Below are 110,185 nucleotides of genomic sequence, written 5' to 3'. Positions count from 1 at the left end.
ACAATGGAAACTTCCTTCAAATTGTGGAGCTGATGGCTGAGTTTGATGCTGTACTCCAGGAGCATCTAACAAGAGTCACCACCAAATGTACACACACCACTACCTTGGGAAAACAATTCAAATTGAGATCATACAGTTACTGGCAACAAAAGTCAAAGAGAAGATTGTGGCAGATCTGAAGTCAGCAAGATATTACTCTGTTATTCTGGACTGCACACCTGACATCAACCATATGGAAAAAAATGACTGTTAATGGCATGTTTTGTAACAACAACAGAACCTAGTGAAAATGTCCCTGTAGTGGTGACTGTCAGAGCATTTTCTAGAATTTATTGACATTGATGATACTACAGGAGCTGGTATAACAAATGTGCTTCTTAAAAAGCTGGAAGATACGGGAATTGCAATAGCTGACATGAAAGGTCAGGACTACGATAATGGTGCCAACATGAGAGGAAAGAACAGAGGAGTGCAAACACAGATCAGAGAGTTAAACCCTCGAGCTTTTTTTGTCCCATGCAGTTCTCATTCTTTGAACCTGGTGGTCAGTGATGCAGCATCAGCTTCTAGTGAGGCTGCTGAATTTTTTAATGTAATTCAAAACATCTATGTATTTTTCTCTGCATCAACTCATCAATGGCAAGTTTTGAAGCAACCTCTGGGAACATCCTCTGACACTGAAACCACTGAGTGCCACACATGGGAAAGTCAAGTGGAGGCAATAAAGCCTATCCAACACCAAACTGGGAAGACAGATGATGCCATAGTTGCCATTATGGAGGATAATGCTATTACAGGAACTGTTCATGGGAGAACAGTGACAGAGGGAAATAGAATCACCAGAAACATACTGTGATAGACCCAGGCCAGCTGGGAAGAGCAGAGTGGTCCTATTGGCATCCAGTGGGGGTGGGCGGGCAAAGCCCGCCCACTTCTAAAGGTCCTCCCCCTAGCCTAAGGGGAGGACCCACAGGTCTGGGACACCAAATAATTACGGGGGACAACTAATGAAAAAAACAGGATCGGGAGTGAGGTCATAGGGCTAAACGAAGGGAACCCGATGGGGACACCGAGCAGAGAACCCCGGACAACGCCCACTGCTCCTCGAAGGCGTCAAGGGAGCCAGTGGACGCCGCCCAGAGGAACTCTGCCCGGATGCGTGAACAGACGGAGGAACGGAAATAGGCCCTACAGTCGCAGGAACTCCTGTCGGCCAACCTCCTCTCCCTGGTGTTGTAGATGGTCAGTTTGGCCAGGGCCAAGAGGAGGTTGAGAAGGAGATCCCGCGATTTCGTGGGGCCACGGATGGGGAGCGTGTAGATAAAAAGGTGAGGGGAAAAGTGCAACCAAAAACGCAGGAAAATATTCAGGAGGAGCCGGAACAGAGGCTGTAACCTGGTGCACTCCAAATAAACGTGCGCCAAGGTCTCCTTCTCACCACAGAAAGGGCAGGTGCTAGGGACAGATGTGAACCGCGCCAAGTACACGCCCGTGCTCACGGCTCCGTGAAGGAGCCGCCAACTGATATCCCCGGCGGGCCTCGGGACCAGGGCAGAGTACAAGCTGGCCCACCGGGGCTCCTCACCCTCGAGAGGCGGCAGGAGGTCCCGCCATTTGGTATCGGGGCGGGATGCGAGGGTGAGGTAGTGAAGGGTATGGAGCACGAGCGAGTACAGATGTTTCCGTGGCGCGGTCTGGAACAAAACCGGCTGCAGAACATGCAGCCGGCTGGCAGTGAAGGGGTGAGGGGGCCGATTGGGTCCACGGGGCAGCGGCCCGATAAAAATGTCCACGGGACCTGGGGTGGAGGGTGGGCGGGGCGTGCCCTCTCACAGGACCCGGTCGAGGTAAGCCCGAGCAGCGGGCAGTAAAGCGGCCTTCACCTCCTGAAGTACGCGCTGGGGAGTACGAGGTCTAGAGAGCCCCATGCGCTGAGTGAGCATCAGGGGATCCAGCCAGTCTCCCCGGTCGTAGTCCAGGAGGTCTCCGACCCTGGTGACTCCCGCCGAGACCAACCTCTGGCACACCGTGGGGGACTCCGCCACCTGCACACGAAGCTGGGGATTGTGTAGCAGGGGCTCCGCGAGGAGGTCAACCCCCACGGTGGCCGCCACGGACCTGGTCGTTGAAAAGAGCTTCCAGGTCCGGAGGAGGTCTTGGTAGAAGACCGGCAGCCCAGAGAGGTCTCGCGGAAGACCTCTCGGATGGAAGTAAAAGAGCTGCCGGTCGTATCGGAGCCCTTGGAAGCGGCGAAGGAAGGCGTGCGCCAATACGCTCCACGCCGGACTACCTGCACCAAACAGGAGCCTCTGCAGGGCCTGGAGGCGGAAGACATGGACCTGAGCGCGTAAGCACTTCAGGCCCTGCCCCCCCTCCTCCAGGGGCAGGTGGAGGACCCCTGCAGAGACCCAGTGCATCTCTGGCCAAAAGAACTCCAGAATCACAGTCCGGAGGTTGGCCAGGAAACCCGGGGCCGGGACCAGGGTGTTGAGTCGGTACCAGAGCATGGACAGGACCAGTTGATTAAGCACCAGTGCCCTCCCCTGAAGGGAGAGGCACCGGAGTAGTCCTGTCCATGTCCGGAGCCACTCCGTCACCCTGCCCTGCAAATCCTGCCAGTTCTCCAGTGGAGACAGATGCGTGGCAGAAAGGTAAACGCCGAGATAGAGCAGCAGACCCGCGCTCCACCTGATGGCCTGAAGCGCAGGTGGGAGGGAGCTCGCCTGCCACCCGTCCCCAACCACCAGGCCAGAGCTCTTGACCCAGTTGACCCGGGCGGAGGAGGCCGCCGAGTACACAGCCTGGCAAGCCTCCACCCGTGCCAAGTCGCCCGGGTCCTGGACCACGAGGAGCACATCGTCAGCGTATGCCGACAGGACCAGCCGCAGCCCCAGCTCCCGAAGCACCAACTCCGTCAACCTCTTGCGGAGGAGACAGAGGAAGGGCTCGATCGCCAGAGTGTACAGCTGGCCCGAGAGGGGGCACCCCTGCCGCACTCCCCGCCCGAAGCTGACCGGCTCGGTCAGGGTCCAGTTGAGCCTGACCAGACACTCCGCAGAAGCGTACAGCACCTGGAGAAAACCCACAAACAGGGGTCCGAAGCCGAACGCTCGCAGAGTGCCCAGGAGATACCCGTGATCCATCCGGTCGAACGCCTTCTCCTGATCCAGGGACAAGAGGGCGAACGACAGACCATCCCTACACCCCAATTCCAGAAGGTCCCGGACCAGATACAAGTTATCAAAGATGGTGCGGCCCGGGACGGTGTAGGTCTGGTCTGGATGGACCACGTCCACCAGCACGGACCCTAGCCGCATCGAGATGGCCTTCGCAACAATTTTGTAGTCCGTGCTGAGGAGCGAGACGGGACGCCAATTCCGTAAGTCGCGGAGGTCCCCCCTCTTCGGCAATAAGGCCAGCACGGCTCGCCTGCACGAGAGAGGGAGGACCCCGCTCTGCAAGCCTCGGCCCAGACGGTGACCAAGTCTGGGCCGAGGACGTCCCAGAACACGCGGTAGAACTCCACGGTCAGCCCGTCCAAACCCGGAGATTTATTGGTGGGCATGTGACGGAGGGCCTCCGAGAACTCAGCCAGAGTGAGAGGCAGCTCTAGCCGGTCCCGGTCGCCCGTGCTGACCGTCGGGAGCCCGTCCCAGAGCACTCTGCAAGCGTTAGGATCGGTCGGATCCGGGGAGAAAAGAGTGGCGTAGAAGGCCCTGGCCCTCTGGCACATCTCCGCCGGATCCGTGAGGGGGGTGCCGTCCTCCGCCAGGAGGCAGGTGATGTACTTCTTGGCCCCCCTCCTTTTCTCCAGGGCGTAAAAGAAGCGGGAGCCGCGATCCATCTCCCGAAGGAGGTGGATGCGGGATCGAACAAAAGCACCCCAGGCCCGATGGTCTTCGAGGGCCTGGAGCTCCTCCCGCTTCTCCCGGCACACTCCGCAGAGGGATGGATCCTCGGGGTTGACGGCCAGACGCCTCTCCAGCTCCAAGACCTCCCGCTCCAACTGCCCTATCGCCGCATCCCTCCGTCAGCTGGCACCCCGAGTGTAGTCACGGCAGAAGAGCTGGGCGCGCACCTTCCCCAGATCCCACCACCGCCGCGCCGAGGAAAAGGCGCGCCTCTGCCCTCGCCAGGCCAGCCAGAACTCCCGGAAGGACGCCACAAAGCCCGCATCCTCTAGCAAACTATTATTAAAGTGCCAATATGCCGGCCCCGGCCTCTCCGCGCAGAGAGAGGCCGTCACGGTGGCAAGGTGGTGATCCGAAAAGAGGGCCGGCCGAACGCTGGAGGAGTGGGCCCGTGAAAGGTGGAAACGTGACAGGTAAATACGGTCCAGCCGGGAGTGGCACGACCGATGGGCCTCCACCCGGACGAAGGTGAACGTCGAGACGTCGTCCGGGTGGTGGTCGCGCCAGACGTCCACCAGGGAGTGGCGGTCGACAATCTCCCGGAGGACGTCTGCAGCGGCCGGGCACTGCTCGGTCCCCGAGCGGTCCCGTTCCTCGAGGGTGGTGTTAAAATCCCCTCCCAGGACCAGGCACTCACGAGGATCCAGGGAGCCAAGGAAGGCGGACACCTGCTGATAAAAATGTAGCCTCTCCTCGGCCAATGTCGGGGCGTAAACGTTGACGAGATTAACCACAAGCCCCTCCACACGGACCCGGAGGTGCAGCAGGCGACCCAGCACAGCCTCGGCGAAACCCAGCACCTCGGGCCGTAGGTCGGGGGAGAACAGGGTCGCCACTCCAGCCGCACAGACAGAGAAGTGGCTAAAGTAGGCCCCGTCCCCCCACTCCAGCCGCCAGCTAGCTTCAGCGGCAGGATCCGTATGGGTCTCCTGCAGGAAAACCACAGAGTACCCCCCCTCCCGGAGGAAGGAGAGCACCTGGCTCCTGCGGAGACCCATCCTACAGCCTCGGGTGTTCAAGGTGGCAAGGATGATCGGCGCCATGAGGAGGGCTGGGGGTGATCCTCGCTGGCAGACACGCCCACGGCCTCCGGCAGGCCGCGCAGCAATCCGTGACCAACCCCGAAGGTGAGTAAGGAGTCACGGAAGACACGGACCCGCCGGTAGGCCGCGGCGGCCTGCTTCCCGGTCCTCTTACCCTCCCCCATGAGGGCCCTCGCGGCCCGGAGGACCTGATGGAAATCCCCCCACCGCTGGAGCGCAAGATGGACTTTGTTCCGGGAGCCACGGACGTCCTCGAGGAACTCCCGCAGCTGCTCCCTCAGCGCATGGGGGGGTGGGGTCACTGATCGATGACTGGCCCCCAGTGGGGCCCCCGTCACAGCCCCGTGGCCCACCAAGGCGGGTAGGCAGGGGGCAGATCCCCAACGTGGCAGCAGATGGACCAACTCCACAGAACCCGCCCCGCTCCCAGAATCAAGAAGGGGCGGTGGAAGGAGAACAGCAGCCCCTGGGGGGTCGGGACAGGAAAGAACTAGTGAACCCGCTCCCTGGGAAGGATTGCCAGGGGTGGCACTGGCATCACAGGAAGTGGGGGGGACAAGGACAGAGCCAACAGGAGTAGGGCGGGGATCAGGGAGAGAACCCGGGAAGGAGGTAGAGGCAGGATCCGGAACCTCCATAGGTGAGACGCCGGAAGGTGGCTCCTCCTGGCCAGGCTCAAGGATCTGGGAAGTGGGCAGGGGACCCCTAACGATGCCGGGCTCAGCCACTGTGGCACGTGCGGCAGCCTCGGCATCCAGAGAGAGATGGTGGTCAATGGGGTCCCCGCTGGGGAAGGAGGGCGGGTCCTCCACACCAAAGAGGGACACCCACTGGGAAGCGGGTCTCGGCAGCGGGGCACTGGCCGTCGCCCCAAGGGGCTCGGCGGCCATCAACAGAGTGCCACCCGCAGCCAGGTCGATAGAACATTCCAGGGGACCCTCAGAGGTGGGAGCAGAAACAGTGGGTAGGGGAAGGGAACCCAGGGACAGGGGGGATGAAGGGAGGTCACCCAGATCGAGGCCCGCCGGCAGAGGGTCGTCCTCCCCCTGCGTGACCGGGGTCAAGCCCAGGGCCTCGATCTCCGCGTAGATGGGAGGGAGATCACCGTCCACCACCCCAGGGCCCTCCCCGCCAGCACCCGAGGCGATACCCACCGCGGCACTCTCAGAGGCGTCAAGTGGGAAGGGGGCGAGAGAGGCTCCCTCGGGGGCTTCCACGGGAAGGGACCCCGAAGGAGGGGCGGTGTTACCTTCCGGTGCTGCCACAGCATCCCCAGCCAGCTCCACACAACGGGAGTCATCAGGGGGCAAGGCAGAAGACTCGTCATCGGTGCCCCCCTTCCTGCTCTTCCGGGGGGCCTCCGAATCCGAAGGATGTAAGCAAACTCGAGCCTTCCGCTTGCCCCGCTTCCCCTGCACTAAGGACCAGCCCTCCATGGCATCATACGGGGGCCGGCTAACAGGGGTCGGCTCGGGGGGCAAGGGCAATGGCTCAGGGACTCGGGGAGGCAGTGGTGGGACAGCAGAAACCAGAGAGGATTCCCCCTGGGATGAGCCCTCTCCCACGTCCGGCGGTAGCCCCGCCACACCCTCCTCCACAGAGGTGGATCGAGAAGGAGGAGGAGGGGCAGCTTCGGGTGCTGGGCAGCCAGGGGCACCGGCGATGACAGGGCCGGCGCCTTGCCGGGTCTCGGGGGTCCTGGACACTCCTCCGTGCTGGGCCAAGGGACAGTCCCTCCGGACGTGCCCCATCGCCCTGCAGAGGTAGCACCGAGCCTCCCCCGTTGAGTAATGCACCCGGTAGCGGGCTCCCTGGTAGGGGACCAGAAAGGACCCCTCGAGCGCCTCTCCGCCACGCGCTGCCGGCGGCAGTAGAAGCTGCACTTGCCGGCGGAACGAGAGAACATGACGGAGGGCGGGGTCCTTGCAGCCCAAGGGGAGAGGGCTGATGACAGAAACGGGGCGTCCCAGGGCAGAAAGGGCGGGCAGCAGGGCGGAATTGGGCAGGAAGGGAGGGACGGAGGTCAAGATTAAGCGGACCCCCAGGTCTTCCAACGGCTCCAGGGGGACGAACACGCCCCCCACCGCCAGGCCCGTCTCTTCCGCTTCCTGGGCGGCGGCCTCCGATGCCAGGAAGAAGACCACCTTCCCGTACATTTTGGAGGCCGCCACGATGGCCGTGGGCCCCACCACCCTCGCCAACGCCCGCACGTAGGTCTCCACGTGGGGTGAGGCGGGCACCAGGAGGCAACGGACGCCGTGCTTCCTGGTCAAAGTGGGAAAGGGGCCCCGGCCGCTGTAGATGTTAGCGGAAGCAGCAGTCGGAGGACCAGCAGCAGGCGGGGGGGCCGCCGCCACCTGGGCGTACGCCCTGGGGGCCGAGGGAGGGACACCTGCAGAGCTGGTGGAGGGAATAGCGGGGAGGGATGCCGCAGCCGGTAGCGGGGCTGAGGCAGCGGGGGCAGTCTCCGCCATGGAGGGCCTGGCCTTTCTAGCGGGGCCCTTACCCTTCTTCCCACCCCGACCCTTCCCACCGGCTGGGGGTGCTCCCCCCGAATCAGAAGGGGCGAGAGAAGTGGCAGCAACGGAGGTCTCCCCAGTACTCGCCGCCGCCGGTGCCCCAGCAGGGGCGGTGGTAGGTGGATCGGCAGTGGCGGTCGAGGTAGAGGCTTGGGCAGTCTACACGGGGGCAGGTGGAGGAGGGGTAGTGGGAGCATCGCGAGGGGTCTCCCCCGCTGCATCCCTCGCCATAACGAGAGCGGGGAGGGGGACAAACAGCAAGGGGAGGGGAAGGAGAGGAGAGGGCCACCCTTCCCCGCTAGGCTGCAGGCAGGGGAGGAGGGCACCAGAAGGGGAAGGCTAAAGGGGCGTTGGGAGCAACCAAGGACTAAGGGTGGGATTGTTGCAGGGCACCAACGCAGAGGGGGGTTCCAGCTCCTCCAGTTGCACTAGGGGAGTGGGGGGGCAACGGCAGAGGGGGGAGTGCAGTGAACAAGGGGAAACCAAATGGGGAAGGGCACAAGCGCCTGAGAGGGGGCGTGGGCGCATGGGGGGGACCGATCAGGGCTGGGGGAGCACAGGGTGGGGGGAAAGGGCGAGCTGAGATTGGGGTAGAGGGACCACGGGGACAGCTACAGGGCCGGGGCAGAACTATCAGGCAGCAGAGGGAAATAGTAGGGTGGACAAATGTGGCAAAGGGGAGGGGGTCAGTCCAGTATGAGGGGGGGAGGTGGTGCACCCACAGGCACTTGTGCCAAAAAGTCAATGGTTGGCTGCTGCTGCTGCAGGCCCAAATGGTGGAAGTGGACGTGGTGAGCCAGGCGAGCAGCTCAGTCCCAGAGGCAGGAGTCCAAAGCAGAAGGAAAACAGCCAGCGGGGGTGGTGGAGGGGGCAACGATGGTGGTGGGGGCGAAGGGGGACACGGATGGACTGGGGACAGGCTCCACGCCACACCCCCGGTGCCCCAGCGGACACAGTCCAAACCCCCACCACAAGAGCACAGTTTGAAAAAGACTCAGTCCAGAAAAGCCCCCTCCACAGTGGTCTTCATACTGTCTCCAGCAGCGGGTGGTCCTCTTCTCCTTCCTCTCCTCCTCTGGGCACCAACAGCTCCCCAGCAACAGCCACAGTAGGCCCAGCAGCTCCAGGTGGTGGTGGTCTGGCGTCCAGGCAGAAGGGACCCCGCTCAGAGGGTGGTGGTCTCAGCAACAAGAGCTGGGGTCCCTTACTCCCCTCTTCTCTGGGAAGCAGGCCAGCAGCCCCCCCCCCCAAGGGGCTGTAGGTGGAATAACAGCAGTAACTGAGGTGGGGGGGGAGAACCACCAGCCAGCCAGCAAACAGACAGCAGAGAGAGGGGTGGGTGGTGGTGTCTAGCCCAGCCAGGGAAGCAGCAGGAGCAGAAACAGCAGCAGCAAGGGCCCAGTGCCCAGCAGCAGCAGCAGCCCTCTCTCTCCTTCCTCTACAGCAGAGCGGTTGAAGGGAGCTATACTGGCTACTGGATAAGCAGCTTCTGTTCCCTGAGTGACCAGAGCAGGGGCTGCTCCAGACTAATGAGAACACCTGACTCCAATGAACCTGCTAAGAGTCAGGTGAGGCTGTTAAGCACCTGACTCTAAGGCCTTCTGATGCTATAAAAGGGCTCACTCCAGTCAGGCTAAAGGGAGCCAGGGGGGAGGAAGTGCGTGTGAGGAACTGGGAGCAAGAGGTGTGCAAGAAGCTAAGTAGGCAAACTGCTGGAGGACTGAAGTATAAGTGTTATCAGACATCAGGAGGAAGGTCCAGTGGTGAGGACAGAGGAGGCCATGGGGAAGTAGCCCAGGGAGTTGTAGCTGTTGCGCAACTCTACCAGGAGGCACTCTAGACAGCTGCAGTCCACAGGGCCCTGGGTTGGAACCTGGAGTAGAGGGCAGGCCCAGGTTCCCCCCCAAAGCTCCCAACTCCTGATCAAACACACGAGGAATTGACCTGGACTGTGGCTTCTACCAGAGGGGAAGGTCTCTGGGCTGTTTCCCAACCCACAGGGTGAATCTGTGAGGCGAGCAATTCTGCCAATAAGCACAGGACCTACCAAGGTAGAGGAAGAACTTTGTCACAATACATATCTTCAAATTTCTGTGTGGCTTAGTGTTGTGGCATGACCTACTGTTTGAAATAAATGTTGTAAGCAAGAGATTCCAAGGTGTTGACCTTGCTATATCTGGAGCAATGGAACAACTGGACAAAGCAAAGTCATACCTACAGTCTCTTATGGGTCAGATGAGGGATTTCAAAACGTTCTGAAGACTGCACAGAAGTTGTCAGAGGAACTTCCCACTGAAGCTATTTTCCTCCCCATTCAAGCATCCAAGAATCACCAAAGAAGACATTTTGATTACGAGGCAGAGGGTAATCCCATAAGAGACTCCAAACTACAATTCAAAGTTGAATTCTTTAACCAGGTGCTAGATTGTGCAATATAGTCAGTTGAAGAACATTTCATGCAGCTCAAGGAACACAGCAGTACATTTGGGATGTTGTATGATTTTCCAAAACTCCTCACTATACCCGAAGAAGACCTGCACCAGCAATGCAGGGCACTAGAGACTGTGTTGACACATGACATGCATGATATTGATGCAAGTTATTTAGGTGATGACCTGAAAGCCCTCTCAACATACATTTCAGCAGCATCAACTCCAAAGGCTGTTCTGGAATATATGTGCACAAATAAGATGACCACCCTCTTTCCAAATGCTTTTGTTGCTCTGCGCATACTTCTAACACTTCCTGTAACAGTTGCCAGTGGAGAACGCAGCTTCTCCAAGCTGAAGTTAATAAAAACACACCTACGCTCCACAATGACACAGGAGAGGTTGGTTGGCATTGCAACCATCTCAATAGAGCATGAGCTGTCCCAGACTGTGGACCTTTCAGCAGGAAGCAATTCAAATCTTTGCAACCAAGAAGGCATGGAAAGCACCACTTTGATTATTCAAACAGATAAAAATGCCAGTGTTTACTGTGCAGACAAGAAAAGTCACATTTGCTGTTTAGGCGTTTGAAAGTTAAGTGTTACTTAACATTTTTTTGAACAAGGCATTTTAAGTTTTTTTCCTTTATTGGGATAGGTAGCAGAGAAGTACCATGAGAAAAGTAGAACAGGAAGAAGGCAAAATTGAGACCTTTCAAAGTTTTGGCCCAATCAAGGGAGCGTGGGGGCGTCATTTGAGCTCTCCACCTCAGGTGCCAAAATGTTGTGGGCCAGCCTTGGGTGGCAAAAGTGACAAGACTGAAAAGCCTACAGATATTTAAAAAACACCATAATAGAAGCTTAAACTATTTTTATACCTCTGTGATACAGCATGCCATAGGGCAGCAGGAGAGGGTTAGAAGGGAGCCTTATTCCCTGTAAAGGGAAGAAAGTTTGCTAGATTAATTAGAGCACCTGAAGCCAATTAGAGCATCTGCAGTCAGTCCCATGATAAAAACCCCTGATTCAATCAGACAGTGTGGGAGCTGGAGCAGAGAACAGTTTGAAGGGAAGCAGAGGAAAGTTTGGAGAAGTGCTGCTGGGGGCTAAGAAGCCCAAGACCCTAGGTAAGGGGCACCTGGCTTGTGCAGAGGGAGGGCAGGAAGCCCCCCCCCCCAAGCTGAAGGGCAGGAGAGGGAAGTAGCCCAGTGGAAGAAACCATCAGTTCAAGTGATTTACCACTATCCTCAGGGCCCCTGGGCTGAGACCTGGAGTAGAGGGCTGGCCCAGGTCCCTTCCCCTCCTCTAGGACATTAGTGGGGCAGGTAATATTCCAATTCAGGGGCAAGAAATGGCACCCTGAAACCCCCCCCCCCCCAAAAGAAGAGACCACAAGACCCATCATAATAGTGCCGGCAATTTGCCACACCTCAAATAAGCAAAAGACACAGAAGCAAACAACAATATATTTTTTTCAAGTACATGAGAAGCAGGAAGCCTGCCAAGCAATCAGTGCGGCCACTGGACACTCAAGGGCCTAAAGGAGCACTCAAGGAAGACACAGCCATTGGGGAGAAGCTAAACGAATTCTTTTCATCTGTCTTCACTGAAGAGCATGTGAGGGAGATTCCCACACCTGACCCATTCTTTTTAGCTGACACATCTGAGGAACTATCTCAGATTCAGGAGTCAATAGAGGAGATTTTGGAACAAATTGATAAATTTACACAGTAATAAGTCACCAGGACCAGATGGGATTCACTGAAGAGTTCTCAAATAACTCAAATTATAGAATTATTAACTGTGGAATGTAACCTATCACTTAAATCAGCCTCTGAGCCAGGTAACTGGTGAATAGCTAATATGGCACCAATTTTTTTAAAAGGCTCCAGAGTTACACACCAGTAAGCCTAACTTAAGTACTAAGCAAATTCATTGCAACTATAGTAAAGAACAGAATTTTCAGACCAGTAGATGAACACAGTTTTGTTGGGGAAGAGTCAACATGGCTTTTCTAAATGGAAATCATGTCTCATCAATTTATTAGAATTCTTTGAGGGAGTCAAGAAACATGTGGACAAGGGTGAGCCAGTGAATATAGTGTACTTGAACTTTCAGAGTCTTTGACAAGGTCCCTCTCCAAAGGCTCTTAAGCAAATTAGGCAGTCATGGGATAAGAGGAAAGGTCCTCTTGTGGATCAGTAACTGATAAAAAGATAGGGAGAAAGAGTAGGAATAAATGGTCAGTTTTCACAATGGACAGAGGTAAACAGCAGGATCCCACACCGATATGAACTGGGACCGGTGTTGTTCAATATATTCATAAATGATTTGTAAAAAGGGGTTAAGAGTGAGATGGAAAAGTTTGCAGAAGAGACCCATCTTGAGTAAATTTGGTAAATCCAAAGCAGAGTGCAAAGAATTACAAAGGCATCTCACAAAACTGGATGTCTGGACAACAAAATGGCAGATGAAATTCAAAGTTGATAAATGCACGTTGGAAAACATAATCCCAACTATACATACAAAATGACTAGGTTTGTTACCACTCAAGAAAGATCTTTGCATCATTGTGGATAGCTTTCTAAGAACATCCACTCAACAGCAGGAGTCAAAACCACTAACAGAATGTTAGGAACTATTAGGAAAGGTATAGATAAAAAGGTAGTAAATATCACAATGCCACTGTAAAAATCCATGGTACACCGACACCTTGAATATTGTGTGCAGTTCTGGTTGCCCCATCTCAAAAAATAAATATTAGAAATGGGAAGGGTACAGAGAAGGGAAATCAATATTAACTCTATGGAACAGTTTCTGTATTAGGAGAGAGAAAAAGGACAGGGACTGTTCAGCGTGAAGAAGAGATGACTAAGGGGGTATAAGATAGAGGTCTGTAAAATCATGAATGGTGTGGAAAAGGTGAATAAGGATGTGTTATTTACCCTTAAACATAGCACAAGAGCCAGAGGTCACCCGATTCAATTAATAGGCAGCAGGTTTAAAACAAACCAAAGGAAGTACAGTTGAACTCCGTTTATCTGACCCTTCGTTATCCGGCTTTGTGTATTAACTGCACAACCAGCGCACATAGGTCCAGAAGCAGCTGCTCTGTCCTGTGGGCATTAGGTGGTGATGCAACATCACACTTATCTATTCTCTGAATTATCCAATTTTTAAAATTATCCGATCTGGCCCAAGTCCCTATTCGATCAGATAAACAGGGTTTGGCTGTATTTCCCCATCCAACATACGCCCAAAACTATAACTGGGTTAAAAAGGGAATTATTAGATAAGTTGATAGAGCATAAGTCCAACAATGGCTGTTAGCCAAGATGGTCAGGGATGCAACCCCATGCTGTGGGTGTCCCTAAACCTGTGACTGCCAGAAAATGGGATGGGGTGAGAGGGATGACAGATCACTCAATACACTTACCTGTTCTGTTCACCCCTCTGAAGCATTTGGCACTGACCACTATAGGAAGACAGGGTACTGGGCTAGACAGACCATTGGTCTGAGCCAGTATGGTCATTCTTATGTTCTTAACTGTTTGTTTATGCTCACCATCTTTGGGTAAATCACATGCCTGATACCTCAGATCTCTGCCCCCACAGTTAATTTGCTAAAAGAAAACTGGTTCACAGTGAACCTGCAGCAGTCAGGTGTAGATGACTTCCAGATGGTTATAGCAACCGCTTCTGGACCAAATTCACCCCCTTCTTGCATGTCTTCTGACACTGCAGAGTCAGGGCAAGCTCCTTGCAAAACTCCAGAAACATCACTTTCTGCATATGAAAGTTCTGCAGCCACGGCTGGTCATCCCAGGCCTCCATAACAATGTGATCCCACCAGTCTGTGCTTGTGGCCCTTCTCCACAGGTGCTGAACTACATAGGAGGCATCAGCAGTTACACCAAGAATCATGAGCAGCATCAGCCAGTTGACTTGTATCTTCCTCCTCTGACAGGAGCCTTCACTAGCTCTGAATCTGCCACCAGCATCTCACCTATGTTTTGCTCACCTTATGAAACAGGAGTGAAAATGCAAGCATGACAAATTCTTCAAATGGGGCCTCCCCAATGTTACTGGCTCCAGTTGCCGGCAGCTTGCAGACCCAAAACACAGCTTGGCTGGCTGTATTGGTGGGTGAGACAACTTCTGATAAAGTGCTGTGGGAGGGACACTCAAGTGTTTCCATGGTGCAGAAGGAACAAAGGGCTGAAGAGGCTACAGCTGGGAGAGCCCTAGGAAACCTGGGAGAAGCTGATTTGACTAGGTCTGCACAGTGCACTGTGGGCACGTGAACGCTAGTGTGAGACTCAGGTCTTGAAATTCTAAACCCAGGGTCACCGTTCAGTGTGGACTCTCCTGCACAGGCTTAGAAACACTGAGCCAACAGATCGAGTCCCACACACCCGGGCTCACATTGCAGTGACTGTTACAGTCTGGGGGAGACGGTTACACAACTTGTCTCCTTCCGTAATTTTCCTCTTCACAGAAAGTTTATTTTAAAGTTGATCCACATAAATTCCATTTGAAACAGAAATAATTAAAGTCTCTATTGGGTGTCTCTACTCATATACGCTACTTCTCTCAACCCCTTTGGAGTGAGGTTTTACTTCAGCACTGCTTAATCCAAAGGGGCTGAATTACAGCAAATAAACTGAGTATTAGTCACCATTTCCTATAATACTGGTGAGGGGGAGAAAAAGGAAGAGAACCAATATAATTTGCAGTATTACAATATAATTCTGGTTATCACATAATCAGTCTTATTCTGTAATAATTAACATAATCTTTAATTCCATTATCACTAGTAACAACAAACATATTCAAAGATTACAAATTCTTATTATATGCATTATTTCCCTCTCAATCCTCATTTCCTCCAAATGAGCCCTGTAGTGCTCTGTCCTCCACTAACACAGGTGCCTTCCATTTCCGTGAGTTCATTTGTCTCTGGGGTATGTCTACACTGCAATGTAAGACTGGGCTTGAGCCTAATCCCCCTTGCATCTACACTGCAATTGTGCTAACTCATGGCTCAGACCCAGGACCCTGCAGGGCTGGAGGGCCCAAGCTGGACTTATCTGAGACCCAGGTTCTGGGTCCCGTTTTATTGCAGTGTAGATATGGCCCCATTAAACTGGGGTCCCAGGAATATGCTGGAAGTATCCCACCTCTCTCACACAAGGTATCTCTGCAGGGGGAGGGAACTCCAGTTCTTAGGAAGAGACAGGTATTTGTAATGGGCAATTCGATCACTAGAAACATAGATAGCTGGGTTTGCGATGACCAGAAGAACCGCATGGCTTGCAGACTCTTTTGAATAGTTGCTGCAACAGCTGAGGAAGCTCTTAGACGGACTGTAATATGGATGGTGAGCGGTCAGCTTCTTGTGCCCTGCACAGGATATGCCATGTTTGTCTTTCTTCCACAGTACAGAAGCGACTTTGTCTGTACAAAGTGCAAGCTGGTCTCCATCTTGGAAGAGGAAGATGCAAGGTCTGGAGAAACAAGTATCAACCTTGCATAAGAGAAAATGAAGATTTCCTGGACAGACATCAGGGTATGCTTCTATGGGCACAACATTCTGAAGAATTGGAGCAGGCTGCACAGTGGGGACAGAAGGATGGTAAAGAAACTTGGCAGCATGTGACCTCCAGAAGAAGAAGAGGAGCATCCATGTACCAGCAATGTAGATACAGGTGAGCAACCATTTTCATCTTCTCTGCACAGGTACTAATGCAGAGAGTGGACTAGATGATACATCTGAGGGAAGGGAGCAGAAGGAGACTCCACTGATTGGAAGTCATGAGAAGCATTGTCCTAGGGATGGGCATTCCATGACCACCGCTTCCAAGAGGAGGAGGCGGGTGGTGGTGGTTGAGGACTCCCCCCTCAGGGGGACTGAGTCATCTATCTGCTGTCCCGACCAGGAAAACCGAGAGGTCTGCTGCTTGCCACGAGCTAGGATTCATGATGTGATGGAGACTGCTGAGACTCATCAAGCCCTCGGATTGCTACCCCTTCCTGCTTCTCCATGTGGGCACCAACGATACTGCCAAGAATGACCTTGCGCGGATTACTGCAGACTACATGGCTCTGGGAAGAAGGATAAAGGAGTTTGAGGTGCGAGTGGTGTTCTCGTCCCTCCTCCTTGTGGAAGGAAAAGGCCCGGGTAGAGACTGTTGAATCGTGGAAATCAACGAATGGCTATGCAGGTGGTGTCAGAGAGAAGGTTTTGGATTCTTCGACCATGGGATGGTGCTCCAAGAAGGAGGAGTGCTAGGCAGAGACAGGCTCCACTTAATGAAGAGAAGGAAGAGCATCTTCATAAGCAGGCTGGCTAACCTAGTGAGGAGGGCTTTAAACTAGGTTCACCGGGGTAAGGAGACCAAAGCCCTGAGGTAAGTGGGGAAGTGGAATGCTGGGAGGAGGCACAAGCAGGAGAGCGGAAGAGGGAAGGACTCCTGCATCATACTGAGAAAGCAGGATGATCAGTGAGTTATCTGAAGTGCCTATACACAAATGCAAGAAGCCTAGGAAACAAGCAGGGAGAACTGGAAGTGCTGGCATAGTCAAGGAATTATGATGTGATTGGCATAACAGAGACATGGTGGGATAAATCACATGACTGGAGTATTGTCATGGATGGATATAAAGTGTTCAGGAAGGACAGGCAGGGCAGAAAAGGTGGAGGAGTTGCATTGTATGTAAGAGAGCAGAATGACTGCTTAGCACTCCAGTATGAAACTGCAGAAAACCTGAGAGTCTCTGGATTAAGTTTAGAAGTGTGAGAAACAACGGTGATGTCATAGTGGGAGTCTGCTATAGACCACCAGACCAGGGGGATGAAGTGGACAAGGCTTTCTTCTGGCAACTAGCAGAAGTCACTAGATCACAGGCCCTGGTTCCCATGGGGGACTTCAATCACCCCAATACTGCTGGGAGAGCAATACAGTAGTGCACAGACAATCCAGGAAGTTTTTGGAAAGTGTAAGGGACAATTTCCTGGTGCAAGTGCTGGAGGAACCAACTAGGGGCAGAGCTCTTCTTGACCTGCTGCTCACAAACAGGGAAGAGTTAGTAGGGGAAGCAAATGTGGATGGAAACCTGGGACATAGGTGCTGACTCCATGGGTCACCCACAGAAAAAAATTGGTGGATGCTCAGCATCCACTGGCAGCTCCCCGTGGCCCCGTCCACCCAGCTGCTCCAGCTCACCTCTGCATCCTCCGCTAGTGCACCATCGTGTCCTGCTTGTCACCCCTCCCAGAGCTTTTGCCATGAAAGAGCTGATTCGCGGGGGAGGATGGGGAACGTGGCGCACTGGAGGAAGAGGCGGGCCAGAGTGGGGATTTGGGGACGGGATCCAAAAGGGTCCGGGAGGGGATGGAATTAGGGTGGGGACTTTGGGGATGGGGTTGGAATGGGTTAGGGTCAGGGGCTGGGATGGAGTGGAGTCAGGGTGGGACCAGGGGCAGCGAAAGAGATGGGGGTGGCGCAGGCACCCACTGGTGCAGGAGAACGTTTGCACCTATAACCTGGGAGGCAGTTACGAGATGATCAAGTTCAGGATGCTGACACCAAGAAGAAAGGAGAGCAGCAAAATACGGACCCTGGACTCCAGAAAAGCAGACTTTGACTCCCTCAGGGAGCTGATGAGCAGGATCCCCTGGGAGAATAACCTGAGGGGGAAAGGAGTCCAGGAGAGCTGGCTGTATTTTAACAAATCCTTATTGAGGTTGCAGGAACAAACCATCCCGATGTGTAGAAAGAATAGTAAATATGTCAGGCGACCAGCTTGTCTTAACAGTGAAATCCTTGCTGATCTTAAATGCAAAAAAGAAGCTTACAAGAAGTGGGAGACTGGACAAATGACCAGGGAGGAGGATAAAAATATTGCTCAGGCATGCAGGAGTGAAATCGGGAAGGCCAAATCACACTTGGGAGTTGCAGCTAGCAAGAGATGTTAAGAGTAACAAGAAGGGTTTCTTCAGGTATGTTAGCAACAAGAAGCAGGTCAAGGAAAGTGTGGGCCCCTTACTGAATGAAGGAGGCAACCTAGTGACAGAGGATGTGGAAAAAGCGGAAGTACTCAATGATTTTTTTGCCTCGGTCTTCTCAGACAAGGTCAGCTCCCAGACTGTTGCACTGGGCAGCACAGTATGGGGAGGAGGTGACCAGCCCTCTGTGGAGAAAGAAGTGGTTCGGGACTATTTAGAAAAGCTGGACGAGCACAAGCCTGTGGGGCCAGATTCACTGCATCCAAGGGTGCTAAAGGAGTTAGTGGATGTGATTGCGGAGCCACTGGCCATTATCTTTGAAAACTCACGGTGATCGGGGGGGGTCCAGGATGACTGGAAAAAGGCTAATGTAGTGCCCATTTTTTAAAAAGGAAGGAGGAGGATCCAGGGAACTACAGGCCAGCCATCCTCCCCTCAGTCCCTGGAAAAATCATGGAGCAGGTCATCAAGGAATCAATTCTGATGCACTTAGAGGAGAGGAAAGTGATCAGGAGCAGTCGGTACGGATTCACCAAGGGCAAGCCATGCCTGACTAATTGCCTTCTCTGAGGAGATAACTGGGTCTGTGGATGAGGGGAAAGCAGTGGATATGTTATTCCTTGACTTCAGCAAAGCTTTTGATATGGTCTTCCACCGTATTCTTGCCAGCAAGTGAAAGTACGGACTGGATGAATGAACTATAAGATGTATAGAAAGCTGTCTAGATCGTCGAGCTCAATGGGTAGTGATCAATGGCTCCATGTCTAGCTGGCAGCCGATATCAAGCAGAGTGCCCCAAGGGTTGGTCCTGGGGCCAGTTCTGTTCAATATCTTCATTAATGATCTGAAGCAGGGGTCGGTCACCTACAGTATGCATGCCAAAGGTGGCACACAAGCAGATTTTTTTTTTTGAGGGCACACGGAGCAGGCTGAGCTGCTCAGCCTGCTGCTGCTCTGGGGTTCCTGCTGCTGGCCCCTTGCCAGCCAGGGTCCCGCTGCCAGTCCCACTCAGCATCCGCTGCTGGCCTGGGGGAAGGAACCCCAGGCTGGCAGTGGGCTAGGACCCCAGCTGACAGGAGCTGGAGGCTGAAACCCCTGATTGGCAGCTGGCTGAGCCGTTCAGTCCCTGCTCTGGGGTTCCGGCTGCTGGCCTCTTACACAGTACTCCAGATGAGGCCTCACCAATGCTGAATAGGTAGGGGAATGATCACATCCCTCGATCTGCTGGCAGTGCCCCTACTTATACATCCCAAAATGCCACTAGCCTTCTTGGCATCAAGGGCACACTTGACTCATATCCAGCTTCTCGTCCACTGTAACCCCTAGGTCCTTTTCTGAAGAATTGCTGCCTAGACATTCAGTCACTAGTTTGTAACAGTGCATGGGACCTTTCCATCTTAAGTGCAGGACTCTGCACTTGTCCTTGTTGAACCTCGGATTTCTTTTGGCCTAATCCTTTAAATTGTCTAGTTCCCTCTGTATCCAATCCCTACCCTCTAGCATATCTACCACTCCTCCCAGTTTAGTGTTATCTGCAAACTTGCTGAGGGGCAGTCCATGCCATCCTCCAGATCAGGGGTCAGTAACCTTTCAGAAGTGGTGTGCCGAGTCTTCATTTATACACTCTAATTTAAGGCTTCGCTTGCTGGTAGTACATTTTAACTTTTTTTTTTTTTTTTTTAGAAGGTCTCTCTATAAGTCTATAATATATAACCAAACTACTGTTATATGTAAAGTAAACAAGGTTTTCAAAATGTTTCAGAAGCGTTATTTAAAATTAAAGTGCTGATCTTATCAGTTTAGTGTGATCCTTTCCATTGCTTTTCCTTGCTGAGTTTTCCACTGTTTGGCACATATTTGGATACTTTAAGCTGCACACAGGCTTCTGAGTGATCAGTTGTTAACTGGCTCCAAGAGGGACAGAGGACAGATTTCATGTGTGAAAATACCTGTTCACACAGGTATGTGGATCCAAATGCTGAAAGCATTGCAAACACCATTTTCTTCAAACAGTTACATTTCACTGGCAGGGATGTCCAGCAGGTCAGAATAGAGGCCCCATGTCTCTCTCGGTAGCTTCAAGTGCACTCCGCAGATCCACAAACTTTAATGTCCACAATTCTGAGCTTTTTAACTGAACGAGTTGCCTTTCGAAATCTTCAACACCCATCCACTGAAATACAGACAAATCCAAGTCGCTTTTGTTGAACTTTTCAGGTTTAATTAGAAAAGAGAGCATTGGGCCAAATTGCTGGAAATCTTGAAATCTGTCAGAAAATTCTGATTCCAGTTCTTGCATGTACTTTCCAATCTCATTGACACTGAGAGTGCAATGTGTCAATAGCTCTTTTATGTGTTGGGGAAGTAGCGGAAAAGTAGAAGATTGACTGACTATCCCTGGAAAAAACTGCTAGTTTCACAACAAATGCTTTCCAGGCTTCATAAAGATCCAGAACTATTTGCCCTGCACCCGGGAGACAGAAGTTGAGTTCGTTTAGGTGAGCGGTGATATCAGTTAGAAACATGATCTTACACAGCCATTTTGTCATCACCCAGTTCAGGGTCGTTTTTGTTCTTTTTCTGACAAAAAGGCCTTGATTGCCTCAAAACAGTTTACGAAGTGCACCAAAATCTTGCCACGACTTAGCCACTGAATGTTGCTGTGAAGTGGGATGTCGTTATAAGCACAGTCCATCTCTTCTAGCAGTCCTTGAAATTGTCTGTGAGTCAAAGCAGATTGAGCAACAAGGAAATTCACAATTTTCACCACAGGTTTTCTTGATGGATGATACAGTGAAATTTAACTGTCTGATGGCCAATTTGATCTTCAAGTAACTTTACAAATCCCTTCTGTTTTCCGACCATGACAGGGGCACCATCTGTTGTCACACAAAATATTATTCTGACGTCAACTCCTTGTTCTTCAAAATGGTTTACAAAACTTTCCAGTGTATCTTCCCACATTGTTGTGCCATGCAGGGGTTTTAGGCCACAAAGTTCCTCTTGGATTTCATCGGAAGCACGATCTCTTGCAATAATTGCCAAATGTGGAATGTCGTTTATATCCACGCTCTCATCAACTGCAACACTAAACACTGCTGTGTCTTTCAATGCAGTCGTCTGCTTTTCCTTAATGTTTTCTGCCATTTCACTTCTGCGTCTCTCAACTGCTCTGGCAGAGATGGGCAGTTCTTTTATTCTAGATATGATTGTTTCCTTATTTGACAAATCATTGAACAAAATCTCCGAACTGCTGAGAAACTTTTTATATATTCCCCATCTGTAAATGACTTTCCATGTTTTGCAATGCACTGTGCAATCTTGTAACTTCCTTCGGTAACTTGATTTTTACTTACACTTAAGCTTTTAAGAACACTGCTTTGCTTCTCATAGGTTGCTACTGCCTTTTTGATTTATTCAGTCTTGTCTGCTTTGTCAAGAAAGATTTTTCTCGTGCTTCATTTCAAAATGTCGAACACTTGATGTGCGACAAACAACACTTTTATAACAGAAAGCACAAATAGCATGGTCCTTCTTTTCAATAAATCCAAATGCATCTGTCCAAGCAGGCTGAAATGATTGGAGATCTAGCTTCACTTTCTTAGGAGCTGCCATTTTGTCAAATGTTCCCTTCAACTCTCAGTGGGGGGGAAAATGGTGATAGAAGGCAGGCACGAGGTCAAACGCAGTATAGTTTGAGATAAGCAATTTTAAGATGGGGATGCTGAGTTGCACCCCCTCTTGCCTGGTGCGCAACCCTCACTGTCTCAGGCTGTGGACAGTGGCCCACAGCGGGGAGGCTGCAGAGCACTGATCCAAGGCCAGGAGCAGAGCCCAAGGTAGCCTGCAGGGACTCCAGGCCAGAAAGCAGGCTGAGCAAGGCTGGAGATCCAGATCCTGGCTGCAGGAGGTCAGCGGCTGGAATCCAAGATTGGCAGCTGAGGTGAGTGGAGCTGGTAGGCCTGAGCAGGGCTAGAGGCCTGGACTCTGTCTGCAAGGGGGCCACCAACCAGAAGCAAGGTGAGTGGAGCTGCGCAGTATAATGCTGGGGAGGAATGTAGGTACCAATGACATAGGGAAGGATAGGAGAGAGGTCTTGGAGGCCAAATTTAGGCTGCTAGGCTGCTCCAGCCCCGTAATCATTTTTGCTGCCCTCCGCTGGACTCTTTCCAATTTTTCCACATCTTTCTTGTAGTGTGGGGCCCAAAACCAGACACAGTACTCCAGATGAGGCCTCAGCAATGTCGAATAGAGGGGAATGATCATGTCCCTTGATCTGCTGGAAATGCCCCTACTTATACAGCCCAAAATGCTGTTAGCCTTCTTGGCAACAAGGGCACACTGTTGACTTATATCCAGCTTCTCGTCCACTGTAACCCCTAGGTCTTTTTCTGCTGAACTGCTTTCTGGCCATTCAGTCTCTAGTCTGTAACAGTGAATGGGATTCTTCCGTCCTAAGTGCAGGACTCTGCACTTGTCCTTGTTGAACCTTATCAGGTTTCTTTTAGCCCAATCCTCTCATTTGTCATGTCAATTACATCATGTAATGGCAGACAGCTGAAAAGTGACAAGTTTTTAAAGTGCTTCTCTACAAATGCTAGGACACTAAATAATAAGATGGGTGAACTAGAGTGCCTCATATTAAATTAGGATAGTGATATAATAGGCATCACCGAAACTTGGTGGAATGAGGATAAGCAATAGGACAAAATAATACCAGAGTACAAAGTATATCGGAAGGACAGAACAGGTTGTGGTGGTGGGGGAGTGGCTCTATATGTAAAAGAAGGCATAGAATCAAATGAAGTGAAAATCTAAAAGGAACCAAAATATACCATAGAAACTCTCTGGATAGTAATTCCATACTCTAATAATACGAATAGAGCAGTAGGGATATGTCACGGAGTGTGGGGGAGTTCAGCCCTGCACCCCTCTTCCTGGGACCCACAGTGACTCTCAGCCAGCCAGTAAAACAGAAGGTTTATTGGACAACAGGAACACAGGTTACAGCAGAGCTTGCAGGCACAGTCAGGACCCCTCCACCGAGTCCTTCTGGGCTTTCAGGGTGCTTGGATCCTAGCTAGGATACCCTGAATTCCGCCCACACAGCCCCAAGCCCAAACTCAAACTGCTTCCCTCCTGCCACTCCCTTCCTTTGTCCCCTTCCCGGGCAAAGGTGTTGACCTTTCCCCTCCCTTACCTAGCTCAGGTTACAGGCTCTGGCATCGTCCATCCCCTAAAGTCCTCCCCTGCTCTCCCACCCCCCACACAGACAGTCCCTACTCCATCACATCTCTCCCCCCTTAGAGACTGAACTGAGCGGGGTCACTCTGCCCAGTGACCTGGGGAAGTTCAGGGTCCCCTCTCCGGGACAACGCGTCCGCTGTCAGGTTGGCACTTCCCTTCACATGGACCACGTCCATGTCATAGTCCTGCAGGAGCAGGCTCCACCTCAGGAGCTTGGCGTTGGCTCCTTTCATCTGGTGCAGCCAGGTCAGGGGAGAGTGGTCGGTGTACACGGTGAAGTGTCGCCCAAAGAGATATGGCTCCAGTTTCTTAAGGGCCCACACCATGGCCAGGCATTCCTTCTCGATGGCCGCGTAGCTTTGTTCCCGGGGTAGCAGCTTCTTACTCAGGTACACGATGGGGTGTCTCTCCCCCTTTTCATCCTCCTGCATTAACACTGCCCCCAGTCCCGTGTCTGAGGCATCAGTGAACACCATAAAGGGTTTGTCAAAATCTGGGTTTGCCAGAACGGGGCCACTAACCAGAGCCTCCTTCAGCGCCCGGAAAGCCTCCTGGCACTGCTCAGTCCAGATCACCTTGTCTGGCTTCCCCTTTTTGCACAGTTCAGTGATGGGGCCGGCTATGGCACTAAAGTGGGGCACGAACCTTCGATAGTACCCCGCCATTCCAATAAAGGCCTGGACCTGCTTTTTGGTTTGGGGAGCAGGCCAGTCTCTGATCACCTCCACCTTGGCTGGTTCCGGCTTCAGGCAGCCGCTCCCCACCCGATGGCCCAGGTAAGATACTTCAGCCATCCCCACCTTGCACTTCTCCGCCTTTACTGTTAACCCAGCCTTTCGGAGTCGGTCTAGGACTTGTTTAACCTGGGATATGTGGTCCTCCCAGGTCTGGCTGAAGACACAGATGTCGTCAATATACGCCACGGCAAAACTCTCCATCCCCCTCAGTAGCTGATCCACCAGGCGCTGGAAGGTGGCCGGCGCTCCCTTGAGGCCGAAGGGCAGGGTCAGAAACTCATAGAGCCCCAGAGGGGTGATAAAGGCCGATTTCAGCCTGGCCTCTGCGTCCAGCGGCACTTGCCAGTAGCCTTTGGTAAGATCCATAGTGGTGAGGTACCGAGCACCTCCCAGCTTGTCTAGGAGCTCGTCAGGCCTGGGCATAGGGTAGGCATCAGATACGGTGATGGCATTGAGCTTTCGATAGTCCACACAGAACCGGATTGACCCATCCTTCTTGGGGACTAGCACCACTGGCGAGGCCCAAGGGCTGGAAGACGGCTGGATCACCCCCAAAGCCAGCATGTCCCTGGCCTCTCTTTCAAGATCCTGGGCAGTTTTCCCAGTGACCCGAAAAGGGGAGCATCTTATAGGGGCATGTGACCCGGTTATCACCCGGTGGACAGTCAAATTAGTGCGTCCAGGCTGGTTGGAAAACAGCTGTCGGTACAGATGCAGCACCCCCCTGATCTCAGCGTGCTGGCTCGGGGTCAGTTGATCAGAGAGGGGAATTGCCTCCAGGGGGGAACCAGCCTTTGTCCCAGGGAATAGATCTACTAAGGGGTCATCTCCCTGCCCCTCCCAATGTCCACACACGGCCAACACCACATTCCCCCTGTCATAGTATGGTTTCATCATGTTCACATGGTACACCCGACGGTGATGTGCCCGGTTTGACAGCTCCACCACATAGTTTACCTCATTCAGTTGCTTGATAACCTTGAAGGGCCCTTCCCAGGCAGCCTGGAGTTTGTTTCTCCTCATGGGGATAAGAACCATCACCTGATCCCCGGTGGCGAAGGCACGGGCTCGTGCTGTGCGGTCATACCAGACCTTCTGCCTCCTCTGGGCTCGGGCCAGATTCTCCCTGGCCAGGCCCATGAGCTCGGCCAGTCTTTCCCGGAAGGTCAGGACATACTCCACCACTGACTCTCCCTCGGGAGCGGCCTTCCCCTCCCATTTGTCCCTCATCAGGTCTAGGGGCCCCCTCACCTGCCTTCCATACAACAGTTCGAAAGGTGAAAACCCGGTAGATTCCTGGGGCACCTCCCTGTACGCAAACAGCAGGTGAGGTAAGTACTTGTCCCAATCTTGCGGATGCTGGTTCATAAATGTTTTTAGCATCATCTTCAGCGTCCCGTTGAACCTTTCTACCAGCCCGTTGGACTGAGGGTGATACGCTGAGGCCCAGTTGTGCTGGACCCCACATTTCTGCCATAAGGACCGGAGCAGGGCCGACATGAAGTTGGACCCCTGGTCCGTTAAGACCTCCTTGGGGAACCCCACCCGGCTGAAAATTGTCAGCAGCGCATCTGCCACTGTGTCTGCTTCGATAGAGGACAAGGCCACCGCCTCGGGGTAGTGAGTGGCAAAATCCACCACCACCAGGATGTATTTCTTCCCTGACCGGGTCGTCTTGCTGAGGGGTCCCACTATGTCCATGGCCACCTTCTGGAAAGGTTCTTCTATGATGGGTAAAGGCCTCAAAGCCGCTTTCCCCTTGTCCCGGGCCTTCCCCACCCTCTGGCAGGGGTCACAGGATTGGCAGTACTGTCGGACCTGGGTAAAGACCCCAGGCCAGTAAAAGTTCTGTAGCAGCCTCTGCCTGGTGCGCCGGATTCCCTGGTGCCCTGCGAGAGGGATGTCATGGGCCAGGTACAACAGCTTGCGACGGAACTTCTGGGGAACCACCAGCTGCCTCCTGATCCCCCATGACTCTACTTCCCCTGGGGGAGCCCATTCTCGGTACAGGAACCCCTTCTCCCACAGGAACCTCTCCTTGCAACCTCTCCTCATGGTCTGTACCGCACTAAGGTCAGCCCGGTCCCTGTGCTTCCGCAAGGAGGGGTCTTTCTGCAACTCGGCCTGGAACTCAGCAGCTGGGACAGGAATGGGGACTGGCTCTCTCTTGCTGGCTGGGTCTGAGGCCGCAGCCTCTCTGCACCGTGCCCCTGGGCGTTCCCCATTCCCTGAGTTAGGGTCCTGCACCTCAGGTCGAGTACCTTCCCCGTTGTCGGGGAGCAGTGCCATTTGCCGACTCTGACGAGTCACGACCAGGGCACTCTGGGTGTTACTAGGCCAGTCCTCAAGGTCCCCTCCCATTAACACGTCAGTGGGCAAATATTGGTGTACCCCCACATCCTTGGGGCCCTCCTTGGCCCCCCATTTCAGGTGTACCCTTGCCACGGGTACCTTGAATGGGGTCCCGCCCACACCCATCAGGGTCAGGTAGGTGTCGGGCACCATCCGATCTGAGGCCACCACCTCGGGCCGGGCCAGCGTCACCTCTGCGCCTGTGTCCCAGTACCCAGTGACCTTCCTCCCATCCACTTCCAGGGAAACAATGCACTCTTTCCGGAGGGGCAGCCCCGCGCCCACCCGGTAAACCAAAAACCCGGAGCCTGGAGCATCCACAGGTGGTATGTTGCCAACCCCCCTTTCCTGGGAATGTAGCCCCTCCTCCGATTGGGTTTTTACCCAGTCCACCCTCTGTGGGTTGGGTCTGCTTGGTCTGTCCCTGAGCTTGGGGCACTGGGACCGTATGTGACCTCGTTGGCCACAGCGATAGCAGCCCATATCTCGTGGGTCCCCTTGAGTGGGTCGGAGGGACCTGCCACTGGATGTTCCCCTTTTGGGGGGGTTCTCCATAGGCCCCCTTTGGGAGGTCCCAGGATGACTCTCTCTCTGCGTTGAGGCAGGCCTGCTCCTTCGAGACTCCTCCCTGCCATCCCCTGCCCGACTGTCCACAAATTGGTCGGCCAGCTGGCCTGCATGCTGCGGGTTCTCCGGCTTCTGGTCCATCAACCACAGCCTCAGGTCGGACGGGCACTGCTCGTACAGGTGCTCCAGTATGAATAGGTCAAGCAGGTCCTCTTTAGTTTGGGCCCCAGCTGTCCACTTGCAGGCATACCCCTGCGCCCGGTTGACCAGTTGTAGGTATGTGACCTCACGGGTTTTACGCTGGCTCCGAAACTTTTTCCGGTACATCTCAGGAGTCAGCCCAAACTCGCGGAGCAGGGCCTGTTTGAATAGTTCGTAGTCCCCTGCCTCCGCCCCTTTCAGTCGGCTGTACACCTCCACGGCTGTGGAGTCCAGTAAGGGGGTGAGAACTGCGATCCTGTCTGCAGGGTCAACCCTGTGCAGCTCGCAGGCATTCTCAAAGGCCGTCAGGAAGGTATCTATGTCCTCCCCCTCCTTACGCCGGGGCAGCAAGTGCTTATCAAAGCTCTTTGTAGGCTTGGGTCCCCCCTCACTCACCGCAGCCGGAGCCTCACTGCTCCTCAGCCGGGCCAGGTCCAGCTCATGTTGACGCTGTTTCTCCTTCTCCTCCCGCTCATGTTTACGCTGGTTCTCCTCATGTTTACGCTGGTTCTCCTTTTCCTCCCACTCACGCTGGCGCTGGTTCTCCTCATGTTCACACTGTTTCGCCTTCTCCTCCAGCTCTTTCCTCTTTAACTCGAGCTCCTCCCGTCTCAGCTCCCTTTCATATTCCAGCCGCCTCCGCTCCACGGATGCCGAGCGTTGCCGGGAGGATCCCCTGCTGGGGGGTGAGCTTCGCCGGGCGGATCCTCTGCTGGCCGGGGGTGTCACGGTGCCCTCGGTATACACTGGGCTCCTCCCCGCCCTTCCCCTACGCCTAGGAAGGGGGGGTCTCGGGAAGCCCTCGTCCGCCGGCTGACCGCTCCCAGCGGGGACAGACACTGGTGCCTGAGCTGCATCTGCTCGGCTGCTTCCCTCAGAGACAGGGCTCCGTTCATTCGTGCGGTCTCCCTGCTCCAGCTGGGCAATCAGCTGGTCCTTGGTGCGTCTCCCCGGGCGCAGCCCCCTCTGCTTGCACAGCTCCACCAGGTCACACTTGCGCCGCTTGGCATACATCTTCCTGCTGGCCACTCACAGGCCGGGGTGCTCGCCACTCCCCACGGTTTCCAGGGGGACCCCTAGTGCACCAGCCCTTCGTGAGGTCACCACCTCTCTGCCAGGGTCAAGCTGCAGACTCCTCCGCCCCTGGGACCGCTCGCTGCAATCCCCCGGGGGACCCTGTTACTGCAAAGTCCTTCTCACTGGGCACACACTCCCAGGGGTTAATCACCCCTTCGTTTTACTGCTCCCCAGTCACTTACTGCAGGAAGCGCCGTCCACGGGGTGCAGTATCTCCCACCGCTGCCACCAGTTGTCACGGAGTGTGGGGGAGTTCAGCCCTGCACCCCTCTTCCTGGGACCCACAGTGACTCTCAGCCAGCCAGTAAAACAGAAGGTTTATTGGACAACAGGAACACAGGTTACAGCAGAGCTTGCAGGCACAGTCAGGACCCCTCCACCGAGTCCTTCTGGGCTTTCAGGGTGCTTGGATCCTAGCTAGGATACCCTGAATTCCGCCCACACAGCCCCAAGCCCAAACTCAAACTGCTTCCCTCCTGCCACTCCCTTCCTTTGTCCCCTTCCCGGGCAAAGGTGTTGACCTTTCCCCTCCCTTACCTAGCTCAGGTTACAGGCTCTGGCATCGTCCATCCCCTAAAGTCCTCCCCTGCTCTCCCACCCCCCACACAGACAGTCCCTACTCCATCACAGGATATATTACCAACCACCTGACCAGGATCGTGATAGTGACTGTGAAATGCTCAGGGAGATGAGAGGCTATAAAAAATAAAAAAAATCAATAATGGGGGATTCCAACTATTGCCATATTGACTAGGTCACCTCAGGACGGGCTAACATTTTTTGATACCTTAAATGACTGCTTCTTGGAGCAGCTAGTCCTGGAATCTACAAGAGGAGAGGTAATTCTTGATTTAGTCTTAAGTGCAGCACAGGATCTGGTCCAAGAGGTGAATATAGCTGGACTGGTTGATAATAGTGACCTTAATATAATTAAAACACCACAGCAGCCCAGCACTGTAGCATTTAATTTCAGAAAGGGGAATTACACAAAAATGAGGAAGTTAGTTAAACAGAAATTAAAAGGTACCATGCAAAAAGTGAAATCCCTGCAACCTGCATGGAAACTTTTGAAAGACACCATAATAGAGTCTCAACTTATATGTTTTTTTAATTGGGGGTATACCTTTAAGAGAACCAAAAAAGTGTCACCGTGGCTAAACAACAAAGTAAAAGAAGGAGTGAGAGGCAAAAAGGCATCCTTGAAAAAGTGGAAGTTAAATCCTATTGAGGAAAATAGAAAGGAGCATTAACTCTGGCAAATGAAGTGTAAAAATTAGGACCATCAAGCAATTAAAAAAATTGATTGTGCTATTAATTTCACTGTTAAACTGTATTCTATTAATGTTTATTTAAATATTTTTGGATGTTTTCTACATTTTCAAATATATTGATTTCAATTACAACACAGAATACAAAGTACAGTGCTCACTTTATATTTTTATTACAAATATTTGCACTGTAAAAAAAAGAAGGAATTTTTCAATTCACCTAATACAAGTACTGTAGTGCAATCACTTTATCATGAACGGTGAACTTACAAATGTAGAATTATATAACAAAAAAAACTGCATTCAAAAATAAAACAATCTATATTTTAGAGCCTGCAAGTTCACTCAGTCCTACGCCATGTTCAGCCAATTGCTCAGACGAACAAGTTTGTTTATGTTTGCAGCAGATAAATGCTTCTTGTGTACAATGTCACCCGAAAGTGAGAACAGGTGCTGTTGTAGCTGGCATCGCAAGATACTTATGTGCCAGATGCACTAAAGATTCATATGTCCCTTCATGCTTGAACCGCCATTTCAGGGTCCATGCTGCTGATGGGTTTTGCTCGATAACAATCCAAAGCAGTAAGGACTGATGCATCTTCATTTTCATTATCTGAGTCAGATGCCACCAGCAGATGGTGGTTTTTCTTTTTTGGTGGTTCGGGTTCTGTAGTTTCTGCTCAGAATGTTGCTCTTTTAAGACTTCTGTTTAGCATATCTGGCAAGTAAATACCTTGCAATGCCGGCTACATAAGTGCCAAGCAAATGCCTTTTCTCACTTTCTGGTGACATTGTAAACAAGAAGAGGGCAGCATTATCTCCTGCAAATGTAAACAAACTTGTTTGTCTCTTAGTGACTGGCTAAAAAAGAAGTAGGACTGAGTGGACTTGTAGGCTCTGAAGTTTTATATTGTTTTGTTTTTGAGTGCAGTTATGTAACAAAAAAAATTCTGCATTTGTAAGTTGCAGTCTCATGACAGAGGTTGCACTATAGTACTAGTATGAGGTGACTTGAAAAATACTATTTCTTTTATTTTTACAGTGAAAATATTTATAATAAACATACACTTTGATTTCAGTTACAACACAGAATTATATATATATATATATATATATATATATATGAAAATGTAGAAAAACATCCAAAATATTTTAAGTTAATCGCATGAGTTAACTGCAATTAATCGACAGCCCTCACATTAACCGATTCTCTTCTGACTACCAATCTGTAAGCACACTATGAGAGAACACCCTGGGTTTGCAAAAGAGCTAACTGATCAGGCCTTTGGTAAAATGAGTGGCTTCCTGGTAACATGCATGGTGGGCAGTAAAGTTTTCCCACAGTGCACCATGGTCCTAGCGCTAAAGCAGCCACAATTTTGGGGGGGGGGGGACATTAGGATATGGTTACGTTGACTCAGGTCTGTTGTGTGGACTCCAGAGCCCTAGGTTCCAGCATGGGTTAGAAAAGTCTTAACATAAGGTTAAAATGCAATGCTGACACTCAAACCCAGGGTTTCTTCACACGCGTCATATGATTCAAATCCCACTAAGCTGGGGTTACATTGCAGTGTAGACATACCCACCATCTTCTGCTGTAAGCGTTGGTGGAAGAGGTCTCATGAGGTGGAAAGATTTGCATTGTGAGAAAATCACCTGTATTCTATTTTCACATTTTCTAATCTGTCAGAGTAGCAAAAGGTGATGCAAATGCATAAAACACAAGAGCAAAGCTAAGAGACAAAAGCATAGAATCAGGACTCAACATTCTGGTATCTTGCAGTTTGAATTTGGAGTCTGATGCATTCATTCCTTTACTGAGCATCATCACATGCACAGCATGGAAGTTCTTCTTGTCCAAAAAGGCCGTCAGATGGGGATCCAGGGAGAAGAAATGTCCTCTGAAGGCATCAACTGTTTCTCTTTTTGCCTCATGAAATTTTGGATGCAAAAAGCAAAGGACAATTTCTCCCAATTTAATCACGGCATCCTTTGGGACCAAAATGAATGCCACTGAACTAAGGGGCAGTGTTCTAAAAATAAATAGTTAGCTGGGCCATAGGTCATCATAGTTTCCATCTCTGCAGTGAAAATCAACTGCTGGGTACCTGCTATTTCTACCCGAGTTCTTGTATAATCCTTAGCCTTGGTTCAGGTAACTTGACACTTTTTGTGATAGGATCCTTACCAAACCACATCAAATGTCAGTAGTGTTAGTGAGGAATAGCTTCCCCAAACATGCCCAGTTTTTTTTAATCTCATGGTACAGATCTAAGATAGAGACTAGATCCAGGCCTGGGTTAGAATCCCTGTCACCCATTAAAGGTAGGGTGTTTATTAAAAACAGGTATAATTCTGCAGCTATGTCACATTCAACACTGAGTTCATTTTATACACATTTGCAGCATCTACAAGGGGTGAGCTCATCCAAAAATGTCACTTCCATTTTCTCCATCTCTATGGAGCTAGGGATTGGGCTTCCCAAATAGTAGGCAGTGTGCACCTGATTTGGAAGAAAATGCCTTCAACAGTAACCTCTTGCACAGCTTCGACCACAATTGGTTTGGGATCCAAATCCAATCAGCTTTTTGCTGAGCTCCAAATCAGTGACTGGTGTCATAAACAGATAGTTAAGGGTTAATAAAACAGGAGTACTTCATCTCTTTTGCCTGTAAAGGGTTAACAAGTTCAGTGAGCCTGGCTGTCACCTGACCAGAGGACCAATCAAGGGACAGGATACTTTCAAATCTTGAGGGAGGGCAGTTTTTGTGTGCGCTGTTAGTGTTTGGTGGTTGTTCACTCTGGGGGCTCAGAGGGACCAGACATGCAACCAGGTTTCTCTCCAATCTCCCTGATACAGGTTCTTATAGATTCAAAATAGTAAGTACTAGGTGATAAGGCGAGTTAGGCTTATGTTTGTTTTCTTTATTTGCAAATATGTATTTGGCTGGGAGGAGTTCAAATTTGTATTTTGCTGAAAGGATTTTAATTTGTACTTGTATACTTAAGCTGGGAGGGTATTCCCAGTGTCTCTAGCTGAAAGACCCTGTAACAAATTCCATCTTACATTTACAAAGATAATTTTACTGTTTTTCCTTCTTTAATTAAAAGCTTTTCTTGTTTAAGAACCTGATTGTTTTTTTTATTCTGGTGAGACCCCAGGGGACTGGGTCTGGATCCACCAGGGAATTGGTGGGGAGAAAGGTTATTTTCTCTCTGTGTTAGGATTATTGTCTCTCTCTCTCAGGGAGAGTCTGGGAGGGGGAGAGAGAAGGAGGGGGGAAGGTGCATTTTCCTCTCTGTTTTAAGATTCAAGGAGTTTGAATCACAGTGATCTTCCAGGGTAACCCAGGGAGGGGAAGCCTGGGAGAGGCAACAGTGAGGGAAAGGGTTTACTTTCCTTGTGTTAAGATCCAGAGGGTCTGGGTCTTGGGGGTCCCTGGGCAAGGTTTTGGGGGGACCAGCGTGTACTAGGCACTGGAATTCCTGGTTGGTGGCAGCGCTACAAGTACTAAGCTGGTAATTGAGCTTAGAGGAATTCATGCTGGTACCCCATCTTTTGGACGCTAAGGTTCAGAGTGGGGGATTATACCATGACAACTGGGGAATACACTTCCCAGATCATCTGAAACAATATTGCCATAACCATCTGAATAACAGTGCAATGACCAAACTAAATTAAAACCCACAATGCTTCATAACACTAGCTAACCAAACTGGACCAGAGGGATTTGCAGCTGGGCAATTGAGTTAATTGAATCAGTATTCTCTTCAGCTAAACTAAAGTGGAAAAATACAGCTTGTGAAATCATGGCAGTGCTGTTGCAGTGACGGCTACCATGGAAGAGTGGAATCTTACTAAAACCTGATTTCTACCATGGAACTATTATTCAGGGATGTAAATTTGTTTTATTACAAACTACTAATTTGTCTGGATAAGGTATATTGGAAAATCAGTTCTTTAAAAGTAAAAGGTGAAAAGTGTGATGATTGATAAAAATATAATTCATTATTGTAACAACTATAAGTAGAAAAATGGTATTATATAACCAAAATAGGAAAGTAGTCAATAGTGAATTTATAAAGTATGTTATATTTGAAGTCATTTATATTCATGTTACATTCTCTGTAACTATTACTAGGGCCCTACCAAATTCACAGTCCCAGTTTGGTCAATTTCACAGTCATAGGATTTTAAAAATCATAAATTTCATGATTTCAGATATTTAAATCAGAAATTTCAGGGTGTTGTAATTGTAGGGGTCCTGACCCAAAAAGGAGTTGTGGGGGAGGTCGCAGAGTTATTGTGGGGGGGTTGTGGTATGGCTATCCTTACTTCTGTGCTGCTGCTGGCAGGGGTGCTGCCTTTAAGAGCTGGGCAGCTGGACAGCGGTGGCTGCTGGCCGGGGCCCAGCTCTGAAAGCAGAGTCCCTGCTGCCAGCAGCAGCGCATAGTAAGGATGGCATGTTATGGTATTGCCACCCTTTCTTCTACACTGTTGCCTTCATATCTGGGACCTTAGTCAGTGGCTGCCACTCTCTGGTCATGTAGAAGTAAGGGTGGCAATACTGTGAGCCCCCTAAAATAACCTTGCGACCCCCCCCAACACCCTTTTGGGTCAGGGCCTCCAGTTTGAGAAACACTGGTCCCTGCTGTGAAATCTGTATCGTACAGGGTAAAAGCAAAAAAAAGACTGTTTCATGGGCAAAACCCAGATTTCACTGGTTGTGACACATTTTTCATGGCCATGAGTTTGGTAGGTCCCTATGTATTACCATACAGTAGATGCTGTGACCTCTGTAAGAACTCCTCGTTAGTATCTGTGCTGGAGAATACAAGCTTAGCAAAAACTAAGGTACAAGAAGCCTGTAAGATACACTTAAATACAATAGCTTCTTGGTGTTGTGCTATCCCTGGCTACTACAATATAGTTGGAATTAGGAGAGAGAAAGTCTGTAACTTCTAGAGTGTTCGCCAATATTAATAGTATATACACTGCTAACATTATATATAATATCACATATTTTTCTTGAATTGTCCTCATGTTAAGATCTTCCAAAATGCTTTTTCATCTACGTTAAACAACGAGATAGCCGAAGTATTTTCATTTCAGGAGTAGGCATAAATATATCAGGAAAAGAGAGAATGCTACACTTGGAATATTCAAATTATAATTCTTGTCTTGAGTACATGCCTCTCCATTTTTGCTCAGTGTGTAATTGTCAAAATGTAAAATATACGCCATGTTGAAAATTACAACATATCCCTCACACAGAAAGTGTAACAATCATTGTCTATGAAAAACATGTCACAGAAAACAGAGAAGAAAGATGTATCAGATAAAGTGATATGGGGAAAATTGTGAAACTCCCCCTCAGTTAGATACAATTAGAGGAGGGATAAGCACAGGATCTTTGAGACAGTGTGAGCTCTGCAATCCTGTCTTCCAGAGGGATTGGTAACCTAGGCACTCTTCCTTTCTGTATTATGATGTATTAATCTTTGACTAATAATCCTTAATTAATAAATTGATTAAGCCTAGCTATTGGACATCTCTTGTTATACATTTATATTCCACCCACAACAAGTGTGCTTGTGTCCAGTTACTTCAGTTAGTTGCACAATTTGTGGTATGCTGTTATTCATCACTGCAGAGTAGAAATTTTAAAACACTACTGTTTCCTTGGTACTGTGCCCAGTAACTTAGAGCATTCTGTCCCAGTAACTGAACTGCACTAGAACTTCCTGCCTGTCATCGCGGAGGGGTGAGGAGCAGCCACAAATAAAAGAAATTTTGTTGTACCAAATGGTCATTTGTCTCAAAATCCTCAGTAAACCAGAGGTAAATTCTGTCAAACAAAGGTAATATCTAATTGTGAGACCAAACCATCTTCAGGAAAGAGAAAAACTCACAACACAGAGGGTTTTAAAACATCTTCAGTTTCATATAAAATGAATTTCCAGAGCAGGTTATATCTGATAAATCAAAATAGATTCTCCCATTGTGTTCTCCTCTGGTCCATTCAAGCTTTCTTCACTCTGTGCCACCTCATTAGTATTGTCATGTTATGTACAAAAGATTTAAGCTTCATCACAAGAGGGAAATGCAGAAAACTTTCCCATCTGCAAACAATCCCAGCTCAGCAGGAAAAAGCCCAGAAGCAACTTTGCCAATAGATGGAAACAGAGATGAAAGCACAGAATGGTTACTCTGTGTTTGGGATCCATTCAAATCCCCCATCCAGGTCTATGACACTTTCATTTCTAGCCCCAGTGAGTCTGATTTAGGATCAAATTGTGACACCTAAGAACAGGGAGCACACAGAACATGGCATCACGTGACACATTGGGAGGTGCAGGGGTAGAACATAAGGAGAATAAACACTATTGTGCCTTACACAGAAGCTATTGCTGCTGGGGCGAGGGGGGAGTGTCACAGTGATGGGGAAGGAGGGAATCCCTTTGACACACCCTATCTCCTTTAGGTATCACAGAGGCTGAAATGATACATTTCAGCCCTCTCCTGCTCTTTGTTCTATTTCAATCTATTTTAATTGAGGAAAATGGTAGAAAAAATACTTCTGTCCAGCACAGCCCTGAGCAAGGTGAGAACAACAAGGATTGAGACAATCTGTCCCCAATGGGGAACACAGTGATAACAATCACATTGTAATGTGGAAATGGTATCAACGTGATCCTCGTGGTTTGTCTACACTAGGAAAAATTATGGAGCTGAGCTCAGGTGAAGGGGAAAACTAACCCAGCCACTGTATCCAGGTTATGTCTGCACTGCAAATGTACTTTTGTTGTTACAAGAAGATTGCTACGCTGAGCAGTTACCTCCACATACAATCCCAGTGGAGACAAGGCACAGGTAACTTACCTCAGTGCAGCTAATCAAGGTCAACTCTATCACCCTCAGCTGGCGCTGATGGATATTTCTGGCAGGAGCAGGACACTCCCAAAGACAAAGGACTTGATATAAAGGATCATGAAAATCACCCCCAAAGAAAGGGGAGGTGCAAAATAGAGGCAGGCAGCTCACAAGGAACTGAGACACCACACTGAATGCCAGCCCTGGTCAAGGCATTTATGGCATTACTTGCCTATATGGATTTTCTTATGTTTGATAAAAGTTGAGCTCTGTCTAAAACTCTTCCCGCACTCAGGGCACGTGAAGGGTCTCTCTCCTGTGTGGCGTCTCTGATGTGTGATCAGGTTTGAGTTCCGACTGAAGCTTTTCCCACACTCAGAGCATGTGTAAGGTGTCTTTCCAGTGTGGACTCTCTGATGTGTGATCAGGTTTGAGTTCCGACTGAAGCTTTTCCCACACTCAGAGCATGTGTAGGGCTTCTCTCCTGTGTGGATTCTCCGATGTGTGATCAGGTTTGAGCTCTGGCTGAAGCTTTTCCCACACTCAGGGCAGGTGTAGGGTTTCTCTCCTGTGTGGATTATCCAATGCCTAATAAGGTCTGAATTCTCACCGAAGGTTTTCTTGCACTCAGTGCACGAGTAGGGTGTCTCACCTGTGTGGATTCTCTGATGTGTGATAAGGGTTGAATGCCAACAGAAATTTCTCCCACACTCAGAGCATGTGTAAGGTGTCTCTCCAGTGTGGACTCTCTGATGTGTGATCAGGTTTGAGTTCCGACTGAAGCTTTTCCCACACTCAGAGCATGTGTAGAGTGTCTCTCCTGTGTGGATTCTCCGATGTTTGATGAGATTTGAACTGTGATTGAAGCTTTTTCCACATTCAGGGCACGTGTAAGGCATCTCTCCAGTGTGGATTCTCTGATGTGTGATAAGGGCTGAGCCGTGACTGAAGCTTTTCCTATGTTCAGGGTATGTGTACGGCCTCTCTCCAGTGTGAACTCTGTAATGTGTGATGAGGGTTGAGCTCTGACTAAAGCTTTTCCCACACTCAGAGCACGTGTAAGGTCTCTTTCCCATATTAATTCTTTCATGTTGAATAAGGTCTGAGCCACTACTGAAGCTTTTCTCTGGCCTATGCTGATTCTGACAGGCTTTTGCCTCTCCACAGTGCCCAGAAACTTTCTCTTCGCATCTTCCTGCTAATGTCCTGCGTGGTTCCAGTTTCTGAGTTGGTTTAATGGATGCCTCACCTATCTGAGCACCTTTCTGGAGCTCCCTTTCCTCAGAGCCCTGGAGATCTGGGACCCATGGCTCTTCCCCACGTTCCAGCTGAGAGATCACATCAGGTTTCGAAACTGGAAACCCTGCATAAGAGAAAAAGACCAAGAGAGATCAGCTGAATTTGTGGGATACTAGTCACCATTCCATGGTTTTACCTTCAGCTCATTTTAAGCATCCTGAGGCCATCTTCCTGGGATCCGAGCAGCAGGACAGTTATTATTAATCAGGTTTATTATAGTAGTGCCAAAGGGCCAATAAAAAATGGGGTCCTATTGTTCGAGGCATTGTATAAACAAGGTAGTAGATTGCCCAATGCCCTGAGGAACTTACAATCTATATAGACAACACACACACCGGGTGGGGGAGAATTAGACTACACAAGCAGAATGAACAATGTAATGGCAGAGAGATATGATAAACACAGGCATAACTTGATACTATTGTATATAACTGAGATGGGGTATACAGTCTCCATAGTGGGCCTGATGGATATAAAGGACACTACTGGGCATAGGCAGCCTCGGCCTCTCCAGCTTGTGAAGCATGCCTCAGCTGGAGGAGCTGGTTAAAAGATGCTTAGAAACCCAGGGAAATAGGAGGCGGGAGAGTGACCAGGCTGAAGGGAAAACAGGTCCTTCTCCTGAAAAGCCACTTGGAAGGTTGGCGCTGGAATGGAAGCATGATGCTGGTGAGGCCCACAGGTAGTGCCATCTCCAACCGCCTCCCCCTTTTTCTGACAACCAGCAGGCCCCACAGGGCTCTGCTCTTTTGAACTCCAGGGGGGTGCTTGAGTGGAAGATGAGTTGGTGTTGGTCCTGCTTTGAGCAGGGGACTGGACCTCCTGAGGTCTCTTCCAACCCTGATAGTCTATGATTCTATGAGCATCAACCAGAGACCTTGGAAGAGGCCGTTGCCATGGTGGAGAACTACCTGATGTCCCTTGGGTTCATAGCTGAAATGCCAAAAGCCAGTCTGGTGCACCTCCGGGGCCCCAAGTCCCACTGAACCCAAACCTCACTGAGGGTGATGAGGGGGATACAACGGCCAACAGAAGTGCCAGAAGCCCACCTTCAGTTAGCCAGGAGACATCTGAGTAAAGCAGAGTAACCTTATCCAAAGGGGCCATCCTACTCAGGAGAATTAATGGTGAAACCTCTTTCTCCTATGGGGGCTAGTTGCATGTGAGCAGCCAGGCCATTTCAGGTGGGACTGCCCATTCATTGACTATAATTATGGGCAGGCCTGGACAGCGGATAACTGGGCACAGAAAAGGGGCACAGGGAAAACATTAATCTCCTTGCTAGTGAATGGAGTAAAAGTACAAGGACTGATAGACTCTGTCTGCAGCCAGACTTTAGTCAGGGAATGGTTGGTGGGGTTGGGAAGAGAATCTAGATGCATCATCTTCCTCCAGTGTATCCACGGGGACATGCAACCCAGTCCGATTAAACAGGTGCAACTGACTATGCAAGACCACACTGAGACAGTGCAGACCAAAGTGGCCAAAGACCTGGACTCTCTGGTCATACTTCGGCATGACTGGAAGTTTTTCAGGAAGGATGTCCAGGGATGTCATGGAGCATCTGCAGAGGGGCTAGAGCCTCAACTAGAAGAACAAGGAGGACAGCAGCTGACCATGGTGGCCAAGAGGAGGTGCCAAGAGGAGATGGTTCCATTGGAAGCCAAAGATCCAGGAGAAGGACCACCCTCATGGGCAAATGACTTTTCACCTGAACTTAACTGGAGCAGTAGGGGTCTGCTACCACCTTTCAACCTGCACCTGATGTCTAGCAAATAAACACTGTGCGAGAGCAAATGAGGGACCCAACCCTGAGTCAGGTTTATGAATGTCTCACCCATGTGGATGACAAAGTGTTAGACCCGCAGCAGCTGAAATAGTGGCCCTATTTTGAATTGCTAGAGGAGAGACCATATCAGTTGATGAAGCAGGCTGAGACAGGGATGGTCAATGCAGCTTTGGTACCCAGGAATTTCCAAAGGGGAGATGCTTCAGTTAGCCCATGCAGTGCTGTGCCGGGGCACTTGGGGACAGAGAAGACACTCAACAGTGATCATGGAGTTCTACTGGCTGGGCATCCACCCCAGAGGCACGGGACTATTGTGCCTCCTGCCCCAAGTACCAGCGGGTGAGCCAGAATAAGTTCTCAAAGGCCCCCTTGGTACTAATCCCCTCTGCAGGGGTCCCTCTGACAGGCAGGTGCTGGGATTGGGGGACAGGGGAAGGATCACTGGAAGATTGCCCTGTTGTGTTCATTTCCAAGGAAGCATCTGGCATTGGACCCTGTCAGAAGACAGAATACTGGGATAGATGGACCATTGCTCTGACCCAATATGTCTGTTCTTACATTCTTATGGACAGGTATAGAGTTGGTGGGTCCGCTGAAAACGTCTGCAGCCAGGTACTAATATATATTGGTGATCCTGGATTCTGCTACCAGAGACCCTGGGCCATTTCCCTCTGGTCAGAAATGGCAGCTTTCATTGCCAGTAAGCTCATAAAAGTATTTGCCTGAGTAGGGATCTGCAAAGAATTACTGACAGAGCAAGGGGCAAACATCATCTCACAGTTAGGCCTGGTCTACACTGGGGCGGGGGGGGGGGAGGATATCAAGCTAAGTTATGCAACTTCAGCTATGTGAATAATGTGGCTGAAGTCAATGTACTTAGATTGCCTTATCGTGGTGTCTTCACCGTGGTGAGTCGACTGCTGCTGCTCCCCTGTCGACTCCTCCTGCGCCTCTTGCGGCAGTGGAGTACAGAGGTCAACGGGAGAGCGCTGGGGGTTGACTTATCGCGTCTAGACTAGATGCAATAAATCAACCCCTGCTGGATCGATTGCTACCGGCCGATCTGGTGGGTAGTATAGACATACCCTTAGTGAACTAATTGTACGACTTGATATGGGTCAAATCCTGGAAGACGTCAGTATACCACCACCAAACTGACAGTCTGGTGGAACAGTTTAACAAAACATTAAAGAGTTGTGATAGTTCAATCCACTGACATGTGACACTGGGACCATCCCACCTGTCCTGCTCACCCCGTGAGGTGTCCAAGGCACCCACAGGTTTCTCCCCATCTATAATAATAGGAGATATACCTCTCTCCTAGAACTGGGAGGGACCTTGAAAGGTCATTGAGTCCAGCCCCCTGCCCTCATGGCAGGACCAAATATTGTCTAGACCATCCATTTATCTAACCTACTCTTAAGTATCTCCAGAGATGGAGATTCCACAACTTCCCTAGGCAATCTATTCCAGTGTTTAACTACCCTGACAGTTAGGAACTTTTTCCTAATGTCCAACCTAAATCTCCCTTGCTGCAATTTAAGCCCATTGCTTCTTGTAGTATTGTCATGTTATGTACAAAAGATTTAAGCTTCATCACAAGAGGGAAATGCAGCCAACTTTCCCATCTGCAAACAATCCCAGCTCAGCAGGAAAAAGCCCAGAAGCAACTTTGCCAATAGATGGAAACAGAGATGAAAGCACAGAATGATTACTCTGTGTTTGGGATCCATTCAAATCCCCCATCCAGGTCTATGACACTTTTATTTCTAGCCCCAGTGAGTCTGATTTAGGATCAAATTGTGACACCTAAGAACAGGGAGCACACAGAACATGGCATCACGTGACACATTGGGAGGTGCAGGGGTAGAACATAAGGAGAATAAACACTATTGTGCCTTACACAGAAGCTATTGCTGCTGGGGCGAGGGGGGAGTGTCACAGTGATGGGGAAGGAGGGAATCCCTTTGACACACCCTATCTCTTTTAGGTATCACACAGGCTGAAATGTTACATTTCAGCCCTCTCCTGCTCTTTGTTCTATTTCAATCTATTTTAATTGAGGAAAATGGTAGAAAAAATACTTCTGTCCAGCACAGCCCTGAGCAAGGTGAGAACAACAAGGATTGAGACAATCTGTCCCCAATGGGGAACATAGTGATAACAATCACATTGTAATGTGGAAATGGTATCAACGTGATCCTCGGGGTTTGTCTACACTAGGAAAAATTATGGAGCTGAGCTCAGGTGAAGGGGAAAACTAACCCAGCCACTGTTTCCAGGTTATGTCTGCACTGCAAATGTACTTTTGTTGTTACAAGAAGATTGCTACGCTGAGCAGTTACCTCCACATACAATCCCAGTGGAGACAAGGCACAGGTTACTTTTACCTCAGTGCAGCTAATCAAGGTCAACCCCATCACCCTCAGCTGGCGCTGATGGATATTTCTGGCAGGAGCAGGACACTCCCAAAGACAAAGGACTTGATATAAAGGATCATGAAAATCACCCCCAAAGAAAGGGGAGGTGCAAAATAGAGGCAGGCAGCTCACAAGGAACTGAGACACCACACTGAATGCCAGCCCTGGTCAAGGCATTTATGGCATTACTTGCCTATATGGATTTTCTTATGTTTGATAAAAGTTGAGCTCCGACTAAAACTCTTCCCGCACTCAGGGCACGTGAAGGGTCTCTCTCCTGTGTGGAGTCTCTGATGTGTGATCAGGTTTGAGTTCCGACTGAAGCTTTTCCCACACTCAGAGCATGTGTAAGGTGTCTCTCCAGTGTGGACTCTCTGATGTGTGATCAGGTTTGAGTTCCGACTGAAGCTTTTCCCACACTCAGAGCATGTGTAGGGCTTCTCTCCTGTGTGGATTCTCCGATGTGTGATGAGCTGTGAGCTCCGGTTGAAGCTTTTCCCACACTCAGGGCAGGTGTAGTTTGTCACTCCTCTGTGGATTCGTTGATGACTAATAAGGGCTGAGCTCCAACTGAAGCTTTTCCCACACTCGGAGCATGAGCAGAGTGTCTTCCCTACATGGATTCTCTGATGTGTGATGAGGTTTGAGCTTCGACAGAAGCTTTTCCCACACTCAGAGCATGTGTAGGGCTTCTCTCCTGTGTGGATTCTCAAATGTGTGATCAGGTTTGAGCTCTGGTTGAAGCTTTTCCCACACTCAGAGCATGTGTAGGGTTTCTCTCCTGTGTGGATTATGCAATGCCTAATAAGGTCTGAACTCTCACCGAAGGTTTTCTTGCACTCAGTACACGAGTAGAGTGTCTCACCTGTGTGGATTCTCTGATGTGTGATAAGGGCTGAACGCCGACAGAAATTTCTCCCACACTCAGAGCATGTGTAGAGTGTCTCTCCTGTGTGGATTCTCCGATGTGTGGTGAGATTTGAACTGTGCTTGAAGCTTTTTCCACATTCAGGGCACGTGTAAGGCATCTCTCCAGTGTGGATTCTCTGATGTGTGATAAGGGCTGAACCGTGACTGAAGCTTTTCCCACATTCATGGCATGTGTACGGCCTCTCTCCAGTGTGAACTCTGTAATGTGTGATGAGGGTTGAGCTCTGACTAAAGCTTTTCCCACACTCAGAGCACGTGTAAAGTCTCTTTCCCATATTAATTCTTTCATGTTGAATAAGGTCTGAGCCACTACTGAAGCTTTTCTCTGGCCTATGCTGATTCTGACAGGTTTTTGCCTCTCCACAGTGCCCAGAAACTTTCTCTTTGCATCTTCCTGCTAATGTCCTGCGTGGTTCCAGTTTCTGAGTTGGTTTAATGGATGCCTCACCTATCTGAGCACCTTTCTGGAGCTCCCTTTCCTCAGAGCCCTGGAGATCTGGGACCCATGGCTCTTCCCCACGTTCCAGCTGAGAGATCACATCAGGTTTCGAAACTGGAAACCCTGCATAAGAGAAAAAGACCAAGAGAGATCAGATGAATTTGTGGGATACTAGTCACCATTCCATGGTTTTACCTTCAGCTCATTTTAAGCATTCTGAGGCCATCTTCCTGGGATCCGAGCAGCAGGACAGTTATTATTAATCAGGTTTATTATAGTAGTGCCAAAGGGCGAATAAAAAATGGGGCCCCATTGTTCGAGGCATTGTATAAACAAGGTAGTAGATTGCCCAATGCCCTGAGGAACTTACAATCTATATAGACAACACACACACCGGGTGGGGGAGAATTAGACTACACAAGCAGAATGAACAATGTAATGGCAGAGAGATATGATAAACACAGGCATAACTTGATACTATTGTATATAACTGTGATGGGGTATACAGTCCCCATAGTGGGCCTGATGGATATAAAGGACACTGCTGGGCACAGGCAGCCTCGGCCTCTCCAGCTTGCGAAGCATGCCTCAGCTGGAGGAGCTGGTTAAAAGATGCTTAGAAACCCAGGGAAATAGGAGGCGGGAGAGTGACCAGGCTGAAGGGAAAACAGGTCCTTCTCCTGAAAAGCCACTTGGAAGGTTGGCGCTGGAATGGAAGCATGATGCTGGTGAGGCCCACAGGTAGTGCCATCTCCAACCGCCTCCCCCTTTTTCTGACAACCAGCAGGCCCCACAGGGCTCTGCTCTTTTGAACTCCAGGGGGGTGCTTGAGTGGAAGATGAGTTGGTGTTGGTCCTGCTTTGAGCAGGGGACTGGACCTCCTGAGGTCTCTTCCAACCCTGATAGTCTTTGATTCTATGAGCATCAACCAGAGACCTTGGAAGAGGCCGTTGCCATGGTGGAGAACTACCTGATGTCCCTTGGGTCTATAGCTGAAATGCCAAAAGCCAGTCTGGTGCACCTCCGGGGCCCCAAGTCCCACTGAACCCAAACCTCACTGAGGGTGATGAGGGGGATACAACGGCCAACAGAAGTGCCAGAAGCCCACCTTCAGTGAGCCAGGAGACATCTGAGTAAAGCAGAGTAACCTTATCCAAAGGGGCCATCCTACTCAGGAGAATTAATGGTGAAACCTCTTTCTCCTATGGGGGCTAGTTGCATGTGAGCAGCCAGGCCATTTCAGGTGGGACTGCCCATTCATGGACTATAATTATGGGCAGGCCTGGACAGCGGATAACTGGGCTCAGAAAAGGGGCACAGGGAAAACATTAATCTCCTTGCTAGTGAATGGAGTAAAAGTACAAGGACTGATAGACTCTGTCTGCAGCCAGACTTTAGTCAGGGAATGGTTGGTGTGGTTGGGAAGAGAATCTAGATGCATCATCTTCCTCCAGTGTATCCACGGGGACATGCAACCCAGTCCGATTAAACAGGTGCAACTGACTATGCAAGACCACACTGAGACAGTGCAGACCAAAGTGGCCAAAGACCTGGCCTCTCTGGTCATACTTCGGCATGACTGGAAGTTTTTCAGGAAGGATGTCCAGGGATGTCATGGAGCATCTGCAGAGGGGCTAGAGCCTCGACTAGAAGAACAAGGAGGACAGCAGCTGACCATGATGGCCAAGAGGAAGTGCCAAGAGGAGATGGTTCCATTGGAAGCCAAAGATCCAGGAGAAGGACCACCCTCATGGGCAAATGACTTTTCACCTGAACTTAACTGGAGCAGTAGGGGCCTGCTACCACCTTTCAACCTGCACCTGATGTCTAGCAAATAAACACTGTGCGAGAGCAAATGAGGGACCCAACCCTGAGTCAGGTTTATGAATGTCTCACCCATGTGGATGACAAAGTGTTAGACCCGCAGCAGCTGAAATAGTGGCCCTATTTTGAATTGCTAGAGGAGAGACCATATCAGTTGATGAAGCAGGCTGAGACAGGGATGGTCAATGCAGCTTTGGTACCCAGGAATTTCCAAAGGGGAGATGCTTCAGTTAGCCCATGCAGTGCTGTGCCGGGGCACTTGGGGACAGAGAAGACACTCAACAGTGATCATGGAATTCTACTGGCTGGGCATCCACCCCAGAGGCACGGGACTATTGTGCCTCCTGCCCCAAGTACCAGCGGGTGAGCCAGAAAAAGTTCTCAAAGGCCCCCTTGGTACTATTCCCCTCTGCAGGGGTCCCTCTGACAGGCAGGTGCTGGGATTGGGGGACAGGGGAAGGATCACTGGAAGATTGCCCTGTTGTGTTCATTTCCAAGGAAGCATCTGGCATTGGACCCTGTCAGAAGACAGAATACTGGGATAGATGGACCATTGCTCTGACCCAATATGGCTGTTCTTACATTCTTATGGACAGGTATAGAGTTGGTGGGTCCGCTGAAAACGTCTGCAGCCAGGTACTAATATATATTGGTGATCCTGGATTGTGCTACCAGAGACCCTGGGCCATTTCCCTCTGGTCAGAAATGGCAGCTTTCATTGTCAGTAAGCTTATAAAAGTATTTGCCTGAGTAGGGATCTGCAAAGAATTACTGACAGAGCAAGGGGCAAACATCATCTCACAGTTAGGCCTGGTCTACACTGGGGCGGGGTGGGGGAGGATATCAAGCTAAGTTATGCAACTTCAGCTATGTGAATAATGTGGCTGAAGTCAATGTACTTAGATTGCCTTATCGTGGTGTCTTCACCGTGGTGAGTCGACTGCTGCTGCTCCCCTGTCGACTCCTCCTGCGCCTCTTGCGGCAGTGGAGTACAGAGGTCAACGGGAGAGCGCTGGGGGTTGACTTATCGCGTCTAGACTAGATGCAATAAATCAACCCCTGCTGGATCGATTGCTACCGGCCGATCTGGTGGGTAGTGTAGACATACCCTTAGTGAACTAATTGTACGACTTGATATGGGTCAAATCCTGGAAGACGTCAGTATACCACCACCAAACTGACAGTCTGGTGGAACAGTTTAACAAAACATTAAAGAGTTGTGATAGTTCAATCCACTGACATGTGACACTGGGACCATCCCACCTGTCCTGCTCACCCCGTGAGGTGTCCCAGGCACCCATAGGTTTCTCCCCATCTATAATAATAGGAGATATACCTCTCTCCTAGAACTGGGAGGGACCTTGAAAGGTCATTGAGTCCAGCCCCCTGCCTTCACTAGCAGGACCAAGTACTGATTTTTGCCCCAGATCCCTCAATGGCCCCCTCAAGGATTGAACTCACAACCCTGTGTTTAGCAGGCCAATGCACAAACCACTGAGCCAATTACACAAAGAGAAACAATCAAGGGGAATCTCGGATCTCCTCCATGAGACATGGGAAGGGCAGAACTCCAGAACAACCAATGTAGCGCAGTATGTTATACAGCCAAGAAAGAAACTGAAGACCCTGGGGGCACTTGCGAGGCAAAACCTGGAGAAGGCACAACACAACCAGGAGCAGGTCAAAAGCAAGGCCTGTCTCTGAGAGCTCCAACCTGGAGACTGAGTGATACTTCTGCTGCTGACATTGAAATCCAAGCTTCTGGCCTGATAGCAAGGCGCCGCCAAGGTGGTAACACAGGTGTGGGAGATTGATTCTGAGGTCCGGCAACCCAGAAGAAAGAAGACAACCCAGGTATATATTATGTCAGCCTGCCCAAGGTTTGGAAGGGACAGGAAGGCCTCCTTGCCATCTCTTTCCCTCCTGACCCCAAACTTGGCCCTCAGGCCCCCACACCCAAGATAACATCACGGTACTGGTAGGGAAGAACCTGCGGCCCAGCCAACAACAGCGAGGAAATGGGGTAGAGTGAATAGGCTGGAGGGAAGCCAGGTCCTTCAGACATGCCACATGGAAAGTTGAACTTGGTAGGGAACCACGATGCTGGTGAGTCCCAACTGCAGTGCCTTCACCAAACCCTGCCCTTTCCTGAGACCCAGTGGGTCCTGCCGGGCTCTGCTCATCTGAGCTCTGTTCAGTTCCAGATTGTTTGGACTCTAAGGGAGCATGCCACAAGCTGAAAGAGAAGAGAGGTAGGAAGTAGCTCAGAGTGGCAGACTCACATCCTCTGCATGGAGGAGTTAGCTACTGTTTATTCCCACAGGGTCCAGGGCTGGAACCTGGTGCAGAGGGAAGGCCAAGGCCTCCCTACCATGTCCCGCTTGAGAGCTGAGCCAAAGATGGGCCAAAGTTGTGATGCCTGTGGCCTAAAAGCAGGCGTAGATATCTCTACATCCACCACACTTTGGAGTGAGAGATGGGAAACCAGATATGCTGCCACCTACCCTCCCTGAACAAACTGGAATGTTATGAATTTTACCTGTATACTTGAACTAGCCCTTGAAAGCATGAAAACGTTACTAAGTATTATACTGAGATAGGCCATATTATATCAGCCCATAAAGTATTCACACACCTTTGTATCAATGTGTCATGTCTTTGTGTGTTCCTGGGTCATGGCGGGCAGGGGGGAGGAGGAGATGGGTTTCCTGTGGAATCTGCTATCAGTGGGGGGTGACTAATGCCAAATTCCAAGACTGATTGTGCAGATATCCAGTGTTTGACACTTTGTCCCCCTTTGGTAAGAGCAGTGACTGGTGTTACCTGTTTAAGGAGACTGGGGAGTTTGGGGCATAAAAGGCTGTTTGAGCTGACTGAGGGGGGTGTCCTCGAGTACGTCTACGCTGCAGAAATAAAACCCGACAGGGAGCCTGAGCCTGGGTCTGCAGACTCGGGCTCACAGGGCTCACACTGCGGCACTAAAAATAGCCGTGTACTTTCCTGCTCAGGATCTGAATCTTGGGGTGGCATGTAGGTCTCAGAGCTTTCATTTCTTACAGTGTTTTTAGCTAATTTATCTACCACGTCATTCCTGTTATTCCAATATGCTCTGGGATCCAAGCTAATGCTACATGTGTCCCCATCTGTACTCTGTTCTGAGACATATAATTTCACTGATTAAATCACTTCGGCATACTGAGACACCCTTTTTTTATCACCATAAGGCCTCAGACTGAGTCCAAAAAAATAAAATAAAAGACTACCACTGTTGGACATATATCCCAGATCCAATTTAATGCTAGCATTATTACTATTAGTTTGGCTGCAATGACAGCCACATAATCAGACATTCTTTTAGATTCACTAATTCCAAATTTTGATACACAACATATTGTCCCTGGTGCTTCTGTTTTTTCTTGTTCAGACCCATCTGTATATATTTGACAAAACTGACTCCAGTTGTCATCTATATACTGGTACACTTCATTTTTAATACCTACTGTCACTTTTCTTTCCTTAAATATATAAAATAAATCTAAATCCACATTTGAACATGTGACTTCCATCCATAAGGGGAAGTTACTCACCTTGCAGTAACTGAAGTTCTTCGAGATGCCTGTCCCTGTGGGTGCTCCACTCTAGGTGTCGGTGCGTCCTGGTGCTGTTGATCGGAGATTTTCGGAAGCAGTGCCTGGTCAGGATGCAGGCACACAGTTGGTATCTCCCGTCTTGTTGGAATCTTCCTGAGTGCCTGCGTCCCGCATCCCCCTCAGTTCCTTCTCTACCGTGGAGTGATTATACTAGTACTGCAAAGTAGAGGGAAGGAGGGTGGGGAGTGGAGCACCCACAGGGACACACATCTTGAAGAACTTTAGTTACTGCAAGGTGAGTCACTTCCCCTTCTTCTTCTTCGAGGGCTGTCCTTGTGGGTGCTCCACTCTAGGTGAATGTGTAGCAGTTCCCACTATGGTCAGTAGGACTCTGGAGATCCGCCAGTGAGTACTGTAGAGAGTACTGTATGGCCTACTATGGCGTCTGCCGTGGTGTCTTGCGTGATAGCATAGTGTTTGGCAAACGTATTCAGAGGGCCATGTAGCCGCTTTACAGATGTCAGAAATGATGAGAAAGACGGTTCGAAGAGTGAGCCCCGTGTTGCCAGGAGCGGAGAGTTAGGCTCAGGTGGCACTGAGAGGTCACACTGAGTGAGGAACTATTGCTCCTGTTCCCTGGGCTGTGCTGAGCCTGGACTGTGCTCTAGCGCATTAGCAAGTGAAAGCGGAAGTGTCAGCAGTGCCACGGGTCTGCTGGAGGTGCCCTGCAGGGGGTCCGCTGCTGATACTGGGGCAGGAGGCAAGCTTAGTGCCAACGTTCTTCCCGGCACTGGGGCAGAGGGCGTACTCGGCACCGCGGCTATTTTTCGCACGGAGGGGGTCGGTGTCGCGGAAACTTTCCCAGTACAGGAGGTCGGGTTCCTGCCTCTGCGGTTTGTTGAGGCTTCAGAAAGGGCTGAGGCACCTGCCTGTGGCACTGTCAGCACAGAGGGTAAGGATCTTGTGGGAGACCCCTTACCCTTGGCAGAGTCTCTCCTGTGAGACTGCTGCTTCTTGCCTCTGCTCCCAAGAGGATGAAGCAACACTCCCAGCTGGTTCAGATCTGGCTGGGGAGTGTGTGGGAGTGGGTTTAACTTTCCCTGTCTCCAAAAGTGGCTGCAGGGATTTTTCCATCAGAAGCAATTTAAGCTGCAGGTCTCTGTCGCGCCGAGCCCTTGACTTGAGGCTTGTGCACTTTGCGGGGGTGTGGATTTCCCCAAGGCACTTCACACAATGTGAGTGCCCATCTGACTGTGACATGGAGTCCTGACAGGAAACACACTTTTTGAATCCTGAAGCCCCTGGCATTGTGAATTAGAAATGGCAGGGTAGTGTCTCAGCGGGAGACAAGTCTGAAGCAAAAAAGTTTTTTTGTTTTTTTTTAACTAAGTAACTATGTAACTATACTAAAGGAAGGGAAACAACTGGGATGTAACTAATAAGTATTTCTGTATTCTTTGTTAATTTTTCCTACAGAGACCAGGGAAGAGAAGCAGCACTGCCCTGAGTCCCGTCTTCATCCGGGGAAGGTTGAGAAGGAACTGAGGGAGGTGCAGGACACAGGCGCTCAGGAAGATTCCAACGAGATGGGAGATACCAACTGAGTGCCTGTGTCCCAGCCAGGCACTGCTACCGAAAATCTCCGATCAACAGTGCTGGGACGCACTGACACCTAGAGTGGAGCACCCCAGAGACAGCACTTGAAGAAGAACTAATTTTCCCAAGACTAAAAGTTTTGACTGAATTTAACTTTTGCTTTACCTTCTGCACCCACATTTTAACTCAAACGGCATGTGGAGTTCTAAGAGGTTGTGCTACAGTTCATCTATTGAATTCCCAGCAATCCTCACATTTATTGGGTACTTTCATCATTGCAACCAAGGCTGGTGGAAACCAGAGAGGGGATGTGAGGCTGTAGACAGGCTGTTGGGGTCAGAGCTGCTGAACTAGGGCTGTCTAGTGCACACACACTCAGCGTATGACCTGTATGCTGGTAGGCTAATTCTCAACAGCCTAGGTTGGGAGCTACAGCAGCAAAGCATTGTGAGGCACCCATGGTTGCAGGGTTAGTGGTGACACATCCCCCCATTGGTGTGTATTGCCCCCGAACCCAATGACAGGTGCTGACATCCTAACACTCTATCCTCTCGTATATTTTTACTTCTTTCATCACTGCTCAGTTCCAATGGTACCCTATATGTGACGGGTTGGATCACAGAAAACCGTGGGAATTGTCAACTGATGTGCTGGAACTACCTCTAAGCCTGTTTTCCCTGGCAGCTTGGGACTTCAGAACCCTGACTTGTTTGAGCCAGACAAGCTAGCCTGCTGCAACACTGACCCAGGTCTGAACCATGTCCCCCAACAGCTGCAGGTTTAACTGAAAACACCTTAAGGAATGTTCCTGTCTCCAACACTCAGATGTCCAGCTCTCGGTGGGGGTCGAAATCCCAAATAAATTCATTTTACCCTGTATAAGGCTTATACAGGATGAACTCAAATTGTTTGCCCTCTATAACACTGATAGAGAGACATGCACAGCTGTTTCACCCCCCCCCCCCCCGGTATTACTACATTCTCTGGGTTAATTAATAAGAAAAACATGATTTTATTAAATACCAAAAGTAGAATTTAAGTGGTTCCAAGTAATAACAGAACAAAGTGAATTACCAAGCAAAATAAAATAAAACGCACAAGTCTAAACCTAATACAGTAAGAAAGTGATTACAGATGAAATCTCACCCTCAGAGATGTTCCAGTAAGTTCCTTTTACAGAATAGCCTCCTTCTAGTCTGAGTCCAGCAATCACTCACACCCCTGTTGTTCCTGTTGTCCACACTCCTTTGTTCCAGTTTCTTTCAGGTATCCTTTGGGGATGAAGAAGCTATCTCTTCAGCCAGATGAAGACCTAATGGAGGGGCCTCCCAGGGGCTTAAATAGACTTTCTCTTATGGGTGGAGACCCGCTCCTCTCTCCTATCCAGAATCCAGCTCCAAGATGCAGTTTTGGAGTCACATGGGCAAGTCACATGTCCATTCATGACTGAGTTTCTTACCAGCCAGGCCACATTCTCAGGAAAGCTCAGACGTGGATTGGCGTTTCCAAGTTCATTGTTAGCTTAAGTGTTTCTTGATTGGGAAGTTACTGAGAATAGTCTTTTCTCAGGAAGCTGACCAACTGCTTCACTGAGGCTACTTAAAATTAAACAAGTACATAGCCAGTATTCAGAACTTCAAATACAAAAATGATACATGCATACAAATAGGATGAATATACCCAGTAGATCATAACCTTTGCAGGGATATGTTACATGGCATATCTAGCATAAAACATATTCCAGTTATGTCATATTTACTTTCACAAGCATATTTCCATAAAGCATTATGGGGTGCAACGTCACACTATACATCCCCTTCTTCACTCCAGGTACCTACTTTTGTAGCTGGCAACTTAACTTTCCCTAGCATTGCAGTTTTTAGCAGTTTGTTGATCTGCTGTTTTTACATTGAGCTACAAGATCCCCATCTTGCAACCTCCTTGCTCTTACTATATCCCCTCAGCTTTTTGTAACCCAGTCAGCTACTTTCACAGGGTTAATGTCATCTGCTCTCATTGCTTTGGCGAGGGATCTTAGTTATAACAGTTCAGGTTAGTTCCTTCCTCAGCTTTGCTTTTTTGCATCTGCTTCTACTTTATTTTTCTTTTCAGCTTTGAATCCATTCTCCCTCCCTACTAGGCTTGAAAGTGACTTCATTTTAGGGTCAGAAAATATTCCAGTTCCAGCTCTGCCCACTTCTGTCCTCTACGCAACTCCCCCCCTCCACCTAGCTCCCCCTCCTCTGGCCAGCAGACAATCAGTTAATCACCTCCCAGGTGCAGCACATAACTAATTAGGGTTCTCTCCTTTGCCTCACAGGGGCTTCATCCCTATTCCCATCCCATATGCCCCTCCCTTTCAAAAACCTTGCTTCAACCCACAGCAAGACCTAAAAGCTGTGCCTCTACCTGCCCATGTGCTTCATTGCTTCCACATCCCTCTTTAGCTGGTGCACCTCCTGGAGCAAGTGATTCTCCTCCTGCAGCCTTTCTAGCAAGTTTCCTCTGTGTCTCTTAGCTGCAGATCGCACTCTTTGCATGATCTCATCTGTTTCTTGCATTTTGTGCAAGCAGGGTCATGTGAGGAGTCATTGGAAAAGTTATGATTTGCTGAATATGATTATCCTATTTGTATGTATGTATGATTTTTGTGTCTAAAGTTATGAATATTGACTATGTATCTGTATTTCAAATGTGCTTAGGTAACCCACACACCTCCTGTGTGTGGTGTTCTGTCCCATCTAGTGGCACTGAGACCACTTAGAGAGCAAGATTAATGAGTTTGCTCTTCAACCTTAGCTAACAGCTTATGCAGTAAACTCCAGAGGTCCTCAGTTCAATCCCACCTGCTGACAATCAGGGTCTGTTGGTGTTACACTTAGTCTGGATAACACCCACAACTAGCATTTCAGGCACAACACTGAAGAAGCCAGACAGTGTTAATGGTTCATCAACAAAGGTAATGGACAGTGGAAGAACTTAACTTTCCTGTAAAATTCCAGACGGCCTGTAAGTAATGTCTGCTATGACTCAGCAATGTATGCAAGGGTATGTGACCAGGCCTCTGGACTCCATCTTGGAAGGTTTGTATTTTTCCACACACTAGTCTGGGAACTGGTTTTGGAAGAAAGGGTTCCCGCTCTATGCTTAAACTATATAAGGCAGGGAGTGACATCCTTGGTTGTTCTTCACTCCCAACACAAGAAGACTGCTGAAAACACCTGAGGAACAAAGACTGAAGTGGGGGAAGTGCTAGACCCAGGCTAAAGGGATTTCTAGCCTGTGTATGAAAATCTGGGGATTCCAAGCTGCAAAGGAAACACAACTTGTACCTTAAGAGTCTGCAAGCCTGCTTGTACCATCTCACGGTGAGAAACTCCCTAATTTATATCCAATCTATCTAGTATGTTAAGCTTAGTTTGCTTTTTTGTTTATTTACTAGGTAAGCTGCTTTGATCTGTTTGCTATCCCTTATAATCACTTAAAATCTATCTTTTGTAGTTAATAAACTCATTTTATGTTTTAATTTAAACCCAGTGTGCCTTTAAGCAAAGTGACTGGGGAAAAAAATCTCAGCTTGATTGAACACAGGCTTGTTGCATTTCCTCTCCACACCAAGGGAGAGGTTAACTGGTTAATAAATTCATACTGGTTGGGGTTTGGACCAGGGCAGGATGTTACAGCTCTGGCTGGGAAGCTGATGGTTATTTTTGCTGTAGCCTCTCTATTGTCAGTTCATGCGGTGACTGGTCACAGAGCTTGCATGTAACTGCAGTGGGCTACACGGCTGCCCCTGCTCCTCCTGAGTCCTCCAGCCCTTGCTTGCAGGGCCGCATTCCAAAAGGGGCTTTAGAGCTGCAGGTCAGGGCCTTGCAGCCCTTAAAGGCCTTGCGTTATGGGTGGCTCTGCCTGCTGGCGGGGGGGGGGGCAGGTTCCCCAAAAGATCCTTTTGATGCAGAAAGTGGTGCAGCGCTGAGAGCCTGTGGCGTAGAGTGAGGTGCCAACTGCATCAGCAATAAGGCATGCTGAGCAGCTGTCGTCTATGTGCTGGTGCTATTGTGCAAGCAGCATTGGGCTGTGGCACCGTAATCAGAGCAGTTGTCGGTGCTGTCTCCTTTAGCACTGTCGATGGTGCCGTGGTGGAGACGGGCAGCTTAGAGTCCTTAGACTCTGTACCGGAGTGCTGGGTTATGGCAGCAGCTGCCGTGTGGGTGGTGTCAGAGGTGCCTGGAGCATACCGTGCAGCAGCTGAAGCCCTAGGTGAAATCCAGTCCTGACCGGCCATCAGGAAAAGTCTGCCTGCTTTATTGGGAGTGGTGAGCATTAGATGCTTGGTGCGCGAATTCTGTTGATTAATGCTAATAAACATACATTAAGGCTCTTTCACTGGGAAAAGATGCCGTTAACCCATAGACAGCCATTGCAGGAAGAGCAGAAGGTGAAGGCTCTAAATTTGTGCAGGCAATAAATGCCACTAACAATCATGAACTGCTTTGTGCTGTGTCTCACAGCAAACTCACAACTATGAAATCGTCATGTTCCCTGCGGTCCTTTTTGCAACTCTGGAAGTACTGGAGAATCGTGCATTCTATACTTGCAATGCTCATAACAATCATGCAGATTCCATGCTTCTGTGAGAGATGGCAGACAGCAACAAGTCCAGCACAGGATCATGGGAAATTAAAAGTAAGCACAAAATTATGGGATAGAGTTGATATGACAATATGGGATGGAGAACATTGCATTACAGGATGTTGACCTCTTGCTCCTGGTCACACCTGTGCGACTCGTTTCTGCCCCACCATGCCTTGCCAAAACTACCCAAAATATAGTGTGCTGATGGTGGAAGGTTGCTCACTGGGATATCTACCCATGTGCACTGATGCATGCTCTCCTAGTGATTACGTGCAGAGGGGGGGAAAAGGATCACATATGTACCATGTACTAAATGAAGCAGCTGTACGCTGACACAACTTGCACTGGCAACATTTTGTAGTATAGAAATGGTCACAGTGTTATCCAGCTTCACTACATGTTGTCCAAAGGAGTGGGGAGGGGAAAGACAACTCCTTCCATACAAGTTTCTTTTTTCAGGCCCTACTAGCCTTGGTTTTCTCTCTCTCTCCTGCTTCTCCCCCACTTGTACTTCCTCCCTAGGCTCTTTTATCCAATCTCCTTGTTACTGGGTTAATTAGATCATTTGCTTCACTGCCCCAGTCTGATCTGGTAATGAGGAGCTCCTCTCTTAGCCCACGTCCAGACTACAGCCTAAAATCGATGTGCTTAAAATCGATTTTATAAAGCAGGTTTTATAAAATCGATTTTGTGCATCCACACTAGAGGTACTTACATCGATGTTGAGCGTCCATTTTCCCTGGCGTCCATCTTTTGCTTGAGCGTTGCACTCTGGGTACCTATCCCACAGTTCCTGCACGGGTTCCTGCACGGGTCCCTGCCCTTTGGAATTATGGGTTACTAGCCCAGTGCATGATGGGATCAAAGTCCCCATCCTGGGTGGTTCTGGGTCCCCCCCCACTTCCTGTAAACGGCACACAGTCAGTTCGCGCTGGGTGGTTCGGGGAACGCGAGAGCAAACCGCGGCAAAGCTGGTCTCCTTTCCCGGTTTGCTCTCGCGTTCCCCGAGCAAGCAGGTCTCCTTCCCTGCGGTTTGCTGGGTGGTCCGGGGAACGCGAGAGCAAACCGCGGCGAAGCTAGTCTCCTTCCCCGGTTTGCTCTGCGTTCCCCGAACAAGCAGGTCTCCTTCCCCGGTTTGCTCTCGTGTTCCCCGAACCCCGAGCAAGCAGGTCTCTTTCCCTGCTGTTTGCAGGGGGGTCCGGGGAACGCGAGAGCAAACCGCGGCGAAGCTGGTCTCCTTCCCCGGTTTGCTCTGCGTTCCCCGAACCCCGAGCAAGCAGGTCTCCTTCCCTGCGGTTTGCAGGGGGGTTCGGGGAACGCGAGAGCAAACCGCGGCGAAGCTGGTCTCCTTCCCCGGTTTGCTCTGCGTTCCCCGAACAAGCAGGTCTCCTTCCCTGCGGTTTGCTGGGTGGTTCGGGGAACGCGAGAGCAAACCGCGGCGAAGCTGGTCTCCTTCCCCGGTTTGCTCTCGCGTTCCCCGAACCCCGAGCAAGCAGGTCTCTTTCCCTGCTGTTTGCAGGGGGGTCCGGGGAACGCGAGAGCAAACCGCGGCGAAGCTGGTCTCCTTCCCCGGTTTGCTCTGCGTTCCCCGAACAAGCAGGTCTCCTTCCCTGCGGTTTGCAGGGGGGTTCGGGGAACGCGAGAGCAAACCGCGGCGAAGCTGGTCTCCTTCCCCGGTTTGCTCTCGCGTTCCCCGAACAAGCAGGTCTCCTTCCCCGGTTTGCTCTCGCGTTCCCCGAACCCCGAGCAAGCAGGTCTCTTTCCCTGCTGTTTGCAGGGGGGTCCGGGGAACGCGAGAGCAAACCGCGGCGAAGCTGGTCTCCTTCCCCGGTTTGCCTCTGCGTTCCCCGAACAAGCAGGTCTCCTTCCCTGCGGTTTGCAGGGGGGTTCGGGGAACGCGAGAGCAAACCGCGGCGAAGCTGGTCTCCTTCCCCGGTTTGCTCTCGCGTTCCCCGAACCCCGAGCAAGCAGGTCTCCTTCCCTGCGGTTTGCTGGGTGGTCCGGGGAACGCGAGAGCAAACCGCGGCGAAGCTGGTCTCCTTCCCCGGTTTGCTCTGCGTTCCCCGAACCCCGAGCAAGCAGGTCTCCTTCCCTGCGGTTTGCTGGGTGGTCCGGGGAACGCGAGAGCAAACCGCGGCGAAGCTGGTCTCCTTCCCCGGTTTGCTCTGCGTTCCCCGAACAAGCAGGTCTCCTTCCCTGCGGTTTGCTGGGTGGTTCGGGGAACGCGAGAACAAACCGCGGCGAAGCTGGTCTCCTTCCCCGGTTTGCTCTCGCGTTCCCCGAACAAGCAGGTCTCCTTCCCTGCGGTTTGCTGGGTGGTCCGGGGAACGTGAGAGCAAACCACGCTGTGCAAGCAGGAAATGGAATTTCAAAGTTCCCGGGGCTTTTCCTGTTTACCTGGCCAGCAGAAGAGTACCTTTACCTGTGTAGAGCGGCCACTAGAGCACTGTGGGATACGTCCCGGAGGCCATTAACTTCGATGTCCGTCCACACTATCATAAAATCGATTTTAAGAAATCGATTTTGGAGTTACTCCTCTCGTTTAGATGGAGTTCCAAAATCAATTTTAGGGACCCTTAAAATCGATTTTATGCACTCTGTAGTGTGGACGGTTACAGCTTTAAATCGATTTAGAGCTCTTAAAATCGATTTAAAGCTCTAGTCTGGACCTGCCCTTAATCAAGCCCTGCCCAGGGCCTAATGGGTTAAACAATGATGAGAGCACTGGTTCAGTTGCTGATTCCCAGCACTCTGTCACAAACTCCAAGAAAAGACTCTGAATAGGGAACCCTCAGGGCTGAGCTGAAATCAGTAAACCACCCTGATTCTGAAAAGAGACAAAAGCCCGGGGATCTGTAAGAGAAGAGCAGCCACAGGGTGTTATCCATTACAGAGGCGACATTGCCAGTGTGTCTCATGAAAAGCGGATCCCAGCTCTCTGGGCTGGACATGTGTGCTAAGGCCTGACCAGTGGGGAAGAACACATTATTAGACATATTATTGCCTTTAGTTTGGATCTTTGCCTTAAGCTGAGTTAAATACACTTCTGGGTGGTTTATTATAGCCAGGCCTGGTCCACACTACAGCGTTAAATCGATTTAAACAGCGTTAAATCGATTTAAAGCTGTACCCGTCCACACTACAGGGCACTTTAAATCGATTTTAAGGGCTCTTAAAATTGATTTCTGTACTCCTGCTCAACGAGAGGAGTAACCCTAAAATCGATATTACTAAATCGATTTAGGGTTAGTGTGGACAGAAATCAAAGTTATTGGCCTCCGGGAGGTATCCCACAGTGCACCAATGGCCGCTCTGGACAGGTAAATGAACTCTACTGCACTGGCCAGGTATACAGGAAAAGCCCCGGGAACTTTTGAATTGCATTTCCTGTTTGGCCAGCGTGGAGCTCTCAGCAGCACAGGTAACAATGCAGTCTCCTGAGAATAGGAAAAGAGCTCCAGCGTGGACCACACAGGAGTTATTGGATCTGATCGCTGTATGGGGAGAAGATTCTGTGCTATCAGAACTGCGTTCCAGTAGACGAAATGAAAAAACTTTTGAAAAAATTTCTAATGCCATGAGGCAGAGAGGCCATACCAGGGACTCAGTGCAGTGCAGAGTTCAAGTGAAGGAGCTCAGACAAGCGTACCAGAAAACCAAAGCAGCAAATGGCAGATCCAGATCTGGGCCAAAAACATGCCGCTTCTACGCTGAGCTGCATACAATTTTAGAGGGCTGCGCTACGACAAGCCCCTCCTTGTCTGTGGATTCCGAGGTGGGGATAATAATCTCACCCATGGCTGAGGATTCAGCGGAGGGGGAAGATTACGAGGAGGAAGACCTTGCTGAAAGCACACAGCATTCCATTCTCCCCAACAGCCAGGAGCTTTTCGTGACCCAGACAGAATTAAACTCCCAGCCCTCCCAAGCCACTAGCCCAGACAGCGAAGCCATGGAAGCGACCTCTGGTGAGTGTACCTTTGTAAATATAAAACATAGTTTAAAAGCAAGCGTTTTTTAATGATTGATTTGCCATGAGGGCTTGCATGCATTAGCTGGCATTAAAGTTACTGGAAAAGTCTGTTAACATGTCTGGGGATGGAGCGGAAATCCTCCAGGGACATCTCTATGAAGCACTCCTGGAGGTACCCCAAAAGCCTTTTCAGAAGGTTTCTGGGCAGGGCAGCCTTATTCCGTCCACCATGGTACGAAACTTTACCACGCCATGCCTGGAGCACGTAATTGGGTATCATTGCATGACAAAGCCTAGCTGCGTATGGTCCCGGGGATTGCTGGCATTCAAGAAGCATAATTTCTTTTTCTCTGTCTGTAATCCTCAGGAGAGTGATATCGTTCATGGTCACCTGGTAAAAATTAATGTATTTTATTAAGAGGACAGAGATGACCATTCCTACAGTGATGCTTTCCTGCGGCTTAAAAGAAATCCTTCCCTTGCAGTTAGCCATGCGAGGGGAAGGGAAACAGCTGCCCATTCCTACAGGGAGGTGTCTTTAATGGCGCTGAGATTTTTAGCATTTGGGCCGCAGGAATTTTCCCTGCTAATAGCCAAGGAGGAGGGGAAAGGGTGAGGGGATAGGGTTTCAGTGACCTGCCATTACAGTAGACATGCAGAGTGGGAGGGAACACCAATTCACAATTTCCTCTAGTGCTGATCCTTCTGAAGTCATAAGAAAAAAAGCAAAATATGTGCTTTTTAGCAGTTGGCTGCCCAGCAGGAATTTTACCTGCTAATAGCCACGCAGGGGGGTGTTGCAGGGGGAAGGGACAGGGTGATCTGCCATTAGATGTAGGCCTTACCATGACCGCCTGCAAGCTGAATTGTAATCCCAGGACCTGCGTCTGTGTTGATCTGTTACACCACAGCCGCAGGCACTAAATACTAAAAGAATCCAAAGGCGACCTTGTAGTGAAGTGACGTGCTACGTACGGTGAATAGTGTAGTTCACCGTGAAAGAGTATAACCATTGTTCTGTGAAATGTATCTCTTATGATCCTTCTATCACTCTTTTCCCTCACTCATGCAGCTGCAAATTTTTCAAGCCTCCCTACTCCAGCCCGAAGGCTAGCTCAGATAAAGAGGAGGAAGAAGAGGACACGGGATGAGATGTTCACAGAAATCATGGCAGTAACCCGCAATGAAAGAGCTCATCTGGGGAAGTGGAAAGACGTGGTAGCAAAGTACAGGAAAGATGCCAGTGAACGTGAGGACAGGAGGGACCAACGTGAGGACAGGAGGGACGCTCGAGATGAGATGTGGCGGCAGGAAGATCAGATGTGTAGGCAGGAAGATCAGCGGTGGCGGGATGCAACGCTGGAGCTGCTGCGCGATCAAACTGACATCCTCCGAAGTCTGGTGGAAGAGCTGCGGGGTCACAGAGTGCCACTCCAGCCCATGTTTAACCTCCCTCAGTACTCACCATGTTCCATATCTTCCACACCCAGACGTGTAAGAACGCGTGGGGGAAGGCTTTCTGCACCTGCCCACTCCACCCCCGTGGACAATCCAACCAAAAGGCTGTCATTACATTGAAATGTCCTTAATGGCCTTTTTCTTCCCTCCTATCCTCCTCCCAAACCACTCCCGGGGTACCTTTTTATTTCTCTTAGTCTTCTTATAATTACATGCTATTCAAAGCAAGTGAGAGGGTGGGTTGGTTAAAGGGAATTACTTTATTTCCATAAGCAAGCTGTAATGGAAGGGGGGAGGGTAGGTTGCTTGCAGCAGGATTCAAAACAGGGGGGAGGTTCATGAAGGGGAAAGAAACACAGCAGTCACACCGTACCCTGGCCCATGATGAAACTCGTTTTCAAGGCTTCTCTGATGCGCACCGCTTCCTGGTGTGATCTTCTAATCGCCCTGGTGTCTGGCTGCACGTAATCAGCGGCCAGGTGATTTGCCTCAGCCTCCCACCCCGCCATAAAGGTCTCCCCCTTACTCTCACAGAGATTGTGGAGCACACAGCAAGCAGCAATAACAAAGGGGACATTGGTTTGGCTGAGGTCTGAGCGAGTAAATAAACTTCTCCAGCGACCTTTTAGACGGCCAAATGCACATTCTACCACCATTCTGCACTTGCTCAGCCTGTAGTTAAACAGCTCCTGACCACTGTCCAGGCTGCCTGTGTATGGCTTCATGAGCCATGGCATCAAGGGGTAGGCTGGGTCCCCAAGGATAACTATGGACATTTCAACATCCCCAACTGTTATTTTCTGGTCTGGGAAGTAAGTCCCTTGCTGCAGCCGTTTAAACAGAGTAGTGCTTCTGAAGACACGAGCGTCATGAACCCTTCCTGGCCATCCCACGTGGATGTTGGTGAAACATCCCTTGTGATCCACCAGTGCTTGCAGCACCATTGAAAAGTACCCCTTGCGGTTTATGTACTGGGTGCCCTGGTGCTCCGGTGCCAAGATAGAGATATGGGTTCCATCTATGGCCCCCCCACAGTTAGGGAATCCCATTGCAGCAAAGCCATCCACTATGACCTGGACGTTTCCCAGAGTCACAACCTTTCGTAGCAGCAGCTTAATGATTGCTTTGGCTACTTGCAACACAGCAGCCCCCACAGTAGATTTTCCCACTCCAAATTGATTCCCGACTGACCGGTAGCTGTCTGACGTTGCAAGCTTCCAGAGGGCTATTGCCACTCGCTTCTCCACGCTGAGGGCTGCTCTCATCCTGGTATTATGGCGTTTCAGGACAGGGGAAAGCAAGTCACAAAGTTCAAAGAAAGTGCTCTTACGCATGCGAAAGTTCCGCAGCCACTGCGAATCGTCCCACACCTGCAAAACTATGCAGTCCCACCAGTCTGTGCTTGTTTCCCGGGCCCAAAATCACCGAGCAATGGGTAGACTCTCCCCCATTACCATCAGGAGCTCCAAAGCGCGAGGACCCACAGTTACAGAGAAATCAGTCTCCAGGTCCTCATCACTCTCATCGCCGCGCTGCCGTAGCTGCCTCCTCCTCTCCTGCGTTTGCAGTTCATGGTTCATCATAGACAGCACGAGAATGCGTGAGCTGTTTACAACATCCACGATTGCGGTACTGATCAGAGCAGGGTCCACAATTGCTGTGCTATGGCGTTTGCTCACTTCACCCAGTAAAAAACGTGCGAAATGGCTGTCTGCTGCTTTCAGGAAGGGAGGGGGTGAGGCTGTACCCAGAACCACCCACGACAATGATTTTTGCCCCATCGGGCACTGGGGTAGTAACCCATAATTCCAAGGGTCAGGGAAGACTGCAGGAACTACGGGATAGGTACCCCCAGTGCAACGCTCCGGAAATCGATGGTCGCCTGGGACCATGGACGCACACCACCGAAGTAATGTGCCCTAGTGTGGCTGCATAAAATCGATTTTATAAAACCTGTTTTATAAAATCGATTTTATTAATTTCTGTTTTACTCTGTAGTGTGGACGTGGCCCCACGATCAAATGATTGATACTAAAGAGTGTGTTAAGCGGAGGGGAGGCTGGCGCCCCGGGGTGCACTGCTTCCCATCGAGGCAGCAGATCGCTGTACATAGTGGGTGCCCAAAGACAAGGGAGTGGGCACTTCAGTGTAACAAGGTGGGTGCATTAACTGCTAGCTTGCAGAGGGAACGCGTAGAGCACAGCGGTGTGCTTGTGCTGCCAGCAGCCAGCAGGTTTGGGAGAACTTCCCCCGGTGGGCACAGCCGAGGATCTCTCACGCTGCATGGAGCTGGTAGTGATTCACCCCAGACACCTCGGGAACCCCGACAGTGTCACAGTGAGATCCCGGAGAACCCATTCCTAGCTAGCCCCTGGTTCCTTCCTGTGTCTGCACAGGGACATGAGTCACAGGTAGGGCAAATGGCTTCACCTTTGGCCTCTTGCACCAGGCTGTGCATCCTTTCAGCATTCAGTGGGGTTTTTACCACACGGGGTTTGACAAGGGGTCTCTCATTCCCAGCATCTCTCCACCCAAGTAATGTCCTCCCAGTAACCACCTTCCACTCCTGCTGGGGATGATGAGTCTGAGCACACCGGACACATGCCCAGTGCCTGGGGAGGGAGCTCATCCTCCGGCTCACCCTTTAGCCAGAGGAGATGGCTGTGAGACTGCTTTCCTCCGGAAGTTCAGTCACATAGCTCACTAGATGAGGCTGAGCTACAGGCAGCCTTCTTGGCTGGACACAGGATGGGTAAGCCCCTTGGGCCTGGACACAACCCGTCTTCTCCAGCCTTGAGCAGCGCACCCATGTATGCCCGATTTTCCTACAGATGCCACATGTCAGGTTTTCAGGATCCCTTGGAGCTGGTCTACCCACATTGCCTGTCACTCCTGGTTTCAATTTACTTGAATCCCACTTCTGGGGTGCCCTGGTGCAACCCCCCCCGGTTTTGGGTCCCCCAACTTGGTCCAGACCCTTTGGTTTTCTTCACTATGGGTCCTACTGTCCACAAACTCTTCTGCCACCTGGAACGTGCTACACGGATCCTCGGGATTCTTGTCCACTAACCACATTTGAAGCTCATGGAGACATATCTCACAAAGTTGCTCTAACTTACCAGGTCATATAAACTTTCCAGCATAGTGGCACCTGCATCTTTACCCCCTTTGCAGAGATATTTTACCACCAGGGCGGCAGTTTCCATATACAGTAAAGTCTTATATAACACACATTTATAGAGCGCGTTTTTGACATAACACGGTTTTCCTATAGTGACCCATTTTTATGATGCGCACACTATTTTTATATAGCGCACAATCATGGGAGGGAGTTAAGGCGCGGGAGGGTGCTCGGGGTGCCGGATCTGGGGGGGCGCTTGCCTTGGGTGGCTCCCCACAAGTGGCTCCCCATGTCTGTTGTTCCTCGTGGAGGTGGAGGCGCGGCCAGGAGGCTCTGCACGCTGCCTCTGCCTGAAGGTGCTGCCCCTGCAGTCAGCGCTCGGGGAGGGATGAGGCGAGCGCCCGGAGCCATCTAGCTGCATCTCCACCAGGAACAGCAGGCACAGGAAGCCACCTGAGGTGAGGACCTTCCGGATCCCGCACCCCAACCCCCTGCCCTAAGCACCCTCCAATATGTACAACTATGTCATGTCTGGGAACCTAACCCTATTTTTCCCATATATTCTTCAGTTTACATAACCTGTTTTCTAGGAACGTAACTACCGTGTTATAGAAGGATTTACTGTACATTATACCCTGGGTCTTTGCATATCCCCAAACCTTTTCTTATGAGCCACAGGTGTCAATTCAATCTTAAGCAGTAGAACCCCTCATAGTCCCAAGTAATCTAATCCATCCATTTGGATATATAGCTCTATCGCTTTGGCATTGAGTAAGGGGTAAGACAGTGGAGTCGGTCAATGGGATCAACCTGGTTCCAGTCACAAGCCTTCTCCTTAAACTGGGCCAGCCATTTGGCATCTAGGCTCCCATAGACCTAGCTTCTTGTGATCTCTCCCCACTTTCCCCTATATGGGACTTTCTGCTTCTCCATACCTCACTTCAAGCTATCACTGCTCTTCCTGGTTTTTCCTCTGCTCCTCCTCAGGTTTGTCCTCTTGATCAAATCGCTCCCTTTCATTGTCTGCTAGTCTCTGTTCCTTCATCTGAAGCTCCTTTGCTTTCTGGTCCAACTCCCACTGCTTTAACTCTAGCGAAGGGGGAACTGGGTTGTCAGGATGTCCCCCTGCTGCTGCTGCAGGTGCCTCTGTGGCCCTGAGACTCTCTCAAAATCCCACTGGGTTTAGACCTACATTTGATCATCCTTCTCCAGCCATGCACTCGGCTGAGCCTTGTGTAATTCCCAATACTGAACACTCTCCCACTGCACAGCTCTGTGATGCTCTTCTTAGGGAGGTGGATATACTCCATTTTTTCCTACTTTCCTTTGACCAGTCTTGTTTTCACTGCTACAAGTTACGTATTGCAAAATCCTCCTGTTGCATTCAGAATCCCACCAGCTGCCACCAACTGTCATGGATCCTCCAGGTCTGTCCTATACCTCAGCTTTTAAACAGTCCCTAGAGGAACCCCTTCAGTGTGCCAAATCCCCAAGGGTTCCACTCTTCCCTCAGGGTAGGCCATGCAGCCTCAGTGCCTTCGAGACTGAGCCTCTGGGCTCCAGCTCTCCTGCCTCACACAGTGAGCTGTGCCCAGCAAGTCCAGCTGAGATAGACTCCTGGTCAGAGACTGTTACACTCTTCAGGGATTAATGCGCCCAGCAAGTGTCTGCAGTGATACCCAGCAGCCTTTTCAAAAAGAGCAGGGTTTATTAGTCAACTGGAACGCAGCCTGGGCAAGTCCTTAGGTTAGCACAGAGAAGTAAAGGTTAAGACATAATCCAGACTGGACAAAGCCTTGAGCCACACTGCTGTAGGAACCCATTGGGTGTCCTTTCCCTGTGTCTGTCCCTTTGTCTTAGTTCCAGGAAAGCTCCCTGTTTCTGAGAGCCCACTTCTTCCTGCTCCTCAGAACACGCTGAGTTCACGTGCGCTCTGCCCAGACAAGCTGGGAACCTCTCAGTGATAGGTGTCAAGTGTTCAGTCCTGGGGGTTACTGGGGACTCTGTAAGGTCTTCCATTGATATGGGTTAGTCATAGTCAGTGTCTTCATGAGCCATTTGTATCACCCTGTGACAGCTCTTCATACTCAGAGTAACACCAAATACAGAGGGCAGCCAAGGGATGTATTGGAATAACAGAAATTTTACCAAAATTCCCACATCCGCCACACACACGCTGGTCACAGCCCTTGGAGAGAAGCAAAGCACAGGCTGGACTTTAGGCCACTGAATGCAATGAAGAGTGAGGGGACTGCAAGCCTCAAACCTTGGTCAAGATGCAGCGACTCCCATGTCCCTGCCGACAGAGAGGTGATGGCTGGAGGCCTGGTACCTGAGAGGGCATTCCTTGAGCAGACTCTGGAGGGGGTCAAAGGTGTAGCTTCCCCCAGACCTGTGACATCAGACAAGCGCATTTTGGGGAATTAGGGGAATTATCCAGTGAGTCAGGTACAGTAGGCAGGAGTATTAACACACACGTGTCTGGGGAAGGCTGGAGAATAATGCATAATTCAAGAGCAACAGACAGACTAATTCCTCTGGAAAAGGACAATGTAATAAACAAGAATTTGGCAATGTGACATCAGAAGGGACCGGCTAAAAGATCCAAAGAGCCTGGAGGGAAGGCAGACCATGACTGCTGGAGATGGGGCAGAGGGAGGAGAAAGACCTAGCAAGTCAAGAGAACTCTCACTACCACACTGTGACATCATCGATAAAGTGTACATTTGTGCCGGGGCAGTAGTTGTCCTCTGGGAGGGAAGAATGAAGCAAGGACTCTGCAATGGTGGCCAGGGTCACAGTGGGTAGATACGGCAGTGAGGGGTTGCGTGGGGAGCAGTGAGTGGTGGATGGAGGACAAGAGTTTAATATTTGGGAAAAAAAAAGTTAAGTAAAAATGGCCAATATCAAATATACACATGTCCGGGGATGGACATAAGGCAAAAAGCGGGGCATGGAAACCAGTCAAAAGTTACAGGCTGAATAAAGGCCTAGAGTTACTACTACTCGGATTCTGTAGAGACCCCACAGCTTCTAATAACCAGGGAACAGGAATCCTTACCCAGTGAGGCCACAGTGGCATAGTTCTCCTGCGTCACCTCCCTGTAGAGGGCTCTCTGAGCAGGGTTTAGCAGAGCCCATTCCCCCTCCGTGAAGTACACAGCCAGCTCCTCGAAGGTCACCGCCCCCTGAAAGAACAAGAGTCGCCCTGTGAATACTGCTGCCCAGTGACAACACGCAGTATTCACAGGAGAGCAGGGCCAGTAAAATTAATGCTCTGGGAGGGAAACGGTAGCAGAGTCCCAGCCCTGCACCACTCAGAGTTGCCAAGAGGCATCCGGCTGAGGGGAGAAAGAGAGCCCCTTGTCCCTGCCAGCACACACAGGGAGCAAGGGTCTTCACATTTATCACACAAGGGCTGGTACAGGAGATTGAACCCCAGCAGGGTTCAGGGACAGCGCCCTGTAGGAATCCCAAAACCCTAACCATCAAAACACAACAGATAGCAAATGGAGGAAAGAGGAAGTCAACAGGAAAGAATACAAATCAGCAGTTTCAAATTGTAGAAAATTCATAAGGGAAACAAAGGCTTGGTCTACACCATGAGTTTATCTTGAATTTAGCAGTGTTAAACCGAATTAACCTGCACCCGTCCACACAACGAAGCCCTTTATATCGATATAAAAGGCTCTTAATACCGATATCTGTACTTCTCCCCAAGAGGGGAGTAGCGCTGAAATCAGTATTGCCATTTCGGATTAGGGTTACTGTGGCCGCAATTCGATGGTATTGGCCTCCGGGAGCTATCCCACAGTGCACCATTGTGACCGCTCTGGACAGCAATCTGAACTCGGATACACTGGCCAGGTAGACAGGAAAAGCCCCGCGAACTTTTGAATTTCATTTCCTGTTTGCCCAGCGTGACCATGCAGTCCCAGAATCAAAAAAGAGCTCCAGCATGGACCGTACAGGAGATGCTGGATCTGATCGCTGTACGGGGAGACAAATCTGTTCTATCAGAGCTCCGTTCCAAAAGTCGAAATGACAAAGCATCTGAAAAAATCTTCAAGGCTATGATAGACAGAGGCCACAGCAGGGACTCAACACAGTGCTGTGTGACAAGCGTAATGAAAAGCCAAAGAATCAAATGGACGCTCATGGAGGGGGTGGGTGGAACTGAGGACTCGAGCTATCCCACAGTTCCCGCAGTCTCCGAAAACCATTCGCATTCTTGGCTGAGCTACCAATGCCTGAAGGGTCAAAAACATTGTCACGGGTGGTTCAGGTTAGTCAATCCTCCCCCCCACCCTCCACATGAAAGAAAAGGGAAAAAATCGTTTCTCACCTTTTTTCAATGTCACCATATATCTACTGGATGCTGCTGGCAGACGCGGTGCTGCAGCGTTACATATCAGCAACCCCTTCCCTTCCTGATGGCAGATGGTACAATAGGACTGGTATTCGTCATCATCATCCCGTAAGTGCTCCTGGCTGGCCTCAGTGAGGTTGGCCGGGGGCGCCTGGGCAAAAATGGGAATGACTCCTGGTCATTCCCTTCTTTAAGCTTTGTCTCCTGGAGATTCAGTCCTGGCTGGAATATCATAGCAGCTGGAGGCTGCCTCCCCACTGTTTTATCTCAATAAAGTCAGTGTTGTTTCTTATTCCTGCATTCTTTATTATTTCATCCCATAAATGGGGGGATAACTGCCACTGTAGCCCAAGAGGGGGGTAGGAGGAGGGAAGCAACAGGTGGGGTTGTTGCACCCCCTAGAATGGCATGCAGCTCATCAATGTCTGGGGCTCTGACCCGGAGCGGCTGTTTGCCTCTCTGGTACTTTAGCAGACTTGCCTGATATTCTAGGCAGGACTGACTCTTCCTTTAGACAAAATTTAAAGAAGGGAATGACCAGGGGAATCACTCTCATTTTTGTCCATGCGCCCCCGGCCGACCACACGGGCCGACCAGGAGCACCCATGACAGCAGCAGACGGTACAATATGACTGGGAACCGTCGCTACTAACTTGCAAAGGCAAGGAGATGCTGCTGTTTAGCACTGCAGTACCGTGTCTGTCAGCAGCATCCACTGGACATACGATGACAGTGAAAAAAGGCTGAACAGGCTCCATGGTTGCTGTGCTATGGTGTCTGCCTGAGCAATCCAGGGAAAAGGGCACAAAATGATTGTCTGTCATTGCTTTCATGGAGGGAGGATTGACTGACGACATTTACCCAGAATCACCTGTGACACTGTTTTTGCCCCATCATGCATTGTGATCTCAACCCAGAATTCCAATGGGTGGGGGAGACTGCGGGAACTATGGGATAGCTACCCACAGTGCAACGCTCCGGAAATCGACGCTAGCCTCGGTACATGGACGCACACTGCCAAATTAACGTGCTTATTGTGGCCGCATGCACTCGACTTTATACAATCTGTTTCCAAATACCGGTTTCTGTAAAATCAGAATAATCCTGTAGTGTAGACATACCCAAACGGTCAGAAGGGGAAATCTAAGGCCAATATGATGGATTTTTTTAAAGTATATTAAGAACATAAAGAATCCTAACAATGGTATTGGTCCATTACTATGACAGAATTATCAGTGATCATATAGAGACAGCAAAAACATTCAATGAATACTTCTGTTCTTGTACCTGGGAAAAACTCTTTCCATTCCAGTAACACATGAGGATGTTAAACAGCAGCTACTATAGATACACATTTTCAAATCAGTGAGTCCAGACTCCAGATAACTTTCATCCAGGAGTTTTAAAAGAACTGGCTGAGGAGCCCATTGGACCATTATGGCTGATTCTCAATGGGTCTTGGAACACTGGGAAAACTCCAGAAGAATGGAAGAAAGATAGTCCTGTGTCAATTGGACTATCAGCAAGATGGCTGATGTTAGTACAGTGGATCCTGCACGTTTTTTGGTGGGGGGGGGGGTGCTAAGACGCTACCCCTTGCCCCCACTCTTGGGGTGCCAAGTGGCCCAGGAAGGTGGTAAAGGAGGGAAGTGGGGAAGGGGTTTGCTCCTCACTCTGAGCCCCAGCCCCTCTCAACCCCTGCGGGTTCTTACCATCTTCTCCCTTGGGTGGGGTACCTTCTGTCCTTAGACGCTGGGGGTGGGATTCTCCCTTACTTCAGTCCTCTGGTCTTTCAAATCTCACAGCACACCTCCATGCTCCAGTCCTCTCTCCTTCCTTGCACACCCTGTCTGCCTGAAGCAGGGAGTTTTATTAGGTTCCTGCCAGGGCCTTAGCTGACTACAGATGTTCCAATTAACCTGTAGCAACACACCCTTGTCTACAGTGAACCACGCCTTAATTAGCTTAGGGCTTATGTATTTCCCCTCTACCACTCTCCCACTGCTCCCTGGCCCTCCTGTATCACATACTCCCCCCCCTGCTACAATACCATGGGGTTGGGCTACTTGGGATGAGAGACGGTGTTGTTGTGAGTCCATGTTGCCATGTATCAGAGGGGTAGCCGTGTTTGTCTGGATCTGTAAAAGCAGCAAAGAATCCTGTGGCACCTTATAGACTAACAGACGTTTTGGAGCATGAGCTTTCGTGGGTGAATACCCACTTCCTCAGATGCATGTAATGGAAATTTCCAGGGGCAGGTATATATATGCTAGCAAGCAAGCTAGAGATAATGAGGTCAGTTCAATCAGGGAGGATGAGGCCCTGTTCTAGCAGCTGAGGTGTGAAAACCAAGAGAGGAGAAACTGGTTCTGTAATTGGCAAGCTATTCACAGTCTTTGTTCAATCCTGGGCTGATGGTGTCAAATTTGCAGATGTTGCCATGTTGGCTTCCATCTCTATGCTGTATCTGGATGTGGAAAAGTTGTAGGGATAGGAACCATCTTGTCACTCATACATTCCTCTCCTAGTTTGTGTGTATCCGTTGGAGTGGGGTTTGGACTACCGCCCAAACAGGTAGTACCATAGAATCTCCACGGCCCATTTAACCACTAGGCATTCATTTTCTATTACGGCGTCCCGTTGCTCCCTGGGCAGAAGCTTTCGGCTGAGGTAAAGGATTGGGTGCTCCTCATCCCCCACCATCTGTGACAGTCCTGCCTCTGAGGCATCTGTTTGTAGGATGAACTCCTTTTTGAAATCTGCGGCTATGAGCACTGGATGGCTGCAAAGGGCCATCCTTAGGTCTGTGAAAGCTTCTGCTGCTGCCTCAGTCCACTGAACTATCTCTGGGCCCCCAGCTCTTGTCAGAGGCGCTGCCCTTGTGGCAAAGTCAGGGGTGAACTGGCAAAATAGTACGCCCCCATCCCTAAGAATGCTCCGGCTTGCTTCTTGCGGAACGGGCAAGGCCATTCCTGTATTGCCTTCACTTTGTTCCATTGGGGCTTCACCAGGCCCCTTCCGACTACATACCTGTGGTATCTGGACTCGGCTAACCCTATTGCACATTTGGATGGGTTAGTGGTGAGGCCAGCCCGTCTGAGAGCATCTAGTACCGCTTGCACTTTCCCCAGGTGCGTCTCCCAGTCAGGGATATGGATCGTCACATCATCTAAATAGGCGGCAGCATAGTTGTCATGGGGTCGAAGTAATCTGTCCATCAATCATTGGAAAGTTGCGGGGGGAGGATGGTATATTGGAAGAGGCCATTGGGTGTAGAGAAAGCAGTTTCTTCCTTAGTGTCCTCAGCCAGGGGGATCTGCCAGTATCCTTTTGTCAAGTCTAAGGTGGTCAAGTATCAGGCCTTGCCTAACTGATCCACCAGCTCATCAATACGTGGTATCGCGTAGGCATCGAATTGGGATACCTCATTTAACTTTCGGAAGTCATTACAAAACCTCAGGGTGCCATCGGGATTGGGGACCAAGACAATAGGGCTGGACCACTGGCTGTGTGATTCCTCAAACACCCCAAGTTCCAGCATCTTCCTTACTTCTGCTCTAATTTCTTCTCTTTTTGCCTCTGGTATACAATATGGTTTTATTGTCACCCTTGCTCCGGGACAGGTGACAATGCGGTGTTGGATCAGCGTTGTACAGCCTGGTTGTGTGGAGAACACGTCTTGGTTCCGCTGGATCATTTCAATGACCTCTGTTCGTTGTTCTGGGGCTAATTTGGGGGATATCTGTACCTGCCCTTGTGGGCCAGCTGTCTGGGATGGAGCCGGCAGGACAGCCAGGCAAAGAGAGGCTGCTAACAGGGAGTTTCACAAGGGAGTTTGGAAGGAGAGTGGGAAGGGGGCAAGGTTCACTTGCTATTCTTTAAAACCTGTAAACTAAACTACATTCAAAACTTCTTGATTTAAAAAAAAAACCCTTTCATTAACTAGGTAGCTGCAGGAGACAATGCAGGCAGAAGCCCAGCAGCAGAGTGGGGGCTATCCAGTTTATTGCGCTGAGTGTAGCATGTATGATTACCTGCCCTGCGGGAGTATGGCATACCTGTGCATTCGGTGCAAGGAGCTCCTGGCCCTCAGAGACCGCGTAGGGGCTTTGGAGGCCAGGGTGGCAGAACTGGAGGAACTAAGAGAGGCAGAGAGGTATGTTGATGAGGCTTTCCGGGACACTGTAGAATTATCCCACCTCCACTCAGACATCCCCTGCGCTGTTGAGGAGGATGAAAGGCCCAGGGAAGCAGAGCAGTCAATGGGAGCAGAGGGAAACCTTCCCATAGTTGGGACCCTCCTTCCAGATGGTGTTAGAGTATCCTCTCACACTGAGGTTACCTCTCTGGGGGAGGGAACTCCAGTTGCTAGGAAAAGGCAGGTGTTAGTAATGGGAGAGTCAATCATTAGAAACGTAGATAGCTGGGTTTGTGATGACCGGGAGAACCATATGGTGACTTGCCTGCCTGGAGCGAAGGTTGTGGATCTCTTGAGGCATCTGGATAGACTTATGTGTAGTGCTGGTGAGGAGCCGGTGGTCGTGGTACATGTAGGTACCAATGACATAGGGAAGGGTAGGAGAGATGTCCTGGAAGCCAAATTTAGGCTGCTAGGGAAGAGACTGAAATCCAGGACCTCTATGGTGGCATTCTCAGAAATGCTCCCAGTTCCACGCGCAGGGCCAGGTAGGCAGGCAGAGCTTCAGAGTCTCAATGCATGGATGAGACGATGGTGTAGAGAGGAGGGGTTTATGTTCATTAGAAACTGGGGAAATTTTTGAATGGGGGCAGCCTATACAGGAGAGATGGGCTCCACCTAAACCAAAGTGGAACCAGACTGCTGGCACTAAACATTAAAAAGGCTGTAGAGCAGTTTTTAAACTAGGAGATGGGGGAAAGCCGACTGCTGCAGAGGAGCACGTGGATTGGACACAGACTTCTCTTAGAGGAGAGTCTATTGACAGAGATTCTCTAGGTTATAGTCAGGACCAGAGGATGGAAGAGGATAATGTAAGGGCCAGATCAGACGAGAAACATTCACAAAGAATTGGTTACATCGGAAAGGAACAGACAAACAGTGACAAATTTTTACAGTGCTTGTACACAAATGCTAGAAGTCTAAATAATATGATGGATGAACTAGAGTGCCTTGTGATAAAGGAGGCTATTGATATAATAGGCGTCACAGAAACCTGGTGGACTGAAGACAATCAATGGGACACAATCATTCCGGGGTATAAAATATATCAGAAGGACAGAACAGGTCGTGCGGGAGGGAGGGGAGGAGCACTATATGTGAAAGAAAATGTAGAATCAAATGAAGTAAAAATCTTAAGTATTCCATAGAATCTCGATGGATAGTAATTTCGTGCTCTAAAAAGAACATAACATTAGGGATCTATTATCACTGACCAGGACAGTGATTGTGATGATGAAATGCTAAGAGAAATTAGAGAGGCTATCAAAATTAAGAACCCAATAATAGTGGGGGATTTCAATTATTGACTGGGAACATGTCACCTTAGGACAAAATGCAGAGACAAAATTTCTCAATACTTTAAATGACTGCTTCTTGGAGTAACTGGTATGGGAACCCACAAGGGGAGAGACAACTCTAGATTTAGTCCTGAGTGGAGCGCAGGAGCTGGTCCAAGAGGTAACTATAACAGGACCGCTTGGAAATAGTGACTACAGTATAACAACATTTAACATCCCTGTGGTGGGAAGAACAATCCAACATTGTGGCATTTAATTTCAAAAAGAGGAACTATGCAAAAATGAGGGGGTTAGTTAAACAGAAATAAAAAGGTACAGTGACTAAAGTGAAATTCCTGCAAGCTGCATGGACGCTTTTTAAAGACACCCAACTTAAAGAGGCCCAACTTCAATGTATACCCCAAATTAAGAAACACAGTAAAAGAACTAAAAAAGAGCCACTGTGGCTTACCAACCATGTAAAAGAAGCATGAGAGAAAAAAGTCATCTTTTAAAACGTGGAAGTAACATTCTAGTAAGGTAAATAGAAAGGAACATAAACACTGCCAAATTAAGTGCAAGAGTGTAATAAGAAAAGCCAAAGAGGAGTTTGAAGAACGGCTAGCCAAAAACTCAAAAGGTAATAACAAAATGTTTTTTAAGTACATCAGAAGCAAGGGTCAGTCCTAGGACCAATCCTATTCAACTTATTCATAAATGATCTGGAGAAAGGGGTAAAAACTGAGGTGGCAAAGTTTGCAGATGATACTAAACTACTCAAGATAGTTAAGACCAAAGCAGATTGTGAAGAACTTAAAAGATCTCACAAAACTAAGTGATTGGGCAACAAAATGGCAAATGAAATTTAAAGTGGAAAAAATAACCCCAACTATACATACAATATGATGAGGGCTAACTTAGCTACAACAAATCAGGAAAAGATCTTGGAGTCATCATGGACAGTTCTCTGAAGACGTCCACACAGTGTGCAGAGGCAGTCAAAAAAGCAAACAGGATGTTAGAAATCATTAAAAAGGGGATAGAGAATAAGATGGAGAATATATTATTGCCTTTATATAAATCAATGGTACGCCCACATCTTGAATACTGCGTACAGATGTGGTCTCCTCATCTCAAAAATGATATACTGGCATTAGAAAAGGTTCAGAGAACGGCAACTAAAATGATTTGGGGTTTGGAACGGGTCCCATATGAGGAGAGATTAAAGAGGCTAGGACTCTTCAGCTTGCAAAAGAGGAGACTAAGGGGGGATATGCTAGAGGTCTATAAAATCATGAGTGATGTGGAGAAAGTAGATAAGGAAAAGTTATTTATTTATTCCCATAATACAAGAACTAGGGGTCACCAAATGAAATAAATGGGCAGCAAGTTTAAAACAAATAAAAGGAAGTTCTTCACGCAGCACACAGTCAACTTGTGGAACTCCTTACCTGAGGAAGTTGTGAAGGCTAGGATGATAACAGCGTTTAAAAGAGAACTGGATAAATTCATGGAAGTTAAGTCCATTAATGGCTATTAGCCAGGGTGGGTAAGGAATGGTGTCCCTAGCTCTGTTTGTCAGAGGGTGGAGATGGATAGCAGGAGAGAGATCACTTGATCATCTGTTAGGGGGTACATAAGTCTTTCATTACTTTCAACATGAAGAGAGTCCCTTGGTCTGTCAGGATCTCCTTAGGGATGCCTACCCCAGCAAAAGCCTGCAACAGTTCTTTTGCAATCACCTTGGACGTGGGGTTTCTTAAAGGAATAGCTTCGAGGTACCATGTAGCATAGTCCAGGATGACGAGTTTGATTCGGTGGCCTGGGGCATTCTTTCTAGTTGGTCCACTAGACCCATTGCTATCCTTTCAAAAGGAACTTCAATTATAGGCAAGAGTACCTATCGGGCCCTTAACAGAGGTCGGGGGCTATGCAGCTGGGGGAAGTAGGCTCTCAAACCCAGGAATGTCCCTGCCAATTAAAACCGGGTAGAGAAGCTTGAGGACCACCCCTGCAGTCATCTTGGTAGTGTTTCCCTGGATCTCAATCCATATTGGAATTGTGGGCTAGAAATTTACTGTGTCATGGACACATGTCACTCTGGTGCTCTTGGCCTGGCTCAGATGGTCTTGCCCCACTAACTTCCCTGAGACGCATGTGACAGCACTCCCAGAGTCCACCAAAGCTATGGTCTGGATTCCGTTCATCTTTACCAGCCTGATGTACTCATGAGGGGGCATTGCAACCCCCACCAGGCTGACTAGGCCACAGTGGTCCTCGGGATCCCCCAGACTGCATTACATGGACTCCTCCCTGTTGGGGCACTGGACTGCTATATGCCCCAACTCCCCACACTCATAACAGTGATATCTCATCCCGGAGGTTGCCCTCTGTCTTGAGTCCTCTGACGCGCTCCCCCAGGAACCCCAGGTCCCCTCCCTCTCCCCCTGGACTCCCAGGTCCCTCTGGGGCCTCAGGCTGCTCCTTGGTGCCTGTTCTTCCCGCTATGGCTTTCCTGGAGTTCTCGATGATGTGGGGCCTCAGGGTCAGGACAGGTTTCCTGAAATGCTGTGTTTCACCTCCTGGAGTTTTGCACAGTTCAAGGGGTGCCAGTTGTCTCTCTACAATAGTGACCAGTTCGTCATAGGTGGAGGGGTCATTCTGACCTACCCAGACTCACAGGCCTGAGGGTAGTCCCCTCGTATAGCCGTCCAGCACAAGGAGCTCCATCATTTTCTTTGAACTGAGAGCCTCTGGGTGTAATCACTTCCAGGCTAGGTGGATTAGGTCAAACAGTTGTGAACGTGGTGTCTTGTCTTCACAGTACTGCCATTCATGGAACCTCTGGGCTCGCAAGGCTGTTGTTACCCCTGCCCTGGCCAGGATCTCCGCCTTCAGTCGGGGATAATCTGCTGCCTCCTCTGCTGTCATATCATAGTAGGCCTTCTAGGCCTCCCCGCACAAAAATGGGGTGAGGATGCCCAACCACTGGTCTCAGGGCCAGGCCTCCCGCAGGGCTGTCCTCTCAAAGGCCAAGAGGTATGCCTCCACATTATACTTCCGTGTCATTTTCTGCAGACAGTAGCTGGCCCATATGGTCCGCGTCCCATCCTCCCCGCAACTCAGCTCTGTAAGGGCCTTCACCTGGTTCACTAGTTCCTGCAGCATGGCCCGATCTTGGGTGGCCTGGGTCATCAGCAGGTGATTGGTCTCTTGCTGCTGCTGCATGGCCTCCTGTTGGGCAGCTGCCTGGACCTGGGTAGACCTCCTGCTGGGCGGCAGTGGCTTGCACCAGTGCTTTGACCACATCCTCCATCTTGGGACAGGGTGGTTGTGACCCACCCTGGATTACGTTCACAGTGCAGAAATCCCACTGCTAACATCATGTGTGGCCGATGTTAGTACGGCGGGTCCTGCGCTTTTCTTGGTGCAGGGGCTAAGACGCTACCCCTTGCCCCTGCTTTTTGGGCGCTGAGGTCCCCACTAGTGGCCCGAGAAGATGGTAGAGGAGGGAAGTGGGGGAAGGGGTCTGGGTTTGCTCCTCACTCTGAGCCCCAGCCCCTCAACCCCTGCGGGTTCTTACCCTCGTCCCCCTTGGGTGGGGTAACTTCGGTTCTTAGACGCTGGGGGAGGGAGTCTCCCTCCCCTGCTGGGGCGGAGTCTCCTTTACTTCGGTTCTCTAGTCTTTCAAATCTCACAGTGCACCTCCAAGCTCCAGTCCTTTCTGTTTCCTCCTCCTCTCCTGACTGCCAGAAGCAGGTGGGGTTATTAGATTCCTGATAGGGCCTTAATTGACTATAGGCGCTTCAATTAACCTGTAGCAACCCTCCCTAGTCTACAGGAAACCACACCTTAATTAGCCTAGGACTTATATATTTCCCCTCTACCATTCTCTCACTGCTCCCTGGCCCTCCTGTATCACACAATGTTCAGAAGGTTTAAAAGGGACACAAGGAATTATAGGACTGTCCATCTGACATTGGTACCAGGAAAGATAATGGAGCACCTGATAAATGTACTAATAAAGAATTAAAGAAGAGTAATGCAATTAATATCAATCAACATAGATTTAGAACCTATCAAACTAACTGCATGTCTTTTTGGATGAGATTCAACATTTGGTTGATAAAGATAGTAATGTTGATGTAAGATACATGAATTTCTGTAAGGCATTTGACTTGGTACAGAATGATCTTTTGATTACCAGAACAATTCAGAATTTACATTGCATACATGAAATACATTAAAACGTGGCTGATAGTCTCAAAATATAATTGTAAGTGGAGAACCATGGTTGAGTAGGTGTGTTTCTAGTGGGGTCTCACAGGGATTGGTTCTTGGCCCTGTGCTATTTAACATTTTTATCAATTACCTGGAAGAGAACATAAAATTGTCTTTGATAAAGTTTGCAGGTAACACAAAGATTGGGGGAGCAGCATATAATAAAGTGTATCGGTAGGTTCATGCTCCAGCACTGGGAGTCTGGGAAGTTTTCCCAGTTCTGGCCAGGGGGGTTATTTCCTGTTCCACAAACAGGAAAAGTCCCACTCCCAAGCCTCATGAGTCCATTCCTCAAAAACAAGCCCCAGAGTCAACTAGTTCTAGCAGGATGGTCACATCCTGTCCCCTTTCTTTCTCCACATTGTCTATTTCCTGCCCCCCTCCTCCCACCTCCAGCAGCTCCCATTCTCCTGTGCATTTACTGCCCCTCTCCCTCCTCCCTCCTGCTCCCTCACCACCAGCTCCCAGACAATCGCTTACCTGAGGAGGCTCCACTGACGCCATTTCCTTTCCCCTAGGAGGATGGGACGATCCCGAGCAAAATGTGGATGTTATTCTGCAGCCTATCAGGGTGAGAAGGGCAATTGGAGCAATTTTAGAAGCAGTTTTGTCCACTTCATATTATGCATTTATCCCAGGCGTTCTTCCTGCAAAGAGACATTCTAGGTTCTGATGCACTGAGAAACACTTAGGCCTGGTCCACACTATGAGTTTAGGTCGAATTTAGCAGCGCTAAATCGAATTAATCCTGCACCCATCCACACAACGAAGCCATTTACTTTGACATAAAGGGCTCTTAAAATCAATTTCTGTACTCCTTCCTGAGAGGGAAGTAGCACTGAAATCGACATTGCTGGTTCGAATTAGGGTTAGTGTGGACGCAATTCGATGGTATTGGCCTCCTGGAGCTATCCCACAATGCACCATTGCGACTGCTCTGGCAGAGCCAGCTCTGGCTTTTTTGCTGCCCCAAGCAAAAAAAAAAGTGGGGGGGGCACCAGAGCAGCAAAGCGGGGGGGGGGAACAGCGCCACTGGAGCGGCAAAGCAGGTGAGGGGGAAAACACGGCACGGCTGGAGCAACAAAGCGGGTTGGGCGGGGAACACAGCGCGGCTGAAGCGGCAAAGCGGGGGGTGGGAAATGGCGCAGCTGGAGCGGCAAAGCAGGTTGGGGGGAACACGGCGCGGCTGGAGCGGCAAAGCGGGTTGGGGGGGAACACGGCGCGGCTGGAGCGGCAAAGCGGGTTGGGGGGGAACACGGCGCGGCTGGAGCGGCAAAGCGGGTTGGGGGGGAACACGGCGCGGCTGGAGCGGCAAAGCGGGTTGGGGGGGAACACGGCGCGGCTGGAGCGGCAAAGCGGGTTGGGGGGGAACACGGCGCGGCTGGAGCGGCAAAGCGGGTTGGGGGGGAACACAGCGCGGCTGGAGCGGCAAAGCGGGTTGGGGGGGAACACAGCGCGGCTGGAGCGGCAAAGCGGGTTGGGGGGAACACGGCGCGGCTGGAGCAGCAAAGCGGGTTGTGGGGGAACACGGCACGGCTGGAGCAGCAAAGCGGGTTGGGGGGGGAACATGGAGCGGCTGGAGCAGCAAAGCGGGTTGTGGGGGGGAAACACGGCGTGGCTGGAGTGGCAAAGCGGGAGGGCAAAACAGCACGACTGGAGCGGCAAAGCAGGGGGGCGGGAGGACAAACAATGGCGCGGCCGGCAAAGCCGGAGAAAAACAAAACAAAAAACCCTACAGGGCGGCCGGAACCAGGGGACTCCCTGTGCTGCAGAGTTCGCGCCCGGTCTAATGGGGGGGAAGGGGAGGGAGTGGGGGGGGAGAGAGAAGGGGGGCGGCCAGCGCTTCAGTGGGGCACTCACCCCACGGCCCTGACCGCCGCGCCGCCTGCCAGGAGGGCTCCGCTCCACTTCGGTCAGTGGGGAGGGAAGGACACGGGCTGCCCTGCCGAGTTTGCTGGAGGGGGCTCCCCTCCTCCACACTGCTGCCCCCTACAGGGCGGCCAGAGCAGCAAACCAAAATAAAAGCGGCCATGCCACCCCAGGTTTGGGCGGAATGCTGCCCCGTAAAATCTGCCGCCCCGTAGAATCTGCTGCCCCAAGCACGAGCTTACTCAGCTGGTGCCTGGAGCCGGCCCTGCGCTCTGGACAGCAATCTGAACTCGGATGCACTGGCTAGGAAGACAGGAAAAGCCCCAGGAACTTTTGAATTTCATTTCCTGTTTGCCCTGCCTGGAGAGCTGATTAGCATAGGTGACAATGCAGAGCTCATCAGCACAGGTAACCATGCAGTCTGAGAAATGAAAAAGAGCTCCAGCATGGACCGTACGGGAGATACTGGATCTGATCACTGTACGGGGAGAGGATTCCGTGCTAGCAGAACTACGTTCCAAAAGACGGAAAACATTTGAAAAAGTCTCCAAGGGCATGATGGAGAGAAGACACAACAGGGACTCACTACAGTGCCGCGTGAAAGTTAAGGAGTTCAGACAAGCTTACCAGAAAACGAAAGAAGCAAACGGAAGGTCTGGTGCAGGGCTGCAGAGATGCTGCTTCTACGCTGAGCTGCATGCAATTCTAGGGGGGACCACCACCACTACCCCACCCTGACTGCAGATTCCGAGGAGGGGGTACTCTCAGCCATGCCTGAGGATTTTGTGGCTGGGGACGATGAGGAGGAGGAGGAGCTTGTGGAGAGCACACAGCACACCATTCTCCCCAACAGCCAGGATCTTTTTCTCAGCCTGACTGAAGTAGCCTCCCAGCCCTCCCAAGGCGGTATCCTGGACCATGAAGCCATAGAAAGCACCTCTGGTGAATGCAAATTTGTAAATATAAAACATGGTTTGAAAGCAAACGTTTTTTAATGATTAATTTGCCCTGAGGGCTTAAGATGCATTCATGGCCAGTACAGCTACTGGAAAAGTCTGTTAACGTGTCTGGGGATGGAGCGGAAATCCTCCATGAAGCTCTCCTGGAGGTACTCCAAAAGCCTTTACAGAAGGTTTCTGGGCTGGGCAGGGCAGCCTTATTCCATCCTCCATGGTAGGACACTTTACCACTTGCTAGTAGCAAGTAATCTGGTATCATTGCATGACAAAGCATGGCAGCATATAGTCCCGGTGTTTGCTGGCATTCAAGCAACATCCATTCTTTATCTTGCTGCGTTATCATTGGGAGAGTGATATTGTTAATGGTAACCTGGTTGAAATATTGGAATTTAATTAAGGGGACAGAGGTGGCTGTTCGCCTGTGGCTGAAAAGAAATCCTTCCCTGCAGTTAGCCAAGCGGTGGCAGGGGCGTTGACACTGAGCTGTTCGCGTTTGGCTAGTAGGGATCTTCCCTGCTACCAGCCACGCGGTTGGGGGAGGAGTAAAGTGATCATCCCAGAGAACTGGATGGGAGGGGTGGGTTACTTTGGTTTCTGCTGCTGCACGTTAACATGAAAACCGCAGAACTCAATGGGCTTTGCTTGGTATGGGAAAGGAGGGCACTGCTTTTATGAAGGTTGCAGAAGCCGAAAGACAATGGTTTACCATGGCTGCATGCAAGCCGAATTCTGTTGCCCAGCCCTGCGTCTGTGACCTCTAACACCAAAGCCGCAGGCACTCAATATTAAGATGCAAAATGCGACCTTGTACCGAAATCCCATGTGCTATGTAATGTGAATAATGTTGTTCACCGTGAAAGAGTATACACATTGTTCTGTAAAATGTATCTTTTTAAATACTTCTCTCCCTTTTTTCCTTCCTGCAGCTGCAAATTTTTCAAACCTCCCTCCTCCGTCCCGAAGGCTATCTCAGATAAGGCGGCGAAAAAATGCACGCAAGATGAAATGTTCTCTGAAATCATGCAGTCAATCCGCAGTGAAAGAACTCATTTGAATGAGTGGAAGGACACAGTATCACAGTACAAGAAAGAGGCCAACGAACGTGAGGACGGTAGGGATGCTTGAGATGAGAGGTGGCAGCAGGAAGATCATTGGAGGCAGGATGCAATGCTGCACCTACTGCAGGATCAAACTGACATGCTCCAGCGTCTGGTGGAACTTCAGGAACGGCAGCAGGATCACAGAGTGCCGCTGCAGCTCCTCTATAACCGCCCTACTCCCTCCCATGTTCCATAGCCTCCTCACCCAGGCACCCAAGAATGCAGGGGGGAGGCTCCATGCCCCCTGCCACTCCACCCCAGTGGACAGCTCAAACAAAAGGCTTGTCATTCAACAACTTTTGAAGTGGCCTTTTCCTTCCTTCCCTCCTTCCCCACCACACCCCACCCGGGCTACCCTGTCAGTTGTCTCCCTATTTTTATAATCAATTAATAAAGAATACATGATTTTTAAATGATAGTGACTTTATTTCCTTTGAAAGCAAGCTGTGATCAAAGAGGGGAGGGTGGGTGGCTTACAGGGAATGAGTCAATCAAGGGGGTAGGTTTTCATTAAGGAGAAACAAACAGAACTCTCACACCGTAGCCTGGCCAGTCATGAATCTGGTTTTCAAAGCTTCTCTGATGCTCAGTGCTTCCTGGTGTGCTCCTCTAACCACCCTGGTGTCTGGCTGCACATAATCAGTGGCCAGGTGATTTTCCTCAACCTCCCACCCTGCCATAAATGTCTCCCCCTTGGTCTCACAGAGATTGTGGAGCACACAGCAAGCAGCAATAACAATGGGAACGTTGGTTTGGCGGAGGTCTGAGCGAGTCAGTAAAGTGCACCAGCCTCCCTTTAAACATCCAAATGCACATTCTACCACCATTCTGCACTTGCTCAGCCTATAGTTGAACAGCTCCTGACTACTGGGGGGAGTGATAGCTCAGTGGTTTGAGCATTGGCCTGCTAAACCTAGGATTGTGAGTTCAATCCTTGAGGGGGCCGCTTAGGGATCTTGGGCAAAGATCAGTACTTGGTCCTGCTAGTGAGGGCAGGGGGCTAGACTCAATGACCTTTCAAGGTCCCTTCCAGTTCTAGGAGATAGGATATCTCCATAATTTTACTGTCCAGGGTGCCTGTATGGCTTCATGAGCCATGGCATTAAGGGGTAGGCTGGGTCCCCAAGGATAACTATAGGCATTTCAACATCCCTAAGTTATTTTCTGGTCTGGAGAGTAAATCCCTTGCTGCAGCCATTTAAACAGATAAGTGTTCCTGAAGATGCAAGCGTCATGAACCCTTCCCAGCCATCCCACGCTGATGTTGGTGAAATTTCCCTTGTGATCCACCAGTGCTTGCAGCACTATTGAAAAGTACCCCTTGCGATTTATGTACTGGGTGCCCTGGTGCTCCGGTGCCAAGATAGGGATATGGGTTCCATCTATCGCCCCACCACAGTTAGGGAATCCCATTGCAGCAAAGCCATGCACTATGACCTGCATGTGTCCCAGAGTCACTACCTTTGGTAGCAGCAGCTCAGTGATTGCTTTGGCTACTTGCATCCCTCACAGTAGATTTGCCCACTCCAAATTGATTCCTGACTGACTGGTAGCTGTCTGGCATTGCAAGCTTCCAGAGGGCTAATGCCATTCGCTTCTCAACTGTGAGAGCTGCTCTCATCTTGGTATTCTGGCGTTTCCGGGCAGGGGAAAGCAAGTCACAAAGTTCCATGAAAGTGGCCCTACGCATACGGAAGTTTTGCAGCCACTGGAAATCGTCCCAGACCTGCAACACTATGCGGTCCCACCAGTCTGTGCTTGTTTCCCAGGCCCAGAATTGGCGTTCCACTGCAGGAACCTGCCCCATTAACACCATGATCTCCAAAGCGCCAGGGCCCACAGTTTGAGAGAATTCTGTGTCCATGTCCTCATCACTCTTGTCACCACAGTGACACCTCCTCCTCGCCTGCTTTTGCAGGTTCTGGTTCAGCATAAACTGCATGATAACGCATGAGGTCTTTACAATGTTCATGACTGCTGCGTTGAGCTGAGCAGGCTCCATGCTTGCTGTAGTATGGCGCCTGCACAGGGTAACCCAGGAAAAAACGCACAAAACGGTTGTCTGCCATTGCTTTCATGGAGGGAGGGAGGGAGGAAGGGGAAGAGGGGCCTGACAACACGTACCCAGAACCACCCACGACAATGTTTTTTGCCCCATCAGGCCAATGGATCTCAATCCAAAATTCCAATGGGTGGGGGAGACTGTGGGAACTATAGGATAGCTATGGGATAGCTACCCACAGTGCAACGCTCTGGAAGTTGACGCTAGCCTCGGTACTATGGACACACACCACTGAATTAATGTGCTTAGTGTGGCCGCATGCACTCAACTTTATACAATCTGTTTCCAAAAATCGATTTCTGTAAAATCGGAGTAATCCCATAGCGTAGACATACCCAGAGGTATGTACTGGCTGCCCTGGTGCTCCGATGCCAAGATAGGGATACACTGAAATAAAACCTGCTGTTAGCCTACAGGCTACAGAGTTATCCAATTGCAGTGTACACGTCCAGGCTCAGGATCCAGCCCCACAACCAGATTCCCATGAGTCCAAGTCAGCTGACATGGGCCTGCCGTGGGTGTTTTATTGCAGTGCAGACATACCCTTCATGACTTTATTACAGCACAGACCCAGCCTCTCCCACTTGGATTAACCCTCTGGGACATGGTTAAATGTTCTCTGTAATACAGTCTCTGAACCAAATGCTAGAGAAGAGTTAAAGGAGACGATTAGGCGGATTCCCCCATCACTGTTCCCAAGGGCAGCTATCACAGATATTACAAGGGTGTTTGATGCCCAGCATATGTATCATCTCTCTTGGCAGTGCCCCCTGGAATGCACTAGGCCCGTGATTAGCTTTTGCTAGAACTCTAGCTCTGAGACTGGGCCTTCTTGCGTCAGCACACCCTGTTTCTCTCTGTGCCTCCCCAGTGAATCCAAACTCCTTTGGGCTCCTGGTAGAGACTTTACCCCTTATGGGAGCAACGCAACCAGCAATAATTTGCAGCAGTGCAGGGCAGCCTTTTCCAGCAGCATAGTGAGGGCTCACTTAACCAAGCCCCAGTTTTCCTCCAGTCCTTATCAGCATCCCCGTGGGCTTCGGGGAAAGTCAAGGCAGCCAGTTCTTGAACAGTGATGGACTTCTGCCATATCACCACCTGCATCCCTTGGCCTCCCTCATCTCTGACACAGGGTGAGTGACGGAGGGAGGACAGCGGACGCTGTGGTGTGGGGAAAGGCAAAATTCCCCAGGGGTGGCACCATCACCTCAAGGACAGGACTGAACAGGGCACTCCATCTCTCAGGCCTCCAACCATCTTCCTGGAGTGCCTAGCCCCTGCACCACTAGCCACTGGCAGTATTCACACACCCACTGCTTCCAAAGAAGCAGCACCCTATGAGGAACTCAGCTGCCTCTGGGCATGGTTGCCTAACAACCCAATGAACTCAGCTGGGCCAATAAACCCTCATTAAGTGACTGTGCTCCCTGGCTGGTCAGAAGAGCCCATAGATCACCACTTACACCTTCTAGCAACAGCAGCACAGTGGCTGCTCAATGCGTTCCACACCTGCAGCTGCACCAGACCTGCTTCCTGTCCAGCCCTTGCTACAACTGTGCCTGCTCTGCTCCAGCCCTAGTCCCTGCCTACCTCTCAACTCCTGATTCCTGGCTCTGACCACTGGCTTGTCTCCAGACCAGGCCTCTGGTTCTGACTTTTGGTTCTGTTCTGGCCCATGGCTTGTTTCCTGACCATGACTGCAGTTCTGCCCTCTGATTCTGCTCCAAGCACTAGGTCAGACTCCTGCTCCAACCACTGAGCTGCACCATTACACCTCAGCGTGGGACAGTTTGAGCAGCCCCTAGAAGAGAAGTTGGGAGTTTGCACCACGGCATGGAGCTCCTGTTACCCGCACAAAATTCTCTATCACTTACACACTCTAGGGCACCCACCTCTATCTAGTTCCTAGGGTTCAATGTGTAACCCTATCAATTTAGGCACCCATTCCCTCCAGGCTTAATCTTTTGCAGGTTTATGGGGTCCTTTACCAGTGAAAGAGCCTTACACAGTAATATCCTACTTAACTTCTATTTATTAACAATTACTAAAACAGAATGCACATGCTTACACATACAACGCTCACCACTTCTAATAAGACAGAAGAACTTTTCTTGATGGCTAGTCAGGATCAGATCTATCTGGGGGATTCCAGTTTTTGCACAGTGTCATTGGCAGTGTTGAGGTCTGGCAGCTCTAATGGGACTGTGCCCTGGAGTTGCTTCCCAAAGAACTTCCTTTTGGATCCCAGTTTACATTAAACCCAGAGGGAATGGGTGTTTGCCCGGAGGGAATGGGTGCCTGACCCTAGGAACAGGGTAAGGGTGGGTGCCCTAGAGTATAAGGTTACACCTAGTCCTAGGAACAGAGTAAGAGTGGGTGCCTAAATTAACAGGGTTACATCTTGAGCCCTAGAAACTAGGTAGAGGTGGAAGCCCTAGAGTGTGCAAGCGAGAGAGAATTTTGTGTGGGTAACACTCCCCACTGGAACCACCCCAGCAGGAGCCCAACCCACTTCCTTGGACACTGTTGGAGTCATGCACAAACTGCATGCTCAGGTCATCATGCTCTGTGATCAGAATGCAGTCCTCCAGGCCCAGGTACATATCCAGCCAGCATCTTCTGTTCCCCATGACATTGGTAGACTAGGCGCCAGCTTTAGGCCAAGACTGTAGGCATCAGCTGCGCATTGACAAATTCAGAGCTGGAAACCAGACTAACTCAACCATATGTTAATACTGCTCAAGAAAGGTGTTCAACTTGTAAGAACGTGTTTAGTCTCTACACAATGCTTGTGAGCTGCTGCACATCAAGGACTATCAAAACTAAATGGGCATTGTGGAGCACCACAGTGCAAAGACTACTTAATGGCCTCTTGCACCCATGAAGGTGAAGGCCTTTCTGGAGCCCTAGGTCTGACATTATGGGATTAAAATATGCCATGTATATCATTTTTGCTACCGCTGTTATGCAATTGCAATAAATCTCATACAAAGTATGTCATGTAAGGTGTCAGTGGAAAAGTTGTGGTTTTGCTGAATGTGATTACCCTTTTTGTATGCATGTATCATTGTTCTACATGAAGTTATGAATGTTGACTGTATACTTGTATTTCAAATGTGCTTGCTCCTGGGTAACACCCACAAGGTAGTTGACATCCAGTCTACCCAGAACATTGTGAATGAACCATTCAAGTTGAGAGCCCATTAAGTAAAACAGTGGGTCAAAGAAGAAGCTCGCCTCCACTCGGTGGGCCTTCCTTGGGCCTTTTAGCCCGAATAAGGACAATGGCTCCTATTATGACTCATCAACATATGCAAGGGCATGTGACCAGTTCATGTGACAATGGACTTCGTCTTGTGCCTGTATATTTCCACTAACTACTGTACCGAGAGCATCTCCACATGGCAGAAAGTATAAAAGACCCTGGAAACATCTCCATTTTGCCTCTTTCCTGCTCTGATCTCTGGACTATGATCTTACAGTAAAAGGAGCATTCTAATCAGTGGACTGATGACCTTCCAATCTTTTGGATGTTACCAGAGACATTATAAGCCAGCAGTTTATTCTATCACTGCTATAAACCTGATCCAAGAACTTTGCAATGATTGTGTGTATTTGATTCCTTTGACCATTTTAACTCTCTCCTCTTCCTTTTCTATAATAAACAAGCCTTTAGATATTAGATACTAAAGGACTGGCAACGGTGTGACTATTGGATAAGATCTGAGTTATATATTGACCTGGGTATGTGGCTCGTCCTTTGGGGATCAGAAGAACCCTTTGGTTGATGAAACCAGTTTTAAATAACCACTTATCATTTAGTCTAGTATCTGGGTGGTGAAACCAGGGCTGGGATACCTAAGGAGACTGCATTTCTGCCTTATTGTTGGCCAGTATGATGAGACAGAAGTTTACTTTTGTGGACATATCTTATGGAAGAATAACCACTAGTTTAGGGTGAGTCTGCCCTATTTCTTAGCAGTTTGTCCTGAATCTGGCATCCTCGGCTGTGACCCACTGAGACATGGTGACAATAGGCATAACTGAGGCTATCTCTACATTGCACTTATGTCATTAAAACTTTTATTGCTTAAAGGTATGGGGAAAAAAACCACACTCCATACGACAAAAGTTCTAATGATGAAAAGTGTGGGTGTGGACAGCGCTATGTCAGCGGGAGATGCTCTCCTGCTGATGAAACTACTGTCCCTCTCTAGGGGTGGTTTTATTTTGTTGTCAGGGGAGCTCTCTCCTGCCAACAAACAGCAGCTACACTGCATGCGTTACAGCGGCAAGGCTTTAGCTACATGGCTGTGCCACTGTCAGCTGCTCAGTGTAGACATAGCCTAACAGTATGAACAAAAGGCTGTGAACCAGAGAACATCTGGCCTTGGCAGAACAGCAACACACCAGGTATTAGCTGACACCTCATAAGAACAATCCTGATCTCAGAGGATGGTACAAGAACAACCGAAGTTCTCATCTAACTACGTAAACAAATTCCCAGGACATGGTACAGGAACGCACCAACCCTGCCTAATGTAAGGAGGGGATGACAGAATAATGCATAAAGATGTTTTGTTCAAACTAGCAGGTATAAGGTGGTGCTGGCACTGCAAAGTTGTAGCACTAACAACATATAGAGCATAACATGTAACTTGTTTGTATCCATGTATACAAGGAGAAGTGATACCATCTTTGTTCTGGTCTAAGGGATAGTGTCATGTTCTGTTGATTGAACTGGTACCTTGTTGGAAGCATACCTATGTTACTGGTACCCCCATAGCAGTTGCATGTACACTATTGTGCTTTGTTGACAATAAACCTGGCTGAGAGCCATTGCCACCGAGCTAACCCAGTGGCCTCTCTTAATGAAGAGCACTGAGGTCTGCAGAATCAGCAACCTGCACTCCCTGCTAGTGCAGAGCACCCTGGAGCACCAAGAACGGCAGCACTAGCAGCACTGACAACTTTGCAGAGCTAGCACCACTCTGCAGCACTAACAACGCTAGTGACCCACCGCTGATTTGGTAAGAAGTTGTGAACCCTAGAGCGGGCAGCTCACCAAAGATTGCAGAAAGCTCCAAGCTAGTGAATCCTCTCATCCCCCAGCTACAGATCCCCCCAGAGTCTGATCAGGTTTGGACACGCCCAAGTAGAGGTGGTCCATATCAGGCCAAAAAGAAAGTGGGGAAACATGGACTGGAATTTGTAAGATAATGGCAAAGACTGTAACCTTGAAGAAGAAGAAGAAGAACAGTAAGAAACGTAGAATATTGCAAACCCTGCCAATGGCTGTTAGATGGCTAAGACAACCAACAACAAAACTGACAGGGCAAGTAACAGAAACAAAAAAAGAGAAAAAGAAGAAACAGAAGCAACAGAGTCCGGGAAAGCACCAGCTCTGCTGGCAGGGCAGCAAGCAATCCAGACACATGATATGTCATAGCAAGCAGAGAAAGAGAACAGAAAATTGGAAACAGCTGTAGAGAATCCGCTAAAAAGAGAATTGCCATCCCCTACTATCCATCTTGGTGAGCAACAACAGGTTCCGGGTACTTAGATAGTGCCTGATGGGTGGGAACAGAACTGGAGAAGGGTGGCCTGAGCAAAATTAAGGGATGGAACCTGGGATGGAATGGGGACATGTAGAATGACCCAAACCAAGAGCCACTAAGCAGCCCACGCGTAGGGGCCATCACACTGCAACCAGCACCATATGATGAGAGCTGTGTTCCCGTGAAACCGAAACCCAGATTGATGCCTTGTCAGAATGGGAGAAGTACGCACACAGGAGGGAGAAGTAGCAAACAATACTTTCCCTACATTGGTAAAGAAGATGGAGGATGAAATGGAATAGGTCACAGAACACATTAGGCAACAGGGGCTGCTTTTGATCACAGGAGAGTGAATAAAAAAGGATTTCAAAGTAAAACACCTAGAGTGTGGGGGCCAACACCAGGAATTAATGCATCGTCAGAAAAAAAGGAGCCAGCAAGACGAAAAAAATTTAGGCTGGCAAACACAGGTTAAAAATCTTTAAAATATGCATGGAGTTCCCCAGAACTGGCTAACTGCAGCAGGGAACCCCAGCAATCCATTTGGCAGGCAGACAAAAGCAACAGGCACTGGGAGAACAAATTCAGGTTTTGTGGAAGCAGGTAGCAACCCCCACTCTCCTCCCAGAGCAAGGAACAAAACCAGGGGTACAAGCTTCCAGCCCTTTGCTTTAACCCACAGAGCCCATTATAGAACCTTTTTGCTCAAATATTTTCACATACTGGTTAAGTTTTCCTCAGTGGTCCCAACGTTTTCGTCTGGTGGGCGCCAGATGAAGGACCATGGCGGTGGTCGAGCATCCGCCGAAATGCCGCCGGATTTCGGTGGCATTTCAGCGGCAACACCTCTTGATGACGCTGCTCAACCACCGGCCAGGATGCGGGCGCATTTAGATGCCCCCGCAGGCACCATTGCGCCCGCGAGCACCATGTTGGGGACCTCTGCTTTATATCCTCTCTCAGTTTGCCAAGCTCACTGCTGCTGTCTGTACTTTAAAACGACCACACAGAGTTAAACTTCTCTTGGCTCATGTCTCCCTTCCTTCCTATATTGCGCTCCACCTGCTCGCTCCTTTCTTCTGCTCTCTTTGTTTTCAAAGGTAGAGTTATTACAGAAACCCCCGTCGCAGGAAGAAATGGTGCAACTAAAAACATCACTAAATACTTAAGGTGGTAACTTTACTTAAATAAGTCCAGTAAAGTAACTATTCTAATGCTTCAGGAATGCAACAGCTGAAGAAACTAACTTTTTTGCAGATAACGGTTGCTAAGCAACAGAAATGATAACTCTGCTTCTAATCTTAGCCTCTAACATATGAAATGTAGGTTTTCCTTGGTTCCATACAGTAGCATCCTTAAAAGTACAAGAAGTCATGTCAACTGCATTAAGTTCATTAAATTAATACAACAAAGTGGAGAAATAATTTGATAGCATTTTTACCCATTCTTATTAGTTAAAACTTTTAATAAGATAATAACTTTCTTCTTTAAATGTTCAAATCTTTTGTTTACTCATTTGTTTCTAATTTTGTTACTCATTGCCTACATAATTGCCTACATAATGCATCATTGCCTACATAATTGCCTCATTGCCTACATAATTGCCAAAACTCATTTTGTTTACTCATTGCCTACATAACTTTAAGCACTTAATGCCTAATCTTGGTTCCCCCATATACACATCCCAGGCACGGCCGCACAGTGTCTGAAATAGGGCAAGTTATTCTGATCAGCAACCCTGTAGAGATAAAGAGGGAAACAAATGGATTCTCAAATGTGAGGCGGGAAGTTGATCACTGGGGAATTTAATGCTTCTGCAGCCTCCACTGTGAAGAATGAGTCAGGGCAACAGGGTCCCTCCAAAAAAGGAGAAGGACTTCACAAGGAAAACACAGGGAACACCTACAAGCTGGAAAGGATTTTTTAAAATCAATAATTGATAATTACCTGGAAATGGCAAAATCTGAAATGTGAAATTTGTGTTCAGTAATTAAAAAGAAAAAGGGGAAAATATGAGGAATTTGTCACAAATTAGAGAAAAGTGGAAAAGTTTGAGGGATTTTATATCAATAATTGATACAAGAACATAAGAACGGCTGTACCGGGTCAGACCAAGGGTCCATCTAGCCCAGTATCTGTCTACCGACAGTAGCCAATGCCAGGTGGCCCAGAGGTACTGAACCTAACAGGCAATGATCAAGTGATCTCTCTCCTGCCATCCATCTCCATCCTCTGACGAACAGAGGCTAGGGACACCATTCTTTACCCATCCCGGTTAATAGCCATTTATGGACTTAGCCACCATTAATTTATCCAGTTCTCTTTTAAACATTGTTATAGTCCTAGCCTTCACAACCTCCTCAGGCAAGGAGTTCCACAAGTTGACTGTGCGCTGCGTGAAGAAGAACTTCCTTTTATTTGTTTTAAACCTGCTGCCTATTAATTTCATTTGGTGACCCCTAGTTCTTGAGTTATGGGAATAAGTAAATAACTTTTCCTTATCCACTTCCTCCATATCACTCATGATTTTATTGACCTCTATCATATCCCGCCTTAGTCTCCTCTTTTGCAAGCTGAAGAGTCCTAGCCTCTTTAATCTCTCCTCATATGGGACCCTCTCCAAACCCCTAATCATTTTAGTTGCCCTTTTCTGAACCTTTTCTAGTGCTAGAATATCTTTTTTGAGGTGAGGAGACCACACCTGTACACAATATTCGAGGTGTGGGTGTACCATGGATTTATATAAGGGCAATAATATATTCTCAGTCTTATTCTCTATCCCCTTTTTAATGATTCCTAACATCCTGTTTGCTTTTTTGACCGCCTCTGCACACTGCGTGGACATCTTCAGAGAACTATCCACAATGACTCCAAGATCTTTTTCCTGACTCGTTGTAGCTAAATTAGCCCCCATCATATTGCATGTATAGTTGGGGTTATTTTTTCCAATGTGCATTACTTTACATTTATCCACATTAAGTTTCATTTGCCATTTTGTTGCCCAATCACTTAGTTTTGTGAGATCTTTTTGAAGTTCTTCACAATCTGCTTTGGTCTTAACTATCTTGAGTAGTTTAGTATCATCTGCAAACTTTGCCACCTCACTGTTTACCCCTTTCTCCAGATCATTTATGAATAAATTGAATAGGACTGACCCTTGGGGAACACCATTAGTTACCCCTCTTCATTCTGAGAATTTACCATTAATTCCTACCCTTTGTTCCCTGTCTTTTAACCAATTCTCAATTCATGAAAGGACCTTCCCTTTTATCCCATGACAACTTAATTTATGTAAGAGCCTTTGGTGAGGGACCTTGTCAAAGGCTTTCTGGAAATCTAAATACACTATGTCCACTGGATCCCCCTTGTCCACATGTTTGTTGACCCCTTCAAAGAACTTTAATAGATTAGTAAGACATGATTTCCCTTTACAGAAACCATGTTGACTATTGCTCAACAGTTTATGTTTTTCTATGTGTCTGACAATTCTATTCTTAACTATTGTTTTGACTAATTTGCCCGGTACCAACATTAGACCTACCGGTCTGTAATTGCTGGGATCACCTCTAGAGCCCTTTTTAAATATTGGCGTTACGTTAGCTAACTTCCAGTCATTGGGTACCGAAGCCGATTTAAAAGACAGGTTACAAACCTTAGTTAATAGTTCTGCAACTTCACATTTGAGTTCTTTCAGAACTCTTGAGTGAATGCCATCTGGTCCCGGTGACTTGTTAATGTTGAGTTTATCAATTAATTCCAAAACCTCCTCTAGTGACACTTCAATCTGTGACTTTATCGTCTTTAAGCGCTCCTTTTGTATTTCGATCGTGAAGGGCCGCCGCTGGTTGTTTAGGAGGCTTCCTGCTTCTGATGTACTTAAAAAACATTTTGTTATTACCTTTGGAGTTTTTGGCTAGCCGTTCTTCAAACTCCTCTTTGGCTTTTCTTATTGCACTCTTGTACTTAATTTGGCAGTGTTTATACTCCGTTCTATTTGCCTCACTTGGATTTGACTTCCACTTTTAAAGGAAGTCTTTTTATCTCTCATTGCTTCTTTTACATGGTTAGTAAGCCACGGTGGCTCTTTTTTAGTTCTTTTACTGTGTTTCTTAATTTGGGGTACACATTGAAGTTGGGCCTCTATTATGGTGTCTTTAAAAGCACCCATGCAGCTTGCAGGGATTTCACTTTAGTTACTGTACATTTTAACTTTTGTTTAACTAACCCCCTCATTTTTGTATAGTTCTCCCTTTTGAAATTAAATGCCACAGTGTTGGGCTGTTGAAATGTTCTTCCCACCACAGGGATGTTAAATGTTATTATATTATGGTCACCATTTGCAAGCGGTCCTGCTATAGTTACCTCTTGGACCAGCTCCTGCGCTCCACTCAGGATTAAATCTAGAGTTGCCTCTCCCCTTGTGGGTTCCAGTACCAGCTGCTCCATGAAGCAGTCATTTAAAGTATCGAGAAATTTTATCTTTGCATTTCGTCCTGAAGTGAAATGTTCCTAGTCAATATGGGGATAATTGAAATCCCCCACTATTATTGGGTTCTTAATTTTGATAGCCTCTCTAATTTCCCTTAGCATTTCATCATCACTATTACTGTCCTGGTCAGGTGGTTGATAATAGATCCCTAATGTTATATTTTTATTAGAGCATGCAATTTCTATCCATAGAGATTCTATGGAACATGTGGATTCACTTAAGATTTTTACTTCATTTGAATCTACATTTTCTTTCACGTATATTGCCACTCCTCCCCCTGCACAAGCTGTTCTGTCCTTCCGATAAACCTTGTACCCCGGAATGATAGTGTCCCATTGATTGCTCTCAGTCCACCAGGTTTCTGTGATGCCTATTATAACAATATCCTCCTTTATCACAAGACACTCTAGTTCACCCATCTTATTAATTAGACTTCTAGCATTTGTGTACAACCACTTTAAAAACTTGTCCCTGTTTATTTGTCTCCCCTTTTCTGATGTGTCAGATTCTTTTTTATGTGACTGTTTATCATCTGATCTGGCCCTTACATTATCCTCTTCTCTCTCTGCTCCTGACTATAACCTGGAGATTCTCTATCATTAGACTCTCTCATAAGAGAAGTTTGTGTCCGATCCACATGCTCCTCTGCAGCAGTCAGCTTTCCCCCATCTCCTAGTTTAAAAACTGCTCTACAGTCTTTTTAATGTTTAGTGCCAGCAGTTTGGTTCCACTTTGGTTTAGGTGGAGCCCATCTCTCCTGTAGAGGCTCCTCCCATCCCAAAAGTTTCCCCAGTTTCTAATGAACGTAAACCCCTCCTCTCTACATCATCGTCTCATCCACGCATTGAGACTCTGCAGCTCTGCCTGCCTACCTGGCCCTGCGCGTGGAACTGGGAGCATTTCTGAGAATGCCATCATAACGGTCCTGGATTTCAGTCTCTTCCCTGGCAGCCTAAATTTGGCTTCCAGGACATCTCTCCTACCCTTCCCTATGTAATTGGCACCTACATGTACCACGACCACCGGCTCCTCACCAGCACTACACATAAGTCTGTCTAGATGCCTCGAGAGATCCGCAACTTTCGCACCAGGCAGGCAAGTCACCATATGGTTCTCCCGGTCATCACAAACCCAGCTATCTACGTTTCTAATGAACAGATCTCCCATTACTAACACCTGCCTTTTCCTAGCAACTGGAGTTCCCTCCCCCAGAGAGGTAACCTCAGTGTGAGAGGCAACCCCAGCACCATCTGGAAGGAGGGTCTGTCATAACCTATTCCCAGATTTGGACCTTAGCGTCCAAAATATGGGGGTTAGCATGAAAACCTCCAAGCTTAGTTACCAGCTTGGACCTGGTAAAGCTGCCACCACCCAAAATTTAGAGTGTTTTGGGGCACTCTGGTCCCCCCAAAAACTTTCCCTGGGGACCCCAAGACCCAAATCCCTTGAGTCTCACAACAAAGGGAAATAAATCTTTTCCCTTCCCCCCTCCAGGTGTTCCTGGAGAGATACACAGAAGCAAGCTCCGTGAATCTAAACAGAGGGACTCCACCCTCCCCGTTCCCAGTCCTGGAAACAGAATTACCGAGAGCTAATCTCTCTTCCCCCCTCACCCAGAGGGAATGCAAAGTCAGGCTAGTAAATCTAACACACCCAGATTTCCGCCTGACTTCTTCCTCCCACCAATTCCCTGGTGAGGACAGACTCAATTCCCTGGAGTTCCCCACTAAAGAAAAACTCCAACAGGTCTTAAAAAGAAAGCTTTACGTAAAAAGAAAGAAAAATACATAAAAATGGTCTCTCTGTATTAAGGTGACAAATACAGGGTCAATTGCTTAAAAGAAATATTGAATAAACAGCCTTATTCAAAAAGAATACAATTCAAAGCACCCCAGCAACTACACACATATAAATACAAAAAAACCATATAAATCACTATCTGATCTTTTGTACTTACAACTGCGAAACAGAAGATTAGAAAGCAAGAGACAGAAATCCTCCCATAGCCGAGAGAGAGACAGGCACAAGACCAAGAACAAAGGACTCACACACAAACTTCCCTCCACCCAGATTTGAAAAAGTCTTGTTTCCTGATTGGTCCTCTGGTCAGGTGTTTCAGGTTACTTCTTTCCAGGTGAAAGAGACATTAACCCTTAGCTATCTGTTTATGACAGGGTTCCAACTATGGGAAGGTTTCCCTCTGCTCCCATTGACTGCTCTGCTGCCCTGGGCCTTTCATCCTCCTCAACAGCGCAGGGGCTGTCCGAGCGGAGGTGGGACAATACTACAGCATCCCAGAAAGCCTCATCAACATACCTCTCTGCCTCTCTTAGCTCCTCCAGTTCCGCCACCCTGGCCTCCAAAGTCCGTACGTTGTCTCTGAGGGTCAGGAGCTCCTTGCACCCACTGCACACATATGCCACCCACCCACAGGGCAGGTAATCATACATGCTACACTCAGTGCAATAAACTGGATAGCCCCCACTCTGCTGCTGGGCTTCTGCCTGAATTGTCTCCTAGTTAAGGAAAGGGTGGTTTAAAGAAAAAGGTGTTGGATGTAGTTTGGTTTATAGGTTTTAAGGGGACTAAAGGCGCACAGATAGGACCGAAAAGGGACTCCTGCTTCCTTCCCGCTCCCCTTCCAAATTCCCTTGTGAAACTCCCTGTTAGCAGCCCCTGGTCGCTTGTGCGCGGCTTTATAAAGCCCTGGCCTGAGTGAATGCCCCACCCACTGATTCAGGCTCAGCCAATTACCAGAGGCTTCTAGCTTTCAAACTTTCCTTTGAAGCTCACAGCCTCCAACCGCCACAGCACACGGTCCTTCAAATAACCAAACAAACAGACTGACAAACACAAGCTCAGCACACAGCAAGTAACCCCCAAACACAAACAAACACACACTACAGACAGTCACTTACCCCACAGATGCTGTATTTGCTCCTCCTTCACCTGGAGAACTCCCTTGCGAAACTCCCTGTTAGGTAAAGGTAAAGAGGTAAAATCTGAGTGGATTTCATATCAATAGTTGATGATCAGGGAGAAAAAGGGTAAAACGTGGAAGGATTTTATATCAATCAATATTCAAGGATTTAAGAAAAGGACAACATTTGAGATTTGATGTTAATATCAGATGATTAGATGGGGAAAATCTCAGGGGATAATAAATCATAGATAGCGAGAGAGAAAATGGGGCAAAATGTTCACGAATTTTCTGTTACTATTTTAGAACTGAGGAGAAAATGGGGCAAAAACTAAACATTTCCTAATATAAGAGGAAAACATCAACATCTGAGGGGACTGCATATCGATACTGAAGAACTGGAGGGAAAAGTGAGAATGTTTGAAGGGACTGGGGGGTGGAGGGAGTCTGGCATTTGCAGATCCCTACAGGAGACCCCCAAGATCGTACTACACCCCACCCCAGAAACCAGAGAAGGTGGGTCCTCTCGGCCTGCCTAATGCCTATACAGGCCTCACAGAAGCAGCCACTCAGAGTCCAGCAGGCTCAGATAAAAGGAGCTGCAGGGGCACAGCAGGTCAGTCAGTCCGTGGCTAGGACAAAAGAGTAAAGCAAGGGACTCTTCCCTGGCCTGGTGAGAGAGAAGAACCTGAGAATGGTGGCCCTACAATAAGGCTGTAGATACAAGGGCCCCATAGGAAGCAGCCCAGGGAAATAGCAGTGATGGATTGGAGCGAGCAGTACACAGCTGCTGTGTATAGGGTCCCTGGGTTCGAACCTGGGGTAATGGCCGGGCTCCCCTGGCAACAGGTAAAATGGGGTAAGCCCCCAAAAGGGGACAGGCCTCCTCTGGGAGCCTGAACAAAGGGCTGAATTAAAAGGACCCAGGGCTGGGGTGAAGGCCCTAGTGAGGAGAAGTAGACTGCTTCTTTGCTGGACTCTCATGCCCTGGCAAGGGTTCACTGAGACTTTGGGGCTTGGCCCAGCCAACCATGAAATTCCCACTAAGCTGGCCGGCGGCCTGCAGGGAACAGCAGGAGGAGAAAAGGTCTGGGATGCTGCACTCTGCTGCTTGGAGATCCTCCAGAGGTTAGTGACCCCACTAGGGGATTATACAGCAGTGTACAACAAACAGCACAAAGAGATGGGTTCCCCTTGCCTGATATTCACTGGGGCAGCAGGGAGCCCTGGGCAATGCTGCTTTAACAGGAGCAGGGAGGGTGGAGGAGCCAGAAGGCCTTAGGGGATGGGCAGTGGGGTCTGGAAATGGGACTGGTAGCTAGTGGCTGAAGGGGCCTGGGGTGGGGGAGAAAGGGAATCAGTGGGGCTGGGCAGCCTCCCTTCCATGCCCTGCTGCTGGCTCCCACCCCAGATGCAGCTGTGCCCCACAGCTCTGCCAAACTGCACCCATCACCCCATTCCTACTTGGCAAATGACTCATGGCAACAATTTTCCCCTAAACAAGGACAAATTGCTGCAGAGAAAATGGGTGGGAAACCCCCCCAAATCTGAGGAGACTGTAAATTCTGCACTGGGGAGAGAATGGGGCAAACGCTGTGGCCGAGAACAGAGGCACTCAATCCTGGGAGAGGGGAGAAGGGAAAGCGACAGGGGTTTTACAGCCCTATTTGCTAATTCTGGAGCAATGGGGCAGAGCTGGGAGTATCTGATCAGTCTGGGAGAGGGAAGAGGTAAAATCAGAGAGGATTTCACACACCCCACCCCCCGCCATATGGGCACCCGCTCTTCTCCTCTCCCTGTGATGTCCTGGCTGCACAGAGGGGAAAATCTCCCCCACGTCACATGGTCTCTCCGCCCCCCACCCTCCTTTTCCCTTCGTCCCCGCCATATTGCCCCCCCCCCCCCGTGTCTTTTCCCATCTCAGCCCCGGGCGGCGCGGTCCCAGCGGGAGCAGACCCCAGGGTGGGCGCGGGGAGATCCCGGGCTCCCGGGGACGCGGTGCGGAGTCACGTTCCGGCCCGGCCGGGTTACCTGGGTCTCCGGCCAGGAGCTGCTGCCGGCGAAGCCCGGCCCGGGGGCTGCTCCCAGCCCCGCAGAGGAAGCCCCCAGCCCGGACACGTGCAGAGGTGACAGGGGAGGCGCCCAGATTTCTCCTCCCGGGTTAGCCCGGCTGCCTGTGGTGGCGGGACGGGGCGGCGGCGCCCAGCCCAGGCGAGTTAGTGACTGGCGGGGGGGAAGCAGCCCGGGACTTCCTCTTCCTCTTCCCCTGCCCACTGCAGGCTGGGTCCAGGTCAGACCCACCCCCGCGCCCTCCCCGTTCCGGCCCCATCGCGGCTCCTCCTCCGCAAGGGGGGGCGGGGAGTTCCCCCCCCACCCCCGGTCTGCCCACCCCGACGCATCCGGAGCCCCCCACGGCGCCCGGATCACTCCAGTGACTCCCTCTGCCCGCACCTGGATCCCCCACGACCTCCGCTGCTCCAGCCCCACCCGCGGCTGCCTGCAGCGCTCCCGGCCCGGGGCTCTCTCCTCCCGGGACCAGCCCAGCCTGGGCCCCGCCCGCAGCAGCTCCCGAGCCGGGCACGGCAGGGGGAGATCTCGGGGCGAGGGATGGGGCCGGGGCCGGGCAGGAAAGTGCTTCTGCCCCCCCGGTCCCCTCGTCCCAGCTCCGCTCCCGGGCCGGGGCGGCCGGTCCCAGCGCTGCTGCAGGCGCCCGACGGGCTGGGCTGGGCTGGCTCCTCCAGCTGCTCGGTCACATCTGCTGAGGCCCCTCCCGGGGCTGGGCCCGTGTCTTGCTGGCCTGGGGCCACAGGGGGCAAACCGGAGCGGGGATGGGCAGAGTCTGTGCAGGGGCAAACTGGATGCCCGGGAGGGTCAAACAGCTGGAGGCTGGGGCAGGAGGGGGCCGGAGGGAAATCAGGGGAAGAGGTAGGAGCTAGGGTAAATAATGGGGCAGAGGCACTGCCTGAGAGTGGGCGAGGGGAAAGCCTGGGGGGCAAGAGAGGATAAAAGTGACCCCAGATGGGGTGAACCATCTGCACTGGCTGACCACATGGGTGGGTAGAGCATCATGCCTGTAGTGTAGGAAACTACTCCCGGTAGGAATGTGCTACCTGTAGTAGTTACTGAAATATAATGGAGTGTAGAAGAGGCTCTTGTAAAAAACTGCTATCTGATGTAACAAATGCCTACAGATAGCAGGTTGTTCCCTGCACTCATGTGGTGTTCCCTGTACTCATGGCAGGACTAAGTATTATCTGGAAGATCATCCCTGACAGGTCTTTATCCAACCCGCTCCTGAAAATCCCCAATGATGGAGATTCCACAGCCTTCTAGGCAATTTATTCCAGTGCTTAACCACCCTGACAGTTAGGAAGTTTTTCCTAATGTCCAACCTAAACCGCCCTTGCTGCAATGCTTCTTGTCCTATCCTCAGAGGTTAAGAAGAACAGTTTTTCTCCCTCCTCCTTATAACAACATTTTATGTACTTGAAAACTATTATCATGTTTCAATCTTCCCTCACAGGTCATGTTTTCTAGACCTTTAATCATTTTTGTTGCTCTTCTCTGAACCTTCTCCAGTTTGTCTCCATCTTTACTGAAATGTGGTGCCCAGAGCGGGACACAATACTCTACTTTAGGTCTAAGCAGCATGGCGCAGAGCAGAAGAATGATTTCTTGTGTCTTAAAACACTCCTGCTAGTATATCCCAGTATTATGTTCATTTTTTGCAACAATGTTACACTGTTGACTCATGTTAGTTTGTGGTCCACTATGACTCCCAGATCCCGTTCCTCAGTACTCCTTCCTAGGCAGTCATTTCCCATTTTGTATGTGTGCAACTGATTGCTCCTTCCTAAGTGGAGTACTTTGCATTTGTCCTTATTGAATTTCATCCTGTTTACTTCAGATCATTTCTCCAGTTTGTCCAGATCATTTTGAATTTTAATCCTATCCTCCAAAGCACTTGCAACCCCTCCCAGCTTGGTATCCTGCGCAAACTTTATAAATATACTTTCTTTGCCATTATCTAAATAATTGATGAAGAGACTGAACAGAACCAGACCCAACACTGATCCCTGCAGGACCCCACTTGTTATGCCCTTCCAGCATAACTGTGAACCACTGATAACTACTCTCTGGGAATGGTTCTCCAACCAGCTTTGCACCCACCTTGTTGTAGCTCCATCCAGGTTGCATTTCCCTAGATTGTTTATGAGAAGGTCATGCGAGACAGTTTCAAAAGTTTTACTAAAGTCAAGATATACCACATCTTCCGCTTCCCCTCTATCCACAAAGGTTGTTACCCTGTCAAAGAAAGCTATCAGGTTGGTTTGACATGATTTGTTCTTGACAAATCCATGCTGACTGTTACTTATCACCTTATTTTCTTCTAGAGGTTTTCAAACTAATTGCTTAATTATTTGCTCCATTGTCTTTCCAGGTACAGAAGTTAAGCTGACTGGTCTGTAGTTCCCTGGGTTGTCCTTATTTCTCTTTCTATAGAGTGGCACTCTAACTGCGCTTTTCCAATCTTCTGGAATCTCTCCCATCTTCCATGACTTTTCAAAGATAATTGCTAATGGTTTAGATATCTCCTCAGTCAGCTCCTTGAGTATTCTGGGATGCATTTCATCAGGCCCTGGTGACTCGAAGACATCTAATATGTCTAAGTAATTTTTAACTTGTTCTTTTCCTATTTTTGCCTCTGATCCTCCCTCATTTTCACTGGCATTCACTATGTTAGACATCCAATCACCACCAATCTTCTTGGTGAAAACTGAAACAAGTCGTTAAGCACCTCTGCCATTTCTACATTTTCTGTTGTTGTTTTCTCCCCCTCACTGAATAACGTGCCTACCCTGTCCTTGGTCTTCCTCTTGCTTCTAATGTATTTGTAGAATGTTTTCTTGTTACCCTTTATGTCTCTAGCTAGTTTGATCTCGTTTTGTGCTTTGGCCTATCTACTTTTATCCCGACATACTTGTGTTTATTTGTTTATATTTATTCTTTGTAATTTGACCTAGTTCCCACTTTTTGTAGGACTCTTCTTCGATTTTTAGATAATTGAAGATCTCCTGGTAAAGCCAGGGTGATCTCTTGCCATATTTGCTATCTTTCCTACGCAGTGGAATAGTTTGCTCTTGCGCCTTAATAATGTCTCTTTGAAAAACTGTCAATTGGTTTTCCCCTTTGACTTGCTTCCCAAGGGATCTTGTCTACCAACTCCCTGAGTTTGCTAAAGTCGCCTTCTTGAAATCCACAGTCTTTATTTTGCTGTTCTGCCTCCTACCATTCCTTAGGATCATGAATTCTATCATTTCATGATCACTTCCAAGAAAGCTGCCTTCCGCTTTCAAATTCTCAACCAGTTCCTCCCTCTTTGTCAAAATCTAGAACAACCTCTCCCACAGTAGTAGCTTTCTCCACCTTCTGAAATAAAAAATGGTCTCCAATACATTCCAGTAACTTGTTGGATAATCTGTGTCCTGCTGTGTTATTTTCCCAACTGATGTCTGAGTAGCTGAAGTTCCCATCACCACCAAGAACATAAAGTTGTTCTTATTTGATGACTTGTTCTAATTTGCTAAAAACTGCTATCTGATGTAGCGAATTCCTACAGATAGCAGTTTCTTACGCAATAGGCTGTGTGAAACTATCTGTAGGAATTTTGTTACCATTAGCAGTTACTGATACTTAAGGTTGTTCTTATTTGCTGACTTGTCCTAATTTGCTAAAACTTGACAGTAGTGGGATGGAAACATAAAGTGTTCAGCTTCCAAACGACCCTGCCTGGATTCATTGTAGTGGGATGCCGGACATGTGGAGGATAATTTAAACTTTTAATTTCCTTAGGGTTCGCCTTCAATATACTTCTATGCTGGTGTGATCTCTTACCATTACAGTTCATCAACTCAGCAGGCAGGCACAGGCAGCAATATACTTATCCTTTTGCCTTGACTGAGAGAGGTTTCTGATCAAAGGGAACATGGATTCCAGCAAGCTCCTGGGGGTAATATCTCATTGGAGATGCAAGGGCTTGTTCAGAAAGAGATTTTGAAGTCTGTAGGGTAAAGATGAGCCAGATGGGTTTGTTTCCATGCAGCTATATGTTATTCTTTGTGGGGTGGGTAAAAAGGAGAGGGAGCTATTTCCCATTTCCTATTTCCTGTACTGAGGGTCATCTATGCTCATCTGAAATTTTTCCTGGCAGAAGCAATTCCCATCTATTTATTACAGGGTCAAAATATGGCTGCCATCACACAGTCATTAGTGGTGGTGGAGGTGAGCAGACGGCCAAAATGTCCTTTCCTTCCCCCAAACACTCCCATGCATGTGGAAGCTGTAATGTTGCTGCTGCCTAAATACCCTAATGGCAGACGGGTAGGGACAGAAGGCCCTGCCAGCTGTACTGAGCACTCCAGAGGAGCCAGGCACTGTATGGAGTGTATGCTGCTACACCTATTCTGTACTCATGAGGGCAACGCTCACTCCACAGTGTTCCTGGTGGCCCCAGGGCTTCCCCGGCCTCCACCAGCACAAACACCCTTCCTACCACCTCTGCCTGAAGATTTACCACCTTCTCCTCCACACCATTGCTCAAGCTTTAGAGCCATAGCTAAGCCTGCCGTTGGTAAAGTGCACCAAATGAAGGGGTCTCCCAGGGGTTTAAATAGACTTTCTCCTGTGGGTGGAGACCCTCTTCCTCACTCCTATGCAAAGTCCAGCTCCAAGATGGAGTTCTGGAGTCACCTGGTAGGTCACATGTCCATGCATGACTCAGTCTTTACAGGCAGAAGCCATTGTCCACATGTTATCTTGTATGTCTCCAGGAAAACTTCTTATGTAGATTGGAGCCTTCCAAGCTTTTTTGTCTGTTAAGTGTTTCCTGATTGAGCACCTAATTTGCACATTCCTCTCCCAAGAAGTGACCAAATGTTCCAAGACTACTTAGAAATCAAGCAATTATACAGCCAATGTTCACGACTTTGAACACACAAATGGTGGCTGCATATAACCAGGATGAACACAATCAGTAGATCATAACCTTTACATAGATATCTTACATGGCATATGTAGCAAAACCCTATTCCAGTTATATCATACGTACATTTATGAGCACCCCCACCCCATAAAGCCTTATAGAGTACACTGTCACACCTAGATCCTCTGTACCCAAAGCAGCAGTTTAGCCCCAAGTTGCCAATTTGACTGTAGACCCCTGCTCCTCTAGCATACAGAGCACTTGAGTAGAGCGAGCAAACAAAAGAAAATGTATTTTCGTGGGATAACAATATAAACAGAAACAAATGTGACTGATGGAAACAAATGGTGACAACCCCCACACCATATATCACCTACACAGGAAGACTTATCTTTCCTATCTAAGTAGATTCTAACCACCTACATCAGTCACAGACTCATAGAAATTGCCGTTTGCAGGCAACCTCATGACCTCTTTAGTCTAATCCGCTATGCACAGCAGGACCAGCCCCACCTATATGGTCCCAGCCAGGGCTTTGTCAAGGCGAACCTTAAAAACCTGTAAGGATGGATATTACTCCACTTCCAATATAAACACCATCCAAATCATTTTTTTTATATCTAACCTAATTAACCCTGATTAGTCCCTTAATCTTCAATCAATAGCTTCAGCTATTATTTAATTTTCCTTTTTTGAATAACATATGCAAAGATCACAAACTTTCCTCGTATATTTTAGGTTTCTTTGATGCCCCACTGTTAACTACTTAAACCTTCACTCAAGTTGTGTTTGCGCCTAGGTAGCTCCCAAACATTTCTGGAGTTCATCTATCGCTGGATCTTTTGACATATGTGTCGCTCCTACTTGTTTCCTCTGTGGATATGTTTGCATAAGGAGGAAAAACACCCCTCTACTTCACACTTTTTCATCTTTCAGGCCGGGAGAAGGTAGAGAGGTGATGTAAATGCATAAAACACAAGAGAAAAGCCACATCTGGTCTGCACCAAAGACATTTATCAGTCTAACTCCATCACTCAGGGGAGTGACAAACCCCTAGGCCATTGTGAAGACAACGCTACGTCGACGGAAGAGCATCTCTTCTCAACGTAGCTATCGCCTCTTGCAGGAGTGGACTAATAAAGTAGATGGGAAAGCTCTCTCCCGTTGGCTTACAGTAGCTGCTATCAAAGTGCTACATCGGTGCAACTGCACCAGCATCAGCTTAGCTGTTTTGCGTTTGTTCATTTCAGGTCCTGGGGTTCTCTATAACCAAGAACTTTAAACAGGAAATGACATGTCTAATGCCAAGTACCTTCGAGCCCACCGCTGTTATCATCTCTCCCCTTCCTATTCGCGTTGTAACCAGTGACACTAACATTCCAGTAATACTCATCATCGCACCAGGTTTCCATGTTCTATTCGCTTTCCCCTCCTGAATGAGAATGTCCAGCTTCTCTTCCTTCTTGCCTAGACTCCCCTGCTAAATGCAGTGTTACTTCCCTTCTTGCTTCCAGTGAGTATCTTGCAGGGTAAGTACCCCGCAGCACAGCATTCCCCTGGGCACACACTTGTGTTACTGCAGGAAGGTTATCAGCAGAGGCTATGTGTGGGGGAGGAGGCATCTAGTGTTACGTCCTCTCCCCCACCCCCCTGAGTTGCTGCTAGGTTTGTACTCAGTATGCTCACATGGACTGAGCATGCTCAGTAACACTGCTGAAGTCAGCTGACCTCGCTCTGCTCCCCATCCCCACTATCGGCAGGCACAGGTCATCACTGGTTATCTGGAAACCAGGAAGAGCCTCCAACTCATGTGTCACATTCTTCCTCCATTGGAAGGTGCCATGGGAGAAAGACAACATGTCCCCATGTAGGGGCAGTAGGTTTGAATAATTTTTGGTGGTGCCCAGAACAGGTTCAAGTCCTGCCCCATCCCCAGCATTGTAAATCAATATACAGTAACTCCTCACTTAAAGTTGTCCCGATTAACGTTGTTTTGTCGTAAGGTGATGATCAATGAGAGCAGCGGCTCTCAAACTATTTTTTTCGTGGACCACTTGAAAATTGCTGAAGGTTTTTGCAGACCACTTAATGATCTTTCCAAATGTTGTTTGTACCGTTAGCTAACCATTGTAAAGCACTTTGGATAAAAGTGCTTGTTACGCGGAGCCTCTTCTCTGTGAGCAGACTATCTCCAGGGCAAGAAGCTTCACAGCTTTGTCCTTCCTGGGTCTGACCTCGGAGCATTCAGCATCCCCTTCCTCACCATGTGCTTCCCACAGCGAACCTGCACAGGCGGGGCTCCCGGGGAAGCCAGAGGGCCCTGCACTCCAACTCTTCAGTCAGACGTGACTCTCAGCCAGCCAGTAAAACAGAAGCTTTATTAGATGACAGGAACATGGTCTAAAACAGTTTGTTGGTATGGAGAATAGGACCAAGTAGCATAGCTAGCGGGGTGCAGGGGAGGCAGTCATTTCCCCTCAGCACATTTTCCAAAAGCGGTGCCTGTCGGGCTGGCGCTGGGGGCAGTACGGCCAGAGGAGCCATGGACGCGGGGCGGCAGGCATGGCCGGAGGAGCTCAGTGCGGCCCCAACCTCACCGCAGCCACCTCCTGCGGTGGCTCAGGGCTCAGTGACCAAGTGCTCCCCGCCCCTTGGTAATGCGGCACCAGCAGCATCTCCCGGCAGTGGCTCACAGCCCAGTGAAATATTCCACGGCCCCCACATCCCATCGCGGTGAGTGGGGGGAGTCGAAAGGACCCCTGCACCTTTAAGAACTCCTGGCTAGCGAGCCCCGCGTGGAGCACACCAAACGCTGAGAGCAGGGCGAGCTTGTGGATCCGGGTTGGCATTTACCCCGGACAGTGACGGGAGAGTCTGGGTTCACCCTGGCCTGGCCCAGCAGCGCCATGGAGCGAGGCTCGGCCAGTGACTCATGAGCCAGAACCGGAGCCGGGATCCGCTCGTGGTGCAGGGCTGGGATCAGCCGGGGACAGGTGGAGGTGCAGGATGGAAGGTGAGCAGCGGGGGTCCGGGGCTTTGCACTGGGGGGTTCCAGGCAAGGGGCTCCCCGGGGCTGGGCCCACAGGGCAGGGGTGCAGGCAGCATGTCTAGCTCCGATGGGCTGCACTAAGCCAGACAAGCTGTTCTTAGCAGCATGGTAAGGGAGCTGGGGCTGAGGAGTTGAATAAGGGAGAGGGAGTTCCAGGGGGCCAGTCAGCAGGGACAGGGAGCACGGGGTGGTTGGATGGAGTGGAGGTTCTGGGGGGGGGCAGTCAGGGAATGCAGGGGTTGTGTAGGGCGTGGGAGTCCCTGAGGTATCTGAGGCGTTGGGGGTGTAGATAGGAAACAGGGAAGTCAGGAGACAGGGAGCAAGGGGGAACAGATACAGGGTGAGGTCCGGGGGGCAGTTAGGGTGGGGGGGTCTCGGGAGGGAGTGATGAAGGGACAAGGAGCAGGAGGAGGTTGGATGAGTCGGAGGTTCTGAGGGGGGCAGTCGGGGCAGGAAGTGGGTGGAGGTCAAGGGGTAGAGGCCAGGCTGCTTGGGGAGGCACAGCCTTTCCTACCCAGCCCTCCATAAAATGTTGCAACCTCAATGTGGCCCTCGGGCCAAAAAGTCTGCCCACCCCTGAGCTAGCTCTTCAAGAAATTAGATTCAGTCACTAATTTCAAGGAATTAGACCAATTGTTCACTGTTTTTACAGAGCATTCCAGAAGGTGGTAGACAGAACCCAGAGGAACTGAGATGAATTTCCTGGAGAAACTTTATTTTCTTCATACTCTAAACCTGAAATGACACCAAAATTATCACCCTTTCTACTGATTTATGGCTGAAAAGAAAGGTTTCCCAAGAAAGCTTCAACAAATTTCACATTATGTGTCCCTAAGTGCCAGCGTCTTTAATATAATTAATTTGTGATGATTCAGTAAAGGAATACAAGCTTTTCTCTATTTCTTTATCAAACTACACTTGTTGTGTCCTTATAACCAAGAACATGAAGAGCCTGGCAGTACATTGAAATCAACAGGGGACAGTGAATTTCCTGCAAATATTTCTAAAGAAAATTAAACTAAAGTATAGAGAGAGTAGAAGAGATTTCTGTGTATGAGAAGATAGCATTTGAGGTTGGGCACTATGTTTTGCTAATTGATGTGAGAAAAAGAAAGGAAATGTCATATCTTGATTACCAATTATATGTAGTGTGACAGACCCAAGTAGTAATAGGCTTGATAGTATTCATCACCATGCAATTTTGACAGGTTTCCACGCCCCTTTTAGGGCTTATGTTCTGCCTTCCCGTCCCCCGTTTCCGTTGGCGTGAGAGTGTGGCGCCATCGGACATTTTGAAAAAATGTGTGTGTGCGTGTATGTGTTTGACTAGGGGAAGTGTTGTGTATGTTTGTGCTTGGTGACATGAAGAGAAAAAGGAAATTTGAAAGAAGAGAGGTAAGTTATTAAAGAAAAGAGGCTGGTTATGAAAGAATAGAAAGGGTTAGTGAGTTTGAGTAAGGAGAGATGATGGTAAAGAATAGAAAATTTTGAGATAACTGTAAAAAGTGTATTAAATATCAGGGTGGATTAAGAAAAAAGTTAAATAATATTGAAAGCTAGGTTTATAAAGGGAATTTACTAAGGCAAAACCTGTTTGGAAGGCCCAGAATAAAAAGTCATTGAAACTAGTCAATACCAATGTAGGTTAAGAAAAAAACATTAAAAACTAGGTTTAAAAGGGAAATTAACTGAAGCAAAACCTGTTTAGTAAGCACATAACCAAAAACTATAAAGAAATACTAAGAAAAAAGCATTTAAAAACTAGGTTTAAAAAAAATTGACAAAGGCAAAGCCTGTTTGGGAGGCCCAGGGTAAAAAAGTATTAAGGCTATTGACTACCAGTGTAGGTTAAGAAAAAAGCTTTTTAATATTATTAAAAACAATACAAATAGGTTTAAAAGGGGAATTGACTGAAGCAAAACCTGTTTAGTAAGCACATGGCCAAAAACTATAAAGGGGGCACTAAAAAAAGCATTTAAAAACCATTAAAAACTAAGTTTAAAAGCCCTAAAAAAGGGAAAGGCAAAAACCTGTTTGGTAAGCACAGGGTAAAAAAGTATTAAAACTATTTAATACCAGTGTAGGTTGAAAAAAAAGTTTTTAATATTAAAATACAATAAAACTATTAAGTTTCAGTGTAAGTCAAAAAAACATTTAAAATAATTTCCTCTTTGCAAAGATAAAAAGCTCAGGGTAAAATAAAAAAAAAAGAGAGAGAGAAAATTTTTACCTTTGCAGTCTTTTTGTAAAATGAGGCAACTTTTCTGGTTCAGACCCTAGTAAATTAAACACATTAAAACTATTTAATATCAATGTAGGTTAAGACATTTGCTAAAAAAATACAATAAAACTATTCAATACCAGTGTAGGTTAAAAAAAACATTAAAAACTAGGTTTAAAAGAAAATGTACTAAGGCAGTGTAATAAAAGAGAATAAAAAAGCATTAAAACTATTCAATATCAGTGTAGATTAAGAAAAAAAGAGAGGCTAAAAGAAAGAACAGGACAAGAAAAAAGAGCAAAGATAGAGAGCACATGGCGAAATCAGAATGAGAGAGAAAGAAGCAGGCAGAGTCTGTTTAGTAAGCACAGGGTAAAAAAGTGAACAGAATCAGCGTAGGTTAAAAGAAAAAACAAGACAAGAAAAGGAAAAAGAGAGTCCTCTTTGCAAAGAGCAAAGATTGAGAGCACAGGGTAGGATTAAAGAGAAAGAGAGAGAATTTTTACCTTTGCTGTCTTTCTGTAGAATGAGGCAGCTTTCCGGGTTTAGCCCTTCTCAGGCTTGTTATCACCGCCTTTGGATCGGACCAATCAGAGGTGGTTTTACAACAGCATCATAGAAATTATTTTTCTGAACCAATCCTAGAGTCCCAAGATTTTAAACAAGAGCCTTTTAAAAATGGGCTATTGTTTACCAATGAGCGTGTGTTTTTGTGTATAAAAACACGTAGTTTTGCAAGCGGGTTTTTTAAAACAGGGAGCCTAGACACAAAGACATGTCCATGTACAAAACACCTACAGAAGCCAAGAAGCCGGAATTGCCCCTGGGTACACCAGTCCGTGTTCAGAAGAGAAGGCCCCTTTACAGTTATTTTGCCAATGAGTAAGGGTTGTTGCCGAGCCCTACGTTTCATCCTGTAATAGAACCGAAAAAAGAGGAAGCTTATATGGAGCCACAGCCGTTTGTAAAAGAAAAAAAGGATCACGTGCGAAAAAAATTGTTGTCAGATTTGGAAAAAACTGAATGGAAGGCTGGGGTAAACCCTCCTTTTTATAACAAATTAATGAAAAAATTATAAAATGTTTTATAAAAATAAATGGTTAAATATTTTTGTTTTTATAGGTGGGAATGGAAGAAGAGCCTATATATGAGGACATGGCAACCAAGGAACCATCACAAAATAGCGATGTTGAAAACCAGCCGATAGACCCTGAGTCATGGAAAGATGACGATATTGTTATGGTAAAAGCAAGTAAAAGCTTTACCAGTTGTGGAAAAAAAAGTTATCATATTTAAGCTCTTGAAAAATGACTTTTGTGGGTTTTTTTGGACAGATAACCAAGCCGGGGCCATACAAGATTACTGCTTTGGTGTGTGACAAATGGCCAACAGTTGCAAAAACAGAAGCACACGAGGAGGTAAAGGTAGCTTAACTTATTTAAAAAAAAAAGAAATATATCTGTGTATGACACTAATTAAATGTAACTATATGGTTCTTTTAATAATAGGTTGCTGAAACTATGATCGACGGAGCCCTTGCCAGTG

At 49.1% G+C, this 110,185-nt stretch overlaps 1 protein-coding gene across 1 annotated transcript; it reads right to left on the bottom strand.

Annotated features, from left to right (window-relative positions):
* Positions 1-36,244: 36,244 nt before the first annotated feature.
* On the bottom strand, positions 36,245-98,617 carry LOC127030325 (zinc finger protein 420-like). Its single transcript, XM_050916605.1, has 8 exons — positions 98,420-98,617; positions 96,387-96,442; positions 77,912-77,994; positions 66,368-66,494; positions 42,606-43,232; positions 41,934-42,521; positions 36,885-37,595; positions 36,245-36,800 (listed from the first exon to the last, which is right to left on the bottom strand). Exons 3-8 carry the CDS (start codon positions 77,933-77,935, stop codon positions 36,457-36,459), a joined length of 2,421 nt encoding a protein of 806 aa, XP_050772562.1. The 5' UTR covers positions 77,936-77,994; positions 96,387-96,442; positions 98,420-98,617; the 3' UTR covers positions 36,245-36,456.
* Positions 98,618-110,185: the final 11,568 nt, after the last annotated feature.

Source organism: Gopherus flavomarginatus, chromosome 10 (assembly GCF_025201925.1).
Source record: "Gopherus flavomarginatus isolate rGopFla2 chromosome 10, rGopFla2.mat.asm, whole genome shotgun sequence".
NCBI lineage: Eukaryota > Metazoa > Chordata > Testudines > Testudinidae > Gopherus > Gopherus flavomarginatus.
This window is presented reverse-complemented; position numbering and strand designations above follow the sequence as displayed.

Bases quoted from the DNA above. Each gene is read 5' to 3' on its own strand.
- LOC127030325 (XM_050916605.1), bottom strand. From the start codon at position 77,935: ATGGCGTCAGTGGAGCCTCCTCAG. The intron at 43,233-66,367 runs GTAAGGATTCCT...TCTCTTATGCAG, and splicing joins TGCCACTGTGGCCTCACTGG to GGTTTCCAGTTTCGAAACCT. The intron at 37,596-41,933 runs GCAAGTAATGCC...TCTCTTATGCAG, and splicing joins ACATAAGAAAATCCATATAG to GGTTTCCAGTTTCGAAACCT.